Source organism: Antechinus flavipes, chromosome 1 (assembly GCF_016432865.1).
Source record: "Antechinus flavipes isolate AdamAnt ecotype Samford, QLD, Australia chromosome 1, AdamAnt_v2, whole genome shotgun sequence".
Taxonomy (NCBI): domain Eukaryota; kingdom Metazoa; phylum Chordata; class Mammalia; order Dasyuromorphia; family Dasyuridae; genus Antechinus; species Antechinus flavipes.
The window spans coordinates 407,174,406-407,318,584 of record NC_067398.1 but is presented as its reverse complement, the minus strand read 5'-3'; positions in this window follow the sequence as shown (position 1 = coordinate 407,318,584).

Below are 144,179 nucleotides of genomic sequence, written 5' to 3'. Positions count from 1 at the left end.
CAAATTTCATTGGTTCTCAAACCACAAGGGTTTTTCCCTGGAAAGAGCACAGGAGTGTGGAAAGGAAGATAAGCTGCACAGGCTTTTATTATGCTCCCAGCTTCCTCTTTTGTTATCCCAAATTGCAAATATAAAGCTTGAGCAGCCTGATGATATTTACAATAAGATTCTTGGGCTGCCTGAAATAAAGGGGTATTGGCTAACATGATTAGAAGGCTATCTGTCTTTGAATTTCCATAAAAAATAGGACTAGAAGTCCATTATGAAAGTGGACATGCAAGATATAAATCTTACCTGGATGCTTTCTCACTTGCTCTTGAAGTTCCTTAAAGAATTGACATATATTAGAAGCTACAAATTTTATTTGGGCTGTGGCAACTCTTTGTACCATACCTACTGAATAAGCTGAATAAGATATTATATATACATCTTCTGAATAATAAGTAAGAGTTAGCATGATTGTATATAATTCATTCTGCTGTGTGGATTGAAGAGGAGTTCTGACTACTCTCTCTATAGTTAAGTCATGAGAGTATACAGCAGAAATGTTATGTTTGAATGCATCTGTAACTATCTATAAAAATAGTTGGTCTTTTAAGAGGAACCTTAGAAACCTTTTCTTCAAAAAGGAGGCCTGATGATACAACTTCTTCTGGGTGATAAGTCACATATTGACTATCTGTTTTAGTGACTGGGATATTAGCTACACATTCTCCAGTTTCCTAATTCAGTATATGCATAGACACTGCTTTGTAAGCACTCTCAGAAGGTGAAATGGTCACCTGTGCCTGGAGGCAAAGGATCTATAGGCTGGATAGGGACAGATTTCACCTCTCCAGGGGATATCTCAGTAGTCCCAGAGGCATACAACTCTATTCTCCCCAATTGTAACCCCTTACTCCCATCAGATTGCTTCTCTGATGATTGATCACATTGGAGTACTGAACTTCTAGAGACTCTCTGGGTATAACATTGGCTGCCATCATGCCCCAAGTATTTTTTGCCTGAGGCCCTGGAGCTGTGCCCTGCTTCCTGTTTCCCTGAATCAATCAACATTCTGATACCCAATGGAAGCCTTGATTGCATTTTGGACATGGGATTTGGGGTCTTGTTCTCCCACCCTATTTTCTCACTCTAGCTTTATGACAACACTGAGCTTTCAAATGCCTTATTTTACCACAATGAAAGCATTGACAAGTCTCTCTGGAAGTCCCTTGTCAAAAGTGATCCTGTCTTCCCATGTTCAAATCTTGACAAGTCTGCATAGTCTGGGTATAAAAGGTATTTGTGGCCACTGTGGCATTGTAAAATGTCTTATGATCTCATCTAAAGGACCATCCTTGTGTAGTCCTAGTATAATTCTTCCACAGGCTTCAGCATTTTCTTTAGCAAGTTGTCTTATCATAATTTCTATTGTTACATTTTCACCAATAGTTCACATGACAGCTATCTGCAGATGTCCCACAAAATCAACAAAAGATTCATTTGGATCTTGTGCTATTTTTGTGAAGGCTCCCCCTCTATCTTGTCTTCCTGGGAGGATGCCCCATGCTTTGATAGCAGCAGAAGCAAATTACTCATATGCTACTCAAGGTAATTAATCTGTGCTAAAGTGTCTGCATAAGAACCTATACCTGTTAGTTGGTCAAAGGTGACTGGTATATTAAACTCCAGGTTACCCATTTTATTGGGCTTTTATTCTATAGAGTTCACTATACTCAGAAAGTGACAACAAGTTTTGTCCAGGTTCTAAACACGTCCTTGCTATAGATTTCCAATCATTAGGGGTTAAAACTTCAAAAGCTAAATTCTCTCATATCTTAACATATGTAGATCCATAAAGAGTGCAAGCCTTTTTCATATCTTTGATAATTTCCAGATTAAAAGGAGTGTATCTTCTTTTTTCTTGACCTGAAGAGTCAAACTCTTCAATCACAGGGTACATTTTATTTTCAAATCAGATATATCCTGTCCTTCCTCTTTAGCTTTAATTAGTGCCTTTTATAATTGTGTCATAGGAAGTGAACAAAGCTGCTGCATGGGTGGTGCTGATGATGTCACTTCCCTTCCTCCTCCTCCTCCTCCTCCTCCTTTTTCCTCCTCCTCCTCCTCTTCTTCCTCCTCCTTTCTCCACCCACTAAGATGAAATTGAGGGAGGAAGGTCAGGAAATGAAGAATGCCCTATGGGTGCCTGCTTGGATGCAAATGAGCTGTGAAAATGAGAAACACCACATTCTTTAAACTTGTTGGCATTGTACTTAAGATCCAACTCTCTATGCCTTTCAACTGCTTTGTCAAAACCATCCTCTTCCTCTTCTTTCTCCTCATACTTCCTTCTCTGGCTGTTTTCCTTAAAACTTTTCATTTTTTTAGAACTTGTGAGATTCTTTAAATCCAATTGTATTTTATTGTACATGAGGAATGTTTCCTCAGAAATGGAATCAGGACCCATAGCTTCGTAATATTCAATTAGTTGCTCTCCCACTATTTCCCACATATCTGGCTCTAATTGTTCTTCCTTAGATAGCCAAGGAGACATGCACTCTAATATATTTAAGAGTCCAGTGATCTGCTTCCAAGTTACCCACAAACCTTGCTTCTTTATTAACCTAACTATGCATTCTACACACTTCTCTTGGGATGGGGAAGGCTCTTTTCTTAGTATATGCCTCATTTCAGCTAAAAAATGAAAGTGACTAGTTTAGCCCTTACTAAAGTTGTCAGCTTGTGTATTTCTATACTCACCCTATTTCTGAGTCACAGAGACTCTCCACTGAGCTTACGGTCACTTCAGCTGACCTGCTTTGTGCCCTCCTTTGCAAGGCCCTGCATTTCAAGGGCCCCATGTTTGGCCACCAAAGTATAATGTCTGGGCTAGCTCTCTGGAGGACCTCAGGATCAGCCCAACTCCTTGGTCTTTAGGTAGAGAAGTGAAGGAGGCAGGAGAGCTACCACATGGCTGGCCAAAGATGGAATCTGGAATCTGGAGTCAGGAGCCTGAAGTTTTCTCTGTGTCTGTGGCTGAAAACTGTGGCTGAGGGAGCCTTCTATGTCTAAGACTCCCTTAAATACCTCAGTAGGATTACATCACTACAGTACACTGAGTACGTGCCATCTGTTAGGAGAGCCATTACATCACCATATAAAAAACCATTATCTCATACAGAGTTGATGCTTAACTATAAGCATCATGTTGTCCTTTATTCAAATACACCTTTTCAGAGTTCTGGCCTCTATATGTGTATAGGGAGAAAATCCTTCTTTTAGTACATTTAAAATAATGTATGCAATGTGTACATATAGAAATATATTTATGTACATATCTTTGTACACTGACAAAATAAAATTGTACATCTCAAAATATCAAAATATTAACAAGATTTTAATTAAATATGTAAAGTGTAAAATGGATAACCTGTGAAAAAGGAACACAAAGAAAATATATTCATAGTCATCCTTTGGAGGAAAATCATCACAATAAAGATCGAACAGTTTATATTTTAATTAAACAACTTAGGTTTCCTTTTATTCAGAAATAATATTTTATTTTTTTCATAATCTTGTTTGTTTTTATTTTATTAACTTTTCATATTTAAAATAAAAATGTGGCAGCTGTTTAAAGCTATTCCTATATTTAAAATGTTATCTCTGAAAGCTTATTGCCATTTTCCTTATAAATACCCTTTGATTTCATTGTTATTTTTTCATTCATCCCTTCAAAGGATCTGTATCTTTCTTTTTTATCTATTTATCTATCTAGATATCCTGTATCTTTACCAAAAATAAGACAATTAAATTAGTCTTACTTTGTGTATGCTAAGTATTCAATCTAGCCTTTCCATTCTTTTTATTCTCCCCCCCCCATTACAGTAAATGCCTTGAAGTTCATGTGCTGCCGAAGCAACAAATAAGGAACATACATTGAAGGAATTTAATAGCCAGAAAGAAATCCAATCTAAAATGAAGACATACATTGCAGTTTTTGGAACTTTTTCTTTTAATTGGAGAGGCAAAAAAGTCAAACGTAATAGGTGCTTAATCATTATGCAAATTAGACTATTCTCATCCATTCTTGATAGACAGGAACTATAAAATAGATCCTTTTTTTTTTTTATTTCTAATGGTTCAACTTATAATTTTTTCTTAATCTAATTCAGTCATTTCAAACTTTAATATCCAATCATTTGAGTTATCTTCAATAGCACTAATGAAATAATAGATACTATAAGAGTATTCATAAATTTACTTATATTGTAATTAGTATTTTATAAGATAGCTTGTGGGATTTCATAAATATCTTTTTATGTAGATAGTATAAAAAGTGGATCCTCTAAATCATAGCTTGATTAAATTAGTTATATTCAAATAAAACAGTTTTACAAATTAGTGACTAATACTGATTTATTGTGTACTTAAGTATTTAAGTATTGTGTCTGTCTCTAAGACAGAGACACACACAGAGACAGAGACAGAGAGAAAGAGGAAAGGAGAGGACACGAGAAACTACAAAAAGGAAAAGAAAGTGTAATTGACTTTATTTGAAGTACTAATGGAAAATACAAGGCAGATCAAATTTTACAGGGATATTCTTATGTTAAGAGACATTTAGATAATTCCCAGTACTAAACAACCCACATGTGCTCACAAACACACACACACACACACACACACACACACACAACATATATGTATACGCAAATAGGGCAATGTAGTCTCTTCCCCACAGTTAAATAAACAGGAATGAATCTTGACATCACAGATTATCAGGAAGAATTAAGTGTTCCTCCAAGAATGAAAGAACTTCAAGAAATAAGGGGTCAGGAGGCATTCTTACCTGACTTATGAGTTTCAAATATATGTTGTTTAGTCATTTTTATTCATGTCTGACGATGGACATTATTTTTGGAGCTGTCTTGGCAATGATAATGAAATGTTTTTTTATTTCCTTCCCCTTTACAGATAAGAAAACTGACTTGATTTGGAGGAATTAATCAAGTTCTTTATGATTTCTTTCTATTTCCTTATCCTCTGCAACTAAAAATTATGGAAAAATTTTGGAAAGGAGAAACTATGTAATTCAATGTATTGTAGGCAGATCTTGTGATAGAAATACCTCATAGTTTAGTTATGACACTTTGTAGCTAACCAAGATAACTATGGGGAGGTTATTTAACCTCTACATACATCCAAAGGTTGTATTTTAAATGTTTAAAATTTTAAATGTAAATTTTAAACATGAGCACAACAATAAAAACTAACGAAGCATCCTATAAAATGATGTATCTTGTTCCCCTAGATGGACAGTAAACTCAATTATGCCATTTTTTGCTCTCTCTTGTTGTTTGTCCTTCATTCCTGAAGAAGACTATGACATCAGGGAGGTGATTCCATGACATGGAAGTGAATTGGATTTAAGTGAGGGAGGGCCGTACAAGATCATCTGCCTCATTTACCTTCCAGAGTCATCTGGATCCAGCATTCAAATATAGATCAGATTGACTGGACAAAGCTATGAACAAAGTGGGAAGACCTTGGTAAGGTCTTCACCAGGTCTCAAGTTGATTGAGACCCCACCCATTCAATGATTAAGACAAAGTAATAATTGAGGCAAAGAATGTTCTCTGTCACCTAGTCCAAAAAAATCTAAATGAATAAATAAATGAATCTTGGAGAAGAGGAATCTCAGGTTTCTGGCCAAGATAGCAATGACTGCTATTTACATTTAATCTGAGTCAATCAGGACCCAAACAGTGACCAAATGGAGCTTCCCTAGGACCTACTGATGACCAGTTAGAATCAATTTGGTTTTGGTTTAAGGCTTTGTATTTACAAAAGAAATCTAGTCAGTAAACTCAAAGATATCTTGGGAGGATTCAGAGGTGTAAAAGGAAAAAAATGTTTTTAAGAACATCTGTAGGTAAGGGTATAATAGCCTATGTAGACAGAAGGATGGAAGAAGGGAAAGAAGAAAGAATGGAGGGAGGTAAGAAGGTAGAGAAGAAGGAATAAAGAGAAGAAGGGAGGAAGGAAAGACGGGAAGAAGGAATGGATAACCTAAGATCTTAAATAATCTCAATTTGACTCAGGTCATGCCCATTCAGTGATTAAGGCTAGATAGTAATTGAGGCAAAGAATCTCTTCTTTAGCCTAGTTCAAAAAATTCCAAATGAATGAATGAATGAATGAATGATTCTGATAGGTGAAGAACCTCAGGGTTTCTGAGCAAAGCAGAAATCATTGCTATTTACACTCAGTCCAAGTCAATTGGGACCCAAACAATAACCAAAAAGGTTTGGCCTAGGACATATTAGTGGTCAATTGTTTCTCTCTAAAAAGAAACTAAATCATCTTCCTTCTTTCTGATTTTCAATCGAAATGAAAATATCTGGATTAATCCAATTCATTACCTCTAATGTTATGTCCTCTCATTGGGCAAATAGCTCACATTTAAAATGCCAACAGTATATTAGTGTTTATACACAGACTAGAAATAATGTGATTCTTAGCAGCCTCTGTTCCATATTCTGACACTGAGTTGCTATTACCTAGTAGAAAATAGATTCACACAGGGCTGCCAATCACTTCACAGTTTGTTGTTGTCCGTGGGGTATAATGGCAAAATAATTCAATACTGAGGGCTCAATCTACAGCACTTCCCTTTACATCTTTAGCTTAGATTGTGCTCAGAAAGTAGGTACAGTCTACTGTTTGTCCTTTAAACAGTATAAAAGGACTGTTTCAAATAATGGTACATTTCTAGGCTACTTTAAGAGAGGAATAATGTTCAGAAAGAGAAGTGTTTTAATGTCTCTATACTCTGCCTTATTATTTCACATCTGCAGTGGTATGTTCAATTCTGTATACTTCAGTTTAGAAAAACACAAATTATGCTAAGTTTAGAAGAAATAGTAATTGTGAGAGGCATAGAACACTTGAAATTGGGGATTTTCAGAGTGGAGAAGAGAAAACTTATATAAAGAGGGGGTAACAATATTTACCCTTTGGAGTGTTATGAATGAGGAATTTAACTTGTTTTGCTAGACCTTAAAAATTAGGACAAGTAGAGAAATTAAAGTAGAAATAGATTATGCCCCATGTAATTTAAAATCTAGTAATATTGTTAAGGTTGAGAAGGGATCCCAAAAAGTTGGGACTACATACCAGTGTCCAAAGGTGTCTCAAAAGAATTTGCAGGCTTGAACCCATATCCAAGTCAAGGGACAAAATATATTGTACTTATAACAGAAATTGAATGGGGCTAAATTCCAAAAGAATTAAGCAAAGAACCTGGAGCAAGAAGACACATTTATCCAGTTTTTAATGCCCTTGATATGCTAATATTATGGCCTAGAAGTAGAACGGAGGAGTGGTCTCAGGAATTTTGTTATCACTGACCAGTAGATCTAGGATTACCCTAAAGTGAGAACACTTTAGAATCACGGACAGACAGATTATTAGAACAATAGCATTCTAAGACTAGAAAGACTCATAAACACTAATATATCTTCCCTAAAATTTAAGGGAAGAAATATTATTTTATTTCTAGACAGAAGACTTACAATCATTGACAGATGCATTGCCAGAACAATAGCACTACAAGGTTGGGGGAGGGGAGGGGGCGGGGCAGGAAACAAGGGGGAGGGGAACCTCAGGAACACAGATTCCAAAGCCAGAAGACATTGGAAACACTGAGAGATTGTTAGAACAGAAGCACTCTAAAGTCAGGGGGACCTCTCTAGTGCTGACTCCTCTAGAATGTCTACTCCTTCAGTATAGCCATCCAAAAATGCAATGGATTGCTTGGAGTTGGGAAGTAGTTTGTCACACCTCATTATGCTGTGCCACAGTTCCCTTTTATTGTTCTGCCTCAGTTTCCCTAATTGTCCTGATAGTTTCTAATGGTCCTGCCTCAGTTTCCCTGAATTGTTCTGCCTCAGTTCCTTGAATTGTTCTGCCTTAATCCCCCAGTTGCAACCTCCTTCTGATCATTAGGACTTATATAATTTTGGGCTAGTTACTTAATTGTAAAAGTGTAAACTAAAGATAAGGAAGAGTTCAGACTTCCTGGCTCCTAACTCTTTCTAAGTCATTAAGAATTTATAGTCCCCACCCCCCACTCTGTCAGAACCTATCTGCTCTCAGTAGTCTGACTTCACCCCTGCCTCGGTCTACCCTGGTAGTTTGGAGTCACGTGTGTGTGTGTGTGTGTGTGTGTGTGTGTATGTATATATACGCACAGTCTCTCCCTCTCAAATAAAATAGTAAAAACTCTCTAATCTCTATCTTGCCTCAGTTTCTCCATCATTACAATTAGAGGTTTGCAAGAGTGACTAGATAACCATTTGTTTATTTATTAATATAACCCTATTTCAAAAGCATTTTCTTCTGAAACTTTAAAAGGGGTATTATTTCCTTGAGAAGAGATACTAACAATGACAGTTAAAATTGTCACTCTATGAGATGCTTCTACCTATAGAAGGCAAGGAAATGTGAGTAAGCTTAAATATGTTCAAAAATTATTTATGACAGGAAAGGAAGGAGAGAAGAAAGGAGGTATGCAATAAGAGGCACTGCTCCTCCTCTGATTAATCAGAGACTTGTCTTAGGAGAGCAAAAAAAAAAATTTAATTGCTTTCTTATGAGTAAGGATACACACAGTATCTACCAAAAACCCAAAAAGGCATCAACAAGGGAGTACAAAAGTAAGCAGTTCTCAACAAGTTTATATAGACCCTAAATCAGAGTCCCACCAACTCCCTGACTCTTCTGAGGAATCCCCCAGCAACAAAAGAGGTGAAAACAAAGAGGTTTATTCAATGGGGTGGGAGACTTGTTTCACCTTTCCCCCAGTCTGAGTTACAAGGGGAGGTGCAGTGCAAGAATGTGAATGTACTGAGGGGGCTTCTACAGTGGAAAGCCAGAGACAAAGAATAAAAGGTTGTTTTCAAATCTCAGGCCACCTCCCCTTTACAAAACCCAATTCCTGCATCTAAGGAACTGCCATTCTTATGTTCTTTTGAGGGAGATAACCTCCAATAATTCTACCATCCTGTCCTTGTGGGTTCCAACTCTTCACTTCAAGTCCCATTTCTCCAATTTAACTTTCACAACTCTAAAAACGAAAGAAATGCCCATCCATTTCTCACAGAGGGAAGTAAGGGAGGAAATAAGAAGGGAAGCAAGAAAGGAGAAGGCAGAGAGAAAAGTGAGGTGAACCTTCTTTCTTGTAGAACTGTCACCTGCTATTTGATGATGATTATAAAGAGAATTTTATGAGAAATGAGTATATATAAAGATTATTATGAGGGAGGGCATGAGAGAAACCACTGAAACTATTTTACTGTCACATCTATCTACTCTTGTACTGACAGAGACCAGAAAGGCAGTTTTTTTTTTTTTTATTAAGCTATTATAATATTTATATTGAGATGAAGAAGATGATTATTTATTAAATTGAGTTTATATATCCACACAAAGGGTACTATAGTAAGAAATTAAGATGATTCTGGGTGTGATGATTTCCCCAGCTATAACATTTTGATTATGTGTGTATATAGGTATGTATGTTTGTATACATATATACATGTTTTATTTGATAATATATTTTATAGACATAACATTTATTGTTTATTTAAATATATGAGATTAAAACATGTATAGTATGAAGATATATTAGTTTTCTTATTCAGAAAGAAGAATTTTCCCATTTATAATTTCAATAATATTTTATGAAATACAGATTAATGTGACAAGGGTTGTGGTTACATTAGTTAATAAGAAAAGAGCCAAACATACCATGAATTACCCTCGAACTTGGAATAATATGATTAAATATGGGACTAAGTTAAATGCCAAGCTGAAATGTGATCTCTAAGTGTGATCAAATTGAAATCCAATACCAGTTGCTATATTAGGAAAGATTTGTATTCAGAAATGGTTTGTACTAGTATACTTCTGAGATCCCTTTCAATTCTTACAATTTTTAATTAGATTTAAATAAAGGGCTAAATAATCAATTCTTTAATTTTTTTATTTTGTGCAAGAATCACAAGAGTAATAAAATAAATGAAAATGACCCCTTTTAATAGGGGCAACTAGGTAGCAGAAAGGGAATCAAGAAGAAAATTTTTAAGTTCAAAGCTGGTCTTAGACACTTAGTATCCATTCAACCCAGGTAAATCATTTAACCCTTGCACCCTTGCTTTAGTTTCCTAGTATGTAAAATGAACTGGAGAAGGAAATGTCAAACTCTTCTAGTACCTTTCCCAAGAAAACCTCAAATTGAATCATGAAATTAGAAATAACTGAAAAATGACTCAACAACGAAAAGTAAAAAGGTCAGCTGAAAATCAATAGAAAAATATAGACTTAGAACTGGCCTGGATCTAAGACCAAACCCTTTTATTTTATAGAGAAGTTTTGAGAGGTTTATAACTTGACTATAGTATAAAGTAGTAACATTAAGATTTGAACCTATATATTCTGATTCAAGATTCTACAGTGCAGACTTACACAGAAAAAAAAAATCAGTTCTGTTCCTGTTCATATGCAGATTGAGAATTCTACCTTTATTAATATTCAGGCAAGTCTCCTTCCTATCTGTACAATACCAACATTCCAAGAGCTAAAAGGAAAAAAAAAAAAAAAAAAAAAAAACAAAAACAAAAACAAAACAAAAAAAAAAAAAAAAAAACTCCTCACCATCTCTTAATTACTACTACCAGTACCTTCTGGGGTATTGATTTGTTTACAACACTGAAGGTCATTTGGAGTGAGAGATCTCTGATCTATTGGGTTTCTCTAGTGTGGAGAGCTACTCCTGTTGGTCTTGAGCCAAAGCTAACAAAATAAATAATTGTTTAGACTGTGTTTAAAATTCAGTACAATATGTCTCCCAAGAGATCGTCCCATCACGGAGGGGTCTATTATGCCTCATCCTACTTAAAATACAAACATCTGCACCTAATTATAACTTAGCTATATAAATAAGTCAACATAACTGAAGTTACTAAGGTTATTGTTTCTGAAATTATACATAGTAAGATGTAAATTAGGAGAAATAAGTAGAAATATTTTTGTATGGGAGCACTTAGGGATCTAATGCAATTATAAATAAAAAATATTTCACTTCATATATATATTTGGTATTCAGACATTTGCATTAATAATACTAACTACATTATATTAAGAAAAATCTATCATGGTAGAGATAACTTTCCTGATGTTCAAAAATAAAAAAAAAAAATACTACATATTCTCATTTATTGAAATGACCCCTAATGATGTAGAGATGTGAAATAATAATAATGCTATAAATAAAAAATTAAGCTTAATTATCTCCAGTTCTATTAAGTAAGCATTCACATTTCAATTATCAACAAGTTAACAAGGGTTTATTTAATATTCAAGGCTAGATGGTGGTATTAGTTTAAATAGAGAGTATCTGCCTTTAAAAAGTTTATATTCTAAAACATTTTGTATTCTTCAATGACATTCCAAGAGAAAACAAACCAAAAAAAAAAAAAAAAAAAAAAAAAGGAACAAACAAGAAAGCAAGTAATAGCTAGTTTAGTTAGTTGTTGATCATGGGCAAGGGAAGAAAGTAATGGAAGTATGGAAACAGAAGCTGAACCAAGTTGTGAAAGCCTTTAAAAGATGCAGCATTCTATATTTGATTATAGGAAATGACTGGAGTTTATTGAGAGAGGATCAGGGGTGATCTATATGAAAATTATATTCCCCCATTAATTGAGAAATGACTGAACAAATTGTGTAATATGATTGGGATGAATATTGCTCTGCTATAAGAAACAATGAGCTTGTTGATCTAGCTCAAAATAATAAAGAGTAAATAAGAAGAATCAAGAGAACATTATATATACTGATGGCAATTTTTTGTTTGTTTGAGAATTACTTCTAGAGGGATGGCGCTAAGATGGCACAATGAAGTCAGGAAACTGCTCAAGCTTTCCCACTTTCCCTTGAAAATCACATGAAAGCAAGCCTCTGAAAAGAGTCTGATGGAATGAAATCATTCTCCAGTTCAAGATAGTCTGGAAATACTTCAAGAATCAGTTTCACTGGGGTGAAAAGGGTGCCCAACCCAGCACAGACAGACTTTGTAAAAGCTGGTCAGCAGGTTTTAATCACAGCAAAGCAGCAACTGAGACCCTCAATAGAGGAGTAGATCAGTGGGGCCTTCAGGCCCAGCTCAGAAGGAAAAATCTAGGAAATCAGGAAACCACTTTTCTTTTCTGGAAAAGGCAAAACTACCCCCTTGCAAACAAAAGATACCCCTGTGCCCAAATCCAACGCTCTGTCTAAACTGGTCTACTTGTGCAGTGTCATACCAATTAAAATGCCAAAACACTATTTTATAAAACTATAAAAATCTACTCATTAAATTCATCGGGAACAAAAAGGTCAAGAACATCATGGGAATTAATGAAAAAAAAATGGATTGGCAGTATCAAACCTAAAACTATATTATAACTATAGCTATATAACTTTATTATATAATTATATAAGTATATTATAACTATAACTATATAAAACTATATTATAAACAAATCATGAAAAATGTTTGGTACTGGCTAATAAATAGTATGGTGAATCAGTGGAAAAGGTTAGTCTGAGGTTTTTTTTTTCATTGGTTTTAGCTCTAAGAGGGAATAACTTAATCAGCTGGATATAGAATCGTGTCTAACCCTATAAAGAAGTAGGAGAGGATGAGAAAGAGGAAAAAAAAAGGGAGGGGCTGGATAGAAGGGAAAAAATATTAGAGAATGGGGCAGAGTGATGGAAGATAAGATAGTGGATGGGATAGGTCAAAAAAAGAACAGCGTAGAAAGAGAGAACACATATATATGCAGGGAAGACAACAAGATGGAGGGAAATACAAAGTTGGTAATCATAATTGTGAAAGTGAATTAAATTCCCATCAAAGGGAAAAGAGTAGCACAGTGAATTAAAAAACTGAATGCTACCATATGTTATTTACAAGAAACCCTTTGACTCAGAAAGACACATACAGAATAAATATTAAAGGGTGGAACAAAATTTATTATACATCAGATGAAGTAAAAAAACAAAAGCAGGACTAGCAATTCTGATCTTAGATAAAAGAAAAGTTAAAATAGATAAGAAAGAAAAGTACATATTGATAAAGGGAACTGTAAGTAATGAAGTACTAATGATAATAAATGTGTATGCACCAATTGGTAGAGCTTACAAATTCCTAGAGAATATATTATGTCAGTTATAGAAAGAAATAGACAGCAAAGCTATATTAGTGGAGGACCTCAGTCTTCCCCACTCCGAATTAAAGAAATCTAACTACAACATAAAAAAGAAAGAAACTAGAGAGGTTAATAGAATCCTAGAAATCCAGAGAAAATTGAATAGAGACAGAAAGGAATACACTTTTCTCTCCATGGTACATGGCATCTACACAAAAACTAAGCATGCATTAGGGCATTAAAACCCTCACAATCAAATGCTGAAAGGCAGAAGTAATAAATGTTCCCTTTTCAGACAACAATGCAATAAAAATTATATTCAATAAAGAGCTAGGGTAAGAGAATAAAAACCATTTGGAAATTAATAATCTAATTCTTTAAAAAATGAGTGGATCGATCAATCAACAAATTATAGAAACAATTCATAATTTCATCTAAGAAAATGAGAATATTGAAGCAACATACCAAAATCTATGGGATGCAACCAAAGTAGTTCTTGGGGAAGTTTTATATCTCTAAATAGCTACATGAATAAAATAAAGAGAAGATCAATAAATTGGACATGCAACTATAAAAGCTAGAAAAAGAACAAATTAAAATCCCCAATTAATTAACAAATTAGAAATTCTGAAAATCAAATGAGAGACTAATAAAAGTGAAACTGAAAAAATATTCAACTAAAAATACTAAGAGTTTGTTATATAAAAAAAAATCAACAAAATAGATAAATCTTTGGTCAATTTCATTAGAAAAAGGAAAGAAAAAATCACTCGCATTAAAAAAAAAAAAAAAAAAAGGTGAACTTAGAACCAATGAAAAAGTTTACCACAATAATTAGGAGCTATTTGGTCCAACTGTATTACTTCAAATTTGACAATCTGACTAAAATGGATAAATATTTACAAAAATATAATTTGCCCAACAAAATATAAAGGAATCGATGGGGGGAAAAAAGTAAGTGATAGTGATCTTAGCAATATTAAACCTAAAACTATATTATAAAGAAGTAATTATGAAAACCACTTGGGTTAAGAAATAGTGTGGCGAATCAGTGAAACAGGTTAGATACACATGACATAATCAAGGCCCATAGTAATCTATTATATTATAAACCCCCAAACTCAAACTTCAGGAATAAGAACTCAGTATTTGACAAAAATTGCTGGGAAAGCTGGAAAATAACATCATAGAAATTTGGCATAGAAATACATCCCACACCCACACAAAATAAGTTCAAAATGGGTACATGATTTTGGCATAAAGAATGATAATATAAACAGATTAGGAGAGCAAAAGATAATTTCCCTATCAGATTTTTGGAGAAGGGAGGAATTTAAGACCAAAGCAGAACCAGAGGACATTATGAAAAGCAAAATGGACAATTTTAATTACATTAAATTAAAATGATTTTGCACAGCAAAATCAACAGAAACAAGATTAAAAGGGAAATATAAAACTGGGGGGGGGAATCTTTACAAACTATTTCTGATAAAGGGCTTTTTTCTAAAATATATATGGAATTGTGTCAAATTTGTAAGAATACAAGTCATTTCCCAATTGATAAATGGTCAAATGATATATAAATAATTTTCAGAAGACAAAATTAAAACCATCTATAGTCATATAAAAAAATGCTCTAAATCACTATTTATTAGAGAAATACAAATTAAAACAACTCTGAGTTACCAACTTTCACCTCTTAGATTGGCTAAGATGACTGGAAAAGATAAAGATAAATGTTGGAGTAGATGTGAGAAACATGGGACATTAATGCATTATTGCTGGAGTTATGAAAAGTTCCAACCATGCCAGAGAGAAATCTGGAATTATATTAAAAGGATTATAAACTATACATAGTCTTTGACCCAGCAATGCCACTATTGGGTCTGTATTCCAATGAAATCATAAAGGAGGGAAAAGGACCCACATGTACAAAAAAATGTTTGTAACACTCTTTTTGTGATAACAAAAAATTGGGAAAAGAGTAGATGTTCATCAATTAGGGAATGTGGAATATAATGGTAATGGAATATTATTTTCCTATAAAAAATGATGAACAAGCTGAATTTAGGAAGTCCTGGAAAAGTTTACATAAACTGATGCTGAGGAAAAGAACTAGAACCAGAAAAACATTATACATAGCAACAGCAAGAATGTGTGATGATCAACTATGAAAGACTTGTTTTTTCTCAATGGTTCAGTGATTCAAAGCAATCATGAGAGACTTTGTTCACAAAATGCCATCTGCATCCAGAAAAAGAACTATGGAGACTAAATGTAAATCAACACGTGCCTTGTTCACTTTTTTTCTCTTTCCCATGTTTTTCCCTTTTGTTCTCATTTTTGTCTCCCATAAAACTATGTGTATTAAATAAATTATTTTTTAAAAGAATGATTTTTAGCAAATAAGTTATTTTCACTATAATAAATGCTCAAATTAAGCTAAAAAGACATATAAAGAAAGTCACTATTTTAACTCAGAGAAGGAAATGAGAGTGGAAATCTTTATAGTATTTTGTATATATACATACATACTCACACAGAGCAACACACACATACCTACTGTGTCTAATGGTAGCCATCTTCATAAAAGAATTTTACACAATATTTAAAAGGGATAGCAAGGGGCAGCTAAATCATACAATGGATAGAATATTGTTCCTGAAGCCAAGACCACCTGAGTTGAAATCTGGCTTCAGACACTTTCCACTTCCTAGCTTCATGACACCAGGCAAGACTGTGTGAGTTATTGCCTAGTTTCTGCCATACTGACTTCCAATTTTCCCAAAAAGCTTTGTCAAATAATAAGTTCTTATTCCAGAAGCTGGGGTCCTTAGGTTTATTAGCTGTTTTTATGCTCTTTTAGAGGTGTAAACTCAAAGGTTGACTCCTCTCAGAGTGGGATTATAGGAAGTGTGAATTTGGATATCTCATACTGAACCCTGAAATCTCCCAAATTGGTGAACTAATTGGTGAGCTAATGTGTGAACTCATAAAGGTGTTAACTTAAGCATTGTTTCTATCAATATTAGTGACTTAACACCTTGTAAGGTTTGCTCTAATGTGTGAACCAATAAGCATTGTATCAATTCCATTGAGTTAACACTAGGATTCTAATAACATACTAGATTACTATAGTCATTGACTATTATGTCTTGTGAACCAAACTTATTCTACGGATCAACTACTCTATTTCTTAGCCAATACTAAATGGCTTTGATGACCACTGCTTTATAATATAGTTTTATATTATAAAATACATTCACTTGCATTTTTTATTAATTCACTTGAATTTTTTTAGCTTTTTTTTCTTCCAGATGAACTTTATTATTATTATTTCTAGCTCTGTAAAATAATTTCTTGGCAGTTTGATTGATATGGCTCTGAATAAGTAGATTAATTTCTATAGAATTTTCATTTTGACTGTATTAGCTCAGCCTACCCATGAGCACTTGATATTTTTTCCAATTGATTAGATCTGATTTTATTTGTGTGGAAAGTGTCTTATAATTATGTTCACATAATTCCTGATTTTGTCTTGGCAGGTAGACTCCCAAATATTTTATTTTATCTGTAGTTATTTTAAATGGAATTTCTCTTTGTATCTTTTTTTTTTTTTTTTTTTTTTTTGTGGCTGGACTTTGTTGATAACATATACAAATGCTTATATTTTATGTGGATTTATTTTGTATCCTGCAACTTTTCTAAAGTTGTGAATTGTTTTTAGTATTTTTTCAGTTGATTCTTTAAGATTCTCTAAGTATACCATCATATCTTCTGCAAGGAGTGATAATTTGGTTTCCTCATTACCTACTCTAATTCCTTTAATTTCCTTTTCTTCTCTTACTAATAAAGCTAACATTTCTAAGGCAATATTAAATAGTAATGATAATAGTGGGCAACCTTGTTTCACCTCTGATCTTACTGGGAATGACTCTAGTTTATTTCTATTATATATGATGTTTATTGATGGTTTTAAATAGAACTACTGATCATTTTAAGAGAACCTCCATTTATTCCCATACTCGCTTATGTTTTTAATAGCAATGGGTGTTGGATTTTTTCAAATGTTTTTTCTGCATCTATTGAGATAATCATATGATTTTTATTAGTTTGGTTATTGATGTAGTCAATTATGCTAATAGTTTTCCTAATATTGAACCAGCCCTGCATTCCTGTTATGAATTCTATTTGGTCATAGTGTGTTATCCTGGTGAAATCTTGCTGTAATCTTTTTGCTAATATTTCATTTAAGGTTTTTGCATCAATATTCATTAGGGAAACTGATATATAATTTTCTTTCTCTGTTTTGACCCTGCCTGGTTTAGGAATCAGCAACATATATGTGTCATAAAAGGAATTTGGTAGGACTCCTTTTTTTTCCTATTTCCAAATAATTTTCATAGTATTGGAATTAATTAAATGTTTAATTGTAACATGTAAATCCATCTAGCCCTGGAAATTTTTGTCTTAGGGAGTTGATTAATAGCTTGTTCAATTTCTTTTTCTAAAATGAAATTATTTAAATCATTTATTTCCCTCCTCTGTGCAATCTATATTTTTGTATATATTCATCAATTTCACTTAATTTATCAGAATTATTGGCATGCAGTTGAGCAAAATAACTCCTAAATATTGTTCTAATTTCCTCTACATTGGTGGAAATTTCATACTTTTCATTTTTATACTAACAAAAGAATTTTAGAAATGAAATTTAAGAGGAAGAGGAAAACAGGAAAAGAAATCGGTGATTCAAGAGTATCATGAAAAAGTAATCAACAGTTTGATTAAAAAATTTTTTTAAGTTGTACAAAAATTCACTAAGAAAATAATTCCTCAAAAAGTAGAATTGGACAAGTGAAAGCTTATTTCTCCCCATGACATAAAACAAAAATTTTAAAGAGCAAAAAGGAATTAAAATGTGAAATATCTTATTGGAAAAACAACCAACCTGGAAAATAGATTGAGGTGATATTATTTAAAAGTTACTGGACTCTGAAAGCCATGATTACAAAGACCCCAGATATTATGTTTCAAAAAATTGTCAAGGAAAACTGCCCTGATATTCTAGGAACAGATGGCAAAATAGAAAGTGAAAGAATCCACCAATCACTTCCTGAAAGTGATGTCAAAAGGAAAACACTTAGGAACATCAGTCAAATTACAGATTCCTAAGTCAATGAGAAAAGCAGAAAGAAACAATTCCAATATTTCACAAATGTAAGTTGTATATAATTGTATATGGTATTTTTTAAAATATAAAACTAAGGGATATGCAAGTCTAATACACTGGACAAAGGGAAACAAAGAGATTGAACTGGATAAATCATCTCATAAAAGATGTACATAAGATTTTATACAGGGGAGAGAAGACAGAAGCAAATACTTTAATCTTATTCTCATTAGAATTGGCTCAAAAAAGGAATAACAAACACAATCTGATGGCTATAAAAGTATATATTTACCTTACAGGGAAGAAGCATAAAAGATAAAAAGATGGAAGGATGATAGAAATGAGAATGTATTTCAAGAAGTGGTGATCAGAATCAAAATACAGTTGAGGAGTGACAAGGTGAAACAAGAGAGAGAAGGAAAAATGGGGAAAATTGGATGAAAGCTAAATACAGAATTAGGGAATCATAACCAAGAATTTGAATGGGATAAAATCACTCAAAAGATGAAAGTGGAGTACAAAGTGGATTATAAAGCAGATTCCAATAACATGTTGTTTACAAGTAACACACTTGAAGCAGAAACACACACATACACACACACACACACGAATATACAAAGTAAAGGTAAAAGACTATAGCAAAATCTATTATGTTTCAGCTGATGAGGGGAAAATGCAAGGATAGTAATGACCATCTTAGACAAAGCAAAATCAAAAAGAGATGTAATTTTTAAAAATACTTTCAATAGTCAGAATAGGGTGAAAATTCCTATCCATACCTAGAGAAGGAAGTCATTTTGTCTAAAAAGAGATTGAAGGATTCTCTCTCTGTCTTTCTCTCTCTCTCTCTCTCTCTCTCTCTCTCTCTCGCTCGCTCGCTCTCGCTCTCTCTCTTTTAATTCTTCTTGAAAGTTTTTTTTTTTTTTCCTTTAGAATGGTAGATCTGTTTTTTTTTTTTCACAACTTGACTTTTATGGAAATATTTTGCATAAATTCATAAGTGGTTTCTCAATTCTGAGGAGGGATAAAGGAGACAATCTAGAACTCAAAAATGTTAAAAACAAATGTAATTATTTTTGAATGTAACTGGGAGGACATGTTAAAAAATTAATTAATAAAATGAGGTGCCACAAAAAGAACCGCTTAAATTAATAAAACAGCAGAAGAGCAGATCATTGAAATGAATATGTGATTTAAAAAATTAGGAAAGAAACAAATTAAAATCCCAAATTAAACACCAAGTTGAAAATCCAGAAAATCAAAGGAGAGATTAATTAAATTGAAATTTAAAAAATCATTGAAATAATAAAATTTTAAAATACTGGTTTCATGGGGGAGAACATAGACAAAGGATTGGCTATTTTGGTTTTTAAAAGAAATTGATAAATTAAGTAATTTTTATCAAAAACAAAATGTCTGAATTTACTGCCAATGCAGAGGGAAATAAAGCAATTGGAAGGAGAAAATATATGCCAATAAATCTAAAACTCTAAATGAAAATGACTAATACACACACACACACACACACACACACACACACACACACACACACTTTGCACAAGAACAAAAGAAGAAATAGAATTCTTAATTTATCCTATTTTGGAAAAATAACTTGAGCAAACTATAAATGAACTTTCTAAGAAACTATTCACAGGACTAGTAAATCCATAAGTGAATTTACCAAATATTTAAAGATCATACACTATGACCAGATGGGATTTATACCAAAAATTCAGATTTGGTTCAATATTAGGAAAACTTTCAGTATAATTGACCATAGCAATAACAAAAGCAACAGAAATAATATAGATATCTCAAAAGATGCAGAAAAAGGCTTTTACAAAAAAAACAAAAAAAAAAAAAACCTGAATTCATTTGTTAAAAAACACTAGAAAACATAGGATTAAATAAAGATTTCTTAAAACAATTGGAAGTATTAGTTTAAAATCAATAAGTAAGAGGAAGAGCCTTCCCAATAAAATCAAGGAGAAGCAAGGATGCTCATTTGTCAGTGCTATGATACAATGCTGTAGTATGTAAATGATATCTATAACATAAGAAAAAAAAAAAAAGAAATTGAAGGAATTAAAATAGATAATGAGGAAACAAAACTATCACTCAGCAGAAAATGGTAAGCTGTACTATTTTTAGTTGAATAATTATTCATATTTTGCAAAGTTGCAGAATATAAAAATGAATGCATACAAATCATTAGCATGTCTATATATTAACAATAAAGTCTAGCAGAAAGAGCTGGAAAGTTAAAATTTAATTTAAAATAATTATAACCAATATAAAATACTTACCAGTCTACTGCAAAGACAAATTCAGGAACTATATAAACGTATTTAAGAAACAGTTTTTTTTTTTTTTTTTTTTAATATACTACTAAAGTCAGATCTGAATAAATGGAAAAATAGCAACAGCTTATAGGTAGGCGAAGCCAATGTAATAAAAATGACAAGAATATGTAACTTAATTATTCATTCAGTACTATAGAAATCAAACTACCAAAAATATTTGATAGTTAATTTTTTTTAATTTCATGTAGAAAAAAAAAATTCAAGAATATCAAAGGAATTGTTTGTTTGTTTGTTTTATTAAAAAAAAAAGTGAAGATAGTCCTGCCATACAAGATTTTAAACTGTATAATAAAGTGCTAATCATCAAAACAATCTGATATTGGCTAACAAATAGAACTCTGAATTATTGAAATAGATTGGATGCACAATACATAGTAAGACATAACAAAAGTAATCTATTGCTTGATAAATAAAAAGTTCCAGATTTAGGGACAAAAACTCACCATTTGACCAAATACTTCTGGGGAAACTGAGAAACTAGGACAAAATTAGATATAGAACAACATCTCATACTGTATATCAAGGTAAGGTAAAAATGAGGATGTGATTTTGATATAGACATTATAATACAAACAAATTAGGAAAGTAATAATATATCTGTTAAATCCAAAAGGGGAAGAATTTATAATAAAACAATAAGTAGAGAGAATTATGATATATAAAATGGTCAATTTTTATCATATTTAATTAAAACATTTTGGACAAAGAAAACTAATGCAACCAAAATTAGAAGAAAATCATGAAACTGAGGACAATTTACCTCAAGTTTGTCTGATAAAGGCCTCATTTTTCAACTAATTAAAGAATTGAGTCAAATTCATAAGAAAATTAGTCATTCCCCAATTGATAAATAGTCAAAGCTTATGAAGAGGCAGTTTTCAAACAAAATAAACAGAGCTATCTATACCGATTTAAAAAATTGTTCTAAGTGTACAGAGAAATGCACATTTTAATGGCACATGCATATATACATATATTATATTCATATGAATCCATATTATTATATATCTATTCACATTTGCTTACATTAATAATGCACATATATGTGTGTGTGTGTATATCATGCTGAGTACAATGTTAGTGTTAGGTCTGTAGGTTACTTGTATGCTAGTTCTTTGGAAATTGATAATCTATGTATAATACATGTATACATATATATGAATACACATATATACATGCATAAGTACATATACATATATATAATAGATACTTTCTGTATCATGTTTAATGCATTTTCTTAAAAGCTTTAATTGTGTTTGATTAGCAAAGGCCATAATTATATACATTTATTGTTATTTTTAATAATACATTTTTTCAAATATATAAAAAGATAGTTTTCAGCATTCACTTTTGTAATACCTTGTGTTTCAAATTTTTATCCCTCTCCCTCCTATCTCCTCCAAGACAGCAAGAATCTAATATATGTTAAATATATGCAATTCTTCTGAACATATAACCATAATCTTCATGCTTCATATAAAAATCAGATCAAATGGGGGGAATAAAACACAAGAAAGGGAAATAAAAAAGTAAACAAATAAGAATGACAAAAAAAAAAAAGTTTTGATTCACATTTGGTCTCCATAGTTCTCTGTCTGGATGTGGATGGCTCTTTCCATCACAAATCTATTGGAATTGCCTTGAATCACTTCATTATTAAAAAGAGCCAAGTCCAGCACAGTTGGTCAACACACTATCTTCTTGTTACTGTGTACAAAGTTCTCTTGGTTCTGCTTACTTCACTTAACATCATTTCATGTGACAATAGTAGTCCATTACATTCATATAACCATACCTTAATTAACCATTTTCCAACTAATGGGGATCCATTTCATTTGTAGTTCCTAGCCACTACAAAAAGGGTAACTGTTATGATTCTTACAAGGTACTATGACAGTGGAATTGATAGAGACAATAATTATCTAATTTAGCATGGTTCAGTATGATTGATCTGATCCTACAAGAAGATGTTATGGGCCAGAACTTGAAACAAGGTACTAAATGGAATTGAGGATTGGTATACAGGAGGAGCTCTCCTGGGCCAGATATAAGGAGGAGCTCTCAGAGCCAGGAAGGGAAGCCCACTAGAAGCTTATTTGGAGGAAGCTAGAGGTTGAAGCTGGCAGAGGCAAAGGACTAGTGACAGGAGCTCCCAGAACCAAGGAGAGAGATAGGTTCTAGGAAAGCTAATCGGGCCCCAGGAAGGAGATAAGATTTGGAAAGAGACAATAAAGGATTCAGACTTTAATCTCTGGCTGCACTTGTAATTATTGAACTGAAACTAAGGCTGCCTCCAGAAATCCCCCAAGAAACCTGCTCCCAGAAAAGATTACATTTTAGAGAAGAGAATATTACAGATAACTACAAACATTTTTGCACATATGGGTCCTTTTCCCTCTTTTATGATCTTTTTGGAAGAGAGATCCAATAGAGACACAGCTGGATCAAAGGTATGCACAATTCTATAGCCCTTTGGGTATAGTTCCAAATTGCTCTCCAGAATGATTGGATCATTTCACAACTCCACCAAAAATACATTAGTGTCCCAAAATAATAAATTCAAAACGTGGCTTCTTCACTCACTTCTTGCTTGATATTTGACATATCTTTTAGCTTTTGTTCCTCTTCAATTGCTTCGTCTATAAAATTAGGATGCTAGATGAGAGCATTTGTAAATTTCCTTTCATATCTAAATATTTAAAATATGTATTTGTTAGAGGCCATAAGAAGGTAAAAAATCAATAAAAGTAGATCTGCAATGACACAAAGTCATTAAAAGGTCTATTGAAAATAAAATGAAACATTTTCTTTGTGAAATACTGGTGGATGGTACAGAATATGATATTCAATTATCTTATATAGAAATATAGAATCAAGACTTGTAGAGATATTTGGCTTTAATTAAGGTATTCTTAAATCACCTAGAGACTGGCTAATCTATTTTTAATAACAATGTCACATACAGATTTTACTCTCTAAGCATGCTAACAATGTTTTAAATCTTCTAGTGACCCAGATTCCTGTTTTTTGGCCAATATAGAAAGTAGAAATTATAGGCTTCTTAGACAACTTGAAGAGATCATGAATCCATATAACATGTTATTCTTCAAATATAGTTCATACCATATTTAACAGATGTGGAACTCATGAAATAAAAATGGAAAACGTGGCTTCTTTCCAATCTTTTCTAGTCACTCTCTCTCCCTTAAGGTTATATTTATATTTTAAATAGTATGCATACTGTTTGCAATGCTGCCATTCTTTCCATAAATATATCTCCATGTCTCTCCTCTAACTAGCAAATTTTGTTGAATGGTGAAGGACCTGGATATCTAGAATTGCTTTAATATTAAAGTAGAAATTCCAAATGAATAGATATATGCAAAATTAATTCCTTCTTTACCCCTCCCCCAAAATGATTTTATTGCATGTTCAAAGATTAAGTTATTTAAGAGGGAAAAAACACAACCATTGATTTAAGAAAGACTCCATCTTATTAAATTCCCTACTCATGCTTTCTACAACATTATTAAATGGCAGTGATCCAAACTCTACTTAAACATTCCAAATATGCTTACTAGCATAACTCATGCTGTTAAGGTTTTTTAAGTTAATTTTTTTCTTTAAAAATATGAGTTAAGGGGTAGCCAAGTGGTACAGTGGATAGAGCACCAGTCCTGAAGACAGGAAGACCTGTGTTCAAATTTGATATCAGACAACTAATATGTTCTAGCTGTATGACCCTGGGCAAGTCAGTTAACCCCAATTACCTCAGCAAAAAAAAAAAAAAAGGCTGAAAATTATGATTTAAGTATCTTTGTTAGGAAATCTTGAATTATACTGAAGTAAAGTCTATCCTTTTGTAATTTCTACCAATAGTGTTACCCTTTTTAGTCACACAGAATGACTTAATTCTATCTTCTGCCTAGTCATTCAATATATAATCTTGGAATTATAGAATTTCAAATTAGAAAGGGAGATTAGATGGGCTCATCAAACCCAGACTTACCAAAATCTTGACTCAATATCCTCAATAAATTTTCATTTAGCTTTCAAAACTTCGACAGGAAACACACACACCAAAAAAACAAACAAACAAACAAACAAACAAAAAAAACAATGAATCTCCTATTTAATTCTGTCAAAAGACAGGATGATGTGTCTTGTTCATTGACTGAAAGAACTGAAAGTATTTTACTAGAAGAAGATTGGAGAGGATAAGGTTTAGTCACTTGCCTCATGTCACCCTGATAAAAAAGTGCTCTAGGTCCCAGCTGTACTGAAGAAAATTAGTCTTCCTAATTCCAAGTCCAGTGCTCTATCCACAGGGCTACCTGGGTGATATTGCATTACCCTCTCTCACCTAAATTTAATTCACTTGCAAATCATGACATCACTTTCCTTCTTTAAGAATGAAGAACAAATAATTCTCATGCCATAGACAAATATATATTTGTCTTTTGGCAAATCATGTGACCTCTCCTTGCCCTAGGTAAATCTAAAAGTACTGAGAAGGTGCTGATCTTTTTTGGTTGTTTGCATGACTGGATTTCCTTGTACTAGTGAATTCAGAGACCCAGGACCTATCTATAATCCTAAGAAAACATCATATTGTACCTGCTATGTGGAGGAAGGAAAGAAAGTTGAAGGGAATTACTACCACTCCAGGAGGTATCATCACATAACATAGGACAAAATAAAAGAGACTGCCAGATAACCAAGCTTATGTTCAACAATTGTGGAGAGAAAGAGAGAGGATATAAAAGAAAATCTGCTGCTGAACCTGAGGACAGAATTTACACCTGTTTATTTTACCAACAGATAATGGAACAAAGCAGCAAGTGATTAACCTGATTCTAGTAGCCTTACAATGATCCTGTCAACAGCAGGCTTTTTCAGTAATAGATGCTGACTAACTCTGAGCACGGGACCCTGTCCACTGCATGCTTTGGAATGGTACTTCAGGATTAAATGATTTCTTGATAAATGCTATTAAAATCAAAATTAGTTCTGTATGTAATAGCTCAGAATATCTCAACCACTTATCTTTAATGTACCAACTAAAAAACCTGCCTCATAAATGCCTGGTTTTCCGGCACTGAAGAAATAGTTACCTTATTGGCTATTTTCTTTTAAGGACAGAATAATGATAAAAGACATATTAAACAGAAATGCTAAAGTAAACACAACTTCCAGTAGATCTAGATCTATATCTATTTTCACAAACATTTAACTTAAATTTAATACTTCTTTAAACTGTAGTTATTCCTTACAGATCAAATGAGGTTAGGGGTATGGTATTCCCCACTACCCAGAAAATCTCCATAAAAATTTTTGATTCTTCATAGCACAGAAGTATGAATTTTTTTCTCTTTCTTTTCTGAGGTGTTTACTATATATATATATATATATATATATATATATATATATTTTTTTTTTTTTTGTAAAAATCAGGCCAATAGTATATAACACTATACATAAATAGTGTGCATTTCTGAATTTCTAAACTTTTCTGTTATCTGCTGGCTTTCCCATATCATCTGCAAAATTTTCAAAGAATTACTATTTAATTTCTTATGCTAGTTCATGGAATAGCAAAACTACTATGGAAAAAGGCACATTGTGGAAAGTATAACTGTATTAATGTTGATAATAGACATTATTCTAAGAAGGAGACTAGAGTTTTCATTAGCCTGCCAAGTGAACCTTATGAACCTTAAAGGGAAATGGGTAATAATGTAACTATTTCTTCATTGTCAGAAAAACAGGCATTTATGAGGTAGGATTTTTAGTTGCCACATTAAAGGTAAGTAGTTGAGATGTTCTGAGCTATTGTATGCAAAGCTAATTTAAGGTGTCATTAGAGAGGTGGAGTCAAGATGGTCCATTAAAGGCAGGATCTCATCCAAGCTCTACCTCAAACCCCTCTGAATAATGACTCTAACTAAATTCCAGACCCCACAAAAAGAGCCAATAATTTTCTAGCCTAAGACAGATTAGAACATTGGCAGAAAAGTCTGTTGCAGCAGGGCCAGAGTGGAGCATATCTTAGTGTAAACCAAGTCCCTGCAACAAGGAGCAAGTCTTTGGGTGACTGAATCAGTGATAGCAGTAGCAGTTTCCAGACCTCTCAGTTTACAAATACCAAAGGCAACTTAAAAGGTCAACAGGAAAGTGCTGTTCCACCTGGGTAAGTAACAGTCCAATGCGGAGTGAGCCAATACAGTCCCAGTCACAGCAAACCAAGATGAGACCTTGGCAGATTCTGAACGAGCAGATGTAGCGTCTGCTTCTAGAGGTGTCACTCCACTGGACAAAAAGAGGTTACAGGGGTCTCTTTGTAGCACTGAGGTAAGGGTCTCTTGTTTTCTTCTTACTCGAATTTGGGTTGCATTCCTGGGTTGCAGTCCCATGGTGAGGAAAAGCACTAGCACTCCAAGCTTGCAGCCATGATAGAGCAAAGACCCCCTTGACAGTTCCAAGACAGAAAAGAATCCTTGGGACTAACTCACTGACCAGAGCACAAGTAGTGAATGCCTTCCTTAGATCACACCTCCTTAGAAGAAATGAAAACTTACAGTGTTGTGCCACAGTTCCCTTTTATTGTCCTGCCTCAGTTTCCCTAATGGTCCTGCCTCAGTTTCCCTAATTATCCCACCTCAGTTTCCCTGAATTGTTTTGCCTCAGTTCCTTGAATTGTTCTGTCTGAATCCCCTTGGTTGCAACCCCCCCCTCTCCTACCATTAAGACTGATATAATTTAGTGCTGCTTACTCTAAGTTTATAAATTGTAAATGTGTAATCTCAAGATAACAGGGAGTTCAGACTTCCTGGCTCCTAACTCCTCCTAAGTTATCAAGAATTTATGGTCCTACCTCCCCACCCTGTCAGAACTGGATTCATGGTCCCTTCTTGGAGATTCCCGCTCATCAGAGTTTGGTCTCCACCCTCCTGCCTTGGACTCTACTCTGATAGCTTAAGGACACATGCATGCATGTATATATATATATATATATTCCCCTGGGGGGGCAACATGTCTCCAGCACAATCTCTCCCTTGTAATTTTCTGGTTAGCTTTCCAGAGGTCTTTGAACCAGTCTTCTTTTCAGTTGAATAATCACCAGGAGAATAGCCAGAGATAAAGTCCAAAGTCTTTATCATCTCCTTCACAGTCTTTCTCCTTGCCTGGGGCTCGATTAGCTTTCTGGAGGCCCTTCAGATGGGCCTTGGTCTCAGTGGGGGAAGCAGGAGGCCAGGCCAGCCAGTTCTAGCTTCCAGTCCTCTGTCTTCTCTGAGTCTGTGTCCGAGTCTGTCTCCAGGTCTGATTCTGACCTCTTAAATACTATATTACAATTAAATCCATTTATCATACTGAGTATAAGCCAATAATTATATTACTAGAGAACTATTATTTCTTGTAAGATTAATTCAATCATACTGAAATAGATAACTATTAATCACCATGCTAAACTAGATAGCTATTGTCTTATCAATTCCACTGTGTTAAAACCTTGTTGTAAGAATCTTTGTTTCAAGTACACTTCTCCAGAGTTCTGGCCTATTACACTCCTTCTCAAATAAAATATTAAAAACTCTCTCTCTCTAATCTCTATCTCATCTCAGTTTCTCTGGCATTACAATAGGTCCCTAGAATTATTTCTCAAAACAATTGCACAAAATCTCTGAAGGTGCCCCCTCTACTCTGGGAACAGAGTCCCGTTTTAACAAAGAGTTAAATGTCAAATAATAGGTTGAGGGAAAGAGCAAACAATAGAAAAGCATTCTGACCACTATGATGACAAGAAATATCAAAACAAATACTCAAAAGAAGATAAAATCAAAGTTCAAAACCTTCAACCAAAATATGAATGGCTTGGTCTCAGGACATGGAAGGATGCATTGCAAAAAGGATGTTGAAAATCAAGTAAGAAAGGTAGAGGAAAAATTGGAAGAGAAATGAGAGTGATGCAAAGAAAAACATGAAAAACAAATCAATGTCTTGTTAAAGGAGACACACACTTACAAACACATACACACACAAGCATGATGAAGAAAATACTTTACAGTCTATACCAAATGGTAAGGAAGAGACAAATGTTCACTGAAGAAAATAATTGCCTAAAAATTAGAATTAAGCAAATAAAGTTAACAACTTTATGAAAAACAATAGGAGCAAAACAGAAAAAAAAAATTTAAAATAGAAGACAATATGAAATATCTTATTGGAAAACACAACTGATATAAAAAATAGGCCCAAGAGACTTAATTTAAAAATTATTGGAATATCTGAAAGCCATAATAAAAAAGGAACCTAAACAACTTTCAAGAAATTATTGTTTTATTTTTATTTAATATTTTCCCATTACATTCGAAACAAACAAAAATAATTTATATTTGTTTTTAATTTTTTTGAGTTCTAGGTTCTCTCCCTTATCCCCACCCACAATTAAGAAATCACATATGAAGTTATGCAAAGCATTTTGATAAAAATCAAGTTTTGAAGAGAAAAAAAAAAAAAAAACATAGATCTTCCACCCTAGTGAAAATAAATACCCTTTATAAAAATTCTTCAATCTGTATTCATATACAATCCATTCCTTTTCTGGATATGGATAAAATTTTTCATTCTAAGTACTTCAGAATAATAGTGCATGATTGTACTATTGAGAATAGCAAAGTCATTTTCAACTGGTCACTTCAGAACATTGCTACTACTTTGTACATAATACATTTCATTTTGCTTGAATTCATGAAGGACTTTCCATGTTTATTTGCTTTCCTGAGAATATCCTGCTCATCATTTCCTATAGAATAATAATATTCCATTACAAACACATACCATAGTTAATGATTCAGTATCCAATTTATCAGCATCCCAACTTCTGATATTTTTGCCCTGGGAAAAGAGCTGCATGAATATTTTTCATACATATAGGTCATTTTCCTTATTTTTCAAATCTCTTTTGGTATTCATGCCTAGTATTATGTTGTTAGGTCAAAGGATATGCAATTTATAGCCCGTTGGGCCCAGATCATATCTTTTGATCATTTATCAATTGGAGCATGCTCATTTTTTTTAAACTTAACTGGACTATAAAAAATATATTTTCATTTTCCTTTTTTTCCTGTTTTTTATGAATCTCTTTTGATATTCATGTCTAATACCTGGTGGTGTTAGGTCAAAGATATGCATGAATTTGCAGCCATTTGGAAACAGATCATGTCTTTTGATTATTTGTCAATTGCTTTTTTTTTTTTAATTTGACTCAGTTCACTCTGAGAAATGAGGCCTTATCAAAGAAACTTGCTTTGAGTTTTTTGTTTTTTTTTGTTTTGTTTTTTTTTTACAATTACTATTGTTAATTTTATTTCCCCTCATTTATTCTTGCACTAGTTTCACCCAATCCCTTCTCAAAATGCTTCTTCCCCCTAATGCCCTCTCTTTTATGTCCCTCTCCTATTCCCATATCCCATTCCCCTCCTATTTGCCTGCAGCATAAGATCAATTTTGATACCTCTATTAAGTATGTATATTGTTTCCTACTTTGGCCAATTCTGATGAAAGTAAGATTCACTCACTTATCTTCCCTCTTCTCCTCTACTGTAAAATTTTTTCTTGCCTTTTTTTTTTTATAGCAGATAATTTATATCATTCCAATTCTCCCTTTCTCCCAGTGCATTCCTTTCTCACCTTTTAATTTCATAATTTTTAAAAGAGATATCCCTTCATATTCAATTCACACCTGTGCCCTCTGTCCTTATACACTTCTTCTAACTGTTATAATATTAAGAATGCTCTGAGTTACAAGTATCATTCTCTCAGTGGAAATGTAAACTTTTGTTTTGTTTTCTGCTCATTTTCCTAGCCTATTACTCAAATTTTAACTTTTTATTAAAGTAGGACTCTGTTTCCAAGGTGTTTCAGGGTGTTTCCAGGGTGTCCCAAACTTCAGAGATTTTATGCAGCTGTTTTCAGAAATTTTTCTAGGAATCTGACCACAAGCATTCTTTTGTGCCCTGGATCTTTTAGGTGGGTCCCTGTGGACCTATTTGTAAGATCTAGTTTGCTGGCCTGAACTGAGGCTCTACTCACCAGAGCTGCACTGGGACTGCTCACCAGATTCCCACCCTATTGCCACAGACCCTTTCCACAACTATTCTGAATGTTTCTGTTGATCCTGAGCTAAGAAATCCAGAAGCCTCTAGCATTACTGCTGCTTCAGAGATCCCAATTTACTCATTCTGGGTCTGGGCTAGGCCTGGGCTAGGCTAGGGCCTGGCCTGACCTGACCTATGCTGGCATTATGCATTAGACTCCAGCCTGTTCCACAGACCTTTTCTGCTTACTTTCTGGGTTCTCTTTGGTGTCTCTGGACTGAGAAATCTTTGAAGCCACTAGTACTGCTGCTGCTTGAGATTGGGGGCCAGCACTGGGTTTAAGCTTGTGCTGACACAGCCTGCACCAGAAATACATCCTGGATTCTTACCCTGATGTCCCAGATTTAACTGCTGAGCTTCTAAATTGCCTTCAGCTGGAAAATGTTCTTCTCCATTTTGGAGAGTGTTCTGATGCTCTAAAATGTGTTTAGAGTCATTATTTAATGAAATTTGTAAGTGTCGGAAAGACTGGACAAGTTCCTGCTTTTGCCATCTTGGCTCTGTCTCCATATCAAAAAATTATTAAGGAAAATAGCCCTAATCTTCTGGAAGTAGAGGGTAAAATAGAAATTGAAAGAATACATAAATTACTTCCTGAAAGAGATCCCAAAATTAAAACTCCAAGTTATATTTTAGCTGAATTCTGAAATTATCAGATCAAGAAGGAAATATTGCAAGCAGCCAGAAAAAAAAAAAAAAAAAAACAATCCAAGTATTTTAGAGGTAGGATTATGTTTATCCAGCAAACTGAGTGAAATCCTTCAAGGTAAAAATCAGATAGTCCATGAAATAAAGGATTTTCAAGGATTTTTGATTAAAAAACCAGTGCTGAATAGAGAGAATTTGACTTTGAAATACAAGACTCCAGAGAAGCATAAAAAGATAAAGAGGAAAGAAATCTTAAGGGACTTAATAAAGTTAAATTATTTACATTCCTACAGGAGAAGATAATCCTTGTAATTGATATGGCCTTTTTCATTACTGGGGAATTAAAAGGAATACTATTGTGCCACAGTTCTTTTTTAATGACCTGATCCAGTTTCCCTAATTGTCCTATTCAGTTACTTTGCCTCAGGTTATAATCATTCCCTCTTAATGTTTGATGGGATAAAGGTCTTTATCCATTTTAGATATAATTAGAATATCAGGAGTCTCTCCAGTACCTCCCATTATGTCATCCTAGGTGCCTCCTCCCATTATGTCATTGAGATCATAGTCTCATTCAACCCTGGGACCAAACAATGGATCCATTTGGTCCCAATATATCTCTCCACTTAATAAACTATTAAATTGTTCTCTAATCTGTATCTTGCTCAGTTTCTATGGCATTATAATATAGAGAGACAGAAGTAATAGCTGTGAGGTAATTATGAAGGGATATCTTTAAAAATAAAATTAAAGGGTGAGAGGAATGTAACAGGAGAAAGAGAAAGAGGTAGATTGGGCAAATTATGTGACATAAAAAAAAGAAAGAAAAAGTTTTTACATGAAGGGGAAGTAGAGAGAGGTAATGGGGAGTGAACCATATTTATCAGTATTACCTTAAGGAGGCAATCAATTAGGTATATAAATGTGCTACCCAATAGGAAAGTAGAAGGGAAAGGGGATAAGAGAAGGGGTGTGTGTGTGTGTGTGTGTGTGTGTGTGTGTGTGTGTGTGTGTGATGAAAGTGAGGACAAATTGGGGGAAGGGTAGTTAGAGGAAAAACACTTTTGGGGAGGGACAAGGTGAAAAGAGACAATAAAATATGCAAGATGAGGATATATAATGGAAGGAAATAATTAAGAAAAGTGTGAAAAAATGTTTGAAGCAAATTTCTCTGAGAAATACCTCATTTCTCAAATATATGGCAAAATGGGAAAAATGAGTCAAATTTATAAAAATAAATCATCTCCCAATTGTCAAATGATCAAAAGATACGAACAGTTTTAAATGAAATAGTCAAAGATATATATAGCCATGTGAAAAAATGCTCTCAATATTGATTGAAAATGCAATCTAAATAATTCTGAGGTACTACCTCATACCTATTAGATTGACTAATAAAACAGAAATGAAAAATGAAAAGTGTGGGGAAAATGAGGTATTAGTGCACTATTGGTAAAGTTGTGAATTCATTCAATCACTCTGTAGAATAATTTGGTACCACGCCCAAAGGATTATAAAAACTATAAAAAATTTAAAAGGGCTGTGAAAACTATAAAAATATTCTACATTCTATAGATAGCATATATGTATAAATTCATGCATGTTTATTTTTATGTATGTATATAAATAAATATATGTATATAATTGTGTCAGTGAATACAAACATATTTACTGACATATAAATGTGTTATTAAAATATTTATTTTCATGTATTTATTTATATGCATGTATATAAATATATTCATATTCAAATTTGTGTGCTGTAGATAATAGCACAGAGTTCCATATTTACAGAAATGTGTATATGTATATATACATGAATGTGTGTATACATACATGAATGTGTATATACATATATGCATGTTTATATATACATGTATATGTATGTGCAGATAAAGTATGAATATGCATGCGAGTATATGGTGCAAATAAGTGTCTGCATAATTTAAGGGTGTCAGGCACCAGAATTTTCAGGGAATTAGAAAAGGCAATATGAAAGATGTTGCTCTGACACTGAGCTTTGAAAGATGCACCTATTAATTAGAGTAGAGGAAAAAATATATTACATGAGAGGCACTATATGTAAAGATACATAGTTGGAAGATAGAATGTTAAATGTAAAGAACAGCCAGTAGTTATAGTTGACTAGAATACAGAATGCATGAAGAGGAGAAACATATAATAATTTTTGAAGACTTCAGATAGGATTTGCCAAAGTATTCTGAAACCCCAGGGAGAGAAGCCACCAAACATGGAGATTGAGAAAGGCTTCATGGCACAAGGTAAATTTCAGTTTACTTTTCAAAAATGGAAAGGAATTTAACAAATTAAGATAGAAAATCAAAACAAAGTAGGAAAATTAGTACACTATATATTTATTTTATTATAAGAAATCATGTTCTGCAGATCCGCCATTCTGGAGAACAATTTGGAACTATGCTCAAAAAGTTATCAAACTGTGCATGCCCTTTGATTCAGCAGTGTTTCTACTGGGCTTATATCCCAAAGAGATCTCAAGGGAGGGAAAGTGACCCATATACAAAAATGTTTGTGACAGCCCTCTTTGTAGTGGTAAAACTGGAAACTGAATGGATGCCCATCATTTGGAGAATGGCTGAATAAATTATGGCAAATGAATATTATGGTATATATTATTGTTCTGTAAAAAATGATCAGGAGGATGATTTCAGAGAGGCCTAGAGAGACTTACATGAACTGATGCTAAGGGAAATGAGCATAATCAGGAGATCATTGTACAAGACAACATCAACATTATGTGACAATCAATTCTGATGAACGTGGCTCTTTCCAACAGTGAGGTGATTGAGGCCAGTTTCAATGATCTCATGATGAAAAGAGCCAATTATACCCAGAAAGGAATGTGGGAATGAGTATGGATCATTACATAAAATTCTCACTCTTTTTGTTGTTTGCTTGCATTTTGTTTTCTTATTTTCTTTCCTTTTTTGATCTGATCTTTCTTGTGCAGCAAGATAATTGTACAAATATGTTTATATATATATAGGATTTAACATATATTTTAACATGTTTAACATATATTGGGTTTATATTGGATTACTTGATATCTAGGGGAAGGGGTGAGGGAAAGGAGGGGAAAATTTGGAACACAGAGTTTTGCAAAGGTTAGTGTTGAAAAATTATCCATGCATAGGGTTTGAAAATTAAAAGGTATAATAAAAAAAAGGAAAAGAAAAAAAAAAAAGAAATCTTGTTCTGGCATCAGTATTAAGGATCAATTAACCAGAGGAAAAGGAGAAGACAAAAGAATGAATATGAAACTATTAACATACTCTAGTTGTTAGATGTAGTATTCAGCTGGATTCCAGGGTGCTGTTACTGAATGGTAAAAAGAATATAAGAGGACTTTTGTATTGCCAAAGAACAATATAGTGCTTTGCATATGCTGTGGTAGTACAATCAATGTCTAGAAAATAATTCTATACATGGGGAAAGGGAAAGGGAATAGTTAAAAATGGTTCTGAAATTTCACTTTCATTTATTGTCAGATTAGTGGTGTCATCAAATTCTTCCCCTCTCCAACTTAATAATCAAATTAATGGCCTGATTTTTCTCCTTGAAGTTTCCTCTTTGCTAAAGAGGAGTTGATAGAAGACATACTGACTCTTTAGGTTTACCTTTAATATAAATATATTGTGTTGACCTAGAAATCCCAGGACAATCCTGTTTCCTCACCTGACTAGTTGAAAAAACATTAATGCCTTTGTAAGAAAATAGTTACATATTATTCAAAATAAAGATTAACAATTATGTCTATTGATTAGTTACTGTCTTTATTCTCAGCAGCTAGTTATCCAGGAGAAATATAAAACATGACTTCTCAGCACAAAGTATCTGATATTTGAGTTGTATAAATACAAGCAGATCCTAAGTACAAGAGCATGAACATTGACAAGAATTCTCCATCATTACATTTTTTCCAGCAATTTTATTCAATTTCTAGCATAAGAAAACGAGCCATATGCATCAGTGCCTACAATACCAATTATTTAAGTAGAAGCAATAAAATGTTCACTTCTTTGTCCATTACAGATTAATATATTTTGTTGTTAAGCTCTTGAAAGAAATAAAGCATGGCCAGAAGGAGCTGGTCAGAACCAGTTACAGCAGGCAGTGTACTGTCCAGATGCTCCAAAGCCAAATCGACTGTGCAGAGACCCAGATAGACCTATAACCTGATTATATGTGAATTATCCAGGAAGATTTGTTGCCCTACTGTTCATGTCTAGCTACAGACAGATGTGGCCTCAGGCTGTGTCTACCAGACACCAAGGCAACTGGTCAAGTCTGTGAAAAATAGGAAATGTTTTTTTTGTTGTTATTAGTGTTCATCATTTAGACAGCCATGATGTAATTCCCTTTTTTTCTTTTAAGAGTAAAAATATTGTGGTTTATCTTCCCCATTTTAAGTTTTCTTTATGATACCTTATGAGAATGTCACTTTTTTATAAATAAGAACTAAGTGAAATATAGTTATTAACACTTCAAACAAACAAACAAAAGAAAAACCAAGCTCCTAAAGGAGACACCTTCAGTATAAAAGTTTGTTATGAGATTTATGGAGTGTCAAAGAAGATGGCAACACTGTCCCACTATTTGTAGAAATAGGCAAATGCAACTAAAACAAGAGGAAAAATACAAAAACATATGCATACAATAAAGGTATTGAGGCATATGACATTCCAAATGGCTTTAGTCATATTTTATAATTATAGTGTAAGTTCTCTTACATTCCCAAGGATAAAAATGAAGTGTCTACAGTGACTTTACTAACAGTGAATTTCACTATTAAAATTTTAAATATTAATGCCCATTAAATTAACCATTACAAAATTTTCAATAAAATTTCCTTGATATCTGGTAATATTTAATAATTTGACATTTTGATTACAGAAAATCTTCTTTTAATGGATGAAGAAAAATGTATATATCTTACTCTATCCACTAAGGTACAAACCTAAAGAGAATTGTTTTCATTTTGTCACCCAGTAAATTGTCAAAACAATGTGGAATACAAATTCTAATGTTTCCTCAAGTTGTCATTGATTTATTGACAATGAATTTTAGATTATGGTCTTTCATTCAGCTGTTCATGCATAAACCAGTTGTCACAGAAAAAAAATAACATCTATTGTTGTGATCTGACAACAGAAAACACACATAAAATGTTATAGCTGATCATCCCACAACCTTGATATTACTTAGTACCCAGTGCATTTCATTTTGCATGAGCTTTGCATAGAGGATGTTCCAGGTTTTTTTTAAAGCTTTCTGCTCATCATTTCTTAATAGAACAATAGTATTTCGTCATAATCACATACCACAATTAATTTAGCCATTCCCCAAATGATGAGTTTCCCCTCAATTTCCAATTTTTTTCCCTAAGAAAGTGCTACTACAAATATTTTTGTACAAATAGATACTTTTCTTTTTTTTTTTTTTTTAATCTCATTTGGGATACATGCCTAGTATTAGTATTATTAGGTCACAGGATATACAGGATTCAATAACTCTTAGGGCAGAGTTCCAAATTGTCCTGCAAATTGGTTGAATCAGTGGGTGATTGACCTTAAAAAAATAGAGAGAGGGAGAAAATGGAAAGAGGAGAGACAGAGACACAAATGTGTCTGACTATGTTTTTATACCAGTTTGGTGTGAACTTTGATACTCTCCTTTCCATGTTCTGAAGGCTGAGTCACTTAGTTTAAGTTATCATCTATAAGAAAAATTGGAGTTGTTTTCCTCCAAAAAAGACTAGTACCATTTAATTGCACTTAAATTCTCGGGGTTTTATCTAGATATAATCTTATTGTTTGTATGACAGCAAGGGAGGTACTCCCACCCCTCCCTTAACTCTAAAACTCTGCAGGCCTCACCAGTGAGCTATTTATACAAATGTATAAATGAGACCATCATTAGACATTAAAACTATTTTTTTAATAAGAAAAATGTCATAGATATAAGTTCATCACTGATACTCAATGCAAGTGAATGCAAAGATAAGCAAAACAACACAGTTGACACATAAATATGAGTTATAATCTCTCATTAATGTTGGACCATTCTTACAGAAACCTGGCATGGAAATGAGTAGAGAAACTTCATATTGAGGATGATCGAGAATATTATACCGTTATTTTTTATGCTTTTGTTTTGATCACAAACATCTAAAACATTCAAAGGCTTTTTAAAAAATTGTTCTTCGAGTGATCCTCACCACTCTGCTATTGAGCAAATTCTTTTGTCTTCTATTCTGAAACTTGTAAAGTATTGTAAAATATAAAGATTTAACTTATAATCTCTCTGAAGAGAGCATCAAAATAGTGTTGCACTATTATATTAGCACAATGGATCCCTTAGCCAAAAACCTGCAGAGTTTATTGAAAGTTCTGGGCAAAGCAGGTAAGCACAACTACCTAACAAGCTATTCACTTACTAAGATTCCACATCTTTCCAGCATTTGGCAGCTAGCTAATCCAACATCAAATCAATTGCAAAAGCTGTCTCTTTTTTCTACCTTTCCCTTTCAAACCAGTAAGTGCAGCAGAAAGCAAATAATAAGTTTGAGGATTGCATTTCTCTCACACTAAACAGGAAGAAAGAAAGGAAGAGAGAAAGGGAAAAAAAGAAAAGGGAGGAAGGAAAGAAGAAAGGAAAGTAGAATTAATTAAATGCTTTCTATCTGCAAAGCACAATGCTAAATGCTGGATTTACAAACAGAAAATTAAGACAATTTCTGCTTTCAAGGATGTAGGGGAGAGAAGACATAGCAAAGATTTGAGCTATGAGTCAGATGGAAAAGTCTCACGTCCCTTAGTGGACCTAGCAAAATAGATGGTCATGTTTCTTCTTTAAGTGTAAAGAAACTTAGTGGAGTTTGATTGTTAAAAATCTTGTTTCTGATGTTGAACCATTTCATAATGACAAAGATTTTGGTCTTTCTTTTCTGGTTTTTCAATAGATGTGGCCAACACTTGCAGGAATTGTTGCCAAGTTGCATTTTCACAAGGAAATCTCCAGTAACCAATCTTCCCAGGATGATAGCTGCAGGTACTGGAGTAAAGATATTACTACTCCCTGTGCTTTGGGGTTCAGGGTCCAGGGATGTTTCCATCAATGTCTGAGAAGAGATAAAGTTAAAGTAGTGGTGATGTTTTGACTTGCCTGATGTGTACTACGGTATTGTTCCCACAGTATGCCCAACAAGCTTGGCTTGGTGGGTAGCTGGTAAAAATGACTAATCTCTTCGATACAGTAGTTGCTTCTTGGTATCACGACCATAAAGTGGGGAGGAAGTTGCCATGCTCAGAGTTCCTATAATGGCTGTTGGTCAGAAGTTGCTTCCAGTCTGGAAGAAAGTTGGTCCTTCCTTCACAATAATTTCTCCCCTCAATGTACAGATTACAGAACAACAGTTATCTAATGAGAAGCAATTTTTTTCCCCAAACTTTTAAACTTACTTTCTTGCTGTCAGTTTCTTCACATAGTACATTGCAATTGGATTTTTCTACCCTCTTTGCTGAATTTTCCTCTTTTCTATTCTAAACTAGCCATCAAGGTTTTTTGTTTTTGTTTTTGTTTTTTTTTTTCCCTCTCCACTGCTTTTAAATGGCTCAAATCAGTGCCAGATTTTAATCAGTAACTTATTTTTCCTTAAGGTTAAAAAAGAAAACTCATCAATTCCCCTTTTACTTTAGTTGTAAAACCTACAATATCCTAAGCTTTATGTAACATCATTTTATGAATTTTGATCTCAAAACACTTATTCAAAAGAACTGAAGAGCCACAAAACCTTGACATTTTACACAGCCATCTTAAGAACCAATGTCTTCAAAAACAGTTTTTTGAACCTGAATTTTCTGCTTTTGCTAAATAAAAGGGTTTTTTTAAACCATTGTTTATGATTGTATATGTATACACATATGTATACATATACATTTATGATACATAGCCTCTATTGTTGAACTGGCTACATTATTTATATTTTAATATTTACCTCTCACAGGTAGATAAATAATAATTATAAAAATTACTCAAAATACTTATTTTCCCTGGGAAAAATACCCTCAAATTTTATAATTGCATCTTTAAAAAAATTAACTTATGTTGGTTAATATTCATAAGTAAACTTTATGTAAATCATTATTTCTACTATGTACATTTAAGATCAGCATATATTAAAATTTTAAATACGATTTTCAGAATTTACTAATTGGAAGGAAAATTTAATGCTCTTTACTATAACTTGTAATAAAGGCAAATAATTTTCTATATGCTTATCTTTAATAGGCATTGGAATATACTGTGTAAATTTTTATTTGGATTAAAGTTATGTTGTTAAAATTTTATTTCAACTGGTAAGACATACAATGCTCATGATTATTTCTAAAAATGCTCTTATTTAGATTGTGTGGTACCTAAAATTTAGAAAATTATATTTTGATTTTGAGACGTAGAAGGGAATTCTATTTTTGGAATTTGTTCTTTGGATGTTACTTTAATGTATTTTAATTTAATATATCATCTCAATAATAGCTTCTAAGTACATCAAATATATAATATTATCAAAGTCTTCTAGAAATTTAAATAGACTTAGATTTTGCCCCAGCTTCATCCTCAAGGCAAGTCACTTAATCTTTCTTGGAATAAAATTAGACATTTTTTTTTAAGTTTATTTTCTTTTGTGACCAAAGATGAACTAGAGACCATTACCGATCACAAAATAGAAAATTTTGATTATATCAAATTAAAAAGCCTTTGTACAAACAGAACGAATGCAAACAAGATTAGTAGGGAAGCAACAAACTGGGAAAACATCTTTACAATTAAAGGTTCTGATAAAGGCCTCATTTCCAAAATATATAGAGAACTGACTCAAATTTATAAAAAATCAATCCATTCTCCAATTGATAAATGGTCAAAGGATAAGAACAGACAATTTTCAGATGAAGAAATTGAAACTATTACCACTCACATGAAAGAGTGTTCCAAATCACTATTGATCAGAGAAATGCAAATTAAGACAACTCTGAGATATCACTACACACCTGTCAGATTGGCTAAGATGACAGGAAAAAATAATGATGAATGTTGGAGGGGATGCGGGAAAACGGGGACACTGATGCATTGTTGGTGGAGTTATGAACGAATCCAGCCATTCTGGAGAGCAATCTGGAATTATGCCCAAAAAGTTATCAAAGTGTGCATACCCTTTGATCCAGCAGTGTTTCTATTGGGCTTATACCCCAAAGAGATACTAAAAAAGGGAAAGGGACCTGTATGTGCCAAAATGTTTGTAGCAGTCCTGTTTGTAGTGGCTAGAAACTGGAAAATGAATGGATGCCCATCAATTGGAGAATGGCTGGGTAAATTGTGGTATATGAATGTTATGGAATATTATTGCTCTGTAAGGAATGACCAGCAGGATGAATACAGAGAGGCTTGGAGAGACCTACATGGACTGATGCTAAGTGAGATGAGCAGAACCAGGAGATCATTATACACTTCGACAATGATATTGTATGAGGATGTATTCTGATGGAAGTGGATTTCTCTGACAAAGAGACTTAACTGAGTTTCATTGGATAAATGATGGACAGAAACAGCTACACCCAAAGAAGGAATACTGGGAAATGAATGTGAACTATTTGCATTTTTGATTTTCTTCCCGAGTTATTTTTACCTTCTGAATCCAATTCTCCCTGTGCAGCGGGAGAACTGTTCGGTTCTGCAAATATGTATTGTATCTAGGATATACTGCAACATATTTAACATATATAGGACTGCTTGCCATCTTCGGGGGGGAGGAGGGAGGGAGAGGAAAAAACGAAACATAAGTGATTGCAAGGGATAATGTTGTGTAAAAATTATCCTGGCATGGATTCTGTCAATACAAAGTTATTATTAAATAAAATTAAATTTAAAAAAAAATAAAAAATAAAGTTTATTTTCTAAATCTTGAAAAGGAAGTCACATCCTATGATTTAAGCCTGCATTTTTCTGAATTGAATCATAAAAGAATTTCAAAATGTATTTAATGTTGTACTTTAAAATGAAACATACACTCTAGCCATAAAACTGTTCAGATACAAAAAAGCCATTATATTAAATACTTCATGGAATTATTTAAGTCTTTCTATTTATGGAAACTTCTGATTTTGCTTTGTTTGGCAAATGAGATATATTCTATATGAAAGCAATTTCCTTATTTATGGATTATATGAATTTTGATTAAATTAATATTTTTAATTAATTTTTACCATTTAAAATGATCTAACCCTTTACTTATGAAAGATTCTTAGCTTATACTCTTTCCAAATTGATTTTTTTTTCAATACAAAAGTGGATATTTTCCCTGATACTTCAGTAACCAAACTATTCACATCTTAAAGGGACAGAACTGTGCATATCAATAGGTGTAGATTTAATTACCTGTTCTAATGAAAAAAATATTGCCCAATAATATTTCCCATACTCTGCTATCTCATCCCCAAGTCTGAAATCACTGATTTATTGGAATTTATTCTGTGCACGTAAAGTTGAATCTTGGATTTTTCCCATAATAATTTAGAAATATAACAACAATTTCCAGCAGTTGAAATAGGACTATTATTACTACCTATTTTTCAGTTAGTCAATTAGTATATGTTGAGCTAAATAATTGTTTCTAAGCTTATCTGAAAACCCAACCACCTAGTATTTTTTTAGGTTCCTCACCTTTAGATATTGTGTTTTGAATTTTAAATAACTAACTTCCCAAAGTGTTTTTGGAATAAATGATCAGTTTTACGTAGAGCTTCAGGTTTTCAGATATTCACAACAATTTTATGAGATGACTACTATTATTCTCTTTCCCCCTGTCTGTGTATATGTGTCTCTGTAAGTCTTTGACTCTCTCTCTGTCTATCCTCTCTCTATCTGTATATCTCTTTGTGTCTATCTCTGTGTCTATCTGTATCTTTCCCTCCCTTCCCCATTCCTCTTTCTCTCTTTCTTTCTCTTTCTCTCTTTTCTCCCTCCCTCCCTCCCCACTCCTTTTCTATCGAAGAAACTGATACTGATGAAAAGATGTTCCAAGTCATTATTAATCAGAGAAATGCAAATTAAGACAACTCTGAGACACCACTACACACCTGGCAGATTGGCTAGAATGACATGGAAAGATAAAGCAGAATGTTGGAGGGGATGTGGGAAAACGGGGACACTAATACACTGTTGGTGGAACTATGAATACATCCAGCCATTCTGGAGAGCAATTTGGAACTGTGCTCAACAAATTATCAAACTGTGCATACTCTTTGATCCAGCAGTGCTAATACTGGGCTTATACCCCAAAGAGATACTAAAGAAGGGAAAAGGACCTGTATGTGCCAAAATGTTTGTGGCAGCCCTGTTTGTAGTGGCTAGAAACTGGAAAATGAATGGATGCCCATCAATTGGAGAATGGTTGGGTATATTGTGGTATATGAATGTTATGGAATATTATTGTTCTGTAAGAAATGACCAGCAGGATGAATACAGAGAGGCTTAGAGAGACTTACATGAACTGATGCTAAGTGAAATGAGCAGAACCAGGAGATCATTATATACTTCCACAGCGATACTGTTTGAGGATGTATTCTGATGGAAATGGATTTCTTTGACAAAGAGATCTAACTCAGTTTCAATTGATCAACGATGGACAGAAGCAGCTACACCCAAAGAAAGAACACTGGGAAATGAATGTACTGTTTATATTTTTGTTTTTCTTCCTGGGTTATTTTTACCTTCTGAATCCAATTCTGCCTGTGCAACAAGAGAACTGTTAGGTTCTGCACACATATATTATATCTAGGATATACTGTGCCATATTTAACATGTATAGGACTGTTTGCCATCTGGGGGAGGGGAAAGTCGGAACAGAAGTGAGTGCAAGGGATAATGTTGTAAAAAATTACCCATGCATGTGTTCTGCCAATAAAAAGTTATAATTATGAAAAAAAAAAAAGAAACTAATACTGGGAAAGGTTAGGTGCAATGTTAAATTCATACTTGCCTTCTCTATTGGTCTCTATGACTCTAAATTTGAGTTCTGACTCTCTCAAGTTCTTTCTTCCATGCTACAAAAACCTTAAGGTTCCTTTTGCCATCATGTTTTCATCCTGGAGGATTCTTTCCTGACCCATAGCATCCTCATCTTGGGAGGTTTCTTTCACTCTTTAAGCTCCTTCCTTTGATTCAATGTTTCTCCCCAGAATTGTCATTTCAAGAAAGGAATACCAAGCAAACTATGTTCAATCCTTCATTCCCAATCGGGTTTCTTTCAGGTCTTGACTTCTATCATCAGTGGGCCTCTATACAGTTCCATTTCTCCCACCATCTCCCCTTCACCCATTAGCTTCCTTTTTTTCACCCCTCTTTAGAAGATCAGGTATTTGAGAACAGGGAGTGCCTTTTTTTCTTTTTGCTTCTCTTTTTATTTTCCTTTATATAGCTGCTACAGATGAGCATATAATAAGTATTTAATGGTTTTTGCTGACCTGACTTCATTCACAAAATGGGACTGTCTGAAATTTTAGGGAGAGATGACCATTTTTAGTGTCAAATGATTTTACAAAGCATAACAGTATTAATGAGAATTCACAGCAATAGCTAAAAATTTGTTCAACAATGTTATAAGCAAAACAGCATTGCAAAAATTATTCTATTTCCAAAGCAAATCCTCATGATAATTATAATAATCTTGCACTATTCAGGCAATGTGGCCTTTTTCTTTTACTTCCAAAACACCAGATGGAGTCTTAGGAAGAGGAAAAAAGAAAGAAAGAAAAATATGCGATTCCTTATGTGAACCACAGATGAGATCATTAATGCTCATTTTAAATGAATGACAACTTCTTTTCTACTATTTCTAGGAGCTAAATATGAAATAATATGAAATAGAAATCAAATTTGCCTATCTTCTAACATTGATTAATTATGACTAACATGAAAATTCATAAAACAAACCATTATGTAATTATAATAATGTGATCAGTTAATCATCTCAATGCCCATCAGTAATACATCTTCAAGTGGATTTTGTATAAAGAAACAGGTGGAATTATGATGAATGTATTTCTTTGCCTAGCCCCAATAGTTTGTTCCATGTAGTTCACATGAGTCTAGCACATTTATCCTATGTCATTCAATTAAGTGCTCCCTTATGTTGATAAAGAGGCATGGCCTATATAATGCAAAACAGTCAGTGGGAAAAGTTGTCTAAATGTTTTTGTTTGTAAAATCCCAGCCCTTTTCTTATTGACTAGAAATTGTAATTGATAAAACTGACCATCATTTTTGTTAATGTTCTACTAAATTCAATACAAAGCCAATGGAAGTCTCAGCATATCATTGGATCTTTTGTCTATTTCTTACCTCTTTTAAATTCTTGAAATTACTTTATTAACTAAATAAGCATCTATCATTGAAATTATTTTCATCTCCTTATGAGGGAAAATGACATATTAAAATTTTTTCTAGTATTTTTGTAAGCTTTGGATACAAACCAGTTTAAGTGAATTTATCTTCTTCAACTAACTCTGTTAGTATTACATCAAAGTAGACCATGAAAAACATCTATTAATTTTTGTATAAAAATAAAAATCTATATTAACTAAATATCTTAACTTGAAGATTACTTTTAAAACCCTGAAAACTATTAATTTATTTATGTGGCTAAAACTCAATGGAAATTCTCTTCATTTTTTTTTTCTTACTGAGAGGTTGCTTGTATACTACCAATTTCTGGTAATGAAATTACCAGGGAACAGATATAGCACTGATTAAAAAAAAAAAAAAAAAAAAAAAAAAAAAACACAGCGATATACTTCTGTGGAAGTTGTCTTTGTAAAAGAATCAATAATCTTGTCAGACAGAATTTGTAGTAAGTACAATTATTAATAATCTAAGCCTCTTCTCCTGCTTTCTATGATTTGGTAGGATAAGCACATGGCTTTCAAGGTGACAGTGTCTTCATCTGTGAAATAAAGGGAAGAAGCAGATGGGTTGTAAGGTCATTTTTAGCTCTATGAAGTTTTTCTTCTTTTCTCTCCTTCTACTCTTCCTTCCCTCCTTCCTTCCTTTCTTTCTTCCTTCCTTCCTTCCTTCCTCCCTTTCTTCCTCCCTTCCTCTTTTCCTTCATTTCCTCCCTCCCTTCCTTTTCTTTCCTTCCTTCCTTCTTATTTTTTCTTTCTTTTCTGACAGAAACCTTGAGTTATGAGAGTTTATCTAGTCTCTGAAAAGCTCCATTAGCTTGAATCTTCAAGATTTAATTCATTCTCGGTTTTCTGTTTTTGTTGCCATTGTTGTTGAGTAACATTCCATCATCAGTTCTTTCTGTAAAGTTAGAAAAACATAACAATTGAAACAAATTGTTGTTTTTCAACATAATTTCTATTATATCTGTCTCAGGGTTTGATAAAGCCACATAACTTTTCACTTGGTTTTAGTGACATTAGCAATTTAAGGGTATAATGAAGAAAGGTTTAACTAGATTTAAGGATGACAATATGAATATACTTATGTATAAGTGAAAATTTTTAATTATATTGCTATAATATTACGAATCATTTGAAGTCACTGAAATTTGAATTATTTTGCCTTTTGTTTCTTATTGTGTATTTTTTCAACTTATTGATCTTTAGCAATTTCTCTGTTCTAAGATTATATGGTTTTTTAAAGAGCAGATTCAATATGTACTGTTCTCCATTTTTTGAAGGAAGCACTATTATTAATATTGAAGTAATTTATATATGTATGTGTGTATGTATATACAAATGTACATTTCTATTTATGAGTATGTATAATTTTTACTTTTTAACAATGCTGTCAGGATTTCTAGTATACCTATTGTTAATAAAGGTACAGTTATAAAGATCTTTTATAGAATATACCCTCTGTATTTGGAAGAAGTGTCAGAAAATGCCACTTCCTGAAATAGAAGTCAAAATGAATCAACATATAAAGATTGATATAGGGAGTCATTAGAAATAACCTATATAAAAGATAATCACTATCACTGATAACAATAAAATGGGTTACCAAAATTTACCAAATAACAATTCAGGGGATCTTAATAATTTTTATGCCAAATGCTGAACCACATGGATGTTTAAATTACATAAAATAAAATACATATGATAACAGGGTAAACAATTAGAATAAAATATCGTTATCAATATATATTATATATGTGTATATATACACAATACACATATATAAATAGATATATATATATATATACATATATACACGCATTCATATATATATATATGTGTTTATACATACATACATACATACACACACATATAAGCATACCCATAGACCCCAAGTTAAGAACCTCTGAGGTATGACATCATCTAAATTTATCAGGGGAAAATTAATAAATTTAAGATAAGCTGTGATCAAAGTAATTTTATTCCAGCATAATGTCATAAGAAAAGTGTGTAAGGAAATTGGTCTTCTTCCTAGAAAATTTAAGAATCACAATTTTTTGTGTTTATGTAATACTATTTATAAACAGCCAAGCCCTAAGTGAACAATGTTGGAATCCTTACAAAGTGTTGTCATTAGAATTGCTAGAGACAACAATTATCTAATTTAGTATGGTTCAGTATGATTGATCTGATCCTACAAGGAGATGTTATGGGCCAGAACTTGAAACAAGGTACTAAGTGGAATTGATGGAAGCAATGCTTCTGTGCTTGGGTTTGCACCTTTAAGAGTTTACACATTAGAGGTCACACATTAGAGCTCACACATTGGAGTTCACAAGTATGGGAGATTCACAAAGTTAATTTGGTAACACACCTCCCATAATCCCACTCTCGGAGGAGGAGTCAACCTTTTACACCAAGCATAAAAAGAGCTTCAGTCAGTCAGTCAGAGTCAGTTCAGAAGAAGCCACGAGTCGGAGTTGAGCTAGAGCCAGAAGTCACTTCGGAAGAATGACAGAGTGAGAGTTCAGTTGGGGAGATTGAGAAGCTAATTTGCAGTCGGGCAGAACCAAGATTCAGAGAGAGGCTGAAGCTAGCAACAAGAGCTTTCAGAACCAAAGAAAGATAACTGGGCTATTTTGGAAGAAACAATAAAGAACTACTTTAATACCTGGCTGCATTTGGAGTGATTATTACTCTGAACCGAAACTAAGGCTGCCTCCAGAAAACCTCCCCAAGAAACCTGCTCACAGAGAATCATCATATATCATATATTAAAGAAGAGAACACCACAGAACAAAATATTTCATCTCATTTATTTTTTAAATTGAATTCCTTTTTAGATATCGATTTTTTTCTAATCTTCTTTCTCCTCAACCCCTTCAAAAAAAAAAAAAAAAGTAAAATAAGACTTGCGAAATTTCCATAGCCAAGTAAAACAATTTTCCCCACTGATTATAACAAACTCTTTCTCTATATATAGATAGACAAATAGATGATAGATTGATAGATAGATAGATAGATAGATAGATAGATAGATAGATAGATTAGATAGATAGTTTGCATGCAAAATTTGTTGGCTTCAGTTTTCTTTTCTGTTAAATGAGAGAGATAAACTAAATTATCTTTAATGTCTTTTCCTACTCTATGTACAATTTTTTTTTAAATTACATGTTCTTCAGTCTACTGATTTTAATTTAGCTTTCCCAGTATACTTTTCAACTAAGAGGAGTGTATACTGTCCATTCAAGAGAATACTGTAATCCATTTGCCAATATTATTTCTCCACACGCAAAAATAAATCAGCTTGCTTCTTTACTAACAAGTTTTTTACAAGTTTGGTTACAATGTCTCTCTATGAGTCTCAACACCTTTATTGGACTTAAAAATAACATCAATAATAAATAAACATTCATATAGTACTTTAAGGTTTGGAAAGAACAAAGTAGCTATTAGCACAGTGAATAGAGCACTGGGTTTGGCATCAGGAGAACTCATCTTCATATGTGACCAACCTGGCTAAGTCACTTCACTCTATTTTCTTCAGTTGCATATTTGTAAATGAACTGGAGAAGAAAACACAAAAGCACTCCAGTATCTTTTTCCAGAAAAGCCCCAACTGAGTTCACAATGAGTTAGATATGAATGAACAACAATTACAAATATTATGGTATTGAATTTTCATAGAAATCCAGTGAGGCTAATTCTGTTAGTCTCATTTTACAGCTGAGAAAACAAGCTGAGTAAGAGGATACTTTTTTTGTCCAAAGTTACATTGTTAGTAAATATGTAGGACAGCTAATCAAATCTTTCTGAAAGTTAGATGACATAATAGCTTTAAAGCTCTTCCCAAACCACAAAGTACTATATGAATGCTTTCTAGTTATTATTCATCACTATATCTATCCACTGAAACTACCTGGCTATACCAAAATAGAATTCCTGGAATTGCAGAGGGAAAAAATGATTACTTCATAATGACCTTTTCCATATGTTCTCAAATAGTATTATAGTTCTACATCTGGAAGGTATCTCACAAGACATCAACTTCAAATCTCTCATTTTATAGTTAAGGAATCTAAAATTCAGACACATTAAATGATTCTTTTTTTTTTTTAATTTTTGATTTAATAATTACATTATATTGACGCTCGTTTCTGTTCCGATTTTTTTCCCCCTCCCTCCCTCCACCCCCTCCGCTAGATGGCAAGCAGTCCTTTATATGTTGGATATGTTGCAGTATATCCTAGATACAATATATGTTTGCAGAACCGAACAGTTCTCTTGTTGCGTAGGGAGAATTGGATTCAGAAGGTATAAATAATCCGGGAAGAAAAACAAAAATGCAGATAGTTTACATTCGTTTCCCAGTGTTCTTTCTTTGGGTGTAGCTGCTTTTGTCCGTCATTTATCAATTGAAACTCAGGTCTCTTTGTCAAAGAAATCCACTTCCATCAAAATATGTCCTCATACAATATCGTTGTCGAAGTGTATAATGATCTCCTGGTTCTGCTCATTTCACTTAGCATCAGTTCATGTAAGTCTCGCCAGTCCTCTCTGTATTCATCCTGCTGGTCATTTCTTACAGAACAATAATATTCCATAACATTCATATACCACAATTTACCCAGCCATTCTCCAATTGATGGGCATCCATTCATTTTCCAGTTTCTAGCCACTACAAACAGGGCTGCTACAAACATTTTGGCACATACAGGTCCCTTTCCGTTCTTTAGTATTTCTTTGGGATATAAGCCCAATAGAAACACTGCTGGATCAAAGGGTATGCACAATTTGATAATTTTTTGGGCATAATTCCAGATTGCTCTCCAGAATGGTTGGATTCGTTCACAACTCCACCAACAATGCATTAGTGTCCCAGTTTTCCCGCATCCCCTCCAACATTCATCATTATTTTTTCCTGTCATCTTAGCCAATCTGACAGGTGTGTAGTGGTATCTCAGAGTTGCCTTAATTTGCATTTCTCTGATCAATAGTGATTTGGAACACTCTTTCATATGAGTGGTAATAGTTTCAATCTCATCCTCTGAAAATTGTCTGTTCATATCCTTTGACCATTTATCAATTGGAGAATGGCTTGATTTCTTATCAATTTGAGTCAGTTCTCTATATATTTTGGAAATGAGGCCTTTATCAGAACCTTTAACTGTGAAAATGTTTTCCCAGTTTGTTGCTTCCCTTCTAATCTTGTTTGCATTAGTTTTATTTGTACAAAAGCTTTTTAATTTGATGTAATCAAAATTTTCTATTCTGTGATCAGTAATGGTCTCTAGTTCATCTTTGGTCACAAATTTCTTTCTCCTCCACAAGTCTGAGAGATAAACTATTCTATGTTCCTCTAATTTATTTATAGTCTCGTTCTTTATGCCTAGGTCATAGACCCATTTTGATCTTATCTTGGTATATGGTGTTAAGTGTGGGTCCATGCCTAATTTCTGCCATACTAATTTCCAATTATCCCAGCAGTTTTTATCAAATAATGAATTCTTTTCCCAGAAGTTAGGGGCTTTGGGTTTGTCAAACACTAGATTGCTATAATTGACTATTCTGTCTTGTGAGCCTAGCCTTTTCCACTGATCCACTAATCTATTTCTTAGCCAATACCAAATGGTTTTGGTGACTGCTGCTTTATAATATAATTTTAGATCAGGTACAGCTAGGCCACCTTCATTTGATTTTTTTTTCATTAATTCCCTTGAGATTCTCGACTTTCTATTGTTCCATATGAATTTTGTTGTTATTTTTTCTAGATCAATAAAATATTTTCTTGGAAGTCTGATTGGTATAGCACTAAATAAATAGATTAGTTTAGGGAGTATTGTCATCTTTATTATGTTCGCTCGGCCGATCCAAGAGCACTTAATATTTTTCCAATTATTTTAGTCTGACTTTATTTGTGTGGAGACTTTTTTATAATTTTGCTCATATAATTCCTGACTTTCCTTTGGTAGATAGATTCCCAAATATTTTATGGTATCAACAGTTATTCTGAATGGAATTTCTCTTTGTATCTCTTGCTGTTGGGTTTTGTTGGTGATGTATAAAAATGCTGAGGATTTATGGGGATTTATTTTGTAGCCAGCTACTTTGCTAAAATTATGAATTATTTCCAATAGCTTTTTGGTAGAATCTCTGGGGTTCTCTAGGTATACCATCATATCATCTGCAAAGAGTGATAGTTTGGTTTCCTCATTGCCTACTCTAATTCCTTTTATATCTTTCTCGACTCTTATAGCCGAGGCTAGTGTTTCTAATACGATATTAAATAATAATGGTGATAGTGGGCAGCCTTGCTTCACTCCAGATCTTACTGGGAAAGGTTCCAGTTTTTCCCCATTGCATATGATGCTTACTGATGGTTTTAAATATATGCTCCTGACTATTTTAAGGAAAAGTCCATTTATTCCTATGCTCTCAAGTGTTTTTATTAGGAATGGATGTTGGATTTTATCAAATGCTTTTTCTGCATCTATTGAGATGATCATGTGGTTTTTGTTTGTTTGGTTATTGATATAGTCAATTATGCTAATAGTTTTCCTAATATTGAACCAGCCCTGCATTCCTGGTATAAATCCTACTTGGTCATAGTGTATTATCCTGGTGACAATTTTCTGTAATCTTTTTGCTAATATTTTATTTAAGATTTTAGCATCAATATTCATTAGGGAGATTGGTCTATAATTTTCTTTCTCTGTTTTCAGCCTACCTGGTTTAGGTATCAGTACCATATCTGTGTCATAAAAGGAGTTTGGTAGGACTCCTTCAATCCCTATTTTTTCAAATAGTTTATATAACATTGGAGTTAATTGTTCTTTAAATGTTTGGTAGAATTCACATGTAAATCCATCTGGTCCTGGGGATTTTTTCTTAGGGAGTTGATTGATAGTTTGTTCTATTTCTTTTTCTGAGATGGGACTGTTTAGGATATTTACTTCTTCCTCTGTTAGTTTGGGCAAGCTGTATTTTTGGAGGTATTTTTCTATTTCATTTAAGTTGTCGAATTTATTGGCATAAAGTTGGGCAAAGTAACTCCTAATTATTGCTCTAATTTCCTCTTCGTTAGTGGTGAGTTCTCCCTTTTCATTTTTAAGACTAACAATTTGATTTTCCTCTTTCCTTTTTTTAATCAGATTTACTAAGGGTTTGTCTATTTTGTTGGTTTTTTCATAGAACCAACTCTTAGTTTTATTAATCAATTCAATAGTTTTTTTACTTTCAATTTTATTGATCTCACCTTTTACTTTTAGAATTTCAAGTTTAGTGTTTGACTGGGGGTTTTTAATTTGTTCCTTTTCTAGCATTTTTAGTTGCAAACCCAATTCATTGACCTTCTCTTTCTCTATTTTATACAAATAGGCCTCTAGAGATATGAAATTTCCCCTTATTACCGCTTTGGCTGCATCCCATACATTTTGGTATGATGTCTCATTATTATCGTTTTCTTGGGTGAAGTTATTAATTATGTCTATGATTTGCTGTTTCACCCAATCATTCTTTAGTATGAGATTATTTAGTTTCCAATTATTTTTTGGTCTACTTCCCCCTGCTTTTTTGTTGAATGTAATTTTCATTGCATCGTGGTCTGAAAAGGATGCATTTACTATTTCTGCCTTACTACATTTGAGTTTGAGGTTTTTATGTCCTAATATATGGTCAATTTTTGTATAGGTTCCATGAACTGCTGAAAAGAAAGTGTATTCCTTTCTGTCTCCATTACATTTTCTCCAGAGATCTATCATATCTAACTTTTCTAGTATTCTATTTACCTCTTTGACTTCTTTCTTATTTATTTTGTGGTTTGATTTATCTAATTCTGAGAGTGCAAGGTTAAGATCTCCCACTATTATAGTTTTACTGTCTATTTCTTCTTGCAGCTCTCTTAGTTTCTCTTTTAAGAATTTAGATGCTACCCCACTTGGTGCATATATGTTTAATATAGATAGTGCTTCATTATCCATGCTACCCTTTAGCAAGATATAGTGTCCTTCCTTATCTCTTTTAATTAGGTCAATTTTTGCTTTAGCTTGATCTGAGATCAGGATGGCTACCCCTGCTTTTTTGACTTCACCTGAAGCATAGTAGATTTTGCTCCAACCTTTTACCTTTAACCTGCATGTATCTCCCCGCTTCAGGTGTGTTTCCTGTAAACAACATATTGTAGGATTCTGGCTTTTAATCCATTCTGCTAACCGCTTCCTCTTTATGGGGGAGTTTACCCCATTCACGTTTATGGTTAGAATGACCAATTCTGTATTACTTGCCATCTTGTTAACCCCGGTTTATGCTTTCCTCCCTTCTTTCCCCTTTTCCCCCCTTCCAAGTATTAAGCTTGTGAGCACCCCTTGCTTCTCACAGCCCTCCCTTTTTAGTGTCCCTCCCCCCGCCTTAGAGTTCCTCCCCCTATCTTACCCCTTTCCCTCCCAGTTCCCGTATTCCCTTCTGCTTAGCTTATTCCTTCCCTTTCCACTTTTCCCTTCTCACTTTTCAATGAGATGGGAGAAGTTTCACCATAGATTGAATATGTCTTAAGATTTTTCACTTAAAGCCAATTCTGAAGGCAGTAAGATACCCACTATATTCATCCCCCTCCATTCTTTCTCTCAGATATAATAGGTTTCCTATGCCTCTTCATGAGATGTACTACCCCCACTTTACCCTTTTTCTGGTACAATGTCCTTTCCACATCAATTTCTAGAACAAGGTATACATGTATTCTTTATACATCTATATAGTCAAAATATAGTTCCCAAGATTAATCTTTACCTTTTTAGATTTCTCTTGAGTTCTATATTTGTAGATCAAACTTTTTGTTAAGTTCTGGTTTTTTCATCAGAAATAGATGAAATTCGCTTACTTCGTTGAATGTCCATCTTCTTCCTGGAAAAAGATGCTCATTCTCGCTGGGTAAGTTATTTTTGGTTGCATACCAAGTTCCTTAGCCTTTCGGAATATCATATTCCAGGCCCTTCGATCTTTTAATGTGGATGCTGCCAGATCCTGGGTGATCCTTATTGTGGCTCCTTGATACTTGAATTGGGTTTTTCTTGCCGCTTGCAATATTTTTTCTTTCATCTGAGGGTTCTGGCATTTGGCCACTATATTCCTTGGTGTTTTGATTTTAGGATCCCTTTCAGTGGGTGATAGATGAATCCTTTCAATGTTTATTTTTTCCTCTGTTCCTATGACTTCTGGGCAGTTCTCTTTGATAATTTCCTGGAAGACAGTGTCCAGGCTCTTTTTTTCATCATGTTTTTCTGGGAGTCCAATGATTCTCAGATTGTCTCTCCTGGATCTGTTTTCCAGGTCTGTTGTCTTCCCCAGAAGGTATTTCACATTTTTCTCCATTGTTTGATTTTTTTGGATTTGCTTGACTGATTCTTCTTGTCTCCTCGAGTCATTCAATTCCACTTGTTCAATTCTGATTTTCAGTGAAGTATTCTCTTCACTCACTTTTTTAAAATCTTTCTCTAATTGTCCCATTGAGTTCTTTTGTTCTGTGGAATTTTTTTCCATTTCGCCAATTTTGTTTTTTAGAGAGCTGTTTTCTGTTTCCAGTTCACTAATCCTATTTTTCAAGGATTTTACTTCTTTATCCACTCTCTCTTTAACTTTCTCCAGGCTCTTTTGCCAAGCCTCCCTCTCCTTTTCCCAAGCCTCACTCTGCTTTCCCCATTTTTCTTCTAGCTCCCTTGTGAGAGCCTTTTTAATCACTTCTATGAGGTTCATCTGTGCTGAGGAACAGACAATCTCCTCCTTTGGGGAATCACCTGGGGACTGCCTGTTTTTAGTCTCCTCAGGATTTAGAGTCTGCTCTCTATCTGTGTAGAAGCTGTCAAGGGTTAAAGTCCTCTTCAGCTTCTTGCTCATTCTGTCTATTAATCAGAGACAAACTACCAAAGAAAAACAGAAAAAACTGGAGTCTTTCTTTGGGCGGGGGCTGGGTGTGTTATCGAGCTTCCTCTACAGACTGCAGGGGCAGCAGTGAGGCACTAGCAGGACTGTGCTGCGCCTGCGCTCTGAGATCCCAGAGCGTGCTGAGTCACTGAGGGGGGGGGAAGGGGGGGGCGGCCAGGTCCTGAGAGACTCCAGCTGTTTGGGGTTGTATTCTTCAGCCCCGGTGTTTTTAGCTTCTCTGCTGGGCTGTTGACTTGCTGCCGGAGGAAAGTATCCAAACCTGTAGCGAAGCTCTCCCCGCAGAAACGGCTACGATCACTCTCCACCCCCTCTCCAGTCTGCTCCTGTGCCCTCACTGCCGCTGCCCGCCGCCTGCGCCCGATCTAAGACCGCCCCAGCCCTCCAGTAAAGACAGACCTTTCTTAGCGGATCTTAAGGATGGCTTCTCTTGGTAACTATTTGTGGGTTTTTTTCAGTCAAGCATTGATTCAGAGGCTTGTAATGAAGTGGATAGTGAGAGAAAGCGCGGAGCTTATGCAACTGTGAGCCTCCTCTCCGCCATCTTAACCGGAAGTCCCACATTAAATGATTCTTAAGAATACACAAAGCAGAATTTGAATCCATGTATTTTGAACTCTATAACCAGTGAGCTTTCCACTGTAATATGCAATATACAAATTTTGTAAATCTTGAATACATTAATCATGCAATGTGTTATATAATTATGTGTTACTACTTTATCCCAACATTAAAATGCTCTGTGAAGACAAGGCATCATGTCTTACATAAATTCTGTGTGTCTGAATATACATCACACAAATCTTTTCATATAGTATGAACTTATGATTGACCTTCATTTCTTTATTTATTGATAAAAGATCATTTGCTGACCTCTTAAGGAGTCTTTCACTGATTGTAAGCAAATAATGTTCCACATTATTTCAAAACATTTTTTTAGAGAATTTTATGAATAAGATTTTAATAGGAATATGAGTAAACTGATGGGGAGCCTAAAATGTTCTCTAAAAGAAGTAACAAGACAAACAACTGAGGGCTTAGTGAAATTCTCATGTAGAAATTCTTAGAAGTTTTTGAAAAACAAAAACTGCATTATATCTTTCCAGAGTTGATAAATCAAATGTAATCTGTTCATATCTCCAAATACATGCACAGGGAAGAGGTTTGTAAGTACAGAATTAATGATATAATCATATCTGATAACCCAATGAAAATTAGATGTTACTGTGCTATCAAAGTAATTGTATAAAGCAGTAGTATAAAGTTGAATTCCATCCAATCTTTCTTTGATTGTATCTAAACTCCAAAGTACCTTATATGCCAATAAAATTATATTTTGGGGTTTTTAGTTTTTTTTCTTTATTATATAGTTTTTATACTTCTGGAAACAAGATGTAGCAATAAATGCATTTAGCAGAATTGATGTTATAAAAGGGTTCCACATTATTTCAAAACATTTTTTTAGAGAATTTTATGAATAAGATTTTAATAGGAATATGAGTAAACTGATGGGGAGCCTAAAATGTTCTCTAAAAGAAGTAACAAGACAAAGAACTGAGGGCTTAGTGAAATTCTCATGTAGAAATTCTTAGAAGTTTTTGAAAAACAAAAACTGCATTCTGGAATCAATAAGAAGTCACTGACAGTGAGAGGAGGTCAATAGAAGAAAGGCACAATATGAAGAGAGCTGATTTTTCAGTGGAAATGTCAAAAGGTGAACTGATTCATTTCTGATCCTCAGCTGAATTTTGCTATAATCCAAGCAGTATGTTGATTTATGTGTTAATGACTTGAAATTCAAAGTGTAATTTGTATCCTTGTCATTAGCTATCTTGACTTTTTCTTTTAAAAAAAGTTCTCTATTTTTAAGGTAAGAAGAAAAAGAATATTATGTATAAAATAAACTAGCCTATTTGTATTATCTCTTCAACAGATTTGGATATTAGCATGCCTCTCCTGATACATTTTCTCCATAATAACAAAAAGTGACACTTGTTATATCTTTCCAGAGTTGATAAATCAAATGTAATCTGTTCATATCTCCAAATACATGCACAGGGAAGAGGTTTGTAAGTACAGAATTAATGATATAATCATATCTGATAACCCAATGAAAATTAGATGTTACTGTGCTATCAAAGTAATTGTGTAAATCAGTAGTATAAAGTTTATATCTAAGAATGAAAATTAATGACATTATTTCCTTATGTAACCAAAAAATAGAGTTCTCTTTCTCTCTAGGCTCAAAAATTTAAGGTTATGATTGTTGTGATCTTCTTCCCAAATGCAGCCAGGTGATAAAAGTTCAGATCTTTTATTATCTCCAATATAGCCTGGTTAGCTTAGAGGCCTATCTCTCTGCTTGGTTCCAAGAGCTCTTGCCGCTTTGTCCTTTGCTTCTGCCTCTGCTTTCTTCAGCCTCCAGACCCAGCACCACTCTTCATGTCATTCCAGTGAAATCTTGACTTGTAGCTTCTTCATTCTGAAGAACTCCTTCTGCCACCAGCCAGCCAAGTGGAAAATATTCTGCCTTGCCTCGGAGAGAGGGCTTCTGGCGTAACTCCGCTGAAATCTCGACTTGTAGCTTCTTCACTCTGAAGAACTTCTTTGACTGGCCCATTGAAGCTCTGTTTATGCTCAAGAGAGGGATTGTGGGTTTTCTCCCATAGTGCTCTCTGGCCCAAAGAGCTTCAAGGGAGGTGTGAACTCATTGAACTCCAAAGAGTAAAGGTGTGAACACAAGCCTTGTATTAATTAGTTCTACTTAGTACCTTGTTTCAGGTTCTGCCCAAAACATCTTCTTGTAAGATTAGATCAACTCTAATTAGTTAGCAGTTAGTAAGGATTCCAACATATGATGATTAAATTTAGCAATTAATAAGATAGTAACTAGCTAGTCAGTGTTAAATCCTTCAATAAATCAATCAGATTGAATGAATTTAACATCTCCACTCATATCATATTATTCTAGTTATTTGATATGATAAAAAATAATAAGAACATCACCCACCCCATCAATTCTTTCTCCCCACTGAAGAACTATAAAGGAGAGATCATTCCTTGGCTACCAATCCTTGGCTGAGCACAATCATAGTCTCTCAACCATCCTTGAGTAAATAAACATATTTCAATTATATTCAGACATTTATAGAGCATCTGCTATGCACAGGCTACATTATATTAGCTACATGAGGAAACTTAGTGGTATAGTTACCAGTGTGCTGTCCTTGGAATCAGGAAGAGCTATGTTAAAATTCTGTCTCAAAAGTTTATCAGCTGCTTTGCCTCAGGTAATCACATTTAACCTCAGTATCATTAACTAAAGCTTGAGATAGTAATTCCTATTTCTCCAAATCAAACATTTACCAAGCACCTGCAATGTTGTTCACGTTGTTCTAATCATGAGAACGCAGTAAAAAGACTGTCTCTATCAGCAATGAGTTTATAATGTAAAGGAAAAAGCAACATACAAAGGGATGCCAGAAAGAGTGGGAGAGAACAGGGACCAGAGGTCCCTGTCAAAAAGACACCTTTTTCAGTGGAGTTGAAAGCCGTCAGGGTAGCAGATACAAAAGTCCATTTTCTGCTTTCTACAAAAAGAATTGGGAGGAATTTGCTATGCTGCCCTCCACTCCTCTGGTCTGAGGAGAGAAGAGGCTTGACAGAGGTAGACTCAATCATGGCTTAATTGTTAGTAAGATGACAGTGAGTTGAGAAGTGATGAAAAGGACATCTTGTTTAGTGGAATTGAAACCACACAAGGTAACAGATAAAAACTGGAACATGGTGATCTTCACTTCTTTGTTGTGAAGATCGAATGAAAGCTGATAGACAGAAAGACAGAAAGAGACAGATAGAAAGACAGACAGATAGATAGATAGAAAAAAAAAGTGAAGATGATGATAGACTATTTCACTTGGCCCTGAGGACCATAAATAAGTTCATAAATTACTTTGACGAGCTTACATTGTTTATGTATTGCTTTATTGTATTGTTTAAAAAACAATTTTTACACAATTGTATTGTTTAAAAAAATAGACACAAAAGTAAAGACATGTGATAACCTAGGAACAGTAACAATGGATCACTATCAGAGTTCAAAAGAGAGAAAGAGATCATATCTGGCTCTTGCTATCAAAGAAGGATTTGGAAAGACGAGTAATATTTCAGGTGCCAAAAATGAAGGGGAAGAACATTCAAAGCAAAAGGGATGGGGAGGGCCTAAGCTCAGAGGTGAAAACTCACAGTACAATTTTAGGGAATGACAAGGAGACTGGTTTAATTTAGACTTCAAAAGGGATTTTAAATGAAACTTGAATTGAGTTCACTGTGTGATGGTTTTAGGAAAGCTTATGGAAATGAGACAGCTTCCTTTTAAGTATTCTTGTATCACCCCTCACCAGAGTACTTAGGGACTTGAGCAACAAGCAATGAAGACATTTGAACTATTTCTATATTACAGCTCCACATTTGCCTGGGATTTTGCTTATGAGAATTTAAGTATTTATTTTAGGATAAAATAAATGATAGATCCTAATATTAGCTTTTACATTTCTTCTGTTTTACATTTGTTTTGTTTTGTTTTTCCTACTATGTTCATTCTCAATGCTACAACTTAAGGAAAACATTGATAAGCTCTAAAGCATACAGAGGGAAAAATGGAAGGTATAATAGATAGAATACTAGGACTGGAGTCAGGAAGTCTCTTCTTTATGCATTCAAATCTGGCTTTAGACACATACTATGTGACCTTAGACAAATCACTTAAGTCTATTTACCTCAGTTCCTCATATGTGAAATGAGCTGGAGAAGAAAATGGAAAACCATTCCAGTATCTTTGTCAAGAAAACCCCAATGGTGTCACAAAGTGTCAGATGAACAACAACAAAGAATACAGATTGAAAGGGGCTTTGACATTACATTCTGTGAGAACTACTTGAAGGAATTAGGCTTGTTGATGACTAAGATGATAAAATGGAGGGATATGATCAAATGTTAAAAAGTTTATATTAGAAAGGATATTGGCAATTGATATAGTCCATTTCATTTCTTTTTCAGATGAAGAAATTGAGATTGAGAAAGGTAAAGTTTGTTGAAAATCAAATAGATATCATGTATTGGGGCCAGTGTTTGAAGGCAAACTCCCTCAGTGCAATTACAATGCCCTTTCAATGGGATATGCTAGTAAATGTTTAACTGACTTTCAAAAAAAAGTGTAATTCAAGATACTTTTTTACATTAAGCTATCTTATTAATATATTCCCTATCACTATTTTTAAGTTTAGATAATCAACTAAACAATAAATCAATCCCTGTTTTTCAGTTTTATTGTTTTAAATTTCAATGTGAATTAAAGAACTGTGAATATCTTATGAGCCAGTTGGAAGTGACTCCAGACTTTCTACTCCACTGTACTATAGCTACATTTCTCACTTTTTAGTCTTTTATACTTATTGTTGACACAGCAATAATGACAGAATTCAACCTTTGGCCTGTGAAAAATGTTTCTCTATTATCTATTAGGTCTAGTGAGCGATATATAGACATAAAAGCAATTATTCAAATTCAATATTGTCATCATAAATTTATACCCTCCACTACCTATATTGACATAATCTGAATCTAAAATCAATTTATAAGTCACAATTAAGAAAAGTAGAAGGAAGAATTTTCACTTGGACATGAAATCAATTTCTCCAGATTGAAGAATGATATTTATTATAAACATGAGCATATGAAATACTAAAAAATATCAAAACTATCAACTATGAAGAAAAATTCAAAATTAATTAGCAATATAATGAGATATATACTTTCTCTAGAATCCTGTTTGCTACTAGAATGTAGAATTAAAAGCCATGGTTATCAATAAAGGACCTATAAATATGATGATAATTTAAGGTATCCTGTTGAACAAAACAGTTGAAAAGTATAGTAGACAGAAATGGATCAGAGTCATCAGTTTTGGATTCAAATCATGATTTTAACACTAAGTACCTCACTGGATGAGCAAGTCACTCTGTTCTTCTGTTCCTTAGTGTTTTTTTTTAAACCTGTTAAGTGGAAATAATAACTGATTTCGTTGTCATTAGATCAAATGAGATAATATAGTTAGGAGGCTTATGAAATTAAATTGTTCTACCTTTGCATCATTTCTTTTACACAATCCTTTTTATCCCCTAGCACTATCACCAGATTGGTACAGGCCTTCTTTATCTCACATCCAGATTGATATAAAAATATGCTGGTGTATCTACCTACCTCAAGTTTTTCCTCACTTCATACAGCTATAAAATTACCCTTCCTGAAGCTCTTTTATGGCAAAGACAAAACATGTCAAAGTTTATGGGGATCTGGGCCTTAGATTCAGAACATAGGTTCAAGATCAACCTCTGACATAAACTGACTTTATGACAATGAACAAATTCCTTAACTTCCCAATGCCCCAGAAAACTCCCTAAACATACAAATGGCAGAGAATTAGCTACTAATCAAACAGCTAGAGGAAGTTTCCTTATAGAAAACCTCATGAGGGTTTTCTTATGCCAAAGAAATCATAGTTTCAGCAAAAACAGACAAAGACAAGGGGGCAAACTGCATCTCTTTGCTGCCAACCTGTTATTAACAATAGAAACAAGATAGACTTTCCTATGCAATTATGACATGAAGTAGTGGGAAATATTCATTTCCCAGACTCATGATATATTTCTGTAGATTATTATTTAGATATCTACTCCCCTTATTTGTAATTTCTTTTTTTGTAATATTAGTTTAACTGTGCTTGATGATGGAGGTTCAAAAAATCTGAGTGAAGAGTCAACATGTACATTAGAGAAGCCTTAGAAAATTCTGTCTTTAATAAAGTCAAATTAAGCAGGTGATATATATCATTTATTGCTTAACAATGCAAATGGGTACAGGAATGAACCATAGTAAGTCTCTGTCCTGTCATTACTTTCAACAGATATCAGGCGATTAGGTTTTCTGAGCTCTGGATGAATGTATGTGTATGTATACGTGTGTGTGTGTGTATGTGTGTGTGTTTGTATGAAAGAAAGAGAGACAGATTAAAGTTTCATTTCATTGAGACTTACAAATGAAAATAATCCTGAGCTGCATAGAACCAAACCAAATTCCCTGTGATTCAGCAGATTGAAATTTTAAGTGAAAATTTAATTATCGTGACTGAATGAATGAGGATGCCTGAAAAAAAAAAGAAATATCTGCAAAAACACATTGAATATTATGTACTTGAAGGTTTAATGCATTATTTTTTTTTCATTATAATATACTCATATCACTAACAAGATAAAAATGTGAAGAGACATAAGAAAACAGAAAGGTTATTTGAGTTGAACTAGATTTATTGTCTGATTGTGTACTGAGTTCAAAAGAATGAGTAAAATAAGAGACTTCACAACCCTTCACTGAACACCATTAAAGAGTCTGCCACAAGCAGTTTAACAGGCTTTGTTAAAGAGTGTTCTCCGCCAATTTCACAGTAATTAGTGTGCTTTTTAGCCAGTGCCAAAGAGATGAGAAATGTAAAGAAGCCAAGTAGCTGCAGCCAGGCAACTTATCTTATTATCATATCCTGTAATAGAACTTTTAAATGGTGCCTTTGGTGAGTCAGAATAGGTTTAAACAACTTCAGTATCATAATAGCAAAATCCCTAAGCATTATTCTAGAAAATACTACCTGAGATCCTTTTACATTATCTAATATTAAAGCATTTAAAATATAGAATGTATTTGTCACAGACAAGAGCTGTGTTTTTTCAAAGCTGAAAGAAATAGATATATTAAACATAGAGAAGAAAAGACTCTGGGGTAACATATTTGATGTCTTAAAGTATTTGAAAGGTTGTTTTATGAAAGTGGGAATAGCCTTATTCTATGTGAACTATTCATTCTATTTAGCCCCAGATAATAAGACTGAATTATGAGTATAAGTTGCAAACGGGCAATTTAAGTTTGAAGAGAAAGGTGGCATGAGAATATAGGGGACAATAGCTACAAAACAACAACAACAAAAAAAGAAAGAAATAAAACAAAACAAAAAAAAATTTAATTATTAAAATAAAATTAAAAAAAAAACAAACAGAAAAAAGAATGAGCTATATATCAAGGAGCATAAGGAGGCAGGAGACTCCCTGTCATTGGTGCTGTTCAGACAAAGTTAAGATGACCACTCATGTGATTCTGGTTTTGGAGATTGGGCTGTCTTACTAACTCCATCAATACCTAACACGACTTATACACAGCAGAAGTTTGGCACATGTTTGTTGTTGTTCAGTGATTTCAGTTGTGTTAGATTCTTAGTGATACTAATGTGGGTTTTTTTTTTTTTTTTTTTTTTTTTTTGGCAAAGATATTGGAATGGTTTGCCATTTCCTTCTCCAGCTCATTTTATAGATGAGGAACTGAAGCAGATAGGCCTGATTTGAACTCAAGAAGATGAGTCTTACTGTGTTCTCTCCACTGGGCAACCTAGCTGCCCCTGACATATGTTTATTTAAATGGTAAATCCAATCATAATTTTCATTAAGGGTTTATCTGATAATGACCTTTAAGAAGATGAGCATCAATAACCAGGAAAATCTAGAAATGTTTCCTGTAGAAGGGAACATCTGACCTAAGCCTAAAGAAGTTATTTTAAAAACAGTAAGTCTTGAATTTTACCAAAGTGATTTCTAAATCAATCAGTTTTGTAGTAAAAAGCATTGTCCCCATAACCAAATAATGATTTGTACTATTTATAACATGAATATAAAAAGGTCAAGAAACTTAGTTCCTGGATAATTAATAATTTTATTAATAATGGTTAGCAAACAATAAATAAAATGATGGTCATTCAGCTTTCTCTTGTAAACCAAAACTGGAGGCCTCTTAATGCTTTCATATCCTTGGAAGAATGGGTAGTCCTGACTGGCAGCAATCAACTCTGCTTGGTTAAAATAAAAGAATTAATATTATAATGTTAGGTGGACTTATTCTAATGAGTGATTGGGAGATGTTACTTTGATTGTCACTCTTACTGTAGACCTTGGGCAATCTGGACAAAGGAATTTCTCCCCCCCATCCCAACCTTGCCTAAATAGAACACAATGGGCTGGAATTTATCTTCATTAAATTATTTTTATTCTTTAATCAGAACTAAACTTTCCCCAGTTGGATAAGGTTTCAATAAAAAAGCATTTACCTGGAAAAAAAAATAAAACATTTACCTGAACATTCGGGCAATCTCACCTATTAGCAATAACATTTATATATCTACTGAATCACCTACAAGGGTCTCAATTTATGAATGAGGAAATAGAATAAAAATATTAATCTCAATAGACATATGGTCATTAACATGTGAGAGAAATAGTCATTTCTTTGTATACATAGATAGAAATGACAGGATTAAATAGGACAAAATAGATATCTGAAGATATGTTTCTGTGTTAGTTTTTGTTGAAATGAAGTCAGTGTTCTTTGATACAATAGCTAAATACTTGGTCAAAGGACAGAAACAAAAACATTCTCAAAAGAGGACACATAAAATATTAACAACTATATGAAAAATACTCATTACTGACAATAAGATAAATGCAAATCACACCTCATTAAGGTTTCATCCTACATCCAGCAAATTAGCAAAGATGAGAAAAGATGGTAATCTTAAATGTTGAAGGGATTGTAGAAAGCTAAGCAAACTGATGCAATGTCAATAAAACAATGAATTAGAACAATAGTTTTGGGGGGAAAATTTGCAATTTTGCAAGTTAAGAAAATACCCTTTGACTTTGAGAGTCTATTCCTAGACCTATATGCCAAGAATGTAATTGATAAAAATAAAAAGTTCATTTGCACCAAAAAGTTTATAGCATTATTTTTATGCTAGCAAAGAAAGAAATATCCATTGATGGAAGGATTGCTAAATCAGAGGTGCTGCAGAAAATATCCTGTGCTGAAAAGAAAGTAAAACTAGATTGAATGTAGAGGCAGTTAGGTGGCACAGTGAATAGATTGCATAGTCAAAAGGCTCTTCATGAGTTCAAATCTAGCCTGAAACTCTTACTAGCTAGTTAACTGAAAGCAAGTCATTTAACCTTATTTACTTCAGTTCCTCATCTGTAAAATGAAATAGAGATGGAAATAGAAAGTCACTGTAATAAATTTACCAGGAAAATCCAATTGGAGTTGTAAAGAGTTGTTTAGGGCTGAAAAACAACTGAACAGTGAAACTCAGAAAGAAAGACTTCCAAGAACCTTTTCAAAGTAAGAAGAATCAGGAAAACAATATTATATATGTGTATATATTTGAGTGTGTATATGTCTATATACACATTCACATGCATATAATTATTGCAATGATGCAGATGGAAAGAAAAGCCACCACAACTTAATTGAAAAAGAACGTTGTAGATTAAAAATCAGATTAATTCAAAGAAATAAAAAAAATAACTTCTCTCACTCTTTTGCAGAGATAGGATGGTTATAGGTATGGAGCATTGCATCTGTCAAGATTTTTTTTCAGTGTATTGATTGATTTTTGTGGAGTTGTTTCAAACACTTTCCTCTTATTCTTTTTTTTTTTTCTCTTTAAAAATCATTTATTTTAGGGAATGTGTTAAGAGATAAGAGTATTAGAAAAAATCTAAGCAATGTAGAAAGCAAAAAAAAAAAAAAAAAACAAACAAACAAACAAAAAAAAAAAACAAGCTAAAGAATAAACATCTAGACACTGGGGGTGAGTAAAAGAAAATGACACCAGGTGGTATGGCATTAGAGCAAAATAATTCATCCAGTTCCTAAGACTCAGGGTTGTGCTAAAGGAAGTTTAAACCTGCTCAGAGAAGGAGATTGTTTGATTTTTCAGTATGAGCATTTATACCTTAGAAAACAGCAAATGGTAGAAATCATGGGTAGATTTTATTGTTGTTCTTGATTGTTTAGAAATAAATAATTGAGGGAGAAAACATTAATAATGCAGATTAAATTCAGTTGTGTAATGCATCATTTTTAAAAATCTTGTTAAACATTTACTAAAATATAGCTATTTAGAAGTTATCTTAAAGACAAATTTGACAAGGAATGTTTTCATTTTATTTTTTAATAACCTCATGCACAAGTGGCAGAGAATTGAATGAAACGAAATGATCGAAATTAATCCTATTCTGCCTGGCCTATATCCAAAATGGGGATTTGTGCTAGATGATTTTATTAGTAAAATGAACTAGTAGATAAGGAAATTCCCTTTTTCAATGCAAATAGGCATCTTCTCTGCAAAATTAAGTCTTTAAGAGTTGTCCAAAGCACTGAAATTTGCCTAGGATTACACTCTTATTATTTCAGAGGCAGAATTTAAAACCAAGTTTACCTAGTTTTAAAGCTGGCTTTCTATGTACTCTGCCATGCTGCCTGACTTATGTTAACCTTACATAAATATTTGTTCTTTCTTAGCAGTATTGCTATAAAGAAAAACAAACCTTTTATAAACATATTGTGGTAAATTCCTGTCACTGTACCTATCATGATAATTACCAGTCATTGTGTTCTGTTATTGACATGACTTTAAATGAAAATACAGTGGGTCATGGGAATAAATATAAATTGATGCCAGGAGGTAAAATGAAATATGTTTGTTCAAAAATATTCTAACTTCTATGCATTTTTTGACATTTGCTAGATTTTAATCAAGTTAGAGTATAGAATATACACCTTAATTCGTCTTTGTATAATATGTCAATTTCTTAAAACATATAATAAAGACCAGTATATGAATTTATCTTCTAAAATAACTTTTTTAATGATTGCCATCAGTCCCTTATGACTTATTATATACATAAAAAAAATTAAGTATGATTTCACTAAGGGAATTGACTCCAATGACTTGATCCTCATTTTGAAAACATCTCTTTATCTCAATAAAAACCATTTTTTAAAGTTGTAGAGATAAATACTTATCCTAATCATTTCAAAGAGTTGTGCTGTTTTGGCTTAGGGAAGATTTACTCCCAAAGTCTCAAATTCTTTATTAGCAGATGACTCTTCTGCAGAGATCACAACAAAATATGATGTTTGCCAAACACTTATTGTTTGACTTTTAAAAGAATTTCAAAGACATGTAGTGTGAAATAGAACATATTTGATGTTATAGAAAATTTGAAAACTGTAAAGCAAATATATATATATATATATATAATTGTATTCATGTTCTCATAAAATTTCTTTTGTAATGATTTTAACATTCTGAAAAATACTTTAGCTCAAATGTAGAATAAACATATGCAAATATATGTAAAAATATTTGCAATAGAAAATATAATAAAATTATTATGAGATATTATGGGAGATAGGGTATCTTAGTGTAAGCTTTATAATTGTCTAAAATAGGAGAAAATGGTTTAGTTGTCCTATCATCATATATACCTCAACAATTCCACCTTTCTGTCAGATATGACCCAAACAGTTCACAGGTAACCTTGTCATTGTTTCCTGTGATAGTTGTGAAATATGCTTTCATTTAAAGGTATTAAAACATAATAACAGAATGCAGCAAGCAGTGAATTAGTGATGTATTAATTTATTCCCTATACAGACTACTACCTTTTTTGCATGTGGGTATTTTGTTTTTTTAAGGGCGGAAAGAACATTATATATTGAGGAGAGACACACAAATGGAAAATTGTCTCTTAGATAAGTATCTAGATAGAAACAGTTTGAAGGCAGATGCAGACTTGAAATGAAGATGGCTACAGTGAATTATCATCCATTAGCTCCTTACATGTGACTGTTTAAGTTGTAAATATTTCAAATCAAATAATCACTTAAAATATAGGAAAATTCTCTAAAAATTTATGGTGTCATACCTTGCAGAGAAGTTGAATTGTTGAGTTTCATATCATAAGTGGAAAGTCACTACATATGAGGGAGCTGTGATTTAAGTATTTTTAAAAGTCAGAAACAATAGGTAAAAGAATAGAAGAGGAAGCAGAATAGTAACCTGATCAAGTAACCTGAACAAGAACTAAGGACAGAAGATAGAACATTTTGAAAAAAACTGGTTCTGGCTAAGATATATATGTTGAGTATATATTACATTATATTAGAAGCTATTTCATTTAGTTAAGATGAGAACACTCAAGTTCTTTTACTCCAATTAGAGAATTTGATTCACCACTTGCTTTTAGGATTGAATTTGGAATGCCTTTCCCAAACAATTAAATATTATTAACACTGTAAAAATGCTTTTCAAGAGATAGACAAGATTAAAAACAATTTAGATAAAAACCTAATGCATTGTTCTTTGGCTTCTAGTTTTGTTTGTTTTCTTTTATTTTAATTTGAGGGAAAGAAAGGTTTATTGGTTTTTGTTTGGTGCTTTTCTCCCTTTCTTATTAAGGTATACAACACGAATCAACTTCTTATTATGTGTCTCATTTTTAAATGTCAAAATCATCAATCATAAATATCTTCTAGATTAATCAACATTAGTTGACAAAATCAAATGCTTTTGCTCTAAAACTAGTATTGGGCTCATGCATAGCAGAAGTCAAGGAATTTTGGACAAAAAGAAGTCTGAAATTTAAATAGCAAAAGGCTTCATCTATTGTTATATTATATGGCTACTTATCTTCCTCTGATTATGGAACCTCTACAATAACTTCACACACCACTGTGCTATAGTAAATTTATTACTTAGCTATAGCAAATCCTTTATGGTACTAGAGTGAATATTTTCCCAGGGTACAAAATCTACAATTTTCTTGTCATTTAGTGCAACCCTTCTAGAAGATGGAATGGTAGAATTAACTACATCTCTATAGCTCTGGAAAGGAATTCTGAGTTTGAATCCTGATTCTGCCATTTACTATTTTGGTAGTTGTAGTGTATAAGCACTGAAATACATTCCAACTCACAGAATCATATATTCTGTAGTAATTATATGATCCTGGAAAAAATCTTTTTTATAGGCCTCTAGAAAAAAAAATCCACATTATCTATTATATACCCTCTATAAAATGAGGGCATTGGAGAGTTTTCAAATTGTGCATACCCTTTGATCCAGTAGTGTTTCTGCTGGGCTTATATCCCAAAGAGATCTTAAAAGAGGGAAAGGGATCCACATGTGCAAAAAGTCTGTGGCAGCTCTTTTTGTATTAACAAGAAACTGGAAACTGAATGGAAGCCCATCACTTGGAGAATGGCTAAATAAGTTATGTGTGGTATATGAATGTTATGGAATATTATTGCTCTATAAGAACAATCAGCAAGAAGTTTTCAGAGAGGCTGGAGAGACTTACATGAACTGATGCTAAATGAAATGAGCAGAACCAGGAAATCATTGTACTTGGCAACAAGAAGATTGTAGAATGATCAACTGGGATGAACATGGCTCTTTTCAACAATGAGATGATTCAGAGCAGTTCCAGTGTTCTTGTGATGGAGAGAGCCATCTACACCCAGAGAGAGAACTGTGGAAACTGAGTCTGGTTCACAACATAGTATTTTTATTTTTGTTGTTGTTGTGTGCTTGCATTTTATTTGCTTTCTCATTTTTTTTTCTGGTTTGAGTTAATTTTTCTTGTGCAACAAGATAATTGTATAAACATGCATGGATATATTGGATTTAACATATATTTTTACCATGTTTAACATATATTGGACTACTTGCCATCTAAGACAGGGGGTGGGGGAAAACAAGAAAAATTGTTGAAGAATTATCCATGCATATATTTTGAAAAATAAAAACTTTAATAAAGAGAACATTAAAAATAAATAAAATAAAATAAAATTTATATAAAAAATAAAATGAGGGTATTGAGCCAAACTTTTAAGGTCCCTTCTGGCTTTAATTTTTAATAAGCTCAATAATAATAATAATAATAAACAGTATAATCACTGTTTATCAAATAAAATTAAAAGAGACTATTGAATTGACCTTCATTTGCTTTCTTAGACTTAATATCTATACTCTCCTCTTTTACTTTCTATTCTTCAGTACCTGAATTTGCCAAGTTATGCTATAGCTTGTTGCTGTTATTGTTCATCCATGTCCAATTCTTTGTTACCCTGTGGGTCACATAGCATGCCAATGCTGTCCATGGGATTTTCTAGGAAAGATATTGTAGTGGTTTGCCATTTTTCCAATGGATTGAGGCAAACAGAAGTTAAGTGACAGGACTGGTCAGTTTCTGATGTCATGTTTAAATTCAAGTCATCCTGACCCCAGGTCCAAGACTCTATCCACTAAACCTAAGTCTAGCTGTCTCTTATTCTATAGTCACTGTGTCTTTAAAATTGGGGTACAGGTCCAAGGCAATTCCAATAAACTTTAAATAGAAAATTCCATCTACATCCAGAAAAAGCACTATGGAAATAAATCAACTTCTTTTTTCTGTTTTTATTTTCTCTTGTGGTTTTTCCCCTTTGTTCTGATTTTTCTCTCCCAACATGATTCAAAAAGAAAATATGTATTTAAAAAGTTAATAAACATATATAACCAGAAAATAATAAAACAATTCAAAGAAAATAAAAAAAATAAATAAAATTAGAGCACAGGGCTATTTGTTTCCTTAGGGGTTATTGTGGTTTAATGTTTCCTTCACATTACCCCCAAGTTTTTTGTTTGTTTGTTTGTTTTTTATCTAAAGTGTTGTTTTAGTTTTCATGTTTAATTAATGGATCTGTTCTTCACTGCCATTTTACTGGCTCCTCCCTATCTTACTACTTACTACTACTCCTCTCCCAAACATTATTGACTATCTTGACCATTTTTCCTTTTTTTAATCATTATTGCCGGCTTTATTATTTTTTATCATTATTGCCAGCTTCCTTTTTTCAGGTCTACTTTGTTTTTATTAGAATTATGAGTCAATCAAAATATTATTTCCTTCTTATCAAGAATGAGACAAATATAGCATCAATTGGGGATAATGCAGATATATTTGATAGCTCTGATCTACAATCAGGGCTTTTTTATTTTTACTATAATTTATATTAAAGATAAATAGAGAATTAAATAACTTTGCTCAAAATTATGAACTTAGGTATTGGAGTTAGATCAATGATATCATGCATTTAGGAAAGTCCCAGATGATTAAGCTTTTTACCAAAACAAGTTGGTAGTGATAGTCTTACTTAGAGAGTTGCCTGTGATTACAAACAGGATAAGTAACTTTGCTAAGATCACATTGAAAATATATCTTATAAGAATGGCCTAAATTCAGTTCTTCCAATATCCAAAGCATGCTTTCAATCTATTATATTACACTGCTTCTTTAGTTCACACAGGCAAACAGGCCCACAGACAACATGAATACAGATCTTTTTTCTTCAAAGCCAGAACTTAGTTCATTTTACCATAATCTTTGTATCTGACAGAAATTTGACCTCTTGATAAGAGATCTACTATAGATTTATAACTGACATGAAAACTTAGCCAGTAACCACTTCAGCTTTTATTTCTAAATGAGGAAATGAATCCTCAGAGATCATAAGTGACTTCTTTAAGGTCATACAACTGTTAAGCAGTAAAACTAGGATTTGAACTCAGGTCCTGACTAAATCCAATATTCTTTGATAGTTGCTATATTTGTTTTCTAAGATGATACTACTGATGGACAGGTAACAGGATGCTCCTCAGAAGACAATACAATTTTGGCATATGTATATTTTCATTCCATTGTCCATCTATCTATCTACTTATCCATCTATCATCTATCATTTAAACAGCTATCTTTCTAGCTATCATCTACCTACCCTTAATTTGTAACTTTATTTATGTGTTTGTCTTATTTTATTTATTTTATTATATAATAAATAAATATTTATTATATTTCATATAGAGATTTAATAGGAATGTGTCTGTAAGAACATTTTTTTTTTTGTAATGGATATAATGAATGTCTTATTTACATCTGTTACATTCAGAACAAAAAGCCAAGCTGGGTGTTGCTTTGAAGATAGGAACAGCTGTGTTTTCTGGTGACAAGTAGCACCAAAAGCAGATCATAATGTGAACTGCATAGAGAAATTACAACTGAAAGTCACATAAAGGAGGATGAGTTGTGACTATGTCTAAGTGGGAAGAAGAGCAGGTGATGTAGATGAGACTAGACATAGTGAACTTTCACTAAAATTTTTAGTCCCATTACTGGGCAAGGGTATAATCTGACCATAGGGAAACTGGACTCAAGTCTACATAACTAGAACTAGACACATGTTTGAAATAGTTTGTTACAAAACTCCTAGAAATGGAATTGGGCAGTGGACATATATTCCATTCTTTCATATGAGGTGATCATAGGAGGAGGAGGAGGAGGAAGGAGGAGGCATATAACAACAATGATAATAATATTGGTAATTAACGAATAAGTACTTGCTATGTGCAAGGTACCATGCTAATTACTGAGGATACAAAGAAAGTTAATAGCAGTACTCTGCCTTAAGAACAGGATTTTTTTTTTTGTATCTCCAGCACGTAAATGAAAATTATCATAAAATATGTTTAACAGTATTTTATTTTGTTTTATAATAATTCTTGTATTGATTAAACTTGCATTGTTTTGGTGTTCCTTCTTACCTTCATCTGTTAGAATAATGAACACTTTAGTATGTAGAACAGAATTAATCAGAAGTTGTCAACTTTTGGACTGAGCTGAAGCTTTTTTAGTTGCAATAGAAAAATGATTATTGTAAGTGCATGCAATTCAAAGCTGAGTCCATGGGGTGCCTGCAGGTGGAACTGGATGGGCTATTGTTATGACATTCTTTATGTGAGTGCACAAGCACATGCACATGCATGTAAAAACAGAATAAAATCTTTTATTCTATGAAGTTTATCTATACTCTGTAGATCTGTCATGACTGTTTCCAATAAGATTTTCAAATACAAGCAATGTTATTAAAGTTACTGTTGGACAGATACATTTATCATATAACATCATTCCATGACAAATGAACAATTCTCTTTTAATAACTGAACTACATTATGATTTTCTACTAAATTGCAACATGTCAAACCAAACCCTCATTAAATTACCCAGTGTAGGTAACTGATATTTCTTTAATGGATTTAAAAATGGGAAGGAGAACAGTAGGAAGAAAGCTGATTTTTTTTTTTGCATATTTTATATCAGGAAATTTTTTTCACTTTTATGAATTTTCTAAACACTTCAGATACATTAGCATTTATTTCAACTCTGAATTCTCTTGGATGAGGTTAATTTTGTATATAAATAGGGTCACTATTTCCCAAGTGAAAAACAAGTAACATTATCACTAACATTATTTTCTCTTTTTTTCTGCATAAGAAAACTGAAGCTCAGAGATTAAATTAGTAGTCATATAACTGTTATTGTAATTTTTTAAAAATAACTTTTTATTGACAGAACCCATGCCAGGGTAATTTTTTGCAACATTATCTCTTGCACTCACTTCTGTTCCAATTTTCTCCCTCCTCCCCTGCACCCCCTCCCCCAGATGGCAAGCAGTCCTATACATGTTAAATATGTCATAGTATAGATACAATATATGTGTGAAGAACCGAACAGTTCTCTTGTTGCACAGGGAGAATTGGATTCAGAAGGTAGAAATAACCCGAAAGAAAAACAAAAATGCAAACAGTACATTAATTTCCCAGTGTCCTTTCTTTGGGTGTAGTTGCTTCTGTCCATCATTGATCAATTGAAACTGAGTTAGATCTCTTTATCAAAGAAATCCACGTCCATCAGAATATATCTCATACAGTATTGTTGTTGAAGTATATAATGATCTCCTGGTTCTGCTCATTTCACTTAGCATCAGTTCATGTAAGTCTTGCTAGTCCTCTCTGTATTCATCCTGCTGGTCATTTCTTACAGAACAATAATATTCCATAATATTCATGTACCACAATTTACCCAACCATTCCCCAATTGATGGGCATCCATTCATTTTCTAATTTCTAGCCACTACAAACAGAGCTGCCACAAACATTTTGGCACATACAGGTCTCTTTCCCTTCTTTAGTATCTCTTTGGGATATAAGCCCAGTAGTAGCACTGCTGGATCAAAGGGTATGCACAGTTTGATAATTTTCTGGGCATAATTCCAGATTGCTCTCCAGAATGGTTGGATTTGTTCACAACTCCACCAACAATGCATCAGTGTCCAGTTTTCCCTCATCCCCTCCAACATTCATCATTATTTTTTTTTCCTATCATCTTAGCCAATCTGACAGATGTGTAGTGGTATCTATCTCAGGGTTGTCTTAATTTGCATTTCTCTGATCAATAGTGATTTGGAACAATTTCATATGAGTGGAGATAGTTTCAATTTCATCATCTGAAAATTGTCTGTTCATATCCTTTGACCATTTATCAATTGGAGAATGGCTTGATTTCTTATAAATTAGAATCAATTCTCTATGTATTTTGGAAATGAGGCCTTTATCAGAACCTTTAACTGTGAAGATGTTTTCCCAGTTTGTTGCTTTCCTTCTAATCTTGTTTGCATTAGTTTTGTTTGTACAAAGTCTTTTTAATTTGATGTAATCAAAATTTTCTATTTTGTGATCAATAATGGTCTCTAGTTCATCTTTGGTCACAAATTTCTTCCTCCTCCACAAGTCTGAGAGATAAACTATCCTATGTATTTATAATAATGTATTTATAATCTCATTCTTTATGCCTAAATCATGGACCCATTTTGATCCTATCTTGGTTTACGGTGTTAAGTGTGGGTCCATGCCTAATTTCTCCCATACTAATCTCCAGTTATCCAGCAGTTTTTGTCAAATAATGAATTCTTATCCCAAAAGTTAGGATCTTTGGGTTTGTCAAACACTAGATTGCTATAGTTGACTATCCTGTCTTGTGAACCTAACCTTTTCCACTGATCCACTAATCTATTTCTTAGCCAATACCAAATGGTTTTGGTGACTGCTATTTTATAATACAGTTTTAGATCAGGTATACAGCTAGGCCACCTTCATTTGATTTTTTTTCATTAATTCCCTTGAGGTTCTCGACCTTTTGTTCTTCCATATGAATTTTGTTGTTATTTTTTCTAGATGATTAAAATATTTTCTTGGAAGTCTGATTGGTATAGCACTAAATAAATAAATTAGTCTAGGGAGTATTGTCAACTTTATTATAGTCGCTTGGCCTATCCAAGAGCACTTAATATTTTTCCAATTATTTAAGTCTGACTTTATTTGTGTTGAAAGTTTTTTGTAATTTTGATCATATAATACCTGACTTTCCTTTGGTAGATAGATTCCCAAATATTTTATGCTGTAGACAGTTATTTTGAATGGAATTTCTCTTTGTATCTATTGCTGTTAGATTTTATTGGTGATGTATAAAAATGCTGAGGATTTATGGGGATTTATTTTGTATCCTGCAACTTTGCTACAGTTGTGAATTATTTCTAATAGCTTTTTAGTAGAATCTCTGGGGTTCTCTAACTATACCATCATATCACCTGCAAAGAGTGATAGTTTGGTTTCCTCATTGTTTACTCTAATTCCTTTAATCTCTTTCTCGACTCTTATTGCAGAGGCTAGTGTTTCTAATACGATATTAAATAATAATGTTGATAGTGGGCAACCTTGCTGCACTCCAGATCTTACTGGGAAAGGTTCCCGTTTTTCCCCATTGTATATGATGCTTACTGACAGTTTTAAATATATGCTCCTGACTATTTTAAGGAAAAGTCCATTTATTCCGATACTCTCAAGTATTTTATTAGGAATGATTGTTGGATTTTATCAAATGCTTTGTAGCATGGTCTGAAAAGATTGCATTTAATATTTCTATATTATTGGATTTGAGTTGGAGGTTTTTATGTCCTAATATATGGTCAATTTTTGTATAGGTTCCATGAACTGCTGAAAAGAAAGTGTACTCCTTTCTGTCTCCATTTAGTTTTCTCCAGAGATCTATCATATCTAACTTTCTAGCAGTCTATTTACCTCTTTAACTTCTTTCTTATTTATTTTGAGGTTTGATTTATCTAATTCTGAGAGTGCAAGGTTGAGATCTCCCACTATTATAGTTTTGCTATTTCTTCTTGCAGCTCTCTTAATTTCTCTTTTAATAATTTAGATGCTACACCAGTTGGTGCATATATATTTAATACTGATATTGCTTAATTGTCTATGCTACCCTTTAGCAAGATATAATGCCCTTCCTTATATCTTTTAATTAGATCCATTTTTGCTTTTCCTTGATCTGAGATCAGTATGGCTACCCCTGCTTTTTTTTTACTTCACCTGAAGCATAGTAGATTTTGCTCCAACCTTTTACCTTTACCCTGCAAGTATCTCCCTGCTTCAGGTGTGTTTCCTGTAAACAGTATATTGTAGGATTTTGCCTTTTAATCCATTCTGCTAATCGCTTCCTCTTTATGGGGGAGTTTACCCCCTTCACATTTACGATTAAAATTTCCAATTCTGTATTACTTGCTATCTTGTTAACCCTGTTTATGCTTTTCTCCTTTCTTTCCCCCTCATTCCCCTCCCCAGTATTAAACTCATGAGCACCACTTGCTTCTCACAGCCCTCCCTTTTTAGTATCCCTCCCCCCACCTTAGTGTTCCTCCCCCTATCTTACTCCTTTTCCTCACAGTTTCTGTATTCCCTTCTGCTTAGTTTATTCCTTCCCTTTTCACTTTCCTCTTCCCACTTTTCAATGAGATGGGAGTAGTTTCACCATAAATTGAATATGTCTAAATTTTTTCTCTTAAAGCCAATTCTGAGGGCAGTAAGATACCCACTATATTCATCCCCCTCCATTCTTTCTCTCAGATATAATAGGTTTCCTTTGCCTCTTCATGAGATGTAGTACCCCAATTTTATCCTTTTTCTGGTACAATGTCCTTTCCATCTCTAGTTTCTAGAACAAGGTATACATGTGTTCTTTATACATCTTTAAAGCAGAAATATAATTCCCAAGATTTCTTTTTACCTTTTTAGGTTTCTCTTGAGTTCTATATTTGTAGATCAAACTTTTTGTTAAGTTCTGTTTTTTTCATCAAAAATAGGTGAAATTCACTTATTTCGTTGAATATCCATCTTCTTCCCTGGAAAAAGATGCTCATTCTTACTGGGTAAGTTATTTTTGGTTGCATACCGAGTTCATTAGCCTTTTGGAATATCATATTCCAGGCCCTTCGATCCTTTAATGTGGATGCTGCTAGATCCTGGGTGATCCTTATTGTGGCTCCTCGATACTTGAATTGGGTTTTTCTAGCTGCTTGCAGTATTTTTTCTTTCATCTGAGGGTTCTGGCATTTGGCCACTATATTTCTTGATGTTTTGATTTTAGGATCCCTTTCACTAGGTGATCGATGAATTCTTTCAATGTCTATTTTGCCCTCTGTTTCTATGACTTCTGGGTGGTTCTCTTTGATAATTTCCTGGAAAATAGTGCCCAGGCTCTTTTTTTCATCATATTTTTCTGGGAGTCCAATAATTCTCAGATTGTCTCTCCTAGATCTGTTTTCCAAGTCTGTTGTTTTCCCAAGAAGGTATTTGACATTTTTTTCATTGTTTGATTTTTTTTTTGGTTTTGCTTGCTGATTCTCGTTGTCTCCTCAAGTCATTCAATTCCATTTGTTCGATTCTTATTTTCAATGAAGTATTTTCTTCACTCACTTTTTTTATATCTTTTTTCTGATTGTCCAATTGAGTTTTTAAGTGAGTTGTTTTGTTCTATGGAATTTTTTTCCATTTAGCCAATTTTATTTTTTAGAGAGCTATTTTCTGTTTCCAGTTCACTAATTCTATTTTTCAAGGATTTGATTTCTTTATCCACTCTGTCTTTAAATGAGTCAGATGGCTTCTCCGGACTTTCTTGTCAAACCTCCTTCTCCTTTTCCCATTTTTCTTCTAGCTCTCTTGTGAGAGCCTTTTTAATTTCTTCTATGAGATTCATCTGTGCTGAGGAACAGATGATCTCTTCCTTTGGGGATTCACCTGGAGACAGTCTGTTTTTAGTCTCCTCAGGGTTTAGAGTCTGCTCTCTATCCATATAGAAGCTGTCAGTGGTTAAGGTTCGTTTCAATTTTTTGCTCATTTTGTCAGAGGAGAATAAAAGACAAACTAGCAAAGAAAGAAAGAAAAAAAAATGGAAACTGCTTTTTTTTTTTCTTTTTTGGGCTGGGTGGTGTTACTGAGCTCCTCTACAGACTGCAAGGGGGTGAGGGGATGTGGAGGTAGCAGTGAGGCCCTAACAGGGCAGCAATGGCTGTGCTGCGCCTGGGCTCTAAGACTCTGAGAGTATGCTGAGACACTGTGGGGGAGAGGTAGCCAGGTCCCCAAGAGACTCCAACTGTTCCGGGTTGTTTTCTTCACCCCCTGTGTTTTTAGCTTCACTGCTGAGCCATTGACTTGCTGCCAGGGCAAAGTATCCAATCCTGTAGCAAAGCTCTCTTTGCAGAGACTGCTGAGATTACACCCTACCCCGCTTCGGTCTGCTTGGCTGTAAGCTGCCTGCCATGCTCTCAGCTGTCTGTCCTCAGCCTGCAACCGATCTAAAATCGTTCCCGCTCTCGAAGAAAAACATCTTTCCTGGTGAATTTCAAGGATGTCTTCTCTTGGTAACTATTTGTGGGTTTTTTTTCAGTCAAGCATTAATTCACAGGCTTGTAATGAAATGGATTCTGAGAGAAAACACAGAGCTTACGCAGCTGTGTGCCTCCTCTCTGCCATCATGGCCGGAAGTCTCTATTACTATAATGATGCTGAACCCCAGGCCCTACTAAATCTGAGTGGATACTTTTCTATAAGGCTTTATCACCAGTATGTGAAATCATGAATAAATCAAGAATGTTTCTACTCTCAGAAGTTCTCATATCATTCCCAGAACCACCAATTGAGATCTGGTTTTGAACTGCTAGTCTACAATGTATAGTTATATCAGGAAATAATTATTTAATGCAACTTATTTTGAGAAAATGATTTAGACTATGTATATTTTAAGTGAAGCAGAAATTTGAAGCAAGTATGGAAATTCTCATAGAACTATTTTTGATGTATCATTAAAAAGTGTGTCTTTTTTACTTTATACTGTAGAGTTATGGGCATATATGAATATGTGTATTCAATTTTTTTTGCCTTAATGCATTAAATGGATTATCAAATTATTATTTCAGCTGTATTTGAAGAGATTAAATAGATTATCCTGATAGCCAAACTTACCATGTTTATCATGCATTAATTCTAGAATTTTCGTTCTTTATACCTAAACTCTACAAATGGATACATGGGGAAAATATTGGATATGGCCAGGTTAATAAGTTATTTCCATTCAAATTAATGAATGAATCATATTTTTATCTATTGACTTTCCAAATGAATCCCTAGTGACTAATTTTTTTTTTTTTTTTTTTTTTTACATAGAACAAAGTAAAGAGAAAATTCAGTGTGTGGTTAATTCTTGTAGACAAGAATTACTATAACCACAAACTCTTCAAAAGTAGGGTGTTCATTTGTTTTTTTATTATATTACATATATATGTATATAGAATTAAATATATATATATATATATATATATATATATATATATATTTAATTCTATAAATTAGCAGCATTGATCAAAAAAACTGAAGGCAACAAAGTTGTTTTTATCTTGTACTAGGTAGATAAAATGTGACTTGTTATTTACTTTTATTCTGTCTGTACAGAATTGTTCTCTGTAATTTTGTAGTTATTTGTATATTTTTTATATAAATTTGTAGTTAAACTGATTAAAGGTTTGTCGTTTACTAAACAACCTGATGCAAAAGATCAGTATGATCTATAGATGATTATGCAATCTTTCACACACATTAATGCTTTGTTATATCACCTAGTTTATGAGATATGCTCAATATATGGTGAATTTTTATTTTACTTAGATGTTAATTACATATTATTTATCTATGTATTGCTCAGGGTCTAAATTTTATCATCCCTGCATATGCACTATCACAGTTTCTGGGCCATGAAGGTTTTATTTTTTTAAGCATTTTCTAGAAAGCTTTAATTGCCATACACTATTGATTTTTTCTATCAAATACAAATTTCTCAGTCAAATTCTCTCCACATAAGCTTAATAGAGGTCAAATTGATGAGGACAATACAGCCTCGCCCAGAAGAGAATCTACATTCCCTGGGAAAGACTCTTTTCCCATACATTATGCACCTTTTGGATACAAAACCTACATTTCCTGGGAAAGACTCTCTTCCTACAGCCTATCTGAAGTATGTTCCTTTCGGATGCAAAACCTAAATTGTTTTGTTTCTGTATAAAAGTAAGCCCTGAGAAAATGTCTCTTTGTAATTCTTTGACATTGCCCACTAAGAGAACATCTTAGTATCTCTCTCTTTAATAAAGTGCCTTTTCTAATCATAACCTTTTGTGTAGCATTTCTCGTTGCGAACCCGCCCTAACGGTGTTCTGGAGAACTAGGAGACTAATCCATATTCCTGCCACGATCCATACCTCATCATTTGGTGGCCCAAGCGGGGATGTCTTTTTACTGAGGTAAGAAGCCCACCATAATTTCTTCTATAGCGGGGGGCAGCTCTGGTTCCCCGGGCTAAAACCTAGGCTGCTGACAGAATCTGGGAATCTAGTAGAGGAAATTAGTTGCCCATAAGTTACTGTGGGGATGAAATCCTGTTTTTTTTTTTTTTTGGATGAATTGTCTTTTTACGAGAGGGCCTTTCATTGACACCTTTCTTGAGACGTCTAGAAAGGTTATGCTATAGAATTGCAAAGTTGTTCGGGCTTGTGGCAAAAATGGGTCAGTTTTTCTCTTCCATCCTTAGAGATTCTACATTGGCTATCTCTTGAGAAAGAGGAACAAATTTGGCTTAAAAGACTTAAAGTTGAAAAGGCTCATCCATTTTTGTAATACTGTCTGGCCTCACTATAAGTTAGACAACCACGAGGCATGGCCAATTAATGGCTCTATAAATTTCACTACTATTAGAGAATTGGACTTGTTTCGCAAGAAACAAGAGAAATGGATGGAAATTCCTTATGTCCAGGCCTTCATGGCCCTTTCCCAGAATCCTGAATCATGGTTAACTTGCAGGATGTTGCTGGCTAAGTCTATTGTGGAGGAAATGGAGAAAGAAGCTGATCCTCTGAATGACTCTCTCCTTCCTACTCCTTTGAAGGTGCAGGGAGCCTCTGCCCCACCTTGCAGCCCTCTGCAGGATGCTCCTAATTCACCTCCAAAGTCACCTTCTTACCAGATGGAGGACCCAGGATCCCATGCTATCGGACCTTTTCCTCCTTCCCCTTCCCCAGAGCCGGAATCTGGGGCTAAGGTTTCTGCATTGCTTAGCCCTTCTTGGACGAGAAGTGGCACTCTCTTCTCTTCCTGTTCCCTCCCTCCCTCTTCTTCTTCCTTCTCCTCCTCCTCTTCCTCCTCTTCCTGCTCCACCTCCTCTTCCTCTTCCTCATCCTTTTCCTCTTCCTCTTCCTCTTCCTCCTCCTCCTCCTCCACCTCCTTCTCCTCTACCACCTTTTCCTCCAGCTGCCCTGGCCCCAAACCTCCCCCCTCCTACCCCTCTCTCAGAGCCTGATCCCCTCATAGCTGTGACTCGGGACTCTGGGTCGGGGACCTCTTCTAGACTTTGCCCCCTAAGGGAAGTGGCCAGCCCTGGAGGGGGGAGGGGGAAGGGAGAACGCTTAGAGTACAGGTGCCCTTTTCTATGTTGGATCTTTCCCAGATTAAGGAGAAACTGGGCAGGTATTCTGAGGATCCCACTAAGTTTACTGAGGGGTTTAGAGCTGTTACTCTCCAATACAATCTGTCCTGGGGAGATGTTAACATCCTTTTCTCTACTTGTTGTACCATAGAGGAGAAAAAGAGGATCTGGGACCTGGCCCAGAATTGTGGAGACAAGTTGGCCGTCACCTCCCCTGGTAGATATTAAGTAGGGACTGCAACAGTGCCTGTCACAGACCCTGGGTGGAACTATCAGGAGGGGAGCAAGAATAGAGAGAAAAGGGATCATTTCCTAACCTGCCTCGTTGAGGGCATGAAAAAGGGGATTAAAAAGCAGGTGAATTATGATAAACTGAGAGAAATCACCCAAGCAGCTGACGAGAATCCCGCTTTATTTCAGGGGCGCCTGGTGGAAGCCATTAGGAAATATACTAACCTAGATCCCTCTTCCTCAGAGGGGACTGCTGTCCTTGACATGCATTTTATCAGTCAGTCTTCCTCAGATATCAGATGGAAGCTGCAGAAATTGGAACTAGGGCCCCAGACTTTCATGACTTGATTAGTGGAAATCACCTTTGGAGTATTTAATAACAGGGATTGGGAGGAGGACTGAAAAGTCAGAGCAAGGAACAGAGAGCACGCCCAGTCTCTGGCTGTCGCCATTTCCAAGGGTCCCCAAAGCTTGTGCTTTAGGTGCAATCAGCTTGGTCACTGGGCAAGAAACTGCCCTCAGAAGAGCCAGTCTCCAGGCCCTTACCCCAGATACAGACGGGAAGGACATCGGAAGAGCGACTGCCTGGAGAAGGGGAGGACCACGGCCTCCAGCCTCTCCCTCTAGGCCTCTCCAGGCCGGGACTGACGGGCCCTAGGCTTGGCTATGGCCCCCCTACCTCCATCAGCGAAGGCGAGCCCAGGGTGACCTTGGACATAGGAGGTATGCCAGTCCTCTTTGACACATTCTTTCTCTATTCTGCTCGAGCACTCGGGGCCCACTCTCCCCTCCCCCCATAAGGTGATGGGCATTGAAGGGAAACTTAGACATTGTTTGGAAACCCTCCCCCTGCCATGCCAGTTCAGGGACCTATTGTTTCCACATTCATTTTTAATTATCCCTTCCTGCCCCAGCCCATTGATGGGTAGGGACTTGAAAATGAAACTGGGAGCCCATTTCTCTCTGGTTAGGCCTCCAGATAATCTCTGTGCACTCCTCTCCAGAGCCTCCCACATTCCCTGTAAAATCTGGAAGGAAATAGACTCTTCTGTGTGGGACCAGGGCATCCCTGGGAGAGCCACGCAGACCACTCCAGCCCTTATCAAATGAAGGGATTCGAGTGTATTTCCTCATAGGTGCCAATACCCAATTAAGAGGGAAGATAGGATAGGGCTACAACCTTTACTTGACAAGTTCCTTAAATTTAAACTCCTGATTCCTTGCACTCCCCTTGTAATATTCCGATTCTTTCTGTCATAAAGCCGACTGAGATTACTGACTAGTACAGGATCTTAAGGGTGATTAATGAAGTGGTTGTCCCAATCCATCCCATAGTGACCAAGCCATATACCATTCTTGCACAAATTCCATGGAATACAGAATGGTTTTCCACCCTGGACCTTAAAGATGCCTTTTTCTGTATCCCTCTGCATGAGGACTCCAGATTCCTTTTTGCCTTTGAATGGACTAAGCCAGGGGAACTTCCCCATCAACTAATTGGACTGTATTGCCCCAGGGCTTTTGTGACAGCCCACATTTATTCAGCCAAGCCCTAGCTAAAGATCTGGGGGACCTTAATCTGTCCAGCAGCAGTCTTATACAATATGTGGATGATATATTACTTTGCAGCCCGACCAGACAGCGGCCACAAAGACTTTAAACTTTCTAGCCTCGAGACATTGCCTTTTCTAATCATAGCCTTTTGTGTAGCTTCTCGCTGTGAACCTGCCCTAACTTGGTGTTCTGGAGAACTAGGAGACCAACCCATATTCCTGCCATGACCCATACCTCATCAAAATGATGAGGTGAGAGAATTGGGGTGGGAGATCCCCTCTGGTCAGAGGACCGGGTCCTATGCAAAAGAATTCTCAAACCCAAAATCTCTGTGGCAAAAAGAGATTTATTGCCACTAAGAAGCCAGCTTGCCAGGAAGACAGACTTCTTAGTGGGCAAAAGATCCTGTTAGGAAGATAGCAAGGGTTAACATTGAGAAGAGAATAACTTCACCAGTGGACATGGCTGTTAAGATGCCCTGCAAAGATATCTGGGCCTTGCTTTCTCTCTGGCCCAGGACTGGGCCACCTCCTGAGAGACTGATTTTTAATTCAATTTAAAATTGAATGAGATTATTTAATAGGGTAATTAGGATTATTAGGCCAAGATTACAACTCAATGAGATCACTTAACTTGAGGAGGGTATTGTCTGAGAAAGGGAAGCTTTTTCCAGGGAAGAACTTGAGACCCTGAATCAAATTTCTTTTACAGATTAAAGGGGACACAGTTTCAGGGCCTCCCTCAAAAGTTAAAGGAAACACAATTTATATCAGAAGTAGTTAGATGGGTCAGTTAAAAGAGTCAGGAATGCCTGAATCTAAATTTGGCTTCAAACAATTTCTAATTTAATTTCTAAGTCAACTGTGCCTCAGTATTCCTCATACTGAATATGAGGATAATAATAATGATGAGGTTTAGATTTAGGGAACCAAAATGAAATTAGGATTTCTGGTGGTCAGGTTAAATGAAAAGTTCTAGTGGCAGGTTTAGGGTTCAGGGAACCAAATGGAGAGGTTTGGCTCTCTTTCAACCCCTTGGGATTCAGCACAAGAGTAGGGAGTTTTGGGGACTCCCTTCTGGCAGCACAGAGGTTCTCTGTAAAGGAATTTACAGATCCAAAAACTTAGATTGATAAAAGAGGTTTATTATAGGAATTGACAGTAAGGTTAAAAATCCTGATAGAGAGGCATAAAGTCTGGTTAGGGAAATAGGTGAGGATAAAGAGAGGACAACACTGGAAAAGAATATTATTCCAGTGGGCAAATCTATGGAAAATGGAGTTGTGCACTAAGAATACAGTTCTCAGTGGACAGCAGGTCCTGGCAGTAAAAGGAGCTGTCAAAGTCCATCTGCAAAGACCTTAGTTCATGAAAGGTCATTATATTGGTTGTCTTGGTGGGGGTTGGGAAGCCTGAGCAGATCAGAACCAGTGGGGGCTGGGAGAGCCTAAGTTGGCTCAGATCCAGTGGGGGCTGGGACAAGCCCAGATCTCCTATTGAAATTCAAAGGGATGCTTTTGACCAGGATTTGTGAATAAAAGGCCCTGGCAAGGCAACTTTGTCTGGGGAGGATATGCCTCAACCAGGAAGGGCTGAGAATCTGAAAGGAATCACAGATCAATAGGAACTATAGTTTCTTAAAGGGACCACCACCTACTGCAATAGCACCCAGCTCACAAGTTTCTTGTGAGGAGAAAATCAGAGAATATTTGTGATTAGAATAGTGTCTAACACATAGTAAGCATTTAATAGGTGCTTATACCTTTCTTTTAATAGTATGTATAGTTTTCCCTCCATCTTTCCTTTTCCAAACCATCATATCTAAAAAGAATATTTTCAAAAAAAAAAATAGTCACAGGATTATTTTTCTTATTCATTATAAGAATGGTGAGAAACAGAGGAGATACTCTATGTGTCTAGGTTTCCCCTTCTGTAAATAAGGGTATTACACTAGAAGACATTGACATGCTTTTTTATTTCTAGAGCTATGATTCTATGATCCTATGGATGGATGAGGACCAGCAAAGGACTCACTATTGTTTCAACTGTATATATTGATTTCTGTTTCATAGCACTGGGCTCAATAGAAAAAGCTTTTCATCATCATGCATGTGTACATACACACATACACACAGAGAAAATATCACACACCACACAGGATGGTAAATAATTATAGACCATCCTTCCTTTCTTAAAAAGGAGAGCAAGTCCTATTCTGTATACCCAGATGCAAGTTCGCCAAACTCCTCTGTGGCAAATGTGTTGATAGCTTTATATTATATGTGCAGAGGACTGGGTCACCCTTGGTCTGACAATTCTAAAATCAATCTCTTATTTTAAAATAATCAGTGAAATAAAAAATGTTGTTTGTTTTCATTAAGATGACTTCACTTAATGTGAATGATAGAATATAAATTTCTCAGTTTATTTATAAAATAGCAATAATCTTGGGGAAGTGTTCATAACAGACCTTTCAAGTTTAATTTTTTTTTCCATTATGATATATGAAACAGAAGTTGATATACAGAAAACTTGTGCCTCCAATAGTTCACAATAATATCAGACATACAATACAAACACAATATGTTTGACTTATGATTAACTAATCTTAAAGAGACAAGACAATTGATTCAAGTGAGATCATATTGAGTCTATTCTATGAGGAAGACAGAGTGAAAAATAGAGTGCTTAAATCTTTGCTAAAGATGAAAATCTGACACCAAGATTTATAAACACATCACTGAGTGAACTTTAAAGACCAATTGTTGCTTGTATTAATAATAAAAAAAAAAAGAAAGAAATTCTATTACAATCAAAGCACAAGATGGATATTTTAAAAGAATGGATTGCTGGAGCATAGGAATTGATGAAATGCATTCTTTCATCCATCCCTATCCCAAGTGAATTATAACACACTGCTACAATAATTATCTAATTATTGAATAGTTCATACCTTTTTTCTCAGAATGTATAAACAGTAGCTAATTTTTTTTTTTTAATGTCCTATGGATTAATCAATCTATAAACATCAGTTAAGTACCTACCCTATGCCAAGCATTGTCAGGCAATGAGGATAATAAGGCTAAGAAAACAAACAAACAGTCCCTATTGTCCTGTAGCTTAAATTCTGGCTTTTGGTTGAACAAATGCATGTCTGAAAGCTAGAAGGTTAACTCCAGCTAACCTTCTAGCATTTACTTAAGTACTAGTTATCTTCAACTGCTGTAAAGAGAAAGACAAGATGCAATAATTATCTTTCCACATAGAAGTCTGTTGATTTATTTCAAATTTTCAGCTTACTTAAAAATGGTTTTCTATTTTTCCAAACTAGGGTCTTTGGGTCCCTTACTCAAATTTGCATGATTCATTTTAATTTCTTTTTTGCTTCAAAAATATATTATGCCAAACATGACTTTAAAATCCCCTTTATCAGCACACACATCAGTGAACTTCACTTTCTGGTGTCTGGAACCAAGCTAATCAAGATTAATGGATTCATTTACTAGATGGTTACAATGTTATTAAAATGCAAATGGTTAGTTTCTGCTAATTGTTTAACATCAGATACAATTAATCAGGGGAGTTTTTTTTGCTTTCTCACAGTCTGAGTACAGTTCACCTCAAAGGTTTAACATAAAAAACAAAAGCTCACCTCAAAGGTTTAACATAAAAAACAGAAGCTTAAGCATTCTCTTCTTCCCCACCCATACATCCCAAAGGAGGTTCAATCAACATGAAACAAAATAGAATATTGATTATATATTCATGGGACATGGAAGGAGCCTTTTAGGATTATGGTTTGTTAATGAATGACTAAGTAACCAATTGAATTCATCTGTATAATTGTATTCAGTGAAATGTAGAAGTCAAATCCAAAGGCTTTAGGTTGCCAAAAATATAAAGGGCTAAATTTTACCCAAATGAAACCACACTTGGAAAGTTCTATACCCCAATGAGTTATGAACTACCTCTTCATCTACTCTAGGGACATCAAGAAAGGAGAAAGTTATTAAAACAGGGGGGAAACAATGACATTTCTTTCTCAAAGACAGAGCTATTATTAGTAGGAATGATAGAAAATACAGTTTAAGTAATAACAGTAAAAATATGCATGTGTCAAAAGAGATGTGATGATGTTACCTATCAAATTTTGGGAAGAGGAAGTGTCCCCAAAGTATATTAGAGTTATGAGTCAGTGTCACAAGGTGTCTCAAAAGGTTTTGTAGGCTTAGAGGTTCCCCATATCAAGAGGCAAAAATTTAATTATGCTTCTAACATCAGGCTAAATCCATAAGGATTATTAGCAAAGAAAAGGAGTTTTAGCAATTAACAAAGGAAAAGAAAAGTTTCCTAGCAAAAGTCACAATTAAACATAGGTGAGATGTCATTAAATAGGAAGACACTATTAAGGCTTGGCAAAGTCCTAATGAACCCTTAAATCCAAAAAACTGGCTATCCCTAAGCAGGGGTCCTCAAACTTTTTAAATAGGGGGCCAGTTCACTGTCCCTCAAAGTGTTGGAGGGCCAGACTATAGTAAAAACAAAAACTTTGTTTTGTGGGCCTTTAAATAAAGAAACTTCATAGCTCTGGGTGAGGGGGATAAACTTCCTCAGCTGCCACATCTGGCCTGCGGGTTGCGGTTTGAGGACCTCTGATTTAGAGGGTTAGCTATAACAAGGAGAAAGATGTCATAAAGCAGGATTACACCAAAGATTGTTTAACTGGAGAGCTAATCCCTAAAAAAGAGTTAGGGTCCTAATAGCCATTTGCTGGGAATCAAAGTTGAATAGGTCTTTTATAGGGGAAGTATAACTGGGGGAAAGGGGTATTGATACAACAACTTGTATTTCTGATTGGATACAGTAAGGCTATAATCTAATGATTTTGTCAGTGCTAGGAATAAAAAGTCTAATTAAAAACAAAAGGCCCATTTAGAACTAAGAACTAGATAATCCTATCAGTGATCTTCTTTATTTGCCTCCAGGAGTAACTTCAAGATTGTATACAGTTATTCAGATTCTCTCTGTCCACACCCACCTAGCTATCCAGGATCACCTGAAAGGAAAATCCAATTGCAATACTTAAAACAGGTGGGAGAAACCAAATTGTTAAAATAAGGAAGGAAATGTAAATGGGAATGAAATAGAAAATGGATTCTAGCATTGCTTACCAAAAAGGAATATTAGGAGCAGATGACTCCAGGAATCATTATGATAGAACTTTCAAAAATAAGGGTGTGTAGGGGGAAGGGAGGGAAGTTCTAAATGTCTTTTGAATAGTAAAGACTGAAAAATGTTAGAACGGGCTCTAAATCTCTTAACAGATAACATACTTAAAAAAAAAAACACAGAAATTTCACATTTTTATTCATACCTTTTGTTTTCACAGAAAACTATAGGCAATATTTAAGTTTAGGAAAAATGGAACAACATGCATTTATTAAGACTTATAGGCCAAGATCAATTAGATTACAGGATATTTAAGTAAACTATAAATTCAATAAAGAATCATCTTGGTATTATTTTCTTTATTCAATGAAATTTAAAGAAGAAAAATATTAAGTGTATAACCTGCAACTGTTAAGATGACAACATTTTTATAATAAAGTCATAGAAAAATGTCTGAATATAATAGTCAAGTGACATGCCTACAGTCACATACAGAAATTCATTAAAACAAAAATTTAATGTTTTGATTATATATTTGCAAAAGTTACCTCATTTGACTTACTCATCAGAATATAAGCCATGTATCTCCCCACTTCATTATTTTGAAGATGTAGTACATTGAATATAGTACCAATTTTTTTCCTATATATCAATTTTTGTAATTTTTCTATCTTTTTCCTTTTTTATTCTTTAAAAAGTACTAATTTTAATATAGATTAGCTTTCTGAAAGAGAGAGGGAAGACTACTGGAAGAAATTCTATGGCTGTAAAAAAAAAAGTTATCAATAAAAATTATGTTTAAAAGAATATGGGAAGATGGTGAAGAGAAGCCAAGAAGTTACCAGAGTTCTCTTCAATTTTCCTCAGAAACAACATTAAATCAAGCTTCTAAAAGAATACTGAAGTAACAGAATTCTTCCAAAAGACAGAGTGAAACAATTTTCTAGCCCAAGATAACTTTGAAAGATGTCAGGAAAAGTGTGTTTCACTTGAATGTAAAACGAATGAAGTCCAGGCAAGCCAGAGGTAGGCTCTTAGTCATAGCACAGAACACCAACAAAATGCCTTAGGTCTCACTCTGTAAACCAGTAGCAAAGGAGGCCCATCTCTGAGGCCTCCAGTCCCAGTGCAAAGGGCAAACTACAGGCCCCAGAACCCAGGGTACAACAGGTGCAACTAAGATAGACCTCCCAAGCACAGTGGCTAAAACCCCAACAACAGGGGCACTGTCTCCAAGTACAAGAAGCTTGGGAGAATTCTCCCTGAATCCCAAAATGTAAAAAAAATGAACTCAACTTTTAAAAATGAACAAAAAGCATAAAAAAGACTTCTGAACACACAAAGCTACCAGAGAATATTAAAATACAAATTAAAAAAAAAAAAAAAAAGAACAATGTCAAATGGTCTGCATTGAAGGCTCAAAAGTTAATATAAATTTGTCTGAAACCTAAAAAATCCACTTGGATTTTTTAATATATAAATGAGGCAGAAAGAAAATTGGGGGGAAAAGCTTTCCTTTTTTGCAGAAGAATTATGGGGAAAAAATCAACTGCTTAGAAAAAGGAAAAGGGAGCAAAAAAAAATGTATTGAAGAAAACAACTTCTTAAGAATTAAAAATAGGGGGGGAAAAACTCCACTGAATTAAATAACATTGACCAAATGAAAATGGAGGTACAAAAGCTCACCAAAGAAAATAATTCTTTAAAAACTGGAATTGAGCAAGTGGAAACTGATAATTCTATAAGACATCATAAATCCACAAAAGAAAATCAAAAAAGTGAAAAAAAAAAAAGGAAGAAAATGTAAAATACCTTATTGGGGGAAAAAAACCAAAAAATGGTCTTGAAAATAGGTCTCACAGAGATTAGTTAAGGATTATTGGACTAATTAAAAGCCATGGAAGAAAAAAAAAAGAGCCTAGAAGCATCTTTCAAGAAATTTTCAAGGAAAACTGGCCTCATATCCTAGAACCAGGAGGTAAAATAGTCAAAGAAAAAATCTGCTTATCACTTTCTGAAAAAGATCCAAAAAATGAAACCTCTAGGGAATATTATAACCTAATTCTAGAATTATCATGCAAGGAGAAAAACAAGAAGCATCCTGAAAGAAACAATTCAATTATCAGAGTCAAAATCAGGATTTCATACAACTTATCAGCTTCAAGTTTAAAGGATAAGAATGTTTGGAATATGATATTCTGGAAGACAAAGGAGCTCAGATTGCAACAAGAATCAAGTACCTAGGGTTAGCAGCATCAGACCTAAAACTATATTATAATGCAGCAGTCATCAAAACCATTTGGTACTAAATAAGAAATAGAGGGTTGAATCAGTGGAATAGATTAGATGACACAATACCATAATCAAGGCCCATAATCAAGGCCTATAGCAATCTAGTATTTGATAAATTCCCAAACTCTAGCTTCTGGGATAAGAACTCAGTATTTTACAAAACTTGCTGGAAAACTGGAAAATAATGTGTCAGACCTGGCACAAACCTACATCTCACAACCCAAAGCAAAATAAGGTAAAAATGGATACATAATTTGAGTATAAAGGGTGATATCATAAGCAAATTAGAAGAGTAAAGGATAATTTACCAATCAGATCTTTAAAGAATGGTGGAATTTATGAAGAGCTAGAGAACATTATAAAAGACAAAATAGACAATTTTAATTGCATTAAATTTAAAAGTTTTTGCACAAACAAAACCAACAGAAACAAGATTAAAAAAAAAGTACAAATTGAGGGGAAAAAATTATAGCCAGTATTTCTAATAAAGATTTTGTTTCTAAAATATATAAAGAACTGTGTCAAATTGATAAGAATAAAGTCGTTTCCCCATGATAAATGATCAAAGGATATGAACAATTTTCAGATGTTGAAATTAAAGCCATTTATAATCATATGAAAAAATGCTCTAAATCATTGATTGGAGAAATGCAAATTAAAACAACTCTGAGGTACTACCTAACACTTCTGAGATTGGCTAAGATGACAAGAAAAGTTAATGATAAATCTTGGAGAGGATGTGGGAAAACTAGGAAACTAATGTATTGTTAGTGGAGTTGTGAAATGATCCAATCATTCTGGAGAATAATTTGGAATTATGCTCAAAGGGCTAAAAGTTCATACACACACTTCGATTCATCAGATCCTAGGACTATATCCCAAGGAAATCATAAAAGAGAGAAAAAGACACACATGTGCAAAAAATTTCTGTACCATTGCTTTTTGTAATAGCAAAGAATTAAAAAAAAATGAATAGATAACTATCAATTGGGGAATGGTTGTATAAATTTTGGCATATTAAGGTAATGGGATATTATTGTTAAAAAAAAAAAAATGATTAACAAGCTGATTTTAGGAAGACCTGGAAACATTTACATGAACTGATACTGAGTGAAACAAGAAGAACCAGAAATACATTGTACACAGCAAGAATGTGTGATGTTCAACTATGAAAAGACTTGGTTTTTATTAGTGTTTCAGTGATTCAAGGCCATCCCAGTAGACTTTGGGTTGAAAACATCATCTGCATCCAGGAAATAAAAAAAACAAAACAAAACAAAACAAAACAAAAATTGTTGATTAAATGCAAAACAACACATGCCATGTTCACTTTTTTTTTCTCTCCCATAGCTTTTCCTTTTTTGTTCTGTTTTTTCTCTTCAATATGATTCATAAAGCAATGTGTATTAAAATAAATTAATTTTAAAAAAAAGAATCAACTACTTAGCAAAACTGATATAATCTTTTAAGGGAAAAGATGGACACTAAATGAAATATCATCTGATTTGAAAATCCTATAATTAGAGAATCACATACTTAGAGAATCCTAGAGAATCAACTAAATAACTTTTTGAAATATTTAATAAATTTAGCAAAACCATACAATTTAAAATAAAAGTGCACAAATGATCAACATTTCTATAAATTACCAACAAAGCTCAGCAACAAGAGATAGAAAAACAATTTCATTTTAAATAAATGTAGACATTATAAAATACCTGGGAGACTATGTGCCAAGACCAACCCATAAACTATAAGAAAACAATTACAAAACATTTATCATCCAGATAAAGTCAAATCAAATTCTAAATTTGAGTCAATTCTCTATATGTTATATGAACAATATCAGTTGTTCATGAATAAACTGAGATAATATAATAAAAAGACAATTCTACTTTAAATTATTTTACTTATTCAATGCCATACCAATCAAACTTTAAATTATTATGTTGGTAGAAAAAAAAATAACAAAATTCAGCTGAAAAAGGAAATGATCTAGATTATCAAGTGAATTAATAGAAAAAAAAATACAAAAAAAGGTGGCTCAGCTGCACTAGATCTAAAACTATATTATAAAGCAACAATCACCAAAATTCTATGGTACTAGCTAGGAAATGTAGTGGTAGATCAGTGCAGTCAGATCAAAAGACAAAGTTAAAAAAAAAAACAGAAAAAAGCAAGCAAACAAACAACAACAACAATGGTGAAAAAACTATATTTTGATCCATATTCCATCTCCATAGCTCTGTTTCTGATGTGGAATGCTCTTTCCATCACAAGTTTGTTTGAATTGCCTTGAATCATTTTATTGTTGAAAAGAACCAAGTCTGTTATAGTTTATCATCACATAATCTTGTCGTTGCTGTGTACAATGTTCTATTGGTTCTATTCACTTAGCATCAGTTCAAGTAAGTCTTTCCAGGCTTTTCTGAAATCAGCCTATTTGTCATTTCTTATAAAACAATAGTATTCTATTACATTCAAATACCATCACTTTTCAGCCATTTTTCGACTGATGGGCTTTCACTCAATTTCCAGTTCTTTGCCACTACAAAAAGAATTGCTACAAATATTTTCACATATGTGGGTCCTTTCCCCTCTTTTATAATCAATTTGGGATACAAAGCCAGTAGAGACACTGCTGTATCAAAGGGTATGCAGCTTGATAATACTTTGAGTTGGTTCAAAATTGCGCTTCAAAATGATTGGATCAATTCACAATTCCACCAACAGTGCACTTGTATTCCTGTCCCCCCCCCCCCCTTTCCACGTTTAGCATTAAATTTTTCTACCATTTTAGTCAACCTGAGAGATGTGAAGCAGTACCTCAGAAATATCTTAATTAGCATTTCTCTAATCAATAATGATTTAGAACATTTTTTCATATGACTAAATTTAGTTTTAATTTTGTCATCTAAAAATTGTCTGTTCCCATTCCATGTCCATTAATCAATTGGGAAATGACTTGTATTCTTCTAAATTTGAGTCAATTCTCTATATATTTTAGAAATAAAACCTTTATTAGAAACACTGGATATAAAAATTCCCCCACTGCTTTCTGCTTTGAAAAAGAAAGAATTTTTTTTTAATAAAAAGAGATAGAGAACATTATGAAAAGCAAAAACATAATTTAGGTTAAATTAAATTTAAAATGTTTTGGACAAACAAAACCAACACAACCAAGATTAGAAAGAAGTGGAGAGTTGGAGATCAATTTTTAAAGCTAGTATTTCTGATCCTCAAGAATTCTGTTCCTCAAGAATGTCAGGTTTGTTATCCAAAGAAGTCTAGTACACAATCTCTCACCTTGTAGAGGGACTCAAACAATGAACATTTTTTAGTCACAAGAGAGTGCTGTTGCTAGACCCTCATTTCAAATTCCTTACCCATCATGTTATCTCCCTTTGCCTCAGCTCTGCAATTAAGCATATCTATTTTGCAATTTGTGATCTCAAGACCATCACAACTTGTTCTCCACAATCACAACTTGTTCTCCACCTAAGTTCTGTTCTTTTTCTGTACTCCCCCAAACTGTAGTTTTCTTGAAAAAAGTGAGTTTGTGTTTATTGTTAATATCATGCTTTAATAAAAAAAAATATATATAATTCTTATATCTTTGTGCTTCAGTTTATCTTATTTGATTATAAAAGGCAAAGTGAGTAAATCTTAAAATTTTATTGTTGGAAATTGATTCCATATAAGTATTACCAACTTATTCAATCTTTTGTTTAGCCTTTTAATTTATAAAATGTATTCATTCTTTTTTATTAATTTGGTATTACTTTTAAGATATTCACTTCAGATTATTTATTTAAGATATTTAGTTATTGTATTGGTTTTCTTGCTAGTCTGCATTAAAACTTTTTTTCATATCCTACCTCATTGACTTTTCCACCTGACATCAAAGGAAAAGATATAAAAAGGGTAGAAGGACAAAAAAAGAGGGCCAACACAGAATAGCTGAAGACTAAGATTTCTCCCATGAGATCTTATAAGTCCAACACACTAAATCCAGGTCAATTTTTACATTATGCCTGAAGAAAGAGTAAAATTCAATTTAAAAAAAAGATGCTATAAAAATTTGTATTGCTGAGTAATGTATTTGGTTTTCACATATATTAAATGGTCTTTAAATGCAAGCAATAAAAGGAAGTTTTGGAATTCAAGAAATTGTGTGAATAAATTACATGTATAAAGAGGGGACTAAAATGAAATTTTTCTCTTTGGAGAGCTACCTTTTTTTTCCCAGAAAGTCTGTGGAAATACTTTACAGCAAGTACAAAGAACAAAGCTAATTTTACAGTGCCCTACACAAAGCATGAAAGGTTTGTATTTTTCTGACAGTAAAGTGGTTGATATCTGTGCTCAAAAAAAAAAAAAAAAAAAAAAGAGCTAGTTTCTCTCAAAGGAGAAAATAAGTGGGTTTCAAGCATTTCTCCATACTTCCCATATTATAAGGGAAAATTAAACATATATGTACAATGTAAACAAATTGACAATGAAGGAGTTATGTACAGGGAGAGCATGCATCTTAGAACTCCCAAGCAAGATGACATGTTGAATAGGAAGAAAAGTAGTAAAAGTTGCTATAATTTTCAGGAATAAAAATCTAAAAAAAGAATTAGCTAGAAAAATGTAATTTCACATGGCTATATACAAATGTGATTTGAGCAATAAGTATAATAAAGAAAATCAAGAAAGCTTCCCCGGATTTGCTAGACTATGAACTGTGGGGACCATTCCATGAAGCAGCTGAATGAAGGTATTCTCTATCCTTAAGGGTCCTTGGTTGATGATTCATCTATTCTTTTAATATTCTAAGGGTAGTATAACTTCAAAGAAATGAAGTCAGTGGATCATATTTCCTTCCCAGAATAGACTTGGGGGAGGATTTAAAAACAGCTTAAAAGAGCCCATGTCAAGGGTCTCCCCAAACAGGGATAATTAGGTCTCTCTTAGAAAGTTACTCAAAGTACAAAGTAGATCAGGTACAGAATAGATATTTCTTCTACCAAAAGAGAAATGTTTGAGATCCAAAAAGATGCCAAAACATAGATAAATATGTAAGACATGAAATAGTAAATCATCATCATTCCTGCCATACATATTTTGCAGAGATTGATATTTTTGTAGGACTATTAAATAGGTGTTTTATCTGGATTCTATAATATCTGAATAACTCATTCAAACTCTATATTTTTTAGCAAAAAATTTCTTGGTATGGGCTAACATTCTCTTAATCTATAGTATACTCCTGATAGTAATTGTGATAAATTGTTTCATATAATGATATCTTACTGAGTACCTTAACCTGTGAACTATTGTAGGTAAAATTGTTGGTGCTAACTCAAATCAGAACCAGAACCAAAATACCAAAACCACAATCCAAAACCAATTCTAGGAACCAAGTAGGGTTATTGAGTTTATCAGCAAAGTAACCCTAACTACATGGGCTATATTGTTTCTTCTCCATTTTTAAAGAGACCCAATGATATATCAAAGTTTTGTTTCATATGAATTGCATTTAAGTGAGGCAAAATTGCCCAGTCATAAGCCTCGGTCTCTCCTCAGTGACAGACAAAATTCAAGATGAATGGCAATGGCCCAGGATGCAGTGAATTTTTATGGCATCTTTAATGTCTGGCAAAATTTTAAACTCCATAGCACCTGCTTTAAGCCACATTTATTGCCACTGAAACAAATTTGGGGAGGGGAAGGAGAAGAGAGGAGGAGAGGGAGGAGGAGAGGGAGAAAAAGGAAGAGAAGGAGGAGAAAGAAGAGGAGGAGAAGAAGGGAAGGAGAAGAAAATATCATGAAAAGAAATAAACAGTTAGCAACTATAACGGTGAAGGTGAATGGGATGCACTCAAACATAAACAGTCATCTAATGGCAGAAAGGATTGGAAATCCAAATTCAAAATACATTGTTATAAGAGAATTATTTGAAAGAGAGACACAAACAGATATAAAACAAGGGGCTGGAGCAAAAAAATCTATTATGCTTCAGACACAGCAAAAAAGCAAAATTACCAATGATGACTTCATATATGGCAAAGAAAAATATACCTAATTAAAGGAACTAAACAAGGGAACTATATCTTGATAACATTCACTATAGTCAATGGAGTAATGGCCATATTAACTTATATGAACCTAATGGAACAGCATACAAAATCTTAAAAAGAAAAGTTAAAAAGGAAAGTTAAAAGAAAATTAAACCAGACCAGTGGGTACCCCAACTTTCATCTCTCAGAATTAGATAAATCTAATAATAAAATCAATAAGAAAGAAGTTAAGAAGATGAATAAGATCTTAGAAAATCAAGACCTCTGGAGAAAAGTGAGAGGGAATAGAAAGTAGTCCACCATTTTCTCATCTCCAAATGGAATCTTCTTTGGATGTATTGAGAAACCAGATCTCAGTGTGACTGAGGCAGTAACCATTAAGTGTCTAGGTAAGAATTTGTGACGTTCTGGCTAGCTTTCTGGAGATGCTCCGAACTGGGCCTTGGTCTCAGCAGAATAATCACCACAAGAACAGTCAGGAATAATGTCCAAAGTCTTCATTATCTCCTTCAGTCTCCCAGTCTGTGCCAGTAATCTCAGTCAGTCAGCCAATCTGCACATCTCAGTCTCTGACTTCTGTCTGACTCTGACCTCTTAAATACTGCTTTACAATTACATCAATTCATCATACTGAGTATAAGCCAATCATAATATCTTGTTGTAACACAAATCATACTAAGTCTTAAGTATACCTTTTCAGAGTTCCTGCCTTCTACAAGAATTGAGGCAAGGTGCATCCAGGGTGATCTTCAGTTGCTATGATCTATATCTTGCCACTGGATCCAGATAACATTGACAGAAAAAAGTGAGCCTGGTGACTTTGCATGGCTTACTCTCACTTAAATTCAGCTTACATGCATATCATAGAATCTCTGCTGTCATGGGCCTCTTTGAGAATTAATGATAGACAACAACCTCTGTGAGTAGAGCTGCCCCACTAGGGAGTCAACTGAACTGGTCAGTTGTGCAACACAGCTCTTCCTTCCTTCTGTCCCTTCCTTTCTTTCTCCTTCCTTCCTTCCCTCCCTCCCTTCCCTTCCCTTCCTCCAGTCTTTTATTTCTCCCTACTTTCCTTCCTTCCTCTCTTTCTTTCTCCCTCCCTCCCTTCCTTCTTCATTCCCTTCCTCTCCATTTTCCTACTTCCCTTTCTTCTTTCTTTCCTTCCTTCTTTTCTTCCTTCCTTCATTCCTTTCTCCCTCTTTTCTGTCTCTTTCCTTCCTCCCTTCCTCTTCCTTCTTGCTTTCCTCCTCTACTTCCTTTCCCCCCTTCCTTCCTTCCTTCTTTCATCCTTTCCTCCTTTTTCCTCCCTCCCTCCCTTTCTTCCTCCCTTTTTTCTCTTCCTCCCTTTATTCCTTCTTTCTTTCCTTCTTCCTTCCTTCTGTCCCTTCCTTTCTTTCTCCCTCCCTCCCTCCCTTTTTTCTTTCTTCCCTTACTCTATTTCTCCCTTCCTTCCTTCTGTCCCTTCCTTTCTTTCTCCTTCCTTCCTTCCTTCTTCCTTCCTTCCTTCTTCCTTCCTGATTACCTCCCTCCCTTTTTTCTTTCTTCCCTTACTCTATTTCTCCCTTCCTCCCTCTCCTTTTTCCTTCCTTACTTCCCTCTTTCCTTCCTTTTTTCCTCCCTCCCTTCTTTCTTTCCTTCTTCCTTCCTTCTTTCTCCCTCCCTTCCTTCTTCCTTCCTTCCTCCTTCCCTTTCTTTCTTATTCCCTTCCCCTTTCTCCCTTCCTTCCTTCCTTTCTCCCTCCCTCTTCCTTCCCTTCTTCCTTCTTTCTTTGCTTCATTCCTTTACTTCCTTCTTTCCTTCCATCCTTTTTCCTTTCCTTCTTCCTTCCTTCCCTTCATTTCCCTTCCTTCCTCAATCCCTCTCTCTTCCTTTTCTCCTTCCCTCCCTCACTCCCTTTCATTCTTCCTTCCATCCTCACTCCCTTTCAACCTTCCTCACTCTCTTCCATTCTTTCTCCTCCATTCTTTCCTTCACTTATGCAAAGTGAATTGAGTAGAACAGGAGAAAATTGTATAGTTATAGCAATACTCTGAGGGTGACAGACTATGAAATACTTAAACAAAGTATGCATGATGAAAATTGCTATGTACCTCCAGAGACAGACCTGAAAAATTCTGATGGTAGATTGAAGCACAAAGGATTTTTGAGTTTTGAAGGATTAACTGGAGAAAGGAAGAGAATTTAGAAGTTGAAATTTTAAAAAAATAAATGTAATTACTTATAATTGAGAAACTTAAAATTTTGTTTTTAAAAAACTTTAGAGAAAAATTCTTCTTTGTATTATTTGACCAGTAATCTATTGAAGATTGGATTATATTTATAGATTTGCATCAGTTCTTTCCATATATTGAAAATGCAATTTTTATCAAAGATATCAATTGTGAAGTTTTCCATTTCTTTTTTATTTTTTACTGCATGTGATTTATTTATACTCAACCATATGACATATATATATAGAATCAAGACTGTTCATTTTTATCATTTTATCAATTTACTTTTGACTTGCATAATTATAAACTCTTCCCTCCCACACATACATATGAAATATAATTTTTCTCTTGCTCAACTAATTTAATATGTGACTTTTCATATCTAAGTCAACCTCTAACTCTTTTTGATTAATTTTCTTGATAGTATATAAGAACACTGCAGATTTTTGTAGATTCACCTATGTATGGTAACTTTCTTGATTTCTTATTTCAATGAATTTTAATTGACTTTTAATTGATTTTTTTATTGTCTCTCTCCATGTATTATCATATCATCTGTCAAAAGTGATTATTATGTTTTCTCTGCTTATGGCTATTGTTTCAAATTATTCTTCTTATTTAATAGAGCTAGAATTTTTGTCTTGTGCTAAATAGTAATGGTGATAATGATCATTCTTGCTTTATCTCCAAATATTATTGAAAAATCTACCTTTTCTTAACTCAAAAATATTTGCTCTTAGATTTAGATAAGCACTACACACTGTATTTCAAAGGTCTGCTGACTGAGACAGAGCCAAGATGGCAGAGTTATGGAAGGAATTCACCCAACCTCTCCCCCAAATCTCTTCAAATTCCTTTAAATAATGACTCTAAACTAATTAGAGCATGTCAGAACACCCACAAAGATGGAGTAGAACATTTTTCCAGTCAAACACAACTTAGAAGGTCATCAAAAAAGATGTGTGACACCAGGGTGGCAGTGCAGCCCCACTCAAGACTCCAGCATCAGTCTGGGCTCTAGGCCAATAAAACAGGAATGAGTCTATGGATCTCTGAATCACTGGCTATACTGGTGGCTTCCAGACCTCTCAGCTTAGTGACACCAAAGCCAACCTGGAAATGCAGCAGAAAAAGTGTATAGGCAAGAGTTGGAATCCAGCATGCACTTCCAGTGCAGCACCAGCCCCAGGACCAGTACCAGTAAAGGAGAACCTCTGAATAAGCAGCAGGACTGCTGGTTTCTAGACTCTCAGCCCAGAGACACCAAAGATGACTTGGAAAGTTGGCAGAAAGGGTTTATCAATAGGATAAGTGAACTTGGGGAAACCAGAAAATCAAGAATAGATATGGGCAATAGTGCAGTGGCAGCTCCCAAGACCTCAGCTCATAGGATATCTCATCATTATCACAGAGGAAAGACTGTTACTTTAACATTTACAGATCTTACAGCTACAGTGGGGTGGGGATGCTCCTCACAGTTCTAGGGCAGAAAAGAGTGCTTGTGGTCAGGTACATAGAAGGATCTCTAGAAACAGCTGCACAAAGCTATTAGAACTTGGATCAAAGCACCTTTCACCTTGGAAACAGAGCCCTACTTTAACCTATCATCAAAAGTTGGGTAATAGGCTAGGAAAGTGAGCAAATAGAAAAAGTTTCTAACCATAGAAAGTTACTATAGTGACAAGGAAGATCAAAATACATCCAGAAGATTTTGAAAATCTAACAAGAGAGATGGAGAGGGAATTAGGAAGCAGGACAGGATGGGGACATCACATGTCGGGGGATAGGGAGGGAAGAAGAGTGTGTGGAACTCCACAAATGTAATGCCAGAGAAACTGAGGCAAGATAGAAATTAGAGAGTTTTTAATATTTTATTTGAGAGGGAGAGATTGTGCAGGGGGCAAAACAGGATCCATGTTGCCCCTGGGGCTGAATTGGACTCTCATCGCAAAGCATTCAGCAACGAGTGAAGAATTCCAGGGATTTTTATGACTTCAGCTATCAGGGAAACAAAGGCAGGGGTAGATGAGCACTGGTGAGCAGGAATTTCCAGGAAGGGACCATAAATTCGGTTCTGACGGGTTGGGGTAAGGACCATAAATTCTGTTAAGTTGGGAGTGAAAAAAGAAGTAAAGCTAGAGACAGGAAGTCTGGAACAAGAAAGAAAGAGGGTGTCATCTATGTATCTGAGATGAGCCATCTGCTCTTATGGAATGCTGATGGTCAGGGATCTCAGCCTTAATTTATGTCAGTTTTAATGGTCATGAAAAAAGAGTAGGGGGAACATGGCAAACTTACTCAGGGAAATTGAGATATTGTAATTCAGGGAAACTAATGCAGGGAAACAGGTATTACAATTCAGGGAAACTGAGGTAGAACGCAAGTTCAAAGAAACCGTGGCATAACACCAAGTTTGAGGAAAAGAGGTCTATATCCAGGTGGGGCCATTGCTGAACCCCTAAAAGTCACTTGTGATCAGAGGCAAAGGATGGTGAATTGCAAATTGCCCAATCCAGAAGAAGGTGCGGTGCTTTGAGATATAGCATAGTAGAAAAACACCATCAGATAGCAGGAATTAGAAAGATAGCAATAAGGAAAAGTAAAGAAGGAAAAAAAAAAGTCTGAAAATGCAACAATGAAACAAAACAAAAAACTTCAGGAAAAAGAAATCTAGGAGACCTTGAACATAAACAGATAATCAACAAGAAACTAAATAATTGAAAAAAAAATATATATATATTCTTTTTAATTCTAGTAAATGAGTTCAGACATCTATTTCTTTTCTTTTCTTTTCTTTTCTTTTCTTTTCTTTTCTTTTCTTTTCTTTTCTTTTCTTTTCTTTTCTTTTCTTTTCTTTTCTTTTCTTTTCTTTTCTTTTCTTTTCTTTTCTTTTCTTTTCCTGAGGCAATTGGTGTTAAGTGACTTGCCTAGGGTCACACAGGGAGTATTAAGTTTCTGAGGCCAGCTTTGAACTCAGGTCCTCCTGACTTCAGGGCTGATCTACTGCACCTCCTAGCTGCCTCAGGCATCTATTTTCTTTCATAATTCCATGACACTTTCCCCTCCTTCATGAGGGGTCTACTTCAAATTTTTCCTCAATTCAGTCTATCCTCCATTCAATCACAAAAATAATTTTCCTAAAGCACATGTTCAATCATGTCATCCTTATGACATGACATGACATTTTTTTTTCCTTTTGTTAACTCCAGAGGCTTCTTGCAAATGAAAAATGCTTGGTTTGGCCCTTCCAATGTTTCCAGTCTTTTTTACACTTTATTTCCTGTTTATAAGAATGAGATACTTCATCTCTTAACTCCAGGCATTTTCTCTGGCTTTCCCTCAAGTCTAGAAGACTATCCTTCCTCTACTATGATTATTTATCTCCCTGACTTCAAGTTGCAATGAAAATCTTACCTTTTACTAGAACTCTTCCCTTACCTTTATTAATTCCAGTGCCTTCCCTCTATTCAATACAGAACAGCATTTAGCAAGCTAATGAATGGTTTCATAATTTCAGATCACAGAAATATAACAAAGATCATCTAGTTTATCTGCTTTATAACACAGATGAGTTAACCTAGTGTCAGTTGAAATGAAATGAATTGTTCAAGATCACAATAGGAGTAAGTAGAAGAGCTGGAATTTGAACCAAGTGTTTTTGATTCCAAATCTAGAATCCATTTCCGTTGTCAAATAGTCTCTATTGGATAATTCATCAAATAAGGTCCACCACAATGTAAAATTTTATTTCCTTTGGAATAAAGAATATTTTAAAGCCTTCTTTTTTCTTATTACTTCTTTACTTCTAAGATTTTTGATAAAAATAATCTCTTTAGTTAATATTTTCTAACTTGTTTGTTTGAATTTGCTTTTTGAAATTATCACAGGTACTAAAATACTTCTCTTCCTTATTTTTTTTTCAGCTTTTCCTAGTTGCATATTTCTTTTCCTTTTAAAAGAGGGAGACTGAGATTTAACTATTCACATAGTCCCTTTACTTTATAAATTCTCCAGAGGTTGCTGTACCTGAAGTGCTAACTCCTTGAGATATTATCATATGACTTGAATTTAATCTCTGTAACATTTGACTATAGTTGTATTTACATATAGAAGAAATTTCTTTAACTCTGTGGGATAGATTTTAATTGCAATTTTATTCTTTACATGAAGAAGTAATATGTTAAATGTATTCTATTGATGTGAAATATGAAGTATAAATTCTGAAATATTTTGCTTAATTTGCTTTTTCATAGCTATTTAATGAAATTATTTATTGTCACTTTAAAAACTTATATTGCTTCAATGTGTTTTTCATAAATTTCCATTATTTTCCCTTTTAAATTAATATCTCACTTGTCCTAGAATATATTCCTATCCTTTTCATAGTTTGAAACATGCAGAAAATATGAGTAGTGAACTAAATCTTAATTATAATTCCACAGATTTTTTTTTTAAATGTTAGCTCAACACCATTTTATAAACTTCCAATAATAATACATATCAATATACGAAAATTTAAGTAAATATACCTGATCTTTTAAAAATATTTATTTTTAATTCATATAAGAAAACAAGCATTTCCATAACAGAGTACAAATTTTTAAATGATCTTTTCCTTTGTAAATCTTACAACTATTAGTTAACAATGAATTTATTTTCATTGTACATTTGTTTCAGTAATGTCTGATCCTTTGTGACCATATTTAGGGTTTTCTAGGTATAAAAGCTACAATAGTTTTCCATTTGCTTATCAAGATCATTTTACAGAATTAAGTAGCTTTTCAAGTATCACATTGATAGTGAACTTCTAAGACCAGATTTAAATGTAGGCAGATAAATCTTCCTGCCTCCAGGCCTGGTACTCTATCCATTGTGCCACCTAGCTGCTTACCAACACCAAAAGCTAATAAGAAAATATGATATGCTCAATCAAAATTTAATAAACCTATTTTATGAAATAGAAGTTACATGGAAGAAAGGGCACACATACACACATGCATATACACACACAAATAAAAAGAGAGAGACAGATAGAGAGATCAATACAGTGTAAGGAAAAATATTTATACAATTTGATCAGTCCAATATTAAAATGGATCACCTGACAAGTAGCAAGTTATATTTCTCTAGATATCTTCAAGTGGAAAATCTTTCAGAAAAGATATTGTAGATGGGCATGTAACCCCAAGTAGGATTTGGATGATAGCTAATGTAAGTCTCACCTCTAAAATTCTAGTTTTCAATAAGGTTGGGGTTTTTGTATCACTGTATGTGTGTGTGTGTGTGTGTGTGTGTGTGTGTGTGTGTGTGTGTATTATAAAGGAGTATTCACCCTTTTAAAGAGAACCTTTTTTCACTGCTACATTTAAAATAAGAATGCATTTTAATACCAAAAAGTAATACTACCATCCAGAGGGATTGTGTTGATAATAGTGTCTAGAAACATTTTTAAGATGTTTCTTTAATATTATTAAAGATGTATTTGTGCCCACCAGGTCCTTCTTTTTGACATCTTAAAAGGCCAACACAGTCATTCTAAAAGGTCTAGAATTATGCATCCTAAGGTGTATTATAACATTTTAAGTTCTTTGACAGATTCCTCCCTTTCTAGCTCTGAGTATTTCTTTGCAAATACTAGGATAATCAAGAGCAATTGAACATCCTCACATTTTACTCTTAAATTATTTGTTAAGCATTTTTTCTTAGAAAAGAGGAAAAAAAATAAGGCTGTGTAATTATATATAAATGGCGTAAATTTTACTTCTCCACTATATATCAGCCCAAAGTAAATAGGATAAGTTAATAATGAGTACCTTCCTTAACACATTACTCAGAGGAGGCTTTCTGTCAGAAATAGCAAAGCCAAGGTTTTAAAGAAATTCAATAGCTGTGTGGAGGTGTGGGATAAAAATTCTCAACTCAGCGAAAAGCACAAAATAAAAAAAGGTACAGATGCAAACAACACATGAATAAATAAATAAATGATGCATAGTTCTTTTTGCTTAGAATCTTGAGTACCTAGAAGTCAGCAATATACAAAAGATTTGAAGTGATGAAGTATTATATGTGGGTCTTGTATGTCAAGCAAAGGAATCTTAGTTTTACATGATAATAAACAAGCAGCTATAGGAAGATTTAGAAAAATGTAGTATGATAATATTGATGCATTATTAAAATTAGGGTCTTAGTCAACAGAGTTGAGGGAGGAGAAATTGGACACTAGAAAAAACTTTTTTTGAATATTATTAAAATAATGTAAGTAGGTACTTATGATGATATGTACAATTTTGGCAGCATGGAAATGGACATATTGTATGGGAAGGAGGGCCCACAAGTGCTACTGGGAGCTGTTTGTTTGTCGAGAATCATGGTAGAACCATCATGTCTGATCTCAGTAGGCAAGTGACTTTATGAAGCACTGGGAATAGCATTTAAGGGAAGTCAAGTAAAAGCAATGATCCTGCCCAAATGGAGAAGTAATTGCTGGTGGTTATTGGATTATGTTAAATGCCCTCAAGCATTAGTTTTCAAGCTATTTCAGAAAGGCAATGATTGTATAATTATAGAACCAGAAGAAGGAAAGTTCTTGAGGGACTGTATCATGTCTTATGCAGACATTTCACATCCCTTCACAATGTACAAATCTTTGCAATATTGAATTGCATTTGTGATTTGATGATAGGAATGTTATTAATGTGTTTTCCATTGATGTGATTGAATAAAGCACATATTATTGGTTGTTTAAAGTTGATGATATACTGTTATATAAAGCACAAAATCTGTGGGCCATTATATGTACCCAAAACCCATTTGATTCCATCACAATCATCATTTCTCACTTCAACTTGTTCTGTTTCAATTTATCTCTTCAACAAAATGCCAAACTAGAAACTCTTGTTTTAAGTTAATATAGACCCTTGTTTGTCGGTCCCTCAGCTTCAGAATTTTGTTGATGCATAATTCAGTAAAGACTGAATTCAACTGACCTTTGACTCAATTTTCCCATCTGCCCAAATTTGCAATTAGGTCATAATATTATCATTATAACCCTTTTTAAATTCATTTGCTCAATTCCAAATCAAATGACTCCATGGTAAGTGAAAAGATCTCTCCAAGTACCTTTCTACTTCATATTTACCAATCTTTTTTGTTGTTGCTACAAAAATGAAATCCTGTTAAAAGGTATACATTAATTCCCCTTGATAATTTTTTCTCTTACCCTAAGAATCAGATAAAGAGAAAAGGCAATTTGTATAGCATCAAGATTAGGAAAGAAACTGATTTGAGACAGTACAATGACAAAGAAATTAAATGTGCTTTGACAGAGATAGTCATTTCAAGTTTGATTAAACGCTATCATGAGGATTAGTATGATATAAGATATGTTATTTCAAGAGTTATTTTATTCTTTTTTAAGTCTTATTTCAAAGCTTCTAGATAAAAACAATTTTTTTCTTTGAATATTGTGTCTACTTGTCTCTTGTAACCTATGTCACAGGAGATAGGAAAATATATGATTCAACTTCCATCTCAAACTTCATTAATGCTCTTTTGGATCAAAAAAAAAAAAAAAAAACCACTTGCTAGCAGTGAGTACTGAGAAGTTCTGGCAGCCAGGGCCCTGAGGAAGGATTTTAGCTGGCATACTTCCCTTTACAATTCTGTCATTTTCTATCCCACTGTTACTAATGGCAGGATACTGCTCTCATTTGTGTCTACCGGGTTTTGATGTACATTTAAGTCTGAACTTATGATCATTCAAACTATGTATCAAGGGATGCCTAGGTAGAAAGGATCATGGAGGTTATTCACTTGAATTTTCCTTACCTCTGAAGAAAGTCTTTACCTGTGAAGAATTTCTTAGTGCTAGAAAACTTGAAGTTCAGAAGTTAATTATCTCAGCAAATGTAAACTACACTTTTAATAAATTGTATGACTCCTGATATGATATTTTTGTAAATATATACATTCTTTTGAAATTTAGGATAAAATTTCCTTAATAAAACTGAGTTTAATAATTCACATTTGCATTTAAGATGTAAGAACCAATGTATTTGCATTTTCTACTAGTAATATAATATAAAATTAGATAAGACTACTTGGTGGGTGTGAGGAAGAAGTTGAAAAGTGTTTCAAGTTTTTTAACTAATTCAATACATATGTTAAGAAATAATTTTTAAAATTATAGTATAATTCTTAAAACATTTTAATCATGAATTATTTTAATTCTTGGTCAACAGAAATTCTCTCTTCTTTACTACATTATAATTGTACTTTAGAGATTGCCGAATTGTATATTCTAGCTCTGTCATTTACTAATTGGATAACTTTGAGCAAAGTTTACTTATATGTAATTCTATGGTAAAAAAAAAAAAAAAAAAAAAAAGCTTTATGGTTTAGAATTGAGAACCTTTTGTTTGGACTTTGGAGGTTTCTGAGAAAACGAAGCTGGGAAGTAGGAGGGAAAAGCTTTCTTGTCCACCATAATCATATGGGAAAAATATTGTAGAGAGAATATAATATTATCTTATTCCTAGACTTGGGTCCTTTTGACCCAATTTTGGAGACTAGTTGAATGAAGTAATAAGTAAGAAGCACTAGGACCTGATAATATACTTGGTAGTAGGTTTTTTTCTTGTTTCCTGCTTAGAGGATGAAGAGATCAAAGAAAAGTTTCATTTCTAAACTTGGATTATAGTCCAAGATTAACTTCATAGCACACTCTCTATCTCAACTCCCATTATTATATGTGCCTATTGTCCTATTACAAACAAATAAGATACCATAGTCCACAGATGTTCATCTGGTATGATTAACAGAAAAGAATTAGATGGAATTTAGAGGGAAAGGAGAGATATTCCTGTTGCAAGAGGACAGAGTCACAAAAAGAGAGAGGAGGCAACACTTATCCCTTAACAAAATTCCATAAACAAAAGAAACTTACTTGGATGATGCAAGAGTAAACACAAATTCTCTGTAAATCAGAGAACTTTTAAGCAGAGAGACATAATATTATATATATGTAAACACAAATTTCTACAATCCTTTGATACAAATAAAAGTTTAGCAAGAGCAGAACTGGTCTCTTGTGGGGAAATGGGGTTTTCCCTCATATGATCCTTCTAAATATTGCCTTTAAAATAAACCAAGTATTTAATATATTACTCAAAAGCTACATTGAAAGTTACTTTCCCCACACTTCTTCAGAATTAGCATGGTACCTGACATATAATAGGCATTTACTAAATGTTTATTGATAAGTTGGTTAATCCCCTAATAACAACAACTCATCTTAACATAGTTCTTTAAGTTTTCTGTATCCTTATGAACTTAAAAAATGGATGTTCTACAGAAATGTCTAATTTATTAGCAGGCAATTTGGAAAAATTAAAGTATTGTTTTTCTTTAGGATGGTACTAGAGGAATTTAAATGTCAATAAATTTTGTTAATAGAGAATCAGAGTTCCTATGGAGAACATAACCTTGGCCATCTTATAGAAAAAGAAAGTAGTATCCCATGTTATTTAAAATTTTAATAATGTACTTGTTAATGTTGAGTGAATGTGCATATAACAGCAACATAAATAATACTATTTTCCCATAAATATAATAGATTCTATTTTCCACTTTCTGATTAGAAAATAATTACTCTAAAAAAAGGAGAAAAAAATACCTGGATTCTGATATATGCATTACTTTTTTGGTTTTTTTTAATCATTCTTTTTTCTCATTTAAATAGATTATTAATAAATAAATTTATTATATTTTATGAGACTGAGAAATAAATTGTATCCTGTACTTACATCTTAAGAATATATTGTTTCTTTCTGAATAAGATGTATAACTAGATATGAGGGTACCTGTCTAACATAATCATTAGAATGCATCCATTCATAGTCATAATATAGAGCAGTTGAAATGTTATCGCTATATGATTACAAAATAACATAAATTTCTGAGATAAAAAATTCACTACTAACTCAAGAATGCAAGAATGCAACACATATGTTAACTAACATTGAAACTACCCTAGTGTTGAAATACAAGGGAGAGCTGCTGAACTACACGGGAGTCCCCCAACAGTGGCTGCTTGGAGATCCAACCCAGAATGGATTTCCTCTTGTGAGAGGATGACACAAGGAGACTGAGAGGCAATTGTTCTCTGACCTCTTTGACTGAGATGCCATTGTATTGTCTGATCTCTCTCCTCCTCCCTCAGCCTCCAATTTATCTCATTTCCAGTCTGCAATACCTATGTCAGCAAAGGCTGCCTTGCAACTCCTTCAGATTCTATGATCCACAGCTATGGAGGCTCTCTGAGAATTGACCTGAACCTTAACAATTCCCTGTTCTTTTTTTTTTTTTTTTTTTTTTTTTTGTTGTTGTTGTTGTTGTTGTTTGTTTGTTTGTTTTTGTTTTTTGCTATTATTTTTCCCCCACAGCACAAGATGCACATAGGAATGCAAGTAGCACTATCACTTCTGGAGGGTTGTAGCAGGTATTGATGGAGGCAAACTTTCAAATGGAACAGGAATTTAAGTCTCTCATTAGTCTCCTGGCTCAGCCCTTTTATGTATTGACCTCTTTAATTACCCCGACTAAAAAAGTTTTACCAGGACTCTTCTTCCTTAACTTTGGAACAACTCTGGTTCTTCTTGAAATTCTTATGCTTCTTTATACCCCATGTTTGGGAGCCATATGTTGGAATACACTAGAGAACTGTTGGAATACACGGGAGCCACATGACAGTGGCTGCTTGGAGATCCAACTCAGAATGGATTTCCTCTTGTGAGAGGATGACACAAGGAGACTGAGAGGCAATTGTTCTCTGACCTCTTTGACTGAGATGCCATTGTGTTGTCTGATCTCTCTCCTCCTCCCTCAGCCTCCAGTTTATCTCATTTCCAATCTGCAACACCTGTGTCAGCAAAGGCTGCCTTGCAACTCCTTCAGATTCTATGATCCACAGCTGTGGAGACTCTGAGAATTGACCTGTCCCTTAACAATTCCCTGTTTTTTTTTTTTTTTTTTTTTTTTTTTTTTTTGTTGTTGTTGTTGTTGTTGTTTGTTTTTGTTTTTTGCTGTTATTTTTCCCCCACAGCACAAGATGCACATAGGAATGCAAGCAGCACTATCACTTCTGGAGTGTTGTAGCAGGTATTGATGGAAGCAAACTTTCAAATGGAGCAGGAATTTAAGTCTCTCATTAGTCTCCTGGCTCAGCCCTTTTATGTATTAACCTCTTTAATTACCCCGACTAAAAAAGTTTTACCAGGGCTCTTCTTCCTTAACTTTGGAACAGCTCTGGTTCTTCTTGAAATTCTTATGCTTCTTTATACCCCATGTTTGGGCGCCATATGTTGGAATACACTGAAGAACTGTTGGAATACATGGGAACCACATGACTGTGGTTGCTGGAGATCCAAACCAGAATGGATCTCCTCTTGTGAGAGGATGATACAAGGAGACTGAGAGGTCATTGCTGTTCTCTGACCTCTCTGACTGAGAGGCTGTTGCATTTTCTGACCACTCTCTTCCTCTTCCCTCTGCCTCCAATTTATCTTGTTCCCAGTCTGCAAACACCTGTATCAGCAAAGACTATGATCCACACCTGTGGAGGCTATTGGGGAATTGTCCTGTCCCTTAACACCCTAGTTATCCCCTCATCACCGCACACCTAAACTAATTCAGTAGTCTTCTTTCTTTGTTAAGTTATATTCATTGACTTTAGAAAGGAAAAAAAAAAAGTTCATCATATAATAAAACTTATGATCCTGAAAAAAATAAATCCTGACATGTCATTTTGTATATCTTACTCATGGGTTTGTTTACAGTTATGCCTATTTAGAAATTTCCAACTTGAGCAGGAAGAATCACATAAGTTTGATCTTTTTTAATTCACCAGAAGATGTTTTGTGTAACAATAATAATTTAATAATAATAATAACTATTTTTTCTTTTAAGATTCTTTGTCATTTCATTAGCAATTTCTGTTTATGGGAAGAATTTGAACACTACAAATAAATACTATGTTATTATAATGACCAAGCTTTGAACAATGGAAAAGAAATACTACGGTCTACATCACCACCTGTCCCCCATTCAATCTTTTTAGTGGTTCCCCATCACCTCAAAGATAAAATATAACTTTTTTTGTTTATCAACTAAAACCCTTCAAAATTCCACCACACTGCCACCACCATTTTATTCATCTTACAATGTATTTCTCACCTTGTATAGTAATATTGACTTCTCTTAAGTTCTTAATGCAAGTCATTCCATTCCCTGATTCTGGGCATTGTCTTTGGGTAATTTTCAAACCTGAAACATTCTCCCTTCTCATCTTCTCTTCCTAGTTTTTCTCAAACCTTTACAAAAATTCCCCCATCTACAAGAAGTCTCTCTTGATCTTCTGTTCTCAATCCTAGTGTTCTCTCTATACTGATTTTCTCCAATTTATCCTGTATTTTGTTTATACATACCATTCACATTTTAGGTCCTCAGTTAGATTATAAATTCCTTGAGATAAAGGTTTGTCATATCCCTTTTTTTTAAGTTCCTGTATAATAACAGTCACAATTCCTGGTGCATAGGTAGGTGCTTAATAAATGCTTATTTATGGATCGACTGAAAGATGCCATACTGTAATGGAAAAAGTAGACCTTTAAGCTAATAAGACCAGACCTACCTCTGATGTAAACTATGACTATAACAAGATACAAGGATGGGTCAATTGGTAGATGGAGTTCTCTTACCTAGAATTATTTATACTAATGAAAACACAGGTTCTGTACCTATCCTTACCTGTACTATACATTGTTTAGATATCAATTTGCCTTTCAGCAGTACTTACATGTGTCATCTTTTTTAAAAAGTATCTCATTCAATCAAAAACAAAAAATGTTTTTGATTATTTTCTCTTCAAGTATTTTAACAACCTACATGATCATATGAGATAGAATTGTTAATATTCATGAGTGATCATAGATCCTTCTGAGGCTGAAAGCTGGGAGAAGAAATGTCAGAAGCTGTCTGCTAGAGTTATTACTTTAGTGGCATCCAGTATATCACTGGCATTTGAGCTGTTTCAATATTAGTGAAAAGTTGTCACTAAAAAAAAAAAAAAATTAAAGAAGAACAACTGTTATTTAATACCTGATTGACAAGTCACTATCTAAGGAGAAGTAAAATATCTCTGAGAATTCAACTGAAAATAATGTCAGAACATGTGGAAATGATTGTTATATGCAACATACTGTTGTCAGAGAGGCAGAGTTTTCCAATTTATGGCATTGTGGTAAAAGAATTCAGAAACTTTAATATTTCATAACAATTGAGAATTTATCCTAGGCTGTACTGATTGTTGGAGTGGATAAATTTAAATTTCCATAAGGCATTATGAAACATGGAAGTTCTTCAGAGAAACATTTTATCATTGTACTAAAATATCTATCTCACTGATAGACCAATGTAGTTAATAACCAGAACAATTCATCTATGGTTACAATCAGATCACACACTCATGAGCACTATCACTTATTTTCTCTGCATTTGTTTCAAATTAGCAGAAATATTTGGATTATCTGTCATTTACTTGTGAACATTGAGCTACAAATACAGGAAATTATCATTTTGATATATTAGATGTTGCCTTTATTACCTAAAACTTGTCATTGCTTCATTGAAATGTAATCATTTAAATATTGGGGTTATTTAGCACCGTGAAATTAGCCCAACAAGCTTATATAGCTACATTATCAGAAATATATTGATTAAAAAATTTAGGCCAAGCTGAAGGAGAGCAGACACATATTTCTATAATCTCCTCTGACCTTTTATCAAACCAACAGTAGATTAAGCTTCTAAACTGGTTTTGGAGTCAAAGAACCCATACATATTTGGAGTATAAAACATTTCCAGAAGAAGATATCTTGGAAGAACTTCAGAACAAGTCTGTTTCAAATGGGAAAGGGAAAAGTCTAACATGCCCAGGCTGTAGCACAGGGAGACCAGGGCAGGGAGCTGGGGTGGGGAGTCAGAGCATTGTAGCTCCCAAGCACCTGGGAATCTTCTGTAAGCCTCTTAAGCTACTCTCTTCTGGTTGCATTGGTTTGGCAGATTTGCCACAAAAGGAAAACTGTAAACTACTGAGCCCCAAAAGAACATGGGTCCTAGCCATATTTACCTCACACCAAAAGGCAATCAGCAGAATGGCATCACGGCAAACTAAAGCAGCTGTCACTCCCTTTCCTTAAGAGCTGACCTCATACCTTAAAAAAATGAACAAAAACCAAAAAGAACTCTCACCATAGACAGCTTTTATGGAGAGATAGAGAAAAATAGATCTCAAATCCTGAGGTTGCTAAAGTCAAATCAACTTTACATGAATCCCCAAAGGAAGATATGAGCTGGTCCCCATTTCACGGGCTTTCTTGGAATATTTCATAAAGGATCATAAAAGAAAGTTAGAAAAAAAATGGGGAAAGAAACTGAGATCTTTGCAAGAAGGGGTGGGAAAAACATATGACTGCCTACAAAATAGGTTTGATGAAATGTAAAAAGCATATAACTCCTTACAAAATAGATATGAAAAAGACACCAATTCATTGAAAAACAAAATGTGTGAAATGGAAAAAAATGCAGTGGACAAACCAGTTCAATTCAATTAGCCTAATACAAAAGGAGCTTTAAAAAGTAACTGAAGAAAATAAGACACTAAAAAAATAGAATTGGAAGTGAATAACTCAATAAGACTTCAAGAATCAACCAAACAAAAACAAAAACAAAAAATAACTGACCTGGAAAATAGATCTAGGACATGATAATTTAAAGATTATTGGACTTCCTGAAAGCCATAATGGAAAAAAAGAACCTAGACATTATCTAACGGGAAATCATACAGGAAAAGTGCCCTTATATCTTAGAATCAGAAAGTAAAATAGCCATTAAAAGAATTCCTCTTCTTCTTCCTCTTTGTCTTCCTCTTCCGAGTCTCTATCCAGCTCCTGGGAAATGGGGCCCTTCCTCCCAGATGAGGTCTCCTGCTGCCCATTGTGTTGAGCCATCGATACCCGGTTGGAGGACTGTAACTCAGGAATGTTATAGTGGATGGAGGTGTCAACTTTATGGTTCTGCTCAGCAGAGAGCAAGGTTGTACTTCCTTTATGCTTCTTCAAGGCTTTCTGGGTAGACTGCAGCACAGATTCATGGAACTGATGTGCAAACTCTTCTGCCATGAAGGATTCCCAGGGCTTATTTTTCCCATTCATGCTGTGAGACAGGCCCAAAAGCTGAAAGACAGCCCAAAATTAAATCCCCAGGGAATATCATGAATAAATTACAGAACTATCACACCAAGAAAAAGATATTGTAAGCAGCCAGAAAGAAACAATTTGAATACTGAGGAGCTACAATTAGGCTTATGCAGGACCTAGTAAGTTCCACCTTAAAGAATCAAAGGACCTGGAATCTGATATTCTGAAAGACAAAGGAATTTAAATTACAGTCAGGAATAAGCTATCCAGCTAAAATGAGCATTATCTTTCAGGGAAGAAGATGGACATTCAATGATAGAGATGAATTTCACCTATTTCTAATGAAAAGACTGGAACAGAACAAAAAAAATTGATCTCCAAACACAGAACTCAAAAGAAATATAAACATATAAAAAGGAAAGAACTCCTGAGAACTATATTTCTGTTATGGGCATAGTTAAAGACTGCTGGTATAATTTGACATATCTTTGCTTTTACTTGATCTGAGATCAGGATTGCTATCCATTCTTTTTTTATTTCAACTGAAACATAATAGATTTTGCTCCAGCTCTTCACCTTCATTCTGTATATCCACTTTAAATGTGTATTTTGTAAGAAACATATTATAGGATCCTGGCTTTTAATCCAGTGTGCTTTCTGCTTCCATTTATGGTAGAATTCATCCTACTCACATTCACACTTAAAATAAATAATTCTGTATTTCCTGCTATCTTATTTACCCTAAGTTATGCTTTTCTCTATCCTTTCCCCCTTCCTGCCTCCTCAATATTTTGCTTCTGATAAGTACCTTCCTCAAACAGCCTTCTCCCGTTAGAGCTCGGCCCCTTTAGACACCTTTCCTCTAATATGTCTGTTTTCCCTTCTATTAGTCTTTCCCTTTCTTTTCCCCTTTTTTCTCTATAAGGTGAAACAAGTTTCTTTGTGAAATCAAGTATGTCTGATATTCTCTTATTGAGCCAAATCTGATAAGTATAAGATTCACACAATGCTCATCCCCCTCACTTCTTCCCCTAATTATAATAGATATTCTTTGCCTCTTCATGAGATGTAATTTCCCTTATTTTACCTCCTTTTTCTGTTTTTTTTTTTTCCAGTGAATGCAACCACTGATCACAATGCAGACACTGACCACAGTGTAGACACTAATCCCAGTGCAGATGGCTGATTCTAGCACAGCCATTGCTTTCCTACTACTGCTTTACTGCTACTTCCTGTTGTCTATGGAGGAAGTAACATCACACTGCCCCAAAAGCAGACTGCAGCTTTTTTTGTTTGTTTGTTTTCAAAATGAGTAAAAAGGCAAAGCAGGCTCTAACTATAGATAGATTCTATACTGAAAGAGAGCAGACTTCAAACCCTGAAGAAACTAAAAGCAGATTGTCTCCAGATGAAGCCCCAAATGGTGCTATAACCTGGTGCCCATCACACAAGGCTCTCATAGAAGAAATTAAAGAAACTATTTAAAAAGAGCTAGAAGAAAAATGAGGGAAGGAAAGGGAAGCTTTGCAAGAGGGTCTGGATAAGTCATATTCATTAAAGTAACTCCTTGAAAAAGTAGAATTAGTGAATTGGAAAAACAAAATAGCTCCCTAAAAGTAAAATTGGTGAAATGGAAAAAAAATTCTATAGAACAAAACAACTCATTTAAAAACTCAATTGAACAATTACCAAAACAAAACAAAACAAAACAAAACAAAACAACAAAAAAAAAAAAAACAAAACAAAAAAAACAACAACAACAACAAAAAAAAAAAACAAAAAACAAACAAACAAAAAAAAACTGTTAAACACCTACTTAGGAAAACAACACACCTAGAAAATAGATCTAGGAGAGATAATCTAAGGATTATTGGACTCCCTGAAAATTATGATGAAAAAAAGAGCCTAGACACTATTTTTCAAGGAAATCATCAAAGAGAACTGCAAAGATGTTATAGAAATAGAAGGTAAAATAGACATTGAAAGAATCCATTGATCACCTATTGAAAGAGATCTCAAAATCAAAAGTGCAAGAAATTTTGTACCTAAATTCCAGAACTATAAGACCAAAGGAAAATTACTACAATTCAGCTAGGAAAAAAAAATTCAAATACAGAAGAGCCACAATAAGGATTACTTGGGATCTAACAGCACCCACATTAAGGCATCAAAGGGCCTGGAATCTGATATTCCGAAAGGCTAAGGAATTTGATATGTATCCAAGAATAACTTACCTAGCCAAACTTTCCCAGGGAAGAAGATGGACATTCAATGAAATAGGCAAATTCCATTTATTTCTAATGAAAAAAACAAGCTAAACAAACAAAAAGTTTGACCTCCAAATATAGGAGAAGAGTAAAAAGATAAAAAGAACTCTTGAAAACTGTATTTCTATTATGACTATATATAAAGAGTACATGTATAATTTGGTTTTACTGTTATAATATAAAAAAGGAACTAGAGGTGAAAAGGAAATTGTACCAGAAGAAGGGAAAAGTGGAGGTAAAAAGAGGGAAACTACATCTCATGAAGAAGCAAAGGAAACCTATTATATCTAAGGGAATGAAGGGAGGGAGATGAACATAGTGTGAATCTCACTCTTATCAGAATTGGTTCAAAGAGAAAATATTAGACATATTGGGTTTATATAGAAACTTCTCCCACCCCATTGAAAAGTAGGAAGGGAAAAGCAAAAAAGGAAGGGGCAGGATAAATAGAAGTGAATACAGAAATTGTAAGAAAGGTTTAAGAAAAGGGAAGGGACTCTAAGTGGGGGTGAGAGATCTTAAAGAGGGAGCGCTTCTTGAGGTAAGTGGTGCTCACAAGTTTAATACTGGAGAGGGGGGTGACGGGGAAAGGAAAGAAAAAAGCATAATCTGGGATTGACAAGGAATTGTAGGATTAGTATTACAGGAATTACAGAATTAGTAATTTTAACCACAAATGTGAATGGGGTAAACTTTCCCATATAGCTGAGGTGGATAGCAGACTAGATTAAAAGTCAGAATTCTACAATGTGTTATTTACAGGAAACATACTTGAAGCAGGACAATATATAGAGAGTAAAGGTAAAAGGCTGGAGCAGAATCTACTATGCTTCAGGTGAAGTCAAAAAAGCAGGAGTAGCCATTCTGATCTCAGATAAAGCAAAATCAAAAGTTGATCTGATTAAAAGAGATAAGTAAGGGCACTATATTCTGTTAAAGAGTAGCATAGATAATGAAGCAATATCAATATTAAATATGTAAGCACCAAGCAGTATAGCATCTGAATTCCTAAAGGAAAGTTAAGAGAGCTGCAAGAAGAAAGACAGCAAAAATATAAGTAGGAGATCTCAACTTTGCACTCTTAGAACTTGATAGATCAAACCACAAAATAAATAAGAAAGAAGTTAAAGAGGTAAATAGAACACTAGAAAAGTTAGATGAGATAGATTTTGGGAGAAAATTTAATGGAGACAGAAAGTAGTACACTTTCTTTTTGGCAGTTCATGGAACCTATACAGAAAAAATGACCATATATTAGAAAATAAAGACCTCAAATTCAAATTCAAATGAAGAAAGGCAGAAATAGTAAATACATCCTTTTCAGATCACAATGCATTAAAAGGATGAAAACAGAGAAAGAAAATTTTAGACCAATCTCCCTAATGGATATTGATGCAAAAATCTTAAATAAAATATTAGCAAAAAGACTACAGAAAATCATCCCCAGGATAATACAACATGACCAAGTAGGATTTATACCAGGAATGCTAGGCTGGTTCAATATTAGGAAAACTATTAGCATAATTGACTATACCAATAACAAAATTAACAAAAAACCATATGATCATCTCAATAGATGCAGAAAAAGCATTTGATAAAATCCAACACCCATTCCTATTAAAACACTAATGGTATAGGAATAAATGGACTTTTCCTTAAAATAGTCAGTAGCATCTTTTTAAAATCATCAGTAAGAATTATATGAAATAGCGATAAACTGGAACGATTCCCAATAAAATCAGGAGTGAAACAAGATTGCCCACTATCACCATTACTATTCAATATTGTTTTAGAAACACTAACTTCTGCAATAAGAGATGAAAAAAGAGATTAAAGGAATTAGAGTAGGTAATGAGGAAACCAAATTTTCACTCTTTGCAGATGATATGTAGGTATACTTAGAAAATCTCAGAGATTCTACTAAAAAGCTATTAGAAATAATCCACAACTTTAGCAAAGTTGCAGGTTACAAAATAAATCCACATAAATTCTCAGCATTTTTATATATCACCAACAAAATTCAACAGCAAGAGATACAAAGAGAAATTCCATTTAAAATAACTGTCAATAATATAATATATTTGGGGATCTTTCTTACAAAGGAAAGTCATGAAATATATGAGCAAAACTACAAAACACTCAAATAAAGTCAGATCTAAATAATTGGAAAAATATCAAGTGCTCTTGGATATGCCAAGCGAATATAATAAAGATGACAATACTATCTAAACTAATCTATTTGTTTCGTGCTGTTCCAATCCGACTCCCAAGAAACTATTTTAATGACCTAGAAAAAATAACAAAATTCATCTGGAAGAACAAAAGTTCAAGAATTTCAAGGGAATTAATGAAAAAAAATCAAATGAAGATGGCCTAAATGTACCCAATCTAAAACTATATTTTAAAGCAGTGGTCACCAAAACTATTTGGTATTGGCTAAGAAATAGATTAGTTGATCAGTTGAATAGGTTAGATTCACAGGATAAAATAGTCAATAACTATAGCAATCTAGTGTTTGACAAATCCAAAGACCACAACTTTTGGGATAAGAATTCACTACTTAACAAAAACTGCTGGGAAAATTGGAAATTAGTATGGCAGAAATTAGGCATGGACCCACACTTAACACTGTACACCAAGATATTCCATATATATAAATGTATGGAATGTTATAGAAATGATATGGAAATATGGAATATAAATGTAAGAAATTACTAGCAAGATTAATACAGAGAGGTTTGGGGAGATTTATATGAACTGATATTAAGTGAAATGAGTAGAACCAGGAGGTCATTATACACTTCAACAATAATACTATATGTAGATCAATTCTGATGGAAGTAGTTATCTTCAGCAATGAGAGGATTCAATTCAATTCCAATTAATCAGTGATGAACCGAACCAGCTACAACCAGCAAAAGAATAGTGGGAAGTGAGTGTGGACCACAATATAGCATTTACATTCTTTCTGTTGTTTGCTTGCATTTTTGTTTTTCTTCCCGGGTTATTTTTATCTTTCTAAATCCGATTTTTCTTGTGCTGCAAGAGAACTGTATTAATATGGACACATGCATTGTATTTAAGATATATTTTTACATGTTTAACATGTATGAGACTGCCTTCCATCTAAAGGAGGAAGTGGAAGGAAGGAATGGAAAAGGTGGATCAGAAGTGTTTGCAATGGTAACTGTTGAAAAATTATCCATGCATATCTTCTGTCAATAAAAAGGTATAAAAAAAAAAGTTAGAAGATATACTTCAATTAATAGTCTGAGTCGACCACTTCTCTTTCTGTCAATGGAGTGAATTTTTTATCATGAATCTTTCAGAATTGTCTTGGATCTTGTATTGATCATCATAGCTAAGTCTTTCATAATTAATTATCTTTGCAATATTGCTATTAATATACAAATTTTCTCCTGCTTCTGTTCACTTCATTTTGCATCAGAAGGGAGGATAGAAGATGATGTTGAGGTATTTTACAGTTTAGTAGAACCCTCTGAAAAAGGAAACTGATGAAAAATGAAGACTATTCCTTCAATACAGTCTTCTATTGAGAGAAAGTAGGGAGAGGATACTGTGTTGTTCAGTCATTTAAAATTGTCTCCATCCCTTCCTGATTCCATTTGGGATTATCTTGGCAAAAATTCTGGAATGGTTTGACATTTTTTTCTCAAACTCATTTTACACATGAGGAAACTGAGAAAACAACTAGTGTCTCAGGTCAAATTTGAACTCAGAAAGATGAGTCTTCTTGAATGAAGGCCCGGTTTGTTGTAATGTTGAGAGATAATAAAAGAAGAAAGTGTTACCATAAACAAATTAAAACCGATTTGAGGTGAGATAATATGAATATGTAATAAATTTCAATGATATAGTATGAATTCTTATAATTATCTTCACTACCAAGTGAGGAGAAGAGGAAAACCATGATATTAATAATATAGGGTTAGCATTTGGTATGGTATATGGTATAGGGAAAGGGCTAAGAAATTCAAGGTATTAAGTTAAATTGTAGAATGGTTATCTATGGAATCAAAATTTTGAAATGATGACATGGAGTGAAAATAAAGAATGTCAGGTAATTTGTGGGGCTATGTATTGAATTTCTTACATATGAGAGTCATTTTTGTAGTATAGATGAAGATTGTGAGCCAGATGTTAAATTCCTTGAAAATAAGATAGAATTTCTGGGGAGAAATAATTAACAGTAATAAATATCTAAATGATGAGGAAAGAGAGGTGAACCTGTTGGGAAACCACAGCAATTATTTATTTATTTGGTTATTTGGGGGAGTTATACAGGTACATTAATTACTTTTAAAAAAAACCTATCTCCTTATGAATCATTTTTGGGAGAAAAAATCAGAACAAAAGAGAAAAATCCCAAGAGAAAAATAAAATAGGAGGGAAAAAAAAGGGGGGTGATGGTGGTGGAATGAACATAGCATGTGTTGATTTACATTCAGTCTCCTTAATTCTATCTCTGGATGCAGGTTGCATTTTCCATTCAAAATTTATCAGGATTGCTTTGGATCACTGCACCACTGAGAAGAACCAAGTCTGTCAAGGTTGATCATCCCACAATTTTACTATTATGAGTATAATCTATTCATGCTTATTTCTTTTAGAATCAATTCATGTAAATCTTTCCAGTTCTTTCTAAAATCAGCTATTCATCTTTTTTTTTTTTTTGGCAAAAACCCAGTATTCCATTAATTTCATATACAATAACTTATTTAGCCATTCCCCAATTAATGGGCATCTACTCCTTCTCCAATTCTTTGCCATTATAAAAAAGTTGCTACAAATATATATGGCATATTTGGGCCCTTTTCTCTTCTTTATGATTTCTTTGACATATAGACAAAATAGTGGCCCTGCTGGTACAAAGGGTATGCACAAGTTTTGTTGCCTTTTGAGAGTAGTTCCAAATTGCTTTCAGAATGATTGGATCATTTCACAAATCCACCAACAATACATTAGTGTCCCATTTTTCCCATATCTCCTTCAATATTTATCATTATCTTTTACTGTCATCTTAGCCAATCTAAGTGGTATGAGGTGGTTATTCAGAGTTGTTTTAATTTGCATTTTTCTAATCAATAGTGATTTAGAGCATTTTTTCATATGACTACAGATAGCTTTGATTTCATCATTTGAAAATTGTCTGTTCATATCCTTTGGCCAATTATCAATTAAGGAATGACTTGTATTGTTATAAATTTGACACAGTTCTTAATAGTGAGTTCTTGTCCTAAATGCTAGAGTTTGGGGATTTATCAAATACTAGATTATTATAATTATAGATTATTGTGCCATGTGTAGCTAATCTATTCCACTGGTCCACCACTCTATTTCTTAGCCAATACCATATGTTTTGATGAATTTTAGGTCTAGTACTGCTAGACCACAGTCCTTTGCATTTTTTTCATTAATTCCCTTGAGATTCCTGACCTTTTGTTCTTCCAGATGAATTTTGTGATTATTTTTTCTAGCTCTATATAATTTTTTTTGACAGTTTGATTGATATATGGCATTGAATAAGTGGACCATTTTGGGTAGAATTGTCATTTTTATTATATGAGCTCAACCTACCCATGACAAATGGATATTTTTTTCCAATTTTTTAAATCTGACTATCTTTGTGAAAAGTATTTTGTAAATGTGATCATAAAGTTCCTATTTGTCTTGGGAAGTAGATACCCAAATATTTTATTTTGTCTACAGTTATTTTAATTGGAATTTCTTTTTCTATCTCTTGCTTCTGGGCTTTTATAGTAACATATAGAAATTCTGATGATTTGTGTAGGTTTATTTTATATCCTGACGATTTGCAAAAACTGTTTCAAGTACATTTCTGGATGATTCAGTAGGATGCCCTAAACTTACCATCATGTCATCTGCAAAAAGTGATATTTTTAACTCCTCATTGCCTATTCTAATTCATTTCATCAATTTTTTTATTGATAAGGCCAACATTCCTAGCATAAAATTGAATAATAATATTCATAATAGGCATCCTTGTTTCACCTCGATCTTATTTAAAAATGTGTTTATTTTGTGGCTAGATTTATCTAATTCTAAGAGTGTGTGGTGTGATCCTCTACTGGTTTAGTTTTGCTATCTATTTCTTCCTGTGATGGAATTAGCTTCTTCTCTAAGGATTTGCATATTGTACCACTTGGTACATATATATTTAGTGTTGTTACTACTTCATTGTTTATTGTGCCCTTTATCGAGATGTACTTTTCTTTCTTGCCTCTTTTAATTAGATCTATTTTAACTTTTGCTTTTATCTGAGATCAGAATTGATTCTGCTTTTTTTGCTTCAGCTGAAGCAAAAAAAAAAAAAAAAAAAAAAAAAAATCTGCTCCAGCCTTTTACCTTCATTCTGTATGGACAATAAAAAGCTTTAATAAAAATTAAATAAAATGCTGGATGCCCCAAAAAGAATGCTATCCTGACTTTTTTGGAGAGTCATGATCTTCATATAGACCAATAATTTTTAAATTGTCTTTCCTGATCTATTTTAAACGGTGGCTGTATTTCCAGTAATATATTTTATATTTTCTTTCATTTTTTTTTATTCATTTTAGTTTCTTTGTCTAATTCTTGATGTCTTATAGTCATTAACTTTCATCTATTCACTTCTAGTTTTGAAAGTGTGATTTTTTTTTAAATTAGCTTTGTATCTCTTTTTTTTCTAATTGGTTAATTCTACTTTTAAAAGCAATGTTTTCCAAATGCAGACAAGATTAGAAGGGAAACAATAAACTGGGAAAACATTTTTACAGTCAAAGGTTCTGATAAAGGCCTGATTTCCAAAATATATAGAGAACTGACTCAAATTTATAAGAAATCAAGCCATTCTCCAATTGATAAATAGTCAAAGGATATGAACAGACAATTCTTAGACGAAGAAATTAAAACTATTTATAGCCATATGAAAATATGCTCCAAATCATTATTAATCAGAGAAATGCAATTTAAGACAACTCTGAGATACCACTACACACCTGTCAGATTGGCTAGAAAAACAGGGAAAGACAATGTGGAATATTGGAGAGGATGTGGGAAAACAGGGACACTGATACATTGTTGGTGGAATTGTGAACACATCCAGCCATTCTGGAGAGCAATTTGGAACTATGCTCAAAAAGTTATCAAACTGTGCATACCCTTTGATCCAGCAGTGTTTCTACTGGGCTTATACCCCAAAGAGATACAAAGGAAGGGAAAGGGATCTGTATGTGCCAAAATGTTTATGGCAGCCCTGTTCGTAGTGGCTAGAAGCTGGAAAATGAATGGATGCCCATCAATTGGAGAATGGTTTAATAAATTGTGGTATATGAATGTTATGGAATATTATTGTTCTGTAAGAAATGACCAGCAGGATGAATACAGAGAGGACTGGCGAGACTTACATGAACTGATGCTAAGTGAAATGAGCAGAATCAGGATATCATTATATACCTCAACAATGATACTGTTTGAGGATGTATTCTGATGGAAGTGGATCTCTTTGATAAAGAGAGCTAATTCAGTTTCAAGTGATCAAGGATGGACAGAAGCAGCTACATTCAAAAAAAGAACACTGGGAAATGAATATAAACTGCTTGCATTTCTGTTTTTCTTCTCGAGTTATTTATACCTTCTGAATCCAATTCTCCCCGTGCAACAAGAGAACTGTTCAGTTCTGCACACATATATTGTATCTAGGATATACTGTAATCTATTTAACATATAAAGGACTGCTTGCCATCTGGGGGAGTGGGTAGTGGAAGGAGGGGAAAAATCAGAGTGCAAGGGACAATGCTGTAAAAAATTACCCTGGCATGGGTTCTGTCAATAAAAAGTTTAAAAAATAAAAAATAAAAAAGCAATGTTTTCTTCAGTGGATCTTTTTTTTTTCATTTGGCAAATTTTTTAAAGGATTTTTTTTCTTTTCCAAGTTGTTGACTTTCTTATATAAATCTTGTTATATTTTTTTTTTCCAATTTTTCTTCTACCTTTCTTATTTGTCCTTAAAATCTTCTATGAGTGTTTCCAAGAAATCTTTTTGGGTATGAGACAAATTCATATCACTCTTTGAGATTTCCCTTGTGGACATTTTGTCTACATCTGCATTGGTGTTTTGGTCTTCTCTGTAATCAAAGTAGCTTTCTGTATTTAAGGTTCTTTTCAGTTTCTTGCTGTTTTCTTCCTCTTCCCCCCTCCTCCATTTTGTGACATTTATGATAAAGCTTTGCTCCTGGAGTGCAGGGATGGCTGTTCCAAACTTCTTGTGCTGCTCTGAAGAGCTGTAAATGAAAGACCTACAGAAGAAGGTAGCACTACCTGCTATCTCCAAGCAACAGCCTAATTTTCCTAGCTGGTGAATTGCCTTCTGTTCTGAGCCTGCAAGCTGCTCCAATGATCTGCTTCACTACTGAGCCAAGACAGATTTGATAATTTGCTGATCTGCTGTTATTAAGAAACTCGCACTGGCTTTCCCAGACACTGTCTGAGCTGGGCTGAACAACTTTTTCACCCAATAAAACTGACCTTTCTTGAAGTCCTTCTAATCTATTTTGACCTGGAGAGTGCTTTCATTCCATCTCACTGTTCAGATGGTTGATTTCATGTTATTTTCAAAGGAAACTGGGAACTTTTTTTTTCAATTTATTTTTTTTTTAATTTTTTAAAAAAATTTTATTTAATAATTACTTTATATTGACAGAATCCATGCCAGGGTAATTTTTTTTTTTACAACATTATCCCTTGCACTCGTTTCTGTTCCGATTTTTCCCCTCCCTCCCTCCACCCCCACCCCTAGATGGCAAGCAGTCCTTTATATGTTGGATATGTTGCAGTATATCCTAGATACAATATATGTTTGCAGAACCGAACAGTTCTCTTGTTGCACAGGGAGAATTGGATTCAGAAGGTAAAAATAACCTGGGAAGAAAAACAAAAATGCAGATAGTTCACATTCGTTTCCCAGTGTTCTTTCTTTGGGTGTAGCTGCTTCTGTCCATCATTTATCTATTGAAACTCAGTTAGGTCTCTTTGTCAAAGAAATCCACTTCCATCAGAATATGTCTTCATACAATATCATTGTCGAAGTGTACAATGATCTCCTGGTTCTGCTCATTTCACTTAGCATCAGTTCATGTAAGTCTCTCCAAGCCTCTCTGTATTCATCCTGCTGGTCATTTCTTACAGAACAATAATATTCCATAACGTTCATATACCACAATTTACCCAGCCATTCTCCAATTGATGGGCATCCATTCAATTTCCAATTTCTAGCCACTACAAACAGGGCTGCCACAAACATTTTGGCACATACAGGTCCCTTTCCCTTCTTTAGTATTTCTTTGGGATATAAGCCCAATAGAAACACTGCTGGATCAAAGGTTATGCACAGTTTGATAACTTTTTGGGCATAATTCCAGATTGCTCTCCAGAATGGTTGGATTCATTCACAACTCCACCAACAATGCATTAGTGTCCCAGTTTTCCCGCATCCCCTCCAACATTCATTATTATTTTTTCCTGTCATCTTAGCCAATCTGACAGTTGTGTAGTGCTATCTCAGAGTTGTCTTAATTTGCATTTCTCTGATCAATAATGATTTGGAACACTCTTTCATATGAGTGGTAATAGTTTCAATTTCATCCTCTGAAAATTGTCTGTTCATATCTTTTGACCATTTATCAATTGGAGAATGGCTTGATTTCTTATAAATTTGAGTCAGTTCTCTATATATTTTGGAAATGAGGCCTTTATCAGAACCTTTAACTGTGAAGATGTTTTTCCAGAAATTGGGAACTTTTGAGGAGATTCCTGGCTTAACTCCACCATCTTGGTTCCATCCCAGAACTTCACAGTAATTCTGCATGCAACTTGTAATCAAGGCTTGGGCTAGTGGGGAAGTATAAGGGATATACATAAGTAGAGTTAGATTTGAGATGTACTTGGGAGGCAGAAAGTGAGGACTGGTATATTGCAAGGTCCTAAATAATGGAAGTGACTACATGTCTATTCATTGATTGAACAGCCTTATGGATTGGGAAATTCAAATTTAGTCAACTTTATTTAGGCCAACTATTCAAGGCTATCCTAATAATTAATTATCAATTTACAAAACTTCATCTAATCTACATTTCCAATGTTAGAAAATTTTCATATTCAACGTGTCTATATGATTATAAATGGAGGTCATAGTATGGACCAACTGTTAATTGGTTAATTGGAATTTGGCCTTTGACATGAGATTTGGTTAGGCTTCTTCCCATTTAGTCCCTGTGAATCTGCACAGTGACTATAATCCAATATAAATGAAGAGATTTAGAGATCTGTCTCTTAATCCTATTTTCTGCCCATGTCACAATAAAGGGCTCCAGAAATACTTGCTTGCATACCAGTATATAAGAAACTACCTGAATAGCCCTTTGTATAGTGGCAAGCAAGTGAAAATTGAATGGCTGCCCGTTACTTAGAGAATGGCTGTGTGAGTTATGATATATGCATGTTATAATATTATTGTTGTATAAGAAACAATCATCAGGATGATTTTAGAGAGACCTGGAAAGCCTTACATGAACTGATAGTGAAATCAGTAGAACCAAGAAAATATTGTACGTAGCAATAACAAGATTATATAATGATCAATTCTGATGGACATGGCTCTTTTTAACAATGAGGTGATTCAGGCTAGTTCCAATAGTCTTGTGATGGAGACAGCCATCTGTACCCAGAGAGAGGACTGTGGGAACTAAGTATGCTCACAACAGTGTATTTTACCTTTTTATTGTTGTTTGCTTAAGTTTTATTTTTTTTCTCATTTTTTTCCTTTTTTATCTGATTTTTCTTGTGCAGCCCAATAACTGTAGAAATATGTAGAATTACACTTATTTAACCTATAGTGGATTACTTTCCATCTAGGAGAGAGTATGGGAGAAGGAAGAGAGGGGAGAAAAAAATTGGAACCAAAGGGTTTGCAAGGATAAATATTGAGAACTATCTCTGCATGTGTTTTGAAAATAAAAAAAAAAAAAATATATATATATATATATATATATATATACATACATACATATATATGTCTGTGCATATATATACATCATAAATATGATGTATATATAAATTATCTGATTATGTAGTCCTTTGGCACTTGTATTTCTTCTTTGTACTTTACCCATAGTATTTTGACATAGAATATATAGAATTTAGTGTTCAGTTGAATATCAATGATGAGAGTGAAAATGTGGCCAAAGACAAGCCTGACATTTTGAATATGAAGGACTGAATAAATAGTGGTGCTATTTGAAGAAAATAACAAAGTCACACTAAATTAACCTGGAAAGATAATAAGCTTGGAATGTGTTGTTAGACATTCTAGTATACCCAAGAGTGATAGGAATAAATGAGGTTACAGACTTAATAGCTGCCAATGAAGTAGACTTCTTGATTCACATGGTTTAGTGAATAGAATAACCTTAAATCTAGAAGATATGAATTCTAAAATTGATGCTGACACTTATCAGCTCTGTTACTAGGGGCAAGTTAATTAACCTTCCTCAGCTTTAATATTCCTCATCTGTAAAATGGTGAGAATAACACCTGTAACACTTGCTTCACAAGTTTCTTGTTAAAGCTCAAATGAGATAATGTGTGAAGGCTGTGCAAACTTTAAAATGCTAATTAGATGTCAAATATTTTCTCTAGATTTATGAAACTGAATTATGACAGCTGACATTTATAAAATACTTCATTTCACAGAGTGTTTTATAAGGTGCTTATCATTTCATTTAATTCTCTAAACTATATAAATATCATTTTACAAATAAGGAAATTTTATTTCCTTTATTTTTAAAATTTCCTATTTAATTTTAAAATAATTTTAAAAATAATTTGTTTTCTAAATATTTTTAAATATTTTAATTAATTTTAAATATTTTTTAAAATAATTTAAATAATTTTAAAAAGTGGCCTATGTGCAGTGGTGCCAAGTCCAAAATTTCTTATGCTATATCACATTACATAATTGTCTTTCCATGAAAAGACCTGAAAGAGTAAGAAGGAGAGAAGAGGAGGAGGAGTAGGAGGAGATAGCAGAATGGAGCAAAATGGCCAAGGAAGAATGTTTTATTTTATTTTGTTTTTAAGGGTATGAAGTTTTGTTTCTTTTTATGCAGATATACTGGAATTAATGAAAAGGAAGAAGTTCAAAATACATGAAAGGGTAGACAATTTCTGAAATAAAATGCTGGGAAAATCCAAAAGATCTGGGATCAAAGATCAAGTATAAATTTGTGTCATAGAGATGAGTACTTTGATTTCTTTCACTAGACAGAAAGCAGAGGAAGCAGGGAATACTGAGAAATTTTGAGGTTTGGAGCAGGGAAGATGAGAGTTTTCTCATTGGATTTTCTGTCACATTAAAAAATTAAGATATTAAATGTATAATTATGAGTATATTTTGGAGAAACAATTGGTACCCTGAAGATATTGACAAATGTTTAGAGCAATCACTGAGAAGGAAATAAAAAATTTAATAGAAAATAGAATAATAATACTTCGTTGAATGTCCATTTTCTTCCCTGGAAAAAGATGCTCATTCTAGCTGGGTAAGTTATTTTTGGTTGCATATTTTTCTGGGAGTCCAATAATTCCCCTTCTATAAAATGAGGTGGTAGTTTGTATTAGACTACTTCTAACTCTGTGATCCTTGGATCTGATTATGGATCTGATTAGCTTGTACTTGACCTGATCACTAGTTTAACACCTTGAATATATATATCTCAGAAGGTCAGCATATCAAAAGACAATACAGAATTTCCTAAAGTTTTTAGAGTTCCCACTTAGTCCTAGTTACTGTAGTGACTCCACCTTCTGGTGAATTGAATGTAGTTAAATGTCTATTCATATTTTCTATTAAATATGTTTCCATTCTCTATATTATTTTTTTCATTTTGCTCAAGGCCCAAAATGAATTAATTAATTACAATTAACTGGCACAGTTGATAAAAGTCTGGTGACACTGGAGATTGGGTCAAGATAGAAATACTCTAGCTCCCACAAAACGATATCCTCCAAAGCAGGAGAAGTTTCCAGACCCTTGTAGGAGTACTACTAGACCTATTCTGAGTCCCTATATGAGAGACTGATAGAGTTGGAGTCCAACAGTAGTGAACTCTTGCACAGACACCAACAGATCAGCAATATGCAAATCTCAGATCAAGATAGGTAACAATGTGATTTTGGACAGACTAGATTACTTTGGAAACACCAAAAAGTTACATGTTTCTAGCCTGTTGCAGAGATTTTGGTATTACACAACACTCAATACCCTGAGAAAGCAGCAATAGGAATAGTCCCAGATGTACCCTTCATACTTGTTCTAGAAGCCAACATTGCTAAGGTCACAGCTGAAATTAGGAAATAAACTGAAACAATAGATAACAAAAATAACCATTGAGCTATAATACTGACAAGGATGTACCAGACACAATGACAAAAAAAAAATTACTCTAAAACATCAATAAACAATAACTTAAATATCAACACAGCTTGGACACATATTCATATAGGATCAATGGAAGAAATAAAGAAAATTATTGCTTTATAAATATAAAGCAAACATGCTTTATAAATCATATAGGGAGAGAAAAATCAGAAAAAAAAGAAGAAAAACATTGGAGATAAAAAAAAAAACTCAGAAAAAAGAAGTGAAAATAGCCTGTGATGATTTATATTCAGTCCCCATAGTTCTCTCTTTGAATGCAAATGATATTTTCTCTTTTTTTCTTTTTTTTATTAAAGCTTTTTTTTTTATTTTCAAAACATATGCATAGATAATTTTCATCATTCACCCTTGTAAAACTTGTGCTCCAATTTTTTTTTTTCCTACATTCCTCTCCCCTCCCCCCACCCTGCATCATGTGCAGATGGCTCTTCATCACAAGACTATTGGAACTGGCCTGAATCATCTCATTGCTGAAAAGAAGCACATGCATCAGTTGATCATCGTAAAATCTTGCTGTGAACAATAATCTCCTGGTTCTACTCACTTCATTTAGCATCAGTATATATAAGTTTCTCCAGACCTCTCTGAAATCATCCAGCTGATCATTTTCTATAGAATGATAATATTCCATAATATTCATATACCATAACTTATTCAACCATTCTCTATGGGATGGGCATCCATTCAGTTTCCAGTTTCTTGCCACTACAAAAAGGACTGACATAACATTTTTGCACATGTGGGTCCTTTTCCCTCCTTTATGATCTCTTTGGGATATAGGCCCAGGAGAGACACTGTTGAATGAAAGTGCATGCATGGGGTGATAGCCCTTTGGGAATAGTTCTAAATTACTTTTTCAGAATGGTGGGATCAGTTCACAACTCCATCAATAGTGTATGAATGCCCCAGTTTTCCGACATCCAATGCAACATTAATCATTATGTTTTCCTATCATTTTAGCCAATTTAAGGGGTGTGTAAAGATACCTCAGAGTTGTCTTAATTTGCATTTCTGTGGTCAATTGTTATTTAGAGCACTTTTTCATATGTTGAAATAGTTTCAATTTTTCATCTGAAAATTATCTGCTCATATTCTTAGACCATTTATTAATTGGAGAATGATTTGAATTCTTCTAAATTTCAGTTAATTATCAATATATTTGAGAAATGAGGCCTTTATCAGAACCCTTGAAGGTAAAAAAAAATTTTTTTCTCAGTTTATTGCATACCTTCTAATCTTGTTTGTACTGGTTTAATTTGTACAAAACCTTTTTAGCTTAATTTAATCATAATTATCCATTTTGCATTGCATAATGTATTTCAGGGCTGCTTTGGCCATAAATTCCTTTCTTCTCCACAGATCTAAGAAATGAACTATCATTTTTCTAATTTGCTTATAATATTTTTTTTCATTTGACCTTTGCAACTTTTTTATAGGTTTTTTTTATTTATAAAACATATGCATGGGTAATTTTTTAGCCTTGACCCTTGCAAAATCTTCTGTTCCAACTTTTCCCCTCCGTTCCCCCAGCCTATCCCCTAGATGCAGGTAGTCCCATACATGTTAAATATGTTAAAGTGTAGGTTAAATACAATATGTGTATACATATGTATACAGTTATCTTGTTGCACAAGAAAGATTGGATTTAGAAAGAAGGTAAAAATAGCTTGAGAAGAAAAAACAAAAATACAAGCAAACAATAGCAGAAAGAGTGGCAATGTTATGTTGTGTTCCATACTCATTTCCCAGTGTTTCCCACCCCCTCCCCTCTGGGTATAACTGGTTCTGTTTATTACAGATCAATTGGAACTGATTTGGATCTTCTCATTGTTGAAGAGAGCCATGTCCATCAGAACTGAATATGTAGTATTGTTGTTGAAGTGTATAATGATTTCCTGGTTCTACTCATTTCACTTAGTATAAGTTCATGTATGTCTCTCCAAGCCTCTCTGTAGTCATCATGCTGGTCATTTCTTGTAGAACAATAATATTCCATAGCATTCATATACCACAATTTATTCAGCCATTCTCCAATTGGTGGGCATCCATTCAATTTCCAGTTTCTAGCCACTGTGAAAAGGACTGCCACAAATATTTTTGCACATACAGGTCCCCTTCTCTTATTTAAGATTTCTTTGGGATATAATCCCAATAGTAACATTGCTGGATCAAAGTGTATGCAGAGTTTGATAACTTTTTGAGCATAGTTCCAAACTGCTCTCCAGAATGATTGCTTCCGTTCACAACTCCACCAACAATGCATCAATATCCCAGTTTTCCCTCATCCCCTCCAACATTCATCATTATCTTTTTGTCTCATCTTAGCCAAAATGACAGGTGTGTAATGCTATCTCAGAGTTGTCTTAGGTTTTCTCTGATCAATAATGATTTGAACCACCTTTTCATATGACTAGAAATAGTTTCAATTTCATCATCTGAAAATTGTCTCTTCATGTCCTTTGACCATTCTTCAGTTGGAGAATGGCTTGATTTCTTATAAATTAGAGTCGATTCTCTATATATTTTAGAGATGAGGTCTTTATCAGAATCTTTAGCTGTAAAAATGTTTTCTCAGCTTATTACTTCCCTTCTAATGCTGTCCATATTAGTTTTATTTGTACAACAGCTTTTTAACTTAATATATAATCTTTTTTTTTAATTTGGTGATCAATAATGACTTCTAGTTCCTCTTTGGTCACAAATTCCTTCCTCTTCCACAGGTCTGAGAGGAAAATGATACTATATACTTCTAATTTATTTATAATCTCATTTTTTATGCCAAGATCATGAACCTATTTTGATCTCTTGGTGTATGGTGTTAAGTATGGGTCAATGCCTAATTTGCGCCATACTAATTTTCAATTTTCCCAGCAATTTTTGTCAAATAATGAATTCTTATCCCAAAAGCTGGGGTCTTTGGATTTGTGAAATACTAGATTGCTACAGTCATTGACCATTTTGTCCTGTGAATCTAACCTATTCCACTGATCAACTAATTTATTTCTTAGCCAATACTAAATGGTTTTGGTGACTGCTGCTTTATAATATAGTTTTAGATCAGGTGCAGCTAGGCCACCTTCATTTGATTTTTTTTTTTCAATTAGTTCCCTTGAAATTATTGACCTTTGTTCTTCAAGATAAATTTTGTTGTTATTTTTTCTAGGTGAGTAAATAGTTTTTTTTGGGAGTCTGACTGGTATAGCACTAAATAAATAAATTAGTTTAGGTAGTACTGTCATCTTTATTATATTAGCTCAACCTATCCAGGAGCATTTAATATTTTCCCATTTGTTTAGATCTGGCTTTATTTGTGTGGAATGTATTTTGTAGTTTTGCTCATATATTTCCTGACTTTCCTTTGGCAGATAGATGCCCAAATATTTTATATTATTGACAGTTATTTTAAATGGAATTTTTCTTTGTATCCCTAACATTTTGTTAGTATTGTATAAAAATGCTGATGATTTAGGTGGATTTATTTTGTATTATTCAACTTTGCTAAAGTTCTGGATTATTTCTAATAGCTTTTTAGTAGAATCTCTGGGGTTCTCTAAGTTACCTAATTATACCATCATGTCATCTGCAAAGAGTGATAAGTTGGTTTCCTCATTATCTACTCTAATTCCTTTAATTTCTTTTTCATCTCTTATTGCCAAAGTTAGCATTTCTAAAACAATATTGAATAATAATGGTGATAGTGGGCAACTTTGTTTCACTCCTGATTTTATGGAGAATGGTTTCAGCTTATCCCCATTACATATGATGCTTACTGATGGTTTTAAATAGATGCTACTGACTATTTCAAGGAAAAGTCCATTTATTCCTGTACTCTGTAGTGTTTTAATAGGAATGGTGTTGGATTTTTATCAAATGTTCTTTTTACATCTATTGAGACAATCATATGGTTTTTGTTAATTTGGTTATTGATATAGGCAATTATGATAATAGTTTTCTTAATATTGAACCAGCCCTGTATTCCTGGTATAAATCCTCCTTGGTCATAGTGTGTTATCCTAGAGATGATTTTCTTTAATCTTTTTGTTAAAATTTTATTTAAAATTTTTGCATCAATGTTCATTAAGGAGATTGGTCTATAATTTTCTTTCTCTGTTTTCAACCAACCTGGTTTAGGTATCAGTACCATGTCTGTGTCATAAAAGGAATTCAGTAGGACACCTTCAAATAGTTTATGTAGCATTGGAGTTAATTATTCTTTAAATGTTTGGTAGAATTTGCATGTAAATCCATCTGTTCCTTGGGAATTTTTTTTTTTTAGGGAGTTGATTAATAGCTTGTTCTATTTCTTTTTCTAAAATGGGACCATTTAACCAATTTACTTCTTCCTCTTTTAATCTGAGCAACCTATATTTTTGAAGTTATTCTTCCATTTCATTATTAAATTGATTGGCATAAAGTTGGGCAAAGTAACTCCCACTTATTGCTCTAATTTCCTCTTCATTAGTGGAAATTTCTCCCTTTTTATTTTTAAGATTAACAATTAGATTTCCCTTACATAAATCTAACAAATATTTGTCCAGAGTTTATTTGAAAACTCAATATCTAAATGAAGCACATTTTAAATTTGTATAGTATTCATTAATTATTTACTAACATTAAATCAAAATATGCCTCTTTGAAATTTCTAATCTGGAAGGAAAAGAGAAAATAAGAATTTATTATGTGCTGGATACTGTGCTCAGTGCTGGGGATAAAAATAAAAGTGAAAATAAAAATCAGTCCCTGCCTTCAAGGAAATTATGTTCTTATGGGTGGAGGTAGGACTCAAAATGTTTCCTGTATTATTCTCTGGGAACCAGAAAAACAAATGAAACTCCTTTTTCACACAGAGGATCAAAAACAACTATCTCATTCTCCCAAGCGTTCTCCATACTAAATATCTCTAGGTCTTTTAATCAAGGTAGAAAACATTATTCCATGTTCTTATGTAATCATTCAAAAACAAGAAATGAGTAACCTTCTTGTCACCTGAATTTGTCAATGAAGATTGAATAATCACTTATTGATGATATTCTTAAAGGGATTTCAGCCTTGGATAGAGTTAAACTAGATGTAATTTTACAATCTATATAAAATGGAGAGAAGGGGTGCTTACTCCATGTGACTGGAGAAAATAACTGGGATTAATTGGTAGACATTAGAGAGTTAAAGTTTGCTTCAGTATGGAGGATTTCCTAGCAATTAAAGTAAACTGAAAAGGGAATGGAGTATTATGTTAGATAATGAACTTTGAATAGTAATATCTAAAGAAAGGCTACATGAGTCCCTCACAGTGACAAACCAGGATTTTGATAGTGTTGAGAGGGGCTACCTCTGGGGTCCCTTTGAATTTCCCTTCCATTCTTTTCATTTCCTCCCTGTCCAAATTTCTTTTTATTCTCTTCCATTCTCTTCAATGCCCTCCCTTTCTCTTCCCTCTTCCACCCCTCATTTTCTTTTATTGCAGTAATTGTTTTATGAAATGTCAATTTCAACATCCCATTCTCCATTTCCATGGAGCTAATGAGACAGAGTTTGAAAGAACTTTGTTTTTCCGCACATCATTAAGTTCTCTATTTAATGATCATGTATCCAGGTGGTACTGTGTAGGAGACTGTACTAAGAATAAGATTTGCATTTATTTTGTGTTGAATCATGTGGTGGTTCTTATAATTTCCTTTGCACTACAAAGAATATCTTCCTATACTATACCTAAAAAAGAAAAATAAATACCAGAAGCATAGGCTGCTCAGTCAACAAAGTCAACAAATTCCCTAGAGAGTTGTGGCCTAGAATGCCTGCTTTTCCAACTCTATGATTTATTTATAATGTTTTTAAGGTTCCATCTCCTCTGTGAAGCTTTTTTTCCATTTTGCTCTGTCTCCTAGTTATTTGTTCCAGCTTTTAGAGATCTCCCTCCTTAAATTAGTCTCCACTAACTTTATTTGTGCACATGCAGGCACTGCCTCCTAATCCCTCTCCTAATAGATTATCAACTGCAGGAAGGAGATTTTTGGTTTCTTTCCCCTAATTTAACTAAATACCGCAGTGGGGAGTGCTGGGCTTGGAGTCAGGAAGACCTGAGTTCAAATCTGTCTTACTAGGTCACACTTACTAGCTGTATGACCCTGAGTTCTCCTCAGTTTTCTCATCTGTAAAATGGTCTAGAAAAGGAAATGACAAACTACTTTATTATCTTTACCAAAAAAAAAAAAAAAAAAAAAAGTGTTCATATGGAGTCAGACATGACTGAAAAACAACTCAATTCTACAACTTAACAAATACCTTGCTTAATAATAATAATTAATGTATATTTAATTATGCTGAATTTTATTTATAGTCAATATATATGTACATAAAACAAATATACAAAATAATTATATTAAAGCAAGCCTTTAAGTATTAGGCTTTCAGAAGTTAAAGGCCCCAAAGGCTCAAAAGTTTCAGGAATCCTTTTCTCTATCTGTTTAACAATCATTGCTCATATTTTATGATATTTTAAAGTTTTGTACAACACTTTACAAATATTATCTCTTTTGTCCTTGCATCAATCCTGAGAACTTGATACTTATTAATATTTCTATTTTTTAGTAAATAAGGAAACTGAAGTAGATAGAAGTGCAATTATTTTCACTGGGTTATAAAACTAGTAGAAGTTTAAACTATTTTTTTTGGACTCAAGTATTTTTGAGTCTAAATTCAACACTCTATTCACTTTGCAATCTTGCTGCCTATTAAAAGCCTATTTTGCTATTTCTTAAAAGTTTAACCTGCATTATTATAATTTTCTAAATCATGTTTTAAAGGTTTTTTTTTTTTTTGTTTTACTCAGACAAGATTTGTCTTCTCTTTCTCCCACTCCAAGACGCACTCTCACAATTTTAAATATAAGGAAGAACAAACCACTTTTTGAATATGTATAATCAAAACATATCCATACACTGGTAATAAAAATATTAAAAAATGATAAAATCTCATTTTACATTCTTAGTCCTCCACCTCTCTTTCAGGAAGTAGATGAGGTGTTATGTATTCAGGAAAAACTAGTACCTCAGACAGGAAGGCTGGAAAGTCTTTTGCTGAGCTGCTTTCCACCTATGATGTCCACCTGATCCATCTAACTCTTAACTGTGATAAGAAGATATAACATATAGCAACCACTACCCAGTATACCCTTTTGGTAGAAGGCTAAACCAGGTGGTTGGTAACCAAAGGGCCTCAAATCCATTGGTACATTAGTGAGGTGTCTCCTCCAAGCATGTGAATATCCCCTGGTGGAATGGGAGGATGAAAATAACTTGTTCCCACAGCCATAAAGGCAGTTAAAGCAGGTTCTGTGGAGTGCTTAGAGTTTGGTTTACCAAAAAAGACTTCAAAATCATCCATTGCACCTCAAGCAATTATTAGTTATCTTGACTCTGACCAGCCACCAAACTGTGATGATTTTGGAAGAATGAGATTACTTGAGGTAAAATACCATGCACTGTCATCAGTGCCTATGCTCCCACTATGATGAACCCTGATGAAGTCAAAGAAAAATTTTATGGAGATTCCTATAATGTACCAAAAGAGGACAAGCATAATTCTGGGTGACTTTAATGTCACAGTAGGTTCAGTAGTAATGTCACAATAGTAGGGATTCCTTGGAGGGAATGAAGTTGAAAAAAGTAACATCTGTGTTCACTTACTGAAGATTTGTGCTTCTCTTGACCATCTCATTACCAACACTGCCTTCCATTTATCTAAATCCAATAAAACTTCATGGTTACACCCTTGCAGCAAGCATTGTTATTTAATAGACTATATGACTGTAAGAAGAGGAGACAGACAGAATGTGAGTGTGATGGAGGCAATATTTGGCACATAGTGCTAGACTCATCATAGCCTTATCCTCTCCAAGATAAATATTCACATTAAAAAATGGCAGCCCTAAGGGAAAATGACTACCAGGAAAATTAATGTGAGTGGATTAGAGCATTTCTCTAAGCAGAAACAGTTTGTTGTCAACTTGGAGGGAAAGTTGAGGCAATGTAGAATTGCCAACAGTGGAGCAGAAAAGGAATGGATAGCTTCCATTACATTTGCTCATCTGGTTCAGAACATTTGTAAACATCAGAACTGCTTTGATGAAAATAATGGAGAAATTCTGAAACTGATAAATGAAAAATGAGAATTTTAAAGCATTTGCCAAGAGTATAGTTCATCAACCTCTAAGAAGATGGGATTTCATCAATTGGAGAATGGTTGAGTAAATTGTGGTATATGAACGTTATGGAATATTATTGTTCTGTAAGAAATGACCAGCAGGATGAATACGGAGAGGACTGGTGAGACTTACATGAACTGATGCTAAGTGAAATGAGCAGAACCAGGAGATCATTATATACCTCAACAACGATACTGTTTGAGGATGTTTTCTGATGGAAGTGGATCTCTTCGATAAAGAGAGCTAATTCAGTTTCAATTGATCAAGGGCAGACAGAAGCAGCTACACTCAAAGAAAGAACACTGGGAAATGAATATAAACTGCTTGCATTTCTGTTTTTCTTCTCGGGTTATTTATACTTTCTGAATCCAATTCTCCCTGTGCAACAAGAGAACTGTTCGGTTCTGTACACATATATTGTATCTAGGATATACTGTGACATATTTAACATGCATAAGACTGCTTGCCATCTCGGGGAGGGGGTGGAGGAAGGGAGGGGAAAAGTCAGAACAGAAGTGAGTGCAAGGGATAATGCTGTAAAAAATTACCTTGGCATGGGTTCTGTCAATAAAAAGTTTAAAAAAAAATAAGAAGATGGGATTTAATTCCATCATAAGTAAAGGGATGTAGGATTCTTGAATCAGTAAGAAGAAAATGAAATTCTGTTTTATGCTAATAGTAACAATTTAAACATTGATCAAACAATTTAAACAGAGCATTTGGGTTGCCCTGAAAACTATTTATGGGCCAAAGATACATGATAACTACTCAGTGCTGATGGAGTCACATCTATTAGTGATAAGGCCATGATCCTAGAGATCACAGGTGGAACATCTCTATAGTGTTCACAGCAGACCATCATCAATCAATGCTGAAGCCATTGACCATTTACTTTAAGATGAAACCAATCCCTCCCTAGAGGAAGTTCCAACTGAAAAAGGGATTTTGAATGCCAGTGGCTCTTTTTGTGTGGCAAAGCATCTGGTGTTGATTCTATTTCATTTGAGAGTTACAAGGTATGTGTGGTGGGGGGGGGGAGGGGGTCCATTGCTCATGGAAAAACTCACTGAAATTTTCCAGGTTATATGGCAAGAGGAGGTTATTCCCCAAAAGTTCAAAGATGTGTCCATTGTCCATTTCTATAAAAATAAAAATGTATTGTCCTCTGATAATGACTGGATTCTTTCTTTCTCTTAGTCATTGCTGGCAAAATTCTTGCCAGAGTCATCCTTAATAAGTTGATTCTTCACCTGGAAGATGGTCATCTACCTGAGATCTAGTGTTGTTTTAGGAAGATCAAGGACAGTTGATAGGGTGTTTGCTAAGTAATAGCTCCAATAGAAAAGCCAAGAGCAGAACAAAGATATGAACATAACATTTGCAGATTTGACCAAGGCCTTTGATACTGTCAGTCATGAGGGATTATAGAGAATTATGTCAAAATTTCGTTGCTTAGAAAAGTTTGTCAGTATTGTACTTCAATTTTATGATGGCATGCTCACTTGGTTTCTGAGTAGTGTTTGATGGTCTTCTGTTTTCTCAGTCACCAGAGAGTGAAACAAGGCTCTGTGTTTGCTTCCATGCTTTTTAGTATGATGTTTTCAGCCACATTTTCAAACTCCTTCATTGAGGACAAACATGGCATCAAGGCCAACTATTGTATTGATAGTAAATTCTACAACTTGAAAAGATTTTGAGTTAAGACTTAAGTGGAGAGAGTATTGGTGCATGATTTTTTTTTTGTTTGTTTGCAGATAATTGAACACTCAATGCAGTCTCTGAAACTGAGATGCAACAAAGTATGTACCAATCCTATGCTGTTTTTACTAACAATTTAACAACACCAAGAAAGCACAGGAAACTTCATCAGCCAGAATTAATAGCTTCCATATAAATAATTACAGCAAATAAAGAAGTTTTGAATGTTGTAGATAAATTCTCTTACCTTGTCAGTATACTTTCCAGGCATTTATACACTGATAATAAGGATAACATGCAGTGTCAGAGAAAGTTCAATGTTTGAGAGATTCCAAAGGAAAGTGGCTGAGAAGTATTAGACTGACTGACAAACTGAAGGTCTATAGAGCTTTTATGCTGACTTTATTGTCTAACACCTAAGAAACTTGGACAATATACCAATATCATGCAGAGAAATTGAATAGCTTCTATTTGAATTGTCTTAGGAAGATTCTGAAGATTACTTGTTAAGTATGAAACTGAGTCCTTTCTCCAGCTAAAGTGTCAAGCAGTCAAACTCGATTGAAGAGAGCACTAGCCATACTCTTCAAATGTCAACTGTACACAGGGCAAGAACTCATAGGGTAGTCAGGAAAAATGGTCTGATGACCCTCTCAAGATCTCTCTTATGAACTTTGGAATTGATTATATGACATGGGCAAAACTAGCACAGGATGGCTTACCATGGTGTGTCCTCAATAAAGAAAGTTCTATGTTCTGTTAAGTAAGCAGAACTGAACTAGCTCAAAAGAAATGTGAGATATACAGACTTGGAGTCTACCCCCATATTCACATGAACTGACTTGTGGTAGAGCATTCTGAGTGATACAGTTCTGGTTAGTCTCATTTGAATATACTGAAACTTGACTCTAACATAGTGATGTCCCTTTGGACTTCTACAAGAATGAAGGACAATGACCAACAAAAGAGGAGGATAGTATGCTTATTATTATTACTCTGGAATTCTGGTTCATCGTTATAGTGAGAGTTTAGCATAATAGTAGTCCATCATGTTTATCAATTATAAGCTATTCATACATTTCACAATTTATGGGTACTCATTAATATTCTTTTTTTTACCTCAAAAAGAGCTGGATATAATTTTATAGAACCCTAGAATTACTTTTGCTAGGAATTACTAGCTTCTTTAAAAACCCTGTAATTCTCCCTTCTTCCTTCTTCCCCCTTTCTCTTATTTTTCTGGTAAGTGAAATGTATTTTTTAACCAATTAATGTTCAAGTGTTAGTGCCCTATTTTTGAGTGGCATATATAGTGCCACCTTTTGTAAAAATATTTACTTATGCAGTCTGATTATGTGTGAGATAATTCTCTTTAACCTTCTAGATAGATAGGAAATTGATAGATAATTCAATTACCTGGTGATACAAGTCAGGATCACACTTGAATAAATAATGATCACATTAAAGGAGCAAAGAACTTGGAATATGATATTACAGAAGTCAAAGAATAATGGTTTACAACTAAGAATAACCTCACCCAGCAAGTCTGAATATAATTAGAGGGAGAATGGGTTGAAAATGTACCTTTAATTAAATAGATTTCTAAACTTTTCCAATGACAAGACCAAAGTTACAAAGAAACTTTGAAGTTCAGATATAATAGTGAAGACAAAGATGAGAAAATAAACATGAATAAACAGTAATAGAGAAGTAAAAAATGATAAACTGCTAATATGAAAATTGGGAGATGATACATGTCTTTTCTGAACCCATCATTACCAGGGATCACAGATTTATTTGTATTTAGTCATCCACATACTGACATTGCTCAATCTCTCTTATAAATAAAATTACATAAGATAGTTGCAAATAAATTAACACTACTTCCAACAATATTATACTTTGTCCAATAGAGATCCAAAGCATATGGAATTCTATTGAGAAAAACCATTCTAAATATTCTTGAGTCCAGCTTCTTAAACTGTGATCCCATATTGGGTATCCAAATTGAATATTAAGGTTGCAAAATAATGATTTATTATCAGTAAATATTTGATTTGTATACCTCTATAGCCAAGGTCACATAAAAAATTCTTTAATGAAAAGGGGTTGGAAGTGAAAAAAGTTTAACAAGTCCTATAATAGAGTACTCAAGGAAATTTCTCAAATGCAAAGAATTCTGAAAATCAGAAAACAAAAAAGTCAATTCATGTATTTTGAATTTCCAGATGAAATTATTTTCTTTAGTATCTAATAAAAATTAAAGAAAAAGTCAAAAAAGAAAAACAAATAGATGAGCAAATTTGATTTCTCAACAAATATAGAATGCTTCCTTCAAGTATTTAGCTGATAGTCTTATTACACAGTATATTTGCAAAAGCAAGTTTGAATCTTGGGTTTCTGATACCAACTCCAACACTATCCACTAAAAAAAGTTTACTATAAAACCTTACATTTTTTTATATCAATTGTTCACATTATATAAGTACTAATTTATTAGATCACAGAGATGTAATGGAAGAAAATATGCTTTTCATTAAATAAAATTACCATTAAGACATCTACTCTCCAAACTCATTCCAGAGGGGGAAGGTAAAAGGAAATCAGAAGCTTTATTATAATACAATTAATATTTATGTGAATTATCCTTATAGTAAAATTAGTTTGTATGAGCTCATTAATATATGACTCCCCAAAGACAATACATATTTATATAAATGCCTCCTATGTCTTCATTTTAATGTGCATTACTGCCTTATTTTACAGTAGGATGAAAGCACCTTAATCAAATAGATGAAGATAATATTCACTATGAAGAGAATTGAGGTTTCTCAAACTAAACTTTTTTTTTTTTTTTCTGAAAAGAGGATAACATTTATTTTGGTTTGAAATAAGTGAAAATGCAAGGGGAAAAGTTGGCAATGTTCATATTTTAGAATAAATTGAATAGTATTGATACTATAGAATTATTAATTAAAATGTGCAAAATATTGGGGAAGCAGGACTAAGATAGTGGAGAGCAGACATGACTTTCTTTGACCTCCTCTGACCTCTCAAACCAACATCAGATTAAGCCTCTAAACTGGTTTTGAAGTCAAAGAATCCACAACTATTTCATGTACAACACATTCCCATAAGAAGATACCTTGGAAGAGCCTCAGAACAGGTCTATATCAAATGAGCAGGAGGACAGACTGATGAGCCCAGACCACAGCACAAGGAGACCAATACAAAGAGCTGGAGCAGGACTCAGAGGATTGCAGCTTCCAAGCACCTGAGAATCTTCTGTGAGCCTCTTAGGCTACTCTGTCCTGGTTGTAAGTATATGGTTTGGCAGATTTGCTACAAAAGGCAAGTTATAAATCACTGAGCCCCAGAAGAATGCTGGACCTAGACACATTACCCAGCACCAGAAGTCAATCAGCAGAATGGCCCCAGGGCAAACTAAAGCAGCTGTCATTCTTTTTCCTTAAGAGCAGATCTCAAACCTTAAAAATGAGTAAAAAACTGAAAAGAACTCTCACCACAGACAGTTTTTATGGAGAGAGAAGAAGGCAAATCAACTCCAGATGAAGCCTTTTATGGGCCCCATTTCATAAGGCTTTCTTGGAAGACTGCATAAAGAATCATAAAAGAGAGTTAAAAGAAAAATGGGGAAAGGAAATGAGATCATTGCAAGAAGGAAGGGAAAAAGCATATAATGTCCTACAAAAGAGATATGAGAAAGACACCAATTCAGTAAAAAGAGAAATTTGTGAAATGGAAAAAAGTGCAATGAAAAAACAATTCATTTGGACAATTACAAAAGGAGCTTAAAAAGGTAACTGAAGAAAATAATACACTAAAAATTAGAATTGAACAAATGGAAGTGAATGACTCAACAAGACTTCAAGAATCAGTCAAACAAAAACAGAAAAATGAAAAAAAATGGAAGAAAATATTAAATTCCTCCTAGGAAAAACAACTGACCAGGAAATCTAGGACAGACATCCTAGATGAATAAATAAAAACCATGAAGAAAAAAAGAACCTAGAC